The sequence below is a fragment of the Colius striatus genome, chromosome 15, assembly GCF_028858725.1.
Source record: "Colius striatus isolate bColStr4 chromosome 15, bColStr4.1.hap1, whole genome shotgun sequence".
Lineage (NCBI taxonomy): Eukaryota > Metazoa > Chordata > Aves > Coliiformes > Coliidae > Colius > Colius striatus.
In genome coordinates, this window is record NC_084773.1 from 21,916,751 (window position 1) to 22,028,234 (window position 111,484).

Here is a 111,484-nt window from a genome sequence, read left to right on the forward strand (position 1 = left end):
TGCAGTGCAACTCTCAGCCAGTGTGGTAAGTTGTTCACCCAGGTGACAGATGCATCATGGAGCGAGCCCAGAAGCTCAGTGTGAGAGTCCTCACACGTATCTTCTAGGACACAGGCATTTAAAAACCATCAAAGACATTGTGTCGATGAGATTTGGAAATCAGTCCCCTTCCCAGCTTCCCTTCTGCGACCAACCTACTCCACCAGCTCACAACAGTCCCGTTTTCAGTTTACACCTCTCCGTGCAGGTGTACGGCAGCCCTTTGCCATGGGAACAGCTTTCTGCGCAGCCACTCGCAGGGCTCTGCCGGGTTGCCGTGGAAATGGACATCATCACCGTCACCTCTGTCCTGGGCACGGCCAGACCTGCCCCTCTGAATTCCACAGAGGGGACATGGACAAACCCAGGCTAAAAATACACAGCCTCGTGGTGAAAAACACCCAAAACAATGGCCATGGGTGCGCGCTGCTGCTGTGCACACAGGGCCCATCGCTCACGTGTGTTAGTCTCATGTTTGAACCAGATGAGATAAACCCAAGCTCCATGAACTGGCACTCAGTAACTCTTTTACATGTGTATGTATGTGTAGGGTATTCCATGACCCACATGATGGAGAAGGTCAGTAGAAATGATCCTAACGGTCTCTGCTGGCCTTGGGCATCACAGATCTCTGAATGTATTGAATTGGACTGATTACGGTCTGACACTTGCCTTAAGGTGAAGACAAAGGGCATTTAAATGGCAAAGAAATGATTCCTTAAGGAACCCATTTTTTTCAGCTTTCCCAGCAAGCTGTGAAAAATTAATGTATCAATCTCTATTTGTTCTTTTTCAGTGTTCTGTTCTCCTCCCTCATGCACCCTGCAGATCTTGCTCCAGGTTCACACACTTTCTGACATGCCCTTATTGGCTGGCAATCAACTCATCCTCCCTGGGAATGGACACAAGCTACCGCAATGTGTTCATTTTTTGGTTTGGTAGATTGATAGGAGAGCAAAACACGAGTTTACAGCTGAGCACCATCTACAACTTAAACTATTTCCAAGGTAAAAGCCCTATATTAAAAAAGAGAAAAAAGGAAACCCTATGCTTTCACCAAAAAAGTGTATGACTCAGAAATTAGAGAGCATCCACCTTAGGCAGCATGGCCAAATTAACCCCCAAATCACCCCAGGGGTGAGCTCAGGGCTGTGTGTTGCTCCACGTCACGGGCAGCGTTCTGCAGAGCTGCCCCACAGTGCAACGGCTCAGTGCTGAGGGACAGGCTGGGGCAGCAGGGAGGGAGCTGGGGGCTGTCTCACCCAGGAGTCATTCAGAAGCAGCCGAGAACATTTCAGCTGGAGCTGTGTCCGGGGGAGCCCTGGCTGCCCCCTGCCCTTGGCACTGACAGTGTTCCCCGCGGGCGCAGGGCTGCGGCTGTCCCGCTGCAGCTCTCCCACCGAAAGAGAGGCAGCGGGAAGCCCCTCGCCCTGCTCCGGCTGTACAGTGAGAATTTGGTCAGGCAAAAGGCTGCTGCCTGCTCAGCTGGAGCTGCTTGAGAGTGAATGGTCCCAGGGAGTTTAAAGCCCAGGACTCCTGCGGAGCGAGGACAGTCCTGCTCTGTGGGAACGCTTCCCTCTGGTTTATTGGCACTCCAGACTTTGGTGCAGCAGTACTGAACCAGTTTATTTCGCTGAACTACCAAGTTACAACTTGTTATTATACACACACCACCAAAGCAGAGGATATGTACCCTTCTCCTGACCCCCGAGATATTGGTTTACATTAAACTAGCAGTAGATACCAAGCTACACTTCTGTCAGCTCATTGCCCCATTAACAGAGAGAGAAGTTTGGAGAAGCTCAGTAGGGGGGGGAGTGGCCTGACACAAAATCTCCACAACTACTTATTTTCATATGTACTGTTGAGACAAAGAAAATACTTAAGTGGAGTTTTATATAGTTCCCAGCTGGCTACACACAACCATGTAAACGTACTCATTCCTAAACAGACTCATTCCTAAATGGTACTCCAGCTGCTGCACTGCTTACAGTTTTTCTCCCTGCTCTGACAGACAAATGGCTCATCTTCAGCTGCCCTTAGATTGCTTTTAAAACGAAACACTCCACCAAGATCAGCCTCTCACATGTATGTGTCAGTGGACACGCTCTGTTGGGATACAAACACACCACGGAAAGAAGCCTCTGGGACACGAGCATGTAGACTGGATGAAAGTCTGCACAAGGACATACTGTACTTCAAAAAAAATCAAACCCCAAACCATAGAACATTTTGAGTTGATCGTTTCTAAATATTTTCAGAGATTCCTTAACATTTAAAGCAGTGGAAAGTTTCTCGTCATGTCACTCCCAAGTAAAGCGGGGAACAGCCTGAATACCACGAGTAACGTTGTTCAAAAGCATTTAACATTGACCTAACTCTGCCCTTATGTTAAAGTCAGCTGTAATTTATTGATTTCTACACCACTAAATTTAGTCTGATGTTGAGAATTTTAGAACAAAAAAATCCCACCACAAAGCACTAACTCTTGAGATGGGACTACACAGGGTCCCTGTCAAAGCAATCCCTGCAACAGCAATCTGAGTTAAATACCCACCCAGCCAAAACAACAGCATTTCAGATCTAGTATCTGCCAGTGCAGATAGCCTCAACAGCCCATCAGAACAAGACAAGTTAACCAAGACAACGTTTGGCCCAGACGTGTAGCTAAGACCCAACACTCGCTCAAGGAGCTTCAGTCATTTTTTCCAGGACTGAACTGAGTGCACAGCGTCAGTCAAAAGCCTGTGGCAAGACGGCAAAGATGTCATGTGTGATGTGTCATGTAGTAGCTCACGGGTGTGAGAAGGCTGAGCACCAGAGCGGGAGCTCACTGTTCATCGCCAAAGGTTGCTCACAGGAGAGCTAGCACATCAACTGGCATCAGCTTTAATTAGTTTTAGCTAAAAACAATACCACCTGAAAATAACAGTAGTTTATATTTCATCTTGCTTCTGCTTTCAGAGTTTCATAAGCAGTTGAGATCACAGACTACAAATACACAGATGTATATTTCCATCAGTACATACAGCCTTTGTCATTTAGCAAAGTCACAAGGGTTCAAACCCAGCGGGTTTAAATAGAACCATTGCTGGAAGGAAAGAGGAAATGGGCTCAAGTCGCGCCAGAGGAGACTTAGGATTAATAAGCATTGGAACACGCTGCCCAGGGAGGTGGGGGAGTCCCCATCCCTGGAGATACTGAAAGGACACAGAGATGAAGCACTGAGGGATATGGGTTAGTCCAGTGGTGGGTTTGGCAGCGTGAGGGGAGGGGTTGGACTTGATTCCCAGGATCTGGTGCAGACCTCAGCCCATTAACACCTTGCAAGACCAGGACATAAATACTTGAAGTACTGCCATAACATCAGTATATTTATGCTCTTAACATCCGTGCAACAGAGACAGTATTTTCTGTTTTCACAGGCGGGAAAACTGGGACATTCCGATGCTCGCTGTCAGCATCTAATTCCTAGCAAATGTCTACTGCTTGTGCCAAAGTTCTCTGAGACAGAAAGCTATCAGAAGCAGGAAATTTTATCCTTTCCCCCCATCTTACTTAAGGCACAATCTGAACTGGGTCATTAAAAACAGTGGCATTAGTCTAACAAGATGATGCAGAATTGTTCTCTGTCCCGTTCTGTTCAGATTCAGGAGGCACTGAGGAAATTTAATGTTTCTGCTTCAAGGACTTTTTAAGGCAGTGAGATGATGCAGTTATAGTACTTGGAGTAGAGGCTGTTGGTCAAGCAGCAACGTTCAATGCTGCTCAGCTGTCAGCAGCTCAGGGGATGGAAGGGCAGAACAGGGGGGGTGGGTCAGCGTGGGCCGTATGGCAGCACCGGGCTCAGCAGCACAAACTGACCCGCTGCACAGGGCCTCTGCCTTCTCATTGCTGAGTATCTCAGCTGAGAATAGCATGTAGTGAACAGCATGCAATAAAATGTGCCTATATTGGCATTAAAGACCCTGCTTCCTTTTCAGTGTAAAGATTGATAAAAGGCAAGGAAAAAAGTTAGAAATCGCTAAATAGCAAGTCTGGAGTTACCGTGACTTTGAGGTGCTTTGTCCTTAGCTCACAGAGAATGAGCTCACGTGGCGCTTTTCACCCGTGAAAGAACTCGTTGTACCACAATGGCACAAGCAGCCCAATGCAGGACTGATGGAGCAGCGTGGGGAGTCAGAGCTGTGGGGGTTGATGTTCACCCCAAAGAAGTCAGTGGAGCTGGAGACCAGAGAGCCAGGGAACATTTTATATGACCAGCTTTTCTGGCAGCCCAGCAAAAGGCAAGGGAAGGAACTGCACAAAACACAGACAGGCCTCCTTGTCAAGCTTGGATCTCCTAGTTTTTAAACAAGCAGTAGATGAAATCCCTCCTGAATTTAATGGAAGGCTTGTGATGAGATATTAGACAAAAAATGGCAAGCCCTTTCACTAAAGGTTTACAGCTTCTAACTGCTGATAAAGAGTTCAGTTCTCCTACACCACCCACTCGGCAAAGGAGATGCTGACAAACAAGCTACTCATGTGGCAGCGACAGAGAAGTGGCTGTGTCACCCTGCCGTCCGTCTGGAGAACTGCCCAGGCTGGGCACCCCTGGTGTGAGGCTTTTTATTCGTGTTCCCATCATTTCCTCCAGGTGTGAACTGGGCAAGTTAGAGCCTTGCAAACAGAGTCACCAGAGAGCAGCGATCCACACTGCTTTGTCTGAAGCACACAGCATCGAGGTGTTTTGCACAATAAGGCACTTTATAAAGGAGATGCCATTGCATGGCAAGATGTTTTATGGCTGCCTTTACAAAATCCAACTCAAACTGCAGTTCCTCTGCAGTGGCAGTTTACAGGTCAATGATCAGCATTCCCAGCTGACACGGGGGCTCACGCACTTTACAGCCTCCTTCCCCTCCTCAGGGTTTCTGTGCAGCTTTGGCAGCAAGGACCCTGCTCTGCTAGAGCTGATGACAGTGCAGTGAGGACACATGGGTGGGCCAGCACCCCCAGCTCACGCCGGGCCCCTCTGCCAACGTTGGACCCTTCTGCTTCCCACCGCGATTTGAATGCACTCGGTGCCCGAGGCAGAGCCTGAGCAGCTGCCGAGGCATCGCTGCTTTTGGCTGGTGCCCAGCTCCTGGATCTGGGCAGATAACAGTGCTGGCTCTGTTCAGTGGTGGCTCTCTGGACTTTGGGTCTCCTCGCAGCTTTAAAACCCATCCATTCAGCTTCAGACAGGGACTATCCCACCAGAGCTGTCCCGACACAAAGACCCTCAGGCTTGGTCCTTCTCCTCCCAAAACTGAGACATCCTGCTCACCTCAGCACAGCATCAAACCTCCATGAACTTCATCAGGCCAAGCATCTGTTGCCAAATGGGATTTCAATGCACTATACACGAGGCTCTGGTGTTTGCAGCCTACTCTTACTTGCTGTGAAGAAGCAGGGCAGCCTGTGTCTGCTGAACATGGAAACCAGGAACTCTTCTAAGTATCATTACAAAAACAGACCTTGGCCACCATGAAATAAGCTTTCATGAGACAAAGAGCACCTTCCACTCAAAGCCTGGGCTTAGCTTCCAAGTCTTAATCCATTTCTGCAATTAGATCAATTGTGCCACCAGGGAAGGTGTGCTCAGCAGCCAGTGGTGAGGACACAGAGCAGCACCCTCTCTGGAGGGCGACAATGAGACGTGGGCTCTGCCCCAGCCCTGAGGGGGCAAGAGCCATCCCCAGAGGCCTGAGCTCCCTTCCTGGCTGCTGTTGGCACTGCTCTGCAGAGAAAGGCAGGCACAGGATCAAGGCAGCCCCAGCAGGATTCCCTAGGGACAGAGTATCAGAGCATCTGTAAGAGGTGCTGGGGCAGCCCTGCAGTGCCTGCTTCTTTTCTGAACATAAATCACTGTGAGGTTCAGAGACAACAGACAGCACAGGCTGATTCTGAGGTGCTATTTTTTAATTCATGTCATTAGTTTTTGGCTAAACACCTCCAATTTAATGATAGTCCCCCCACCCCACTACTGTTTTCTTGGCAAACAAAGTGCAGCAGGCTGGTGCAGCCAGCAATACTGAGAGCTGTGGTCACTACCTTCCAAGCCTCAAAGACAACAGGGAGATGCTAATGGCCTTTCATTAGTCAAAGTGTTACAGCCTGTGTGCTGAAACATATTTATCACCCCTGGCAGAGGTTATCCTGGCAGGTAACACCTCACCGAGCTGCAGCCAGCTCCCTTCTGCTATTTATCTGTGCCACAGGTCCCTGAGTGTCTGGTCGTTCCACACAGAAATGCCTTGAAAGCACAAACTAACTCTTTTTGTCTTTTTTTTTTTGTGTCTACTTCAATGTTCTCAAAACAAATCTGCCATTTCTAGAGGGCAGCATGGAAACTCGCAGAAAAAGCTGTGAGGGTGAGCAGCTGAAGGAGCCAGAGATAACATTTACACTTTCTTGAGCTGTTTTGAGACTGACACGATGAGTAAAATCACTCTGGGCATTTCATAATAAACCAAAGCTGATCAAGTTGAACCTGACCCAAGGGCAGCATGAAATGCCAGTGACTGCTTGACAGGCAGCTCAGGGAGAGGAGGCAGCCCACGAACACGGCTCGAGACAGGGACACAAGTTCTAATAACAAGCCATCGATGAACAAGCCTTGGCTGACTTTGGTCTGCTGCCACAGCAGATGCTTGTTGACGTTACAGAGCTGTTGTTTGGCACATGCAGATACCTCCCATTTGGACACTGATGCCCATCCAATAAACGTTGTGAAAATCATGAGTAATCTCACTAGCTCCGAGTTGTTCCAGTGTAACAACCATCAGACTGATAAGCTGTGCACAGTGACACACACTGCTGGGTCTGTAATATTTTCCATTCTATTTGATCATTGCCAACAGCTTATTCTTTGGCCAGCTGCTTAGTCTATTTGACTGCTTGGTTCTCAGCCTGGGTGCAATTCCTTTCTTTCCCACCTCCCCCCAAAAAAAGCTGAACAAAACTATTTCAGCTATGTTTCAAAAAGCAAGGGTGCTACATGCTTTTGAGCAACACTAGCAGCAAAAAGACCCTGTAATTAGCATCTGGGTACCAGGAAAAGCAGTCCTAAGACCCTCTGTTTCTCAGCATGAGATTACTTTACAGTGGTACACTTGTTTTTGTGGTTTCCTGTGTGGTTATTCCGTGTGTCTGGGTGTGCACAACATTGAGTGCTCTGTGTTCACCCCCAGCAAGAGCTGCAGCTAAGGTAATAGACTGTAGCTATTGAATAGAAAACATTTTTCATTCCCATGCAGAGAGAAAATGGGTAAAATAATCAAAATATGAAGGCAAAAATGTCAATGCATTAATGGAAGTGTTTCTCAGGGGCTATTTCAGCTCTCCCACACACATTTAGCCTTTTTCAGCTGAAGGACCTGGGAGCAGAGTTTAGACACAAACTGTCCCTAGCTGCTTGTGCCACACATCTGCTGATTTGCCACCAACATGCTCCCCACTGGGACTTTTTCCTTGAGCCAGAGGTTATGTGTGGCACAGTTCCCTGCACTTCATCACCAGTGCTGAGGCTCTGGTGTCCCAGCCCAGGCTGGTGCCCCACGGTGACATGAAGAACAGCAGCAGACAAGTGCCAGCAGAAAATGGGGCAGTGCCTTATGCTGTGGCTGGGAGGGGAGAGCTGTGCCCAGGGGTCAGATTTACCGAAGTTCCTGTAAGCCCCTAAGGTAAGATCCGTGGAAATCAATCTCTACTGTGCAGCTATGTCTGAAATACTTACGGCAACTGCAGGAACATCTCCTCTGCCTTGGAAACACGGTGAGTGCTGTAGCAGAGCAGCATCTCATCTAGGCTGGTTTTAAAGGAGCCAAAACAAGGTGCTCTGAAGGAAGACAAGACAACATCTAAATACACTGTATTAGATAAACATAGCAGAGGAAGAGAGAATCTTATTTCCTGCACTTGACCTCAACAAGAGGTGGGATTTCTGCCCTACAGAAGATGCCAGCTGCAGCCAGGACAGGCTTTATCTAATTCTGTGTGGCCCTGAAGGGAGAAGCCAAAGTGCTGCAGAGCTCACAGCTGGGGATGCAGGTGCAGCAGCATTGCCAGCACCTCCTTCAAAAGAACTGATCAAGAAAGAACAATTTGGATAATTGAAAATGCACTCAATCAGCACACAGAGAGGGGTCAGGTGGGTCCCTGCACTGGGACTGAAAAGCCTCAGGTGGGCTCTTGCCTTCCCATCGTCTCCTTTTTCACGAGCCAATATTACCAAAGGGCCACAGTGACCCACACTTCAGCAGCACAGGAGCCACCCTTAAGCCACTGTTCTGGGAACAAGGCTGCAAGGGAACACATTTTTTGCAACCAAGCCCTATGGGTGGTGGTGGAGCTTGTGACTGGAGCTCCCCCAGGACGTGCAGCCTGCGATGTGCCTGCGCAGCGGGAGCCAGCGCCAGCTCCCAGCGCTGCCAGCCACCTCTCGCTGACATGCTGCTAAGTCTCCAGCAGCCACTGAAGATACGTTCCCCTGAATCATGGCTTTGCTTCCTGTGCTTCAGCAAAGACTCTCGCTGCTCCCCACACCACTGTCTATGTCACATATCTCTTCATTTTTTGGGGTCAACTGCTGCTCATCAAATAAATGGGTCATAAAATAGCTAGAGTAAGAGAACTTTGAACAGGCAATTTTGGCTCGTGGTCAGCCTAGCCTTTTTATGCCTGGATTTATTTATTAGCAGTGAAACTAAACTGGGAAAGAAAGAGCAATTTATAACCAAAACACCTGCAGAAAAATGAGCTCGAGCCACTTTGTGGTACTCGCAGTGCAGAAGTGAGACTGCTTTCTGGATGGTGACAAATAGATACCAAGAACTCAGCTTGCAAAGAAAACTCTTTTCCTGCCCAGGGTAAAGCTGAGATTCCAAGACCATTTCCAGACCCAAATTCAAGAGGACTGAAATGTACATCTAGGGAAAAAATCTCCGGTTCCTAAATAGCCTTGGTTTGGATTAGCCAGACATTGCCACAATAATTTAAAGCACCTCGACTGCTGCAGCTTCTGGTTTGTCCTTTTCCCTTCCTACAATGCAGTCTTCCAAATAATTACTTGCAACAAAAGTGAGGACATTTCATTTTGATAAATTCAAAATATAGTGTTTCACTGACTCAGTGTCCAAGAGTGAGTCCCCTTCCTGTGAGACATGAGAGAAGTTTAATACCTCCCCACCGAAAGTGTCGCTGAACATGCTCAGCTTTATCTGCAAAATCAGGATACATGCACTTGTGTGATATTTGCCCTTCTTTAATCTGCAATTTAATCAGACATCTCTGCTAATTAATTGTCTATGGATGAGCAGGCAGCAGCAAATCCATTCATACACTAACATATGACCTAATTGTGATGCTACAACTGACGTCAGCGTCCTCTGCCTTTTACATGCTGTTATCTAATGGTAGGAAAAAGCTCTTCTGCACATTCTGAAGCTTATTAACCATAGGCCCTGGTGGCCCTGGTATTTCTGCTCTGCTCTTGCAAGGGCACCCACGCCCAGCCGGACATGGGGCACCCCTCGGCTCGGGACCTTCCTGGGACAAAGGCAGTGAAAAAGGTAAAAGAGACATTGTAGGAAGTTTTTATTTCTGAGCCTCAGGAAGTTTTAGAAACAGAAAAGATGGAAGAAACCAAAATGTTTTTTCAGCAGTCTTTAAAGCAGGTGGTGCACACAGAGCTGCAGCAGGTGGTGCAGCACCGGTTGCGCTGCGTGTGGCCCCGTGGCACATCCCACTGCAGAGCCTGCGGGGCGCTTCCCAGGGCACAGACACACACTGGCCAGGTGGGATGCAGCAGCTGCCCCCAGGGACCAGGTTCCCACCCAGTTTCTCATCAACTGGATGAGCAAGAGCCTTTGTTGCCCTTTTTCTCGTCAGCCCCCCAGGCAGATCATTTCAAATGTACAAATTCCCATGGAGTCTCAGAATCATGCTTCCTCCTCCCGCCTTGTGTTGTCTGGGACTCCCAGGAGTCATTACTGAAGCCAGTTCTGTCCATATTGCTGGGAGCTTCCCCCTAAAAGGCAAAGCCTTTCCTGTGGTTGTTCCACAACAGACAACAGCTCCAGCCTCCAAGAAACCATCTGGTTCCTTCCATAGAGCAGACCTGAAGGCACATAACTCCTGTGAATCTGCTGGGGATCATTTACATCAATCAGCTTCCTTGCTGAATGTAAATGAATATGGGAACTTAATGCTTCTCCCAGCTCTGAAATTCAGCTGGCTCTGGGGAGAAATAGAGTAATGCTTAAAAATGGCAGAGAAGTATTTAATAGCTTGGGATGAGCAGGAAGGGTGGTGATGACTGATGAGGACTGGGATTGGCAAAGCTCGTCTCTGGTTGAAAGCCAACCAACCACACACAAAAAGGAGTGAGAGGCATCAATCTGGCTCAGACCAGGGATGGAGAAAGGTTGGGGGGTTTGCTTCGCTGTGCACAAACCAACTGGACTCTCGGTGGGTGAGTGAAGGCTCTGCTGCCCGATGAGCAGCCGGGAGCAGACAGTGACCCACAGCACGAGAGGACCAGAGGGCCCATCAGCCCCCGGGCAGGGCAGGGAGCTGAGCACTGTGCCCAGCACCCCGCGTGAAGCTCTGAAACACTGAATCAGCAAAGACTGTCCCCACAAGCTGTTGCATGATGGTTTTTTCCTAGCCAATGCTGTCTGGGTCATTTGAAATTAATTTGTAACTAGTTTGAGGCAGTTAAATGCTGTTAATAGGTGAAATTATTACTTGCTAAGAGACCCAGAAAACCCACGTGTGTTTTTTTCCCAGTGCTTCTTCAGTACATACTTGAACCTGGCTGTAAATTGTACCAGGGTCACTGCAGATGCTGGAGTCCTCAGAAATGAGGACAAAAGTGGTTTCCACCAGCCTACTAGCCCCATCTCTAGAGAGTTGCCATCATATATGGAACCTTTCTGCATCACCTCTTTCAGCAGAACCATTCCTGTCACCATTTCTGCCGCACGGCTCGGACCCTGCTCCACTCCCCGGGGCCACCGTAGGACTGTCTTCAAGTCCAAGCTCCAGCCTGTGACACCTCCTGTGACAACATGGGCTCTGCTCCCACATTTGCCACGAGATGTAAACAGCTCGTGTTTCCGACGGCTCAGCCTTCACCGTGGCTAATTGGCACGTTTTGTTGTGAAGGGAGCGGCGCCCGGCCGCTCTGCCCAGCTCAGTCGTGGCACTTGCTGTCCCTCACACGTCCTGCACACTCAGTGGCTGACGTGTTTTCTGGCCTGTATAATTCATTGCAGCTAATCAGCCTGGCTGCTGGCGCTGCTTTTTCCATACATAGCTCACGGGCAGTAGTCAGGAAATGTTCTTTGCCGTAAAGCACTTCATTATCACACTCAAAGTCTCCTCTGCAGCTACTAAGACCAAACAAAAGGGAAATGGGCTCCTCCTCCTTAGCAATGCATACTGATGCTTGCTTTTTCCTAATGACTGGGGGAGAAATGGCGCATTTAACCAATTTTGTGGAAAACTCGTCTCTTTAAGCTGTTCCAGAAGAGGCTGAAACCCTCTTTCCCATCCCCACTGCTGACATGGGGGATGTCTGCCTGCACTGCACTGCTGTGAGTGAGGCCCCGTGGCTCTGCAGAGCCCCGGCACAGTGCAGCACGAGCTGGGGGGTGTGGAAGGGGGCTGAGGGGTTGGCTGAACCAGGGAAGGCAGCAGTGGCCAATGCCACTGATCCACAGCGTTCTTCCTTGCCTTCATCATCTGCAGCAAGGTCTACGATTGCTCCCACCACTCGTACCTACAGGACACAGGGCAGAGCAGCTCGGACAAACTGTTGCTGATGGGCGCGGGGCAAGAGAGACACACGAGGGTCTGGTGCCAACAGCAAAAACCAAAAAGCCTCGTCTGTTGGTAACTGAAACACCAGGTAATTGCTTAATTGACTCCATGATTTCTGCCTTGGAACAGCAGCCTGCAGCACTCAGGCTAAAAGCAGAAGCCCATTAGTGGTGCTAGCAGCGGTTTACCTCTCAGGCCACAGAGGAGCAGAGAGGGGAGAGTGTCCTGGCAGGGCAATATTTGGAACACCAAGAGACACACTGTGTCCATGCAGCTGCTTCAGCCATGGCTCCAAGGAAAGGCATCAGCTGCAAGGAACAAACCAGCCCTGCTTCCCAGCCCTGCCTGCGCCTGGCCACAGCGGCAGCAGCAGCCAGGTCCCTGCTACAGCCTGCTCGGGGGGCAATGCAGGGGTCAGTGTGTTCCCATCCTCCTCCCTCAGCTCCTTGTGCAAAGAAACCAGTTTTCAAAACTGATTGTGAAATCCTCAGGCTGAGGGTCCCTGCTGGCACCCAGAGCCTTTCTGCTGCGGACTCAAGTCAAAACAGAGACACACACCCAAGATGCCCAGAACTGAGATATCTACACAGGAAAACAGGAACAAGAATCAAGCAAAACTTATCCTTAAAAATTCAGCATAAAAGTGATTCAGCCCAGCTCCTGCAGGGCAGGGAGATTCTTGTCCCCTCCCAGCTGCTGCTCTGCCACCCTGGCACAGGACACATCAAAGGTTTAAACCAGCAACAGGCAAACAAGGGAGCAAAGACATGAGAAAGATATTGCAGAGAAGCCCAGAGAGAATGGGAAAGTACAGCTTGAAGGGAACAAGGTTCCTTGCACTTCCCATGAGCCACACCAACCACAAGATCATTTCCCAGGAGCTTGCCAAAAGGCATCCTCAAGCCAGAGCTGCAAGCCCTCTGTTCTGTCACGGCGCTCGCTGCCAGCCAGCACTTCCCTGGGGGAGGCTCTGACCCCGCCGTGGGGCAGGAGGCCATGGAGGGCACGGCCAGTGCCGCCCTGCGCCGGGCAGCGGCGCCCAGCCGAGGCAGCTGTCAGTGCTGCACACCAGCCAGCTCCGCTCCCGGCGCGCCGCGGCCGTGGCAGCGCAGCCTCCCCACCGCAGGGACGGCGGGCCTGGCCTCGGCTGCCGCAGGGCTGCAGCTCCAGCGCCGCAAGGTAGCGGCCGGCTGAGCGCCAGGTCTGTCCCCAGCAGACCCACGAGCGATGTATAACTTCGTACAGGAAGCGACCATTCTATAGTTCCCATGAACTTCTGTTACCAGGCCAGGGAGGAGCGAGGGCATTAGTCATGAACCAGCAGATGTTTTGACTTATGTAAGACTTGTTCTTTCCTTCTTTTAAAGAAAAAAAGGCTGCATTTCTCCCTGGAGGCTTCTAGAGACCCCCTCACCCCCAGTCCTTCCAGCAGTGGGGCACTTGGGACTGTGGACAAAGCTGCTAAGCTGAGACTCTGCTCCTGCAAGGAATAAGCCCATTTCTTTTGCTGAGCAGCACAGTGAGCTGCTAAGGATGGAAGATGCAGAGCTTTCTAAACCCCAGGGACCGGGCACCCTTGGCTCCAGGGATGCACATAAGCCTCTCCCCGTGGAGGCATGCTTTGCAGGTAGCCAACAACTGCTGGGGCTCAGAAGGGGATGGCCGTGCTCAGAGGGACAGGGCATCACATTGGGGCTCCTCAGAGCCCTGTGCTCCCCCAGCTCCATGCCAGGGCTCCGGCAGGACTCCCCCAGCTCCATGCCAGGGCTCTGGCAGGACTCTGCACTGGCCTAGTCACCATCAAAAACAGGATTTTCTGAAAAGACTTTTCTGAAAGGAATTAACACATGGACACGATGACTGGTTGAAGACAGAAATCCATCATGAGTTTCATCAGCCTCCACTGGCAGCACACAAGGAAATGGTTAAAGCTGCTCTGTCAGAACATTGATTGCTTGCTGGCTGGCAAGGATGGGAGACAAGCACCTTTGCTTTAGGCCAGCGAGCAAAGGCTCGGGCTGGTGGCCAGCATCAGGGCAGCCTTGGCCTCAAGGAGCCCCCAGGTAGCACAGGGCCCTGCAAGAGCCGCAGAACTGTGTCCCCTCCGGTTGCCAGAGTCTGCACGAGTTCTCTGGAGGAGCGGCCAAAGCATCTGCAGCACCATCACTCTGTGGAGCTCAGGCTCATCTAATTTTCAGAATCCTCCAGGCACTTTGTTATTGTAATTAAGATATTTATCTTTGTTAAATAGAACCGATCGCATTTGCATGCCCACAGAGAGGTGTCTTACTCATACTGATGGCCACTCAGGTGGAATTAGAGCTGTCAGGAGGCTGTCTGGCCTTTGGATGCTGACAGCAGGCATTATTAGCTTTGAAGGGCTGGGATAAGTTTTGCTCCAGTGCCAGAGCTTTGTTTCCAAGGCACAAACCTCTGCTGGTTTCGCAGCATCAAGTGCTCCAAGCCTAAGTCTCTGAAAGGTTTCTGGGAAGGGAAGAAGCCTCAAAGCAAAAGTGCAACACTGGCCTACCTGCAATGCTCACTCTGATCTCGGTGTCTGAAATTCAGTAAACTCCCTTTCTTGCACTTTGTTCTCGTCAAACACTTAAACAAAAAGGCTTCAACAGCCGTTGCCTTCAGCCCAGCTGAGGAGTGAAGTGATCCTGAAGCGCACCAGGAACGCAGCGCTGTTTTTCAGCCAAGCTGCAATCATAAAAAGGTTTCCAATTCCACACAGCGCTGCAGTGTTTACAGAAGATGGATAATGCTGCAATCCCTAAGGCCTGCTAAAATCTGGTTTCCGATGTTTCTTTAGAGAGTAAGCCTGTAGGTGCATATTAACTGGGAAAAAAAGTTAACAAAAGTTGGGAAACAGTCTGATTTCTCTCTCTGCTACAGCAGCCAGCTCAGGCACAGACACAGCACCGCTGCCCCGATGGAGCAGGCAAGCTCCAACCTGGCTGCAAGGGCTTCGGCAGATGCACTCCAGTGTTGAAACCTGTCCAGTAGGCAGCTCAGGCATGGGGGCACTGTGCTGGGGGTTGGCTCTGGAGAAAGCCCTCCTGCCTTGCAGACGTCCCCACCAAGGAGGATCTCACCACCAGACATGCACTGCTCTGTCTGGGAGGACAGACAGCTAACCTGAGAGAGCAGGCAGCGCAGAGCTGGTCCTGTGCCACCACCACATCCTGCTGGAGCCCAGGCGGTGGGCAGGGAGGGTGCAGGCACTGGCAGCACCCCACTACAGACACCCCCTGCCACGCAGACACCGTCACACAGACACTCCTGCCACGCAGACACCGTCACACAGACACTCCTGCCACGCAGACACCGTCACACAGATACCCCCTGCCACGCAGACACCGTCACACAGACACTCCTGCCACGCAGACACCGTCACACAGATACCCCCTGCCACGCAGACACCGTCACACAGACACCCCTGCCACACAGACACTCCTGCCACGCAGACACCGTCACACAGACACCCCTGCCACACAGACACCGTCACACAGACACCCCTGCCACACAGACACCGTCACACAGACACTCCTGCCACGCAGACACCGTCACACAGACACCCCTGCCACGCAGACACCGTCACACAGACACTCCTGCCACGCAGACACCGTCACACAGACACCCCTGCCACACAGACACTCCTGCCACGCAGACACCGTCACACAGACACTCCCTGCCACGCAGACACCGTCACACAGACACCCCTGCCACACAGACACCGTCACACAGACACCCCCTGCCACGCAGACACCGTCACACAGACACTCCTGCCACGCAGACACCGTCACACAGACACTCCCTGCCACGCAGACACCGTCACACAGACACTCCCTGCCACACAGACACCGTCACACAGACACCCCTGCCACGCAGACACCGTCACACAGACACTCCTGCCACGCAGACACCGTCACACAGACACCCCTGCCACGCAGACGGGCTCTCCAGCACACCCGCAAGATGCAGCCGCCCCACGTCAGCAGCGGAGAGCCGAGGGAAGGGCTGCAGCTCCAGGCAGGGGGGACACTGCTCTGGCTGAGCGCTGGAGCAGCAACGGAGACTGTTAGGAAAAATCAATCAAAGCCAAGCCCAAATGACCCAAGGCAGGTGCAGTCCAGCCACACGTGGAGGTCATAATTAGTACATACCCTTAGCAATTAACATATACCCTTATCAACAAGGACTGTGTTACCAACAAGTTGCGGGGCTGCGGGACGGGCTGCGAGGCTGCAGGATGGGCTGCGGGATGGGCTGCGGGGCTGCAGGACAGTGGGGTTGCAAGGCTGCAGGATGGGCTGCGGGACGGGCTGCGGGGCTGCAGGATGGGCTGCGGGACGGGCTGTGGGGCTGCGAGGCTGCGGGACGGGCTGCGGGGCTGCAGGATTGGCTGCGGGACGGGCTGCGGGACTGCAGGATTGGCTGCGGGACGGGCTGCGGGACGCGGGATCGCGCTGAGGGCGCCCCGGAGCGAGGCGGCCGCTGCCCCGGCCTCGGCGCGGCCCGTCGTGCGGGCGGCTGGCGCCACCTGCTGGCGGCCGCGGGGCACAGGCGCGGGACGGGCCGAGGCCGCTGGGTGCTGGGGCGGGACGGGCGGGACGGGGCTCGGACGGGGCCGAGGCCGCTGGGTGCGGGGGCGCGACGGGCGGGACGCTGGCAGCGGGTATTTGCGGGCAGGGAGCCGGTGTCAGCAGCGGGAGCGGGCAGAGCCTGGCAGCTCCGGGGGGGTGGCACAGGGAGCCAGGCCCGCAGGTAGCAGGCAGAGCCCCCGGGGCAGGAACGAGCCCCGCAGAAAAGCGCTGTGCAGTGTGAGAACAGCGAGCCAGGGCCCTGGAAGCCCACGGGCTCACACAGCAGCTGCAGGGATGCCAGGGCCATGGTCCCCTCTCTGCCCCCCGTGGTAACTAACAGCCGTGGGATCAGCTTCTGAAAGAGCAAGCTGATTCTTTCCGTGCTTCACTGCCACAGCATCTCTCGAGCATTACTAACCCGTGCCGGTGAGCACTCGTGCGCTGAGCTGCTCAGAGGGCTCGTGGCGGGCATGTCTGGGGAACGCAGGGCAGCACAGCAACAGGAGCGTGGGTGTTGGTCCCCGCCGAACACACGAAGGGCCCTGGGCAGTCATCCCTCACTGCTGCAGCGCCCACCCTCAGCGGTGGGGTCCCGCTGCCTCTGTTCATTACTGGGCTTTCAGTGCAACCAGCTTCAAAGCAGAAATGTGTTCAGAATAGAATGGAAGAAGGTTCCCATTGGCTTTACCTAAGTGCATTTTCAGTAACAAAAGAAACGTGGGGCACGTCTTGCCTTGTGTAGGTTAGTACAGACATTTCCACACCGTGGAAATGGGCAAATCTACACCCTCCTGGAGGCAGTGGTTTGGGGTTTTTATTGCCTTCATCCCTCTTCCTTCGTGTCTTCACCATATGCCCAGGGCTGGGGGGAAAGAGCCCATCTGTGCTCGCAGCAGTTCCTCTAAACACACACAGAACACTCAGCCGTGGGGAGCAACCACGGGGCTGCCTCCTGGCTCTGTGGGAGCAGCAGCTGGGAGAGGCCGTGGGGCTGCTGCAGGCGGCTCCAGAGGAGCCCAGCACGGGGAGGGCAGGGGGCTGGTAGGGGGCTGGCGGGGTGCTGACCCACACGCTCCCAGAGGCAGGAACAGACTGAAACTACAGCGGGTGGTTTTGAGAAAAGTTAAGCGTTTTTATTCAACGGGATGAGTCCACCCCCATCCAGTGGCTTCATCTACATGGCATCACCAGCATACATGACAGAGGACCCACTCCGACACTCTAGCTGAACGGCATCTCACCACACGTTACAGAGACAACACCAGAGGAGGGGCCGGGGTCCCCGGGCAGGCAGCCGGCGTCGCTCGGCTCCCCGCTGTCCCCCGCCCGTCCCCACCGCCCGACGCAGCCACTTGAAGCACACCAGACTCGGGGCGCCACTGCCGCACCGTGAGCGCAACACTGCCAGTGAAATAACACAGCCCAGGCCCTACACAAACAACCTGCCGGGGTACTTCAGCCCACGGAGGAAAGCGCAGTCATCACCCCCCGGGACCCAGCGCCTGGGTGTCTGTACCCACCGAGGCCGCCACGGTGCCCTGGCTTTCCAGCCCAGCCCTGGGGAGGGTGGGAGAGTGCCAAGGTGCCCTCAGAGAGGCGGCTGTGGCACCGTGGGACGGGCTGGGCGAGAGCCAGTGGGGTCTGCAGGAGCCGGGCCAGGGACCGACACTCGCTCTGCACAGCAGAGAAACAACCGCTGCATGCCCAGGCCCCCGGCTTGGCTGTCGCAGCCCAGGCAGGGCCGTGCTCATCCCACACCCTGGGCAGGGCCGTGCTCATCCCACACCTTGGCCAGGAGCCATGCTGATCCCACACCTTGGCCAGGAGCCATGCTGATCCCACACCCTGGGCAGGGCTGTGCCACTCCACTCTCGCCACGCTGGGGCCCCGAGTTTCACAGTGAACGCTCTGTGAACGCTCTGAAGCCGACAGTCTTTACGCCTTTACAGAGGTATTGAGGCTCAGGGTAAAGTCACTCGTGGAACAGGAGCAGGTTCCAGTTATCACACTCCCACGACGTACGTGTTTCATTTTAGTGCCAAGTTAGCTTACAGAAAAATACATTTCTTCCCTTACATGTACAGTAGTTAATCCTACGGCCTGAACTCCGTGAGAGAAAGGGGGGAGTCTGTTCTCCAGTAAAACTCTTGGCTTTCCTTTCTTTAAAAACAAATGACAAAGGACTTCAAAAGCAATCACCCCCAGCACAACACAACCGTACAAAGGAAATCATGATGTGTACAGCTCCTAGGACATTAACTCCAAGGGTTTGTTCTGGTGCTCAAAAAGGCACTTAAAGATAAGAAAGCAATTGTACTGAAAAACCCACAACAGAACAAAACAAAACCAAATGAAGGGAAACAAAAGGCAATAACTTAATAGAAAGACACTCACTGGAACTTGCACGTACCTTTGAAAGTAAGAAGGGAGGAAAAAAAAGCCCTGGTAAACATGGGTTTGCTGTCAAGTCATCCTTGAAAGTACATTAAAAATCCAGCGGAGTGGCAAAGGGAATGTTCTCCAGGAACTAGATGGAAAAAGACTCAAACATGGCTGGCAAGGAACAGGCAGCTCCGGTGCCAAACGGCCTCTCTGCTCCCCAGAACGCACCCGGCGGGGCAGGACCGGACTGAGGGGCTGCTGCACGCCCGCTGCCCGCGCCCAGAGCCGCCCTGGCCTCACAGGGAGCCTGCTCAGGGAAGGGGTGAAAGCTGAGAAAACCAACACCAGCGTGAAGCACTGTGGTAATTACAAACGTCAGCAACGTAACAGACAGCACACGGAGCCCGCTTCCCCTCGCAGTGCCACACGGAACGAGGACAGAGCCCCCCGGACAGGGCTGCTGCCCCCAGCACAGGATCCACAATGAGGACAGAGCCCCCGGACAGGGCTGCTGCCCCTGCACGGGACCCACACTCCGGCGGCTTTGCCGTTGTATTTCTGCTTTAATTATTATCAGCATTACTGGGTTTTATTTTTACACTGAGCTACCTACTAAGTGCAGAGATTTGGTGAGTGGCATCGGCTTTCACCTAACTTAGCCTATGTTCTGTACAGTTTACATGTTCACAGCTACTTTGCAGCGTTGAAGCGAGTACAGCGCTATATACATGGGCTGCAGGGGCAGGAGCAGTGTGGGACGGACACCGGCACAGCACCGGCAACGGGCTCAGCACCGGCAACGGGCGCAGCCACCCCGGCTGGGGTCTCCAGCAGTGCTGTGGAGAGAACGAAGGAGGGAACAAAGCCAAGCCTCAGGCAGGGGCAGGTGAGCACGGGATGAGGAAGCAGGGCACAGAACGTCTTGGCCCAGGGATGGACGGGAGAGCAGAGCAGCAGTCAGAGGTGGCGAGGAAGGAGGATGAGCAGCGAGGAGCCGCCGGCACGGCCCTGCCACGCAGCTGAGCCCCACGAGGCAGCTGCCCCGTGCTGGGGCGGTATGTGACCGTGCGGGAGGAACCAAACTAAACCACAGGTCACTGCGGGGAAATCTGCACACAAAACAAACTGCAGGAGAAGCACAGAGTGTCTTGAGTTCAGCACTTTCAGAGGGACTCGGTTATCGGATAAAGGACCATGCAAACCCCAGCTCTTTCTGCATATGTCTTCTTCTGTGTTAAATGTTCAGGAGGAAAAACGAAATGTAGGTTATTTGCATAAACTCAAACTCGTATTCTATAGTACAGTACAGAAAGTGCAAAGTATCACCCCATCAGATGGGTTCTGCATCTGATACGGTCAAATATGGCTCATGCTTTTCATGCAAGACAATGCAATCTGAGTCAAGACCCTCATGTGCTGCTGTGCAACTTCAGCTAAAGGAAGGTGGTTGTACCAAAGCCTCCTCGTCCATTCCACCCCATCTGCTGAGACACCACTGGGGCTTTTTACTGAAAAAAGGAGAAGAAAAAGTAGTGTGTGGGGAAAGGGGAATGAAGCGATTAAAACTGAGAGGTGCTCTGTTTATGCTTTACCACAGGTTAGTCCTTGTTCCTTCTGCAACCTTACAGGAGACCAGAGTTCCGTGGGCCCCGTGGCGTGGCAGGGCAGCCCGCGTCCCGTCCCTGCAGCGTGCCTCCGTCCCCTCCTGCCGCACGCCAAGGCCTCTGGCGTTCAGCCTGGGCAGCCCCCTGCCGCCCCCCAGCAGGCGATTCCCAGCTCTTCTCCGTGGGCCAGCACCGAGAAAACCCCACCGTACCTTCCCCCCACCTCCTTTGGATGCCAAGAGATACAGGAAATCAGTCCCAGGGTTGGCCTCGTATTCTCGACGCACAGCTGCTACGTACCTCCACACACACACACACACAGATAGCCTGGAAAGAAAACCCAAAGCAGCCCAGCGTCTCTCGACAGGACATTTCCGAGCCAGTTGCTGAGGTAAATCTACTTCTTAAAAACAGTCCCCGAATTCTGTACACTGCTCTGAGCACAGGGACAGAGCGTGTGTGTCCCCAGCGCCCGCACAGCCCCCGGCCCTCCCGCCGACGCTGGGAAGCGCCTCGGCGCGGGGCCGTGCGCGGACACACACCCCCACGTGCAGTCCGCGCCGGGGCTCGGCCGCCGCTCCCCGCGCCCGCCGCGCCTACATGGTGCCCGACTTATCGGCCGAGCTGCTGGGGAAGAGCTTCTCGGTGGGGGTGACGGCGGGGCTGCCCAGCCCCGAGCTGCTGCTGCTGCTGGAGCGGTGCTGCACCACGGGCCGCGCCGGCCGCACGGGCGGGGGCCGCAGCTGCGCGCCGGCCAGCCGCGCCGACAGCGCCGGCTTGAAGGTGGTCAGCATCTCGGTGGTGGAGCTGCTGCTGCGGCGCATGGCGGCGTCGGGGTCCCGGATCAGGATGGTGTGCAGCGGGCTGGCGGGCTCCGAGTTGGCGGCGCCCATCACGGGGTTCTTCATGGGTTCCAGCGTGTCCAGGACCACGTCGGGGGCCTGCTTGGCCGTGTTCTGCCGCTCCAGCTCCCGCAGCTCGTTCAGCGCCGTGCTCATGGTCTTCTCGATGTCCTGCGAACGCCACGACACAGGGATGTCAGCACCGTGCCACAGCGTTGCCCTCGCACCCTCCCCACCCTGGCATGGGGGCTGTGAGGGGGTCTCTGAGCTCAGCCACCCCACGCCCCCACGGCACGGCCTCCGTGGGCCCAGCCACACACATTCTCCAGAAGGTGAACCCAGCTCAACTACGAGCGTCCCTTTAAAGTAAATCAGCTAAACTGCCTGCAACTGCAGTGCTGATGGTCTCATCCAGAAGTGAGGCCACAGTTTGGCTTCACTTAAATCCATCTTAACTGAATTAAAGCCACTAACTCATAAAGAGACCACCTGAAAAGTGATTTAAGGCGACTGAATCAGTCCTTTAGGGAGTAGCTCCAGTAACTGTCCTTGCTGCTCTCTTGTAGAGGAGTTCTTAATTCTACGAGGCGTACACATGCTCAGTGAGCCTCAGATAACATTCAGAGGATCAGCAGAAGGGAAATAATTATCAGGTTAGCTCCAATTAACTCTGTTAAGCTGTTCAGATAATGAGTGAAAAGTTCTCCCAGAGCTAAGCTTCAGGACCTCCACGTCCAGCAGCCCCACAGACTTCACTGTAGGTCTGTATTTACATCAGCTGCGTGAGACCCTTTATTCAAGGTTTGAAAAAACAACCCAACGAAAATTGTGCACACTGTGCTCTGTGCCCAGCACCCACCCATCCCTCGCAGGCTCCTGCAGCCCCAGCCCTGCACCAGGCTGGGGAGCACAGCCCTGGGCGCTGCCATGTGCAGCTGCTGCCACAGACCAGCCCACACATGGGGCACACACCACCCCGTCCTGGGGCACGGGGCAAGCTTATCCTCTCCCAAGGCACAGGGCAAACATTACCCTCTCCCAGGGCACAGGGCAAGCTTACCCTCTCCCAGGGCACAGGGCACACATTACCCTGTCCTGGGGCAGATGCACTGCCCCAGCTCAAGCTGTGGCTTGAGCATGTGCTGTGCTGCCACCCTAACTCTGCACATCCATCACCCCAAACACAAGCTCTTGCTGGACAGAGAAGCCAGGCAGCGTGCTGCAGAGCAAGAGAACAGGAGCGTGGCTGGTGGGAAAGCAAACAGGACAGTAAGAGTTCTTCCTTTCTGTGGTCATCATCCCTTACCCCACTGAGAGCAGCTGATTGTCCATGGCACAGTCCCGTGGCAGTGCAGCTGCTGCCAGGAGGTTGGCAGCATCCCTCCAGAGCTGCACCCCCAGCCCAGGCACCACCGACTGGCCACAGCCGCTGCTCCCACTGGACCCGGCCAAGTGCCTTAATGGCTGAAAGCAAGGTGGACAGGCTGCTAGGTTTGGGATGTCCTGAGGGTACCTGGCTAGGGGCCTCCTGCCCATGCAGGGAGAGGAGCCCTGCAGGCTGCACTGGAGGGAACATGAAGTTAAGGAGCACCCTGGCACCCACAGCCCAGGGTGATGCCGGTGATGTCACGTGGCTGCAGGCATCAGATTGGGATTAGACCAACATTTTTGAGGTCTCAGCTACAAACAGCCAGTAATGAGCCTGAAACGCTTTTCTCAAAGCACTGAGCACCAAACTCTGATCTGGCATTTCCAGTCTTCTCCATCCAAGCTCCCGTGGAGCACCAGCTGAAGACAACGCGCGTCCCTCCCTGAGGGAGGCAGGAGCTGAGGCGTGTTTCGGCAGCGGAACAACGCTTCTGGCTATTGGTTCCAAGACACAAGGTCTGTGGAAGGAGGCAGCACCTTCTACCCAAGCAGCCACCGCAGCTGGAAGAGCAGGCAGGCTGGTGGCTGCTCGTTGCTGTCCTTAAACCCTCACAGCTACACCGGCACTGTCATTCTGAGGGGCACTGAGACGAAGGGGCTCTGCGGCACCGCCCAAGTGCCTCTCGGTCCCTGGGCACCCAGAGCCACTTCACAACCCTCTTACCTCAGCAAGTGCTTCTGTTTCTAGAGATTTCTGATCTCCGAGACTACTGTGCCTGGTGGATCCACAGGTGGGTCTCAGCGGATGCCCATCAGACAAGGCCTTCCTGTCTGGGAAATTGATGCTGCCCGCGCTGCCGAATGTCGCCATTCTGCGCTTTTCAGGACTCTCGATCCTGCCCCTGTTAAGGGGGATTTTGTGGGGGCTGCTAGGGCAGGCCGCTGCTCGAGGAGGAGTGTCTATGGCAGGCCCCATGCCTCGGGGCGGGCTGTGGGTGTCCCCCCCGCTGCGACGGCGAGGGATAGCTGCGCCGTCAGACCTCAGTCTCACTCTGCAAAGAATCCAGCACAAGAGCACGTCACCGTCTGGCACGTCCAGAGCGGCTGCCGCAAGCTGCAAGGCAACCGCTCAGCTCAGAGATCACAGCAAGCCACGCTTGAGCCCTCCAGCTCCAGACACTAAGGCAAGAGGGAAGACAGGCGGTGCCAAGAAAGGGACAGCATTGTATCGTCTTTACCCGCTCAGATCTACATCAGCAACGCACGAGAGAAGCCCCTCCACGCTCACACCCCTCGCAGTGCCCACGGCAGCCTTCCCGCCGCCCTGCCCTACCCACACGTCACCAGCACCCCGCGTGCGTTCCCAGGGGAGCCGGGGCTCCCTCCTTACCGGCCCATCACGCCCCCGAAGCCGTAGTCCATGATGTGGTCGGTGGGAGACTGGATGTCGTTCTTGGAGGAGGCCTTGTCGTCCAGCAGCGGCCCGCTGCTCGCCTCGCTGTCCGCCTTCTGGCTCAGGCTGTCGGAGAAGGCGTCGTCCCTGCGGAAAGGAGCCCATGAGCACCGGGGCTCTGCCCCAGCCGGAGCCCCACGCACACTGGGGCCGGACACCGCGGCTCCAGACTCGGCCAACAGCGGGCTGGGCCGAGCCCACCGCTCCCAGTACCCCTGCCTGGAAAGGCCAACAGCCTGTCTCCACACCCCTGTGCCGGCGTGGCCGTTCCGACCAGCCCAGGCACAGCACTTGGCACTGTGCGGCAGCTGCCAAGGACCCCGGGACCTGCACGACGCCAGGGCAACACGCGAGGGGCAGGGCCAGGATTAAGCCTGGCCTGTGCCGCTTTGGGGAGCCGGTGGGAGATGGGGTCCAGGCACAGTGAAGCACAGCATTCAGTGCTTGGCTTCATCAGCGTGCATGAATCGGTCTGAGGCGATACCTGGAGAGGCAGATCTGAACAGGTCCAGACTCCTCACCGGGGGGAATCTGACCGGCTATTTCAGGTGGCTCAAGCGGACCCTGTGTAGGTAACTGATCTTAACATCCTGCACCCACACTTGCCCCTTCACTCACATGTCTTGCACCACGATGTACTGGTGGGGTATGAGGCCATCCACACCGTTGTGCCTCCCTTCCCACCAGTCCTCTGACGCCCGATGGTACAGGAGCAGCGAAGCCCCTTTCTTGAAGGACAGCTCTCGTGGAGACCGGCCAATGTAGTCAAACTTTGCTATGGCTTCAATCTGCTCCACTTCTGCAATGGACAGAAGCACAGACAGACAAAAGCTTAGTGCAATGAACACAAGGGCACAGTAACTCCTAGGAAGAGGCACATCAGCAGTGGTGCTGCCCTGGCTTCCCAACAGCATCTTACAGACTACACACCAGGGTATTCTCAGACTGATCTTCTTCCAGACTTCCTGGGATTTCTCACAGACTCACACACTGCCAGCAAATACAAAAAGCTACCAAACAGAAGGGGAGTAGATGAAATTTCCTTGTGTGCATATGGCACAGCCACCCACACTCCTATTTTCTACCTATTAAGTGATTTCTTTGGTTACAGAACCCCATTATCCCCCAGACTGGGATCCTGCCAAGCCGTGTCAGATGCTGTGACCAAAGCTCTGCTTACCTTCTCTTCCTTTCCTTAGTCTGGAGACAGCTGGCCTGAATTATTGATGAGTAACAAACCCCCCTTTGAGGATTCCCATGGAAACTGGCTCTGGCTGGGCAGCTGCTCCACACCACCCCCACATCTGCAGACCTGTCAGCTCCCTGCTCCTCCACTCCTTCCAATTTAACCTCTACCAAACACCAGGGATTCATAAACTGGGGGCTCAAGCCCTGACATTCAAGTGGGCTGAGGCAGGACTTTACTACAGGAGGTCACAGGCCCACCAGGAGCCTTTGAGCTCCTGCTCAAGGGCATCACAGTGGGAGCTGCAGGTGCACTCCAGATGGAGCCTGCTGGCGTGGAGCAGCCTGGCTCTCCTGCAAATCTCTTTCCAGCAGGGAGCACTGAATCCCAGAGGAACTGCTGCAGAGACAGCAGGATCAGAGGGGAATGCTCTGGAAGAAAGGAAGTGGAGAGGCAGGGAGGGCTGGAAGAGGGGGTGTGGGGCAAGGGAGAGGGGAAGAAGGAATACGTAAATCCACACAGTAAAGCTGCTCCTCTCCTCTGCACTTGCACCACAGTTAAATCACCTGGAAACTCCAATCAGAGCAGTGAATGTGACCACCCAAGCACAAAATTGGCTAAATGGCAGCTTGCTCTCCTTCATCCCCGCCAGGACCATCCTGGTGGCTCCTGTTTGCAGCTGAAAGCAGCCCCTGAGCTGCGCAGCCCGGCTGAGCCCACAGAAACAGCGTCCCCGCTGAGGTGGCACCCCTGCCAGCCCCACGCCCCGTGAGGAGGGCAGTGCAGAGGCAGCTCCAGCAGAGCCCGTCCCGCTGCCCCAGCTCACCGTCATCGCTGGTGTGCGGCTCCGTGCCGTTGTCATGATCCACCTCGTCGATGGTGCCCGGCTCGCTGTGCGGGCTGTCGCTGGAAGGAAGCACACCTCGCTCTCAACAGAGGAACAACACTCTCTTCCCAAGCTACTCAGCAAAAGCAAGTTGGCAAGGGAGACTGTGGCCCCAGTAACACTTGAAAGAGTTCTGGCTTTAGTCTTTGTGGGGCTGAAATGGCCATTTTACATCAGAGCAGACCCCTGACTTCACTGAGATTCCAGCCTAGCAGGACCTACAACTGCGGTTTGCTCTGAACACACCTCTGTGAATCTGCTGCCAAAGGGTATTTTATAAACAACATTCCTACTGGAAACCTCTTTCTCCTGAAGTTTTTACTGAGGTTTATAACGCTGAGTCAGCGTGAGAAAAACACAGATTAAACCTCAGCTAAGAGGCCTCTGTTTTCACCAGCACAGCTACAAGGAAAAGCAAAGCTGACATCCAGAAGCACAGACTAATTGGTTGGATGTGCAAAATCCTCTTAGTTTCAGGAAGGTATTTATAACTAAGAACAACGCAGGCAGCCTGATACAGAGTAAGATTCTTAGCCAGTGTTGAACCCCTCAAGCATATCACACACACATCACTTGCACACCTAATGACTATAACATTTAAAGGGATAAATGCAAGAAGGCACGGCCCTTCACCCCAGCACCGTGCTCAGCCTTAGCCTCACCCTTAGGCTCAGCTGCCCTTAATTTCTGACCCTCCCCAAAGCTCTCCCCGCATCCTGTTCTGTCAAGGATCAACTCCCAAGAACCCTGTTCCCACGCTTGTGTGAGCTGCCTATCAGGAATCAAGCCAAGGCCCTGCATTGTGTCTCAGGTTCACTCTTTACATCCAGTGCCAGAAGATAACCTTCACAAGGGCCTCTGGCTCGAAATTCTGCAAGCCCTGAAGTCCTGCCCTCTCCTTACCAGTACTCCTCCCCTCCAGTCATGCACTTCTCGTAGACAGGTCCTTCCAGCTCCCTGTGGCTGGGGAAGATGCCCTCATGGTTTGTGATGATGGTTTTGATGACCTCATTGACATGGGCCTGGCAGGACACCGGATCCTGCCCGTCTGGAATGTGCATCAGAGTGGGCCCAAAGCAGATGGCCAGGTTGTAGGGATCCATCATGTTCTCATCGCTGTACTGTGACAAGCTGCAAGCACAAGCATTAGGGAGTGCACTGCTGACTTTCCCTGCTCACTCAGCAAAGTCCCTCACCAACCCACTGCCCAGACAAGCAGCCACCATCGAGCTGCACGTCTTCCCCAAGCACGCACCCACAGACAGGCAAGGCTGAGGGGGGCAAAGTACAACACTCCATGGCAATGCCAAAAAGGATTCACACAACAAAGACAGGGGAGCCCTGAAAAAAGAGGAAGGCAAGGAGAAACCCAGTGAAAGAGGGGAAAAGAGAAAGACTCACTGATTGAGGAAAGCAAAAAGGTATCTCATGACAACGATGACGGCCCGGGGCAGAGTGACGATGATTTGCTGGATCTGGTGCACTCTCTCGGTGGAGTTCTCAATCTCTGGAACACACGGGTAGAAAGCACATCTTTAAACCTTCTCAGGACAGCACAGCACCAGAGAGGCTTGCTCCACATCCAGTGGCCCACTGCACAAGGGAGACAACAGCCTGTGTGCAGAGCTGATGCCCTGGCTGGGCACTAAGGCCCAAGCAGAGAACCTGGGTGCAGTGCTCTTCCAGGGGTCAATTTGTGTCTATGTTCTCATCTGGTATAAACAGCAAAATGAACACTTCTGTGCCTTTACTTGTAGAACAACTCTTCCTGCATTATAAAGTTCACTCCTCACCAGTGGTTTCTCAAAAGCTTTAATCAGTGTGGCACTGGAAAATGGGAACCTCTGGGTTTTCTAGTGCAGACTGTAAACTGAGGTTTGTACTTGTGTGACCCTGGCAGTTTAACCCTGGGGTCCCTCAGAGCCCCTCTGCTCCAGCTTCCCACAGAACTCAGTGGGAATTTAACCTGAACCCATCCTGAGCCAGCACTTTAAGAGGCTCTTCTCTCCACAGCAGTGCACGAAGCCCACAGCTGCTATCAGAGACCTGCTCTGGGCAGGAGGGGCAGACTCAGCGGCCTCAACCCAGCCCCGGGCCACTGGGCTTTCCCCAGGACCTGCTGGAGGTACTATACAGAGTGAATCCCACGGCTTTCATTGCACAGAAAGCAGACAGAGCACTGTCAGCCTCACGTGTGTGGAGGAGACACTTCACTGCTCTGGCTCAAGCGCTGATGTGCTAATCACGTGAAATTCACTGACAGCACATCGCCGGGCTGCCATTTGTCCAACATGCTGAGCACAACCTGGCTTCAGTACAGAGATGGAAATCTGTGTAATATTTCATTTTGGAAATTGTTCCTGATGAGGAATGTGTTTCTCCCCTGAGTGCTCACTGGGTTCTCTGCTGCTTCACTTTGTTTTTACTGAAAGGGGCATTTGTGAAGAAACAACCTCAATCAAACCAATAAAACCTGGGCAACACCCTACAGCCACAGACACAGTTTGACCCAGAGGCACAAACTGTCCTGCAGCACTTGCCTCTCTTCACCCTGCAAAGCGTTTCAACTGGCTGTAACTCAAGAGGAATGAATGGAGTAATCATCAATCACTCCAGAGCACACCCCTGAAGGAACCTCTGCAAAGTGCCTTTTCTATCCATCTATTTCCATGTGCAACTGAGAAACGCTCCCACGTCACCCCTCAGTGTCCCCCAGGCAGAGGCAGCAGCCCGGGGCTGTGGGAGCAAGGAGCAGAGCCCAAAGCTGCCTATGACCTGCCACCAAATCACAAAGCCACACAGCAAGGGCAGCACGGCCCTGAGCAGCAGCTCTCAGAGGGGAGCATTTCCTCAGTCTGTTTGGTCAGGACACGTATCACAGAGCCCACACTCATTCATCTGGCAGAAAATCAGATGCACTGAAGGGTAGTTTTCTAGTGGGAATGAGGCACTTTAATTCACTTAAAATCTCTCCTTAATTGAAAGGTAGCAACAGCAGCAGGAAAAGAAAGATGAGGGGAAGGAAGATTCTGGCAAAAATGAGAGAAAATAGAGGATATTATCCAGAAAACTAACAGATGATGTTTGCAACAAAAAGCTCCCACAAGCTTAATAAATTGTGCAAATTGGCATTAATTAGGGAGGGTTCCAAAGCACGAGCCTATCTGCAAGCACAGTCACATCACCAAGCACTGGGCACGCTTCCTGGCAGAGAAGGGACCCATGGCCTGCCCTGCAGGCTGTGCCTCTCAGCTCCCCTCGTGGGGCAGCTGGGGCCAGGGCTGCAAGCCACGCTAAAACCCCCTGCCCAGGGCACCTAGCCAGTGCTGAAATAGCTTGCTGTGCTACACTTGTGCTGTGTGTTTTACACCTTCAACTGAGAGGCAACAGTGCATTTCCTAAAGCTGTTACAGGAAAGAAAAAACAGGAGCATGTTCTCCTCCTGGAACACGCCCGTCCCTGTGTCAGTCCCCTCTAGACATCATCTGTCTTTCTTGACATCCCTGAGTCTCATTAGGGAGGGGGGAAGGAGTCAAACAAAGGGCTTCAGCACATCTTCACCCGTCAGTCCCCCTGCAGCTACCCACATACCACGACACTGCAACCCCAAACAGCCCGCCGCCTCTGCGGTGACGCACTCATCCCGGAGCCAACGTGTCCAACGCGCTCCTCCAGCACTTCTGGAACATCAGATTCATTCTGCCTTCTTCCTTTCCCCCAGGGGAGCAATTTCCCTGACTTGCCAATAAATAAATGTCATCACTACAAGGTACTGAGAGCAATAAAGCCCAGCTGGGATATCTGTTTCCTCAGTTGTAGGGGAAAAAGTGGAGCTGGGAGGCGAACTCGGGGCAGAACAACCAGGCTCTCCGTGACATCAGTCCCAGACCTTCATGATTAAACCCCTCAGCTTCTACCTCTGCTCATGTCCCAAAGCACTTTCTGGTTTTCTTTGGGATGAGAAATGCACACAGCAAACACTTGGGAGAGCAGCTGATGGGAGTGAGGTTGAAACCAAGCCTGCAGACTGCAGGGGCAGAGCAGCTCCGTGAGCAGCCAAGTTACTGCCCTTCACTGTGTTCAGAAGACACTGGGGCAGAGAAGTGAAGGACTCTGTGAGCCCAGAGCCATGCTGGGCAGGGACAGGGCCCAGAGCTGTGCTGCTGGGACAGGACAGCAGCCCCACAGCCCGCCCTGCCCAAACAATCACCATCCCCTCGATGCAGCCACCCACACACAGCGGCTCGCTGCAGCCCCTGGGCTAGGGGATGACTTTGGTGATCCTCACAAGGCTAGAAAGGATTTAGAAGAGTCATAGCAAGATGTGGCACCTCTCCCTCACCTCCAGTGCTGCCAGTGCACACTCTTAACACCTTTTCCTTTCCTTCTGCAAGCCTACAGCCCTTCCTCCCACACAAGCTGCTATTTGCAGAACTCTGCTGTGTTTGTCCCCATTTACTGCTCCTCTTGTCCCACCCCCTGCCCTGAGAAGAGCTGTCACACGTACTTACTTATAGTAGATATCAAATCTTGAAACCTTTCCTTAGGAAAGAGGGGGTTTTCCAGTCCTCGGAAGTACAGCTTCAAGACTCCAGCCACTGAATTGATGTCACGCTCGTTCTGATCATCCGCGAGGGGATCTTCACCTGCCCACAGAAGAGGGTTTATTCCCAGCACTGTGACCAAGCTGGACTAACACAGCACGTGTTTTACCCTGAGTGGAAACCCAAAGACCCCCCAGTTCAGCCCCTCCCTCCCTGTGCAGTGGTAACGCTTGTTCAGCCCTCCAGCATGAGGAGGGCTGAACAAGGCAGTCTGCTGCACAGCACGGCGCTCAGACACAAACAGCCCTGCCCTCTCAGCACCAGCTCACTGGGGAGATTTTAAACCTGTTCAGAAGACGAGGATGCTATCAGTCAGTTCTCCTTCACGGTTTCCAGCCCAGTGCATTTCTGCATTTAAGGCAAGGGCTCAGGGAGCTGAGCAGATCTACAGGAGGGTGGGTGAAAGCCTGAGATGTGATTCTGCCTCTGGCAGAGACTGGGCAGCTTTGGATAGCACTGTACTGACTTACATCTGTGAAAGGCTTTCAGTGCCTAAGGCACTGGGATACTGATGCCTCTTAAATTGGATGTGTAAATCCTCCAGCCTTTGACAATCCCACCACTGCCTTATTCACTGGCCTAGCCTTGACCCTGATCCTTCTGATGCTGCTCAAATATTAATGCCTTGGAGGCCGTGAGTCCCACCCAGAGCCTCCCTTGGAAGCGTCACCTTGGCTCGGTGGCACTGGGATTGCTCTGCCCTCTCTTGCCAGGCTGGGATTTTCTCAACGGAATCACTGGCAGCTCCACAACCAGCACTGCCACAGTACACCTGGCAATGCTGCTCCTCCACTGACAAACTGCTGCAGGAAGGAAGGAAAGGGACCCTCGACAAACTGCTTCATGACTCTCATCTGAGGCTTCCAGGCTTTTACTGATGGCTGCAGAAAAGATCTCTGCACCCACTCCTCATCCTCCCTCCCTTAAGACTCTGTGATATTGCTGGAGATACAACACTGAGATACCTAGAAGGGGAGAAAATTTCCTTGTGTCTCACAGCAGAAAGGCCTTTGGCACAGGATTTACACCATGTCCACTGCACACACTGCAACCCCCAGCAAGGACCTCTGCCCGGACACGGCGCCCCAGCTGAGCACACCCTGGCAACACACCTCTCTCAAACGAATTCTTGATGTCGTTGACTTCCACCTGGGAGCCAGGGACTCTGAAAATGCCCTGCTGCTGCAGGCCTGCAAAGGAACAGCGCTTCATAAGAGGTTTGTGCAACTCTCTCTGGTAAAGAACAGCAGGATCTAGGAGCTGATGCTCTCAGAAACGCTCAGAGCAAGAAGGGGACAGTCCGACACGACTCCCTCTGCGACCAGGGCGCCCCAGATCCACACACTGAAAGGGCTCACGTGGGCCTGAGCCAACAACTTCACCTGAGGAAGCGCTCGGGAGACCCCAATATCTGTCAGTCACCCAGTGCTACAGTTACAGGACAATGGCACTGTAACTATCAGCTCAGCCCAGGCAGCGAGGGCTGTGGGCATCCCTGCTGTATCCCACTGCTGACTACAGGCACCTCGTGTCCTTTGCAGACGGCTGCTGTCATACCACCGAACCAACTCACCATACAAATTGATGTAACGGATGCAGCTTTCCACTACAAGCGGAATAGCCTGTCCTGAATCCTTCAGGAGAGAAAAGGAAAGCAAAAATCACTGGTTTATTGATAACAAAGCGTGGGAAATGCATTAAAGACTGCAAAACAGAGGTTAGAGGATCAGTGCTATTGAGTTTAGTGAGAGGACAGGCAAGAAGAGAAGGCACTACACACATGAGGCCATCAGAAAGTGCTGGATATACCACGAGCAGTCCATTGTGCACACAAACCCCTGCGCTGAAGTGTGTGAAAGGCTGCTGCTCACTATCTGCCTGAGACAGGGAACTGATGCAACTGGGCCACAGCTATTCCACTTCAAAGGTGTGGTGCTGAGCCAAAATAAGAGTTGTGCTGTACCTGTCTAATGAAATAAGCTTCCAGGAACAGAGCTTACAACAATGCTTTCACCTACAGAAAGAGTCGCTGGCAGCAGATGCCAAAAAAGAGAGAAAAGGCCCAACCAGCACAGAGTGTGAGAGGAACTGCCTGGGTCTGAGCCTGCCGTGAGTGCTGGCTGGTGCTCCAAAGCTGCCTCCCTCGGGGCCCCTTGTGGAAGGAGCTCAAGAGGAACATGAGCTGTGTCTGACTAAGTGGACGTTTATTTCCTTAAGGGCTTTGTTTGGCCATTTCTTCCAGAACAGTTGCATCTCTGGTTAATTTCCTCCGTCTCACAGACGGGCCTCCAGTAAATACCTGATTTCTTGTTCGCGCATTCCTCCTTCCTCTGAGAACACAAAAAAGCAGCAGAGTGGGAAAAAAGAACAGATTAAGCAAGGGTAAGTTCAGTTAGAGGTAAGCATCTCTTTGGGAGGCCATGAACGCTCAAATGCAATGGCAGCTTAGCACGGTCCATCTCAGGCCCTCGGGGCCATCCCCCCTCCTCCCCAACCCTCCTTGGCACACTGCACCTCGGCCAGGAGCAGCCTCTGCCATTCCTGCCCTCCTGGAGCCCGTGGCCACAGCCTGCACGGGCAGGAGCTGCCTGTGGTGCACAGCCCTGGGCTCACACACGTCTGCCCCTGAGCCAGCTGCCCTCCGCTGCTGCACAGCCTGTGCTCTGGTGAGCACTACTGCTCGAAAGATCGGTTTAAGGAAGGAATAATTACTAGCATTACAGAGATTACCAGCTCTGGCAGCCAGGCCTGTATATCACTTGTGACAGTGCTGTGTTTATGAACACTGCCCTTAGGCTTACGACTGCACTAAAAGAGCCTAAGAGAATAAACTGGAGCCAGACAATGCCTATTAGTTTACCTAATCCAACAGTTTGTCATTGCTGCTTCCTACGGTATTTTCACTAAAGCTTTCTTCAACACAGGATTAGAGGCTGAGCAATGGCAACAGCATCGCTTCCTTTGGAAACCCTTCCAGCAGCCAGGCAACAGCACGGGGCTGGATTTCAGAGCATCAGCAGCCAGAGAGCTGGAGACACCCTTTGGGGCAAATCCCACGTCCACGTCTCTTCCTTTTCCTCCTCAAACCTCTCCTTCAGGGTGATTTCCTGGGATGAGCAGGGCCAAACGCCTCCTTCCCTTGGGATTGCAGGGGTATTAACTGAGTTCATCTGAGCTCACCCCAGCCTAAACGAAGAAAATACTCAGGCCCACACTGAAGGTGCATGTGGCACGTTGTCAGTAGCTGGAGGAAGCGCTGAGTGCCGTCTGGGAATGACTCTGCCCGTGGGGCACGAGCTGCAGGCTGCGCTGCCCATCCCAGGGGCTCCTGCCTGTGCTGCAGGGGAACGCTCCCCTCCCGGTTCCCAGCAGCACCGGGCTGGGCGAGAGGGCCTGAGCTGAGCCAGCTGGCCTGGCTGCTATTAATATGCTTTGAGGACGAGGACAGCACATGCACCCTCCCACGCAGCCACCCCTACGCACAGCACTTCAGTCAAGGCTGACAGCCCTTACAACTGGAGATGCCTTCTGGGCCCTTATCAGTCATTTCACCTTCCTCCTCAGCCACGGGGGAAGCTGACCACCAGAAACGTGTGGGAAAAGGGAAGGGGAGGGGATCTGCTGATGCTTTGAGGACACTGGGCTGGGTTGTCCTTGCTGTCTGTTCTTCCTTCCCAGGATGGGCAGAAGCAAAGGGACAGGGAACGTGTGGGATGGGCAGCAAAGGGTCGAGTAACGTGTGTGATGGGCGGCAAAGGGACAGGGAACGTGTGGGATGGGCAGCAAAGGGACAGGGAATGTGTGGGATGGGCAGCAAAGGGACAGGGAATGTGTGGGATGGGCAGCAAAGGGTTGGTAACGTGTGGGATGAGCAGCAAAGGGACAGGGAACATGTGGGATGAGCAGCAAAGGGTCGGTAACGTGTGGGATGAGCAGCAAAGGGTCGGTAACGTGTGGGATGGGCAGCAAAGGGTCGGTAACGTGTGGGATGGGCAGCAAAGGGACAGGGAACGTGTGGGATGAGCAGCAAAGGGTCAGTAACGTGTGGGATGGGCAGCAAAGGGTCGGTAACATGTGGGATGAGCAGCAAAGGGACAGGGAACGTGTGGGATGGACAGCAAAGGGTCAGTAACGTGTGAGATGAGCAGGAAAGGGTCGGTAACGTGTGGGATGGGCAGCAAAGGGTCAGTAACGTGTGGGATGGGCAGCAAAGGGTCGGTAACATGTGGGATGGGCAGCAAAGGGACAGGGAACATGTGGGATGAGCAGCAAAGGGTCGGTAACGTGTGGGATGAGCAGGAAAGGGTCGGTAACGTGTGGGATGGGCAGCAAAGGGTCGGTAACGTGTGGGATGGGCAGCAAAGGGACAGGGAACGTGTGGGATGAGCAGCAAAGGGTCAGTAACGTGTGGGATGGGCAGCAAAGGGTCGGTAACGTGTGGGATGGGCAGCAAAGGGACAGGGAACGTGTGGGATGGACAGCAAAGGGTCAGTAACGTGTGAGATGAGCAGGAAAGGGTCGGTAACGTGTGGGATGAGCAGCAAAGGGTCAGTAACGTGTGGGATGGGCAGCAAAGGGTCGGTAACATGTGGGATGGGCAGCAAAGGGACAGGGAACGTGTGGGATGGACAGCAAAGGGTCAGTAACGTGTGAGATGAGCAGGAAAGGGTCGGTAACGTGTGGGATGGGCAGCAAAGGGTCGGTAACGTGTGGGGTGCACACGGGAAGCCCCGCCGAGGCCAGGCCGCGCCAGCCGGGTGCAGGGCCGAGGAGGAGGCCCCGCCAAGACAAGGCAGCAGTGAGCAGTCAGGACAGGAAAGCCACCATTACATTCGCAGCGTTCATAAACTCTTACTGTCAGCCAGCGAGTACCTTAATGAACGTTTCCATATTGCCGTTAAAGAGTTTATGATTATAGACTGAGAGAGGCCTAGGTCTCCTCATTTTCTGTGGCTTAGGGGGAAGACATGGGGGCCTGGGAGAAAATGGAACAAAATAAATCAACAAAACACCAACACAAATGCAACGACAGGGTGAGATCTCAAAGGTTACAACTGAGAATAAGGAATGAAACAGAAGCACCCCTCAGTGAGGATTGGGTGCGTGGCTCCCGCTCCGCGCAGCCCTCGGGACCGGGGCCGAAGCCCTGCCCAGCAGCCTGGGACTCGCTACCCCAGCGCTCCCTCGGCCAGCTCGTTTTGGAGCCGGTGCTGTGATGGCAAAGGCCGGCGTCTGAGCGGGCAGCAGAGCTGACCTGGCGGCAGCCTAAAGCAAAACCGGACACGTTCTCCATACGCTGTGTGTGTCATTTCAACATCACGACTGTGGCCTCTATTTAAGCAGTAAATTCTATCAGTTCTGATAACAGAAACATTCAACAGCAACAAGCCAACTTGCCCACTACTCTCCATCCCCGTAAGCTTCCCGTATTTCCCTGTCAGACAGGCTCTAACTCAGCTGTGACACACAGCAATCTGACCCTCTGTTGTGTGGGTCTCTTCAAGAGTCCTAGTTCCTACTGTAAACGACAGTCACCTCCAGAACTCAGTGCAGAGCGGTGACTACACTAACAACCACAGTGACACCCACAATGGGTGATCGGCCATGCCCTTGAAGCAGAATTTGCCTCGTTCTAAGCCAGACAGCAATAAAGCTGCCAGACACAGCTGGTCACCACTGGCTTTGGTACCCAAAATCTGCAGACACAACTCTCTGAGATGCCAAACCCCAGAGCTGCTGCTCAGTGTTTGTGCTAGTACCAGGGATGACATTTCACAAGTAAAACAAAGGCGTTTGCGCTCAGCAGGATCTTTAACACCTGCCTCCTACCTGCAGCAGTTCAGCACTCCAGCACTCTGAAAAAGCACCATGAGCAGCTGAAGAGCTCAACTGGTTCCTTGACACATACATAATAAACCACAGCTATCCCTGGAGAGCACTGGGGTATTCCTCTTTATTCATAAAGGGACCTCATTCTGCCCACAGATGGCCAGGCAGAGCAAACACCTCCACCTCCCTTCTGTTTGGGAGGCACTCACAGGGACGTGAGAGGCCTTTCTGGCAGCTATTCCCAAGAGGCAAACCACCACACAAAGAGGTGAGCCCCATCAGCACACCCCAGCAGAGCCACCAGCAGCTCTGTACGAGCAGAAAGGCAGACACAGGCTCGAGGACGTGGCTCTGACCCAACAGAGAGTGGCCAAAGGTCCTCATCAGTCACCCAGAGTAGACCCTGAGGACCCTGCTGCCTCAAGCAAGGGGAACAGACACCTAAGGCTGCTGGAAGTGAAGCCATGGAAACGTGTGACTTCAGTGCCGTGACCATGGCTTTGGAGTCTGCTTTCTTTAATGCCAGTCACATTTTGCTTTCTTACTCTGATGGTGAAGGACATTAGCAGCAGGGAGCTGTGCCACCGTGCCTCACGCAGGAGGCTTATTCACTCCTCTGGCTGCTTCGGCCTCAGACACCAGCACCCCACAGGCACCCACTCCTGATAAGCAAAGCACTCGAGCCAATTCTCCCTGTGACATTCCCTGTGCGTCCCGTGTGCCCCTCAGCCCCGTGTGCCCCCTCAGCCCTGCCTGGCACAGCCGAGGGGCCGTGACGGCTGCCCCGAAAGGGACCTGGAGCAGGACCCAGAGCAGCTGTGGGGAGCAGGGCAGGACAGCAGCAGGAGCAGGGCAGGGAGCAGACACGCTCTGGCCTGGGCCAGGCAGGAAGGCCCTTTGCCCGGAGGGCACCTCGCTGCCCGGCCCTGCCGCCAGCACAAGGCACCCGCTGCCCTCTGCTCAGCAGCCTGTCTCCTGCCTGGAAAGGCAGCCTGAGCTTCACCATCTGCCTCAGCATTTCTGACATGGGATGGTGGGGTTTTTGCTGGTATCGCAGATTTTATCAAACGCTGAAAGAGTTGGAAAGAGACAACATGGAGAGAGGTTGTACGTGCTCTGGGAGACGTCTGGAGGCTTTGCTGGCCCGTGTCTTACTGACAGCAAACCAGCACACTCATGGCAAGCCACCAGAGCTCTGTGCAGATGCTTTATGGACTGGACGCAGATCAAAGCCCCCTCCCTGTTACATTCAGCCTGGCACTATCTCCTGCTGTAGCAGGATGAAGCTCTGTGAATACAGGCACGCTCTGCACTTCCAGGCAAAAAAGACAGAGCTGGGAGAGACTTTTGGGGACATATCAAAGTCCTCAAATGAACAGGGATGGTAGGGAGCGGGTGGACACCCTTGTGTTGCCTTGTCTGAACACAACCCAATCTCTGCTATGCTACAAGACACTGCACCACATCACGCTGAGACAGCACTTCCAGGCACTTCAGAGCCAGTCAGCTAGAAATTACATTGCAGTAAAATCAAGGGCCTGTTTGTCATCACCCTGATTAACTTCACTTCAGGCAATGCAGCTGAGAAGCAGGGCAGTGATGTGGGCAGCCTGGGATCGCCTGCCAGCCAGCACACGGTGGCTCCAAGATGGGTTAAATCTGCACCCCCCAAGCTGTATCAGCAGCAAAGCAAACCACCCTTCCCACAGCCACCCACCAGAGCCAGCCCTTCCCAGAAGCAGATGAAGTGGAAGAAACTGCTCACCTGGTTGTTCCACATTCAGCTCTTTCACCTGTAAGAAACACAAGTCTCTGTCACCTCTCCACATTTGTCACCACGTGTGTGCCCGGGCACTCACACCCTCTCTCCTGCTTCCCTAGGCCCCCAGTTAATGGCTTCTAGCAAAAAGAAGCTGAATGTGCTACAAGACACATTAGAAATCCAAGACTCAGGCATAAGAGAGGGAAAGCACCTTCAGTTCCCACTGAAATTAAAGGTTTCTTTGCAATACAAACCCCGTCTTGTGAGCAAGCAGATGCACTGCAGGCCCTCTGCAATAAGTGCTCATTTACACGAGCTGGGGATTGGGCAAACCCACGCAGCAGAGAGGCAGCTGATAAGGGCTGAAGCCCCAGGGAGGCCGCTGAGATTATCCAACTGCCTCACGGAGGACCATTAATAGCACCTGGACGCAGCAGAGTGTTCAGCTCCCTGGCTTTTCCTGGGAGATAGCAGCCCATCTAATCACCACCAGGCAGCCTCTCCTCTGGCTGTCAATATCCTCATTCCCTCCGTGTATTTTTAGCGCTTGGGTTTCGCATCAGCGGCAGCGAATCACCGCTGATAAGATCTGTTCATTTCTAACAGTATTTGTCAATCCACAGAACAAACCCTAAGCGAATTTCACATGCCGTTTGTGTCTTTCTCCCAAGGCCAGGAAAGCTGATTTATTCTTCCCTTTTTAAAGACACATAAAAAGAAGCATTTGGCTGCAGATGCTCCTTCCTGCTCTCCCTTGGCACCTGCAAAAAGCAAGCTTGCAGCCAAATCCTCACTGAAAAAGCAGAGAACTCCACACAAGCAGTTTGCAGATCCAGGCTTCCTCCTAATGAGAATCAGCTCACACTCAAGTGGAGCATTTGGCATTTCTGGGCTAAATATTTGCTGAACGCCTACAGAGCAGGCTGATCCCATGGCCTGGGAGAAGTCACAGAGTCTCCATGTGAAAATCTTCCATGGCACAACTCTAGAGAATTAAATGCCTGACCCTGCTCTCTTCCCCTTCAATATGGCATTAGCATGGCTCTTGCATGAGAGAGCTGGATGGCAACACTGTGAGTCTTCAACAGACCCATCCCTGGGATCCATCCGTGCAGCCCCTGCCCTGGCACGGCACAGAGGGGCTGAGGCAGCTACGGGGACTACCCAAACTCCCGGGCAAGGAAGTGCCTTCAGGCAGCCCTACAGAGCTGCCCCTGCAGCCTCCTTGTGCTTACAGCCTGTGCCTGTCTCGGCTCACTGCTCACCGAGTGGATCATACCACGGGATCTAACGAGAAGGTGCCTTTTAAGGCCACATAAACTTGGCAGAGAAAATATGTTTGGCAAGATAGCCAAAAAAAGCTCTGATGCCTTCTTCATTCTTAGACGAGAAGCCCAGCTTTTGTACTGTTAACACATGACCATGGACCGTTTCTGTAGTTTAACTTAAACACAATCTCTCCTGTTAGAAGTTGAGGACAAGAACTCATCTCCATCTTCCTCACACCAGAAACAACGCACTTGTTAAAAACTCTTCCAAAGAGCTAAAATCTTCTCCCAGGCCCATGGGTGGGGATCTCTCTGCTGCTCAAGTCAAACAGCACTTTTGGCACATGGTATAAGATTCAAACCAATTTCCCTACGTGCACGCCCAAACAAAGGTGGGAAGAGAGTAATATCCCAGGGAAACGATTCTACACATCACTGGTTAAACTCAGCGGTAGCAGCCAAGCACAGAAGGCATCAGTCACTCAGGGGAACACAAGACAGCAGGCAGGGCTGAAGCTGACGCCTGCTTTGACTTGGTCCCACGTGCCAGGGGGCTCCTCCCGGGACAGAACCCCATCACTCACCTTCTCCAAGAGTCTGCTTCAGCAAGTCGTGTTTGGCCTGGAGCTTCGTGATAAGGTTACTGCCATTCAAATACTCTTTAAATTTCTGGAATTACAAACAAACCAAAGGAGGAGGATTGAGCCTGTTGGCAGAACCAGCCTGTCGCTGCTGCAGCGCGGCGCCCGGGGGCTGCCGGGGGCTCGGCGCGGCTGACAGCTCCCACGAACACACCGCGGCTGTGCCACAGGGCTCAGCGCAGCCTCACCCCTTCTCCCAGCTCCAGACACAGCCCCCATCCTCTCATTAGCCCCGATCCTCTCATTAGCCTCGTCTCCTTGGTGCTGCACCTCCTGCCTGGGAACGCAAGGAGGTCCAAAGAAAAGAGTTCAAAGCAAGCTTTCTTTTCTCAGGCTTCTGGGAATGGCCTGGAAAATCAAAGAGGCTTTCCCTCCACTGACAATGGCTTTGCCTTCCTGCAAACAAGAGATGCAGAGCGAGAACTCGCAGTGCGGGAGGCCGCCCCAGGCCAGGGCCCAGCAGGCACCCCGTGCGCCCTGAGACCCTCTGACGCCGGAGACGCTCCGCAGCAAGTCACTTACAGATGACGGGAGCGAGGGAGACAGAGGCAGAAAGTGAAAGATGGGAGGGAAAGGTCAAATTTGTGCAAAAAGCATCAAAAAAATTCCCAAGCGTAACCCCAAAGGAAAGTTGTGAGGTTTCACCCTGAACTGCAGTAACAGCACTGCTAACTGCAGCAGCTGTCTGTGTGTACACATCTTGCTTGCATCACAAGCTGCTGTTACCTTCAGCCTACTGACTGTGTTTAAATGGGCAATACTTCTGCCAAACCGGTGGCTTCTCTCTTACAGGTACTGTAACAGAGAACCTCAGGTCTGCCTGGAAGAGAATCAACAGAGCAAGGCTGCAGGGGCTGCCCAGCCCCGCTGCCTGCACCCAGCAGGCTCCAGCAGCAGATGCCAACCACAGCAGCCAAGCCACAGCCCCAGGGCAGACTGGAGCTCTGCAGGCCAGCAAAAGGAGGCATGGCTGCTGGCTCAGAACTGCAAAGGCCCCAGGAACTGCCCCTGCATGTGACAGGCTGTGAGGCTGGCCGGAGCCTGCTGCCCTGCTCTCAGCCACTCCTCCTGCACTCAAGCTTTGCTCACAACTGGTTGCTCCAGTTGTTCCTTCAAAAAGAAGAGCAAGGTGGAGAGTGGATTGTCAGCCCCTGTGCACTGCCCTGTCATGGAGAAATCTGTGCCAACCCCAAATCAGGCAGAAGATAAATACTTGAAGAGACTGAACTCGTTCTTGCTTTTCACTAATGAGCACTTAAAATGGGACTCAGCCCTAGCAATTAATGGTTTGTGTCCTGTACCACATGAGATGAGACTCACTGTAAAATAGAACATTTCTGTTTCCTGCTGGTTGGCTCTCCTCTTGGCAATGTTTATTTTACTCATGTAGGTCTCTGATGCAGCCGATTTGACCGACTCAGTGGAGCGACTGTGCTGGAAGGCGTCTGACACATCAAAATCTTCCACTGTCAGCATGTCCTGCAGCGTCTGCATTGTGGCATCCAGAGTTTTTCGTACCTTTCAGAAACAGGAGACAGCTTGGTTTTGAAGGGGACGGGCAAAGTGACACACCTTGACCCAAAACACCTGGCCAACAGGCAGCTCCTGGGCTTGCCCTAGGGGCAGTCAGTGCAATGGGCACAGGGCTGAGCAGTGTTGCCTACGAGCACAAACACGAGTCACAGAGCAACTTCTTACCTCTTCATTCTCTATCTTGAGGGTGGCCAGTCGTGACTGCAGCTGGTGGTATCGCATCAGCAACTCGGTCTGCACAGGCTGCTGGGCACTGACCTGACACACCTGAGACAGGCACAGAGCCAGACAGACGGGAGAGCCATCAGTGGGCTGAATGCACGGACCAGGTATTCACATTTCAACACCTCAATGGTCCTTTCCAGCACCCACAAGCTCCCTGAAGCCTCCAGGGAGCCCAGAGTCTCCCAGTTTCTAACCGGTGTAAAGCACTTTCTATGCAGCGTTTGCAAGCTGCACTCTGAAATCTCCCAATTACAGCAGGTAAATCAAAGCCCCACTTTACAAATCTGTTGGGCAGCTCAGCTGAGAATCAAACCACAGGCTTCCTAATTGGAAGAGATATGGAGCAAGAGACAGACTGAAAGGAGAAGCCCTAATGAGCCAAGTGTCTCATTAAGAAAGGAAACATGAACAGCAGTGTGTGAAGACAGCACAAGGAGAAAAGCAGTCAGAAATAATTTACCAGTGGTAGGTAGGAGGAAGCCAGCTCAGGCCAGTGGGCACATTACCTCGTCCCCCATGTGAGGCTGGAACTCGAACTTCAGCGGCGGGCAGAAGACCTGGTTGCACATGTCCATGATGGTGTGCTTGTCGCTCCGTGCATCCAGGTTGTCCACAGCATTCTCAATGATGTCCAGGCCCTCGTGGCGGGACGTCTCCAGGTTGTACTCAGCAGACAGGTATGTCCTGAAGGTCCGGGCCAGGCTGGCGTGGAACCCCAGATCGCAGCACTGAGAGACACGAGGCAGGGCCTGGTCACACACACACTCCTGCCCGTCTCATGGAGGGTCATGTGTACATTAAACACCCAAAAAAGTGCTTTACGTCCCACACAAACATCACATTGACAGCACACTGCCATACCATATGAAAAGGCAAGAAGGAGCAGACTGAAGGAGCGAGAAGACAGCACAGTGTCCCTGCATTGGACCCTCACCACAGCACCAGAGCTTAACACCCTTCATCTTACTGGGAAGCGAGCGGGATCTTCTCAGCCAGGACAGAGGACTCCAAAAGCATGGTTCTCCCTGGCTGCCCACAGAATGTGCCCTGGGGATGAAGAGGCCAGAGGACTTGTGCCACTGCTTGTTCTCTGCACTTTCCTTCTCACCTCGTGAACTGCCCCTACAAGTGCTTTTTACACAAAGAAACCCCTTCCCAGAGTTACCAAATTGAGGTGGATGCTCAGGCAGGGTGGCACTGAGAGACGTGCCCTGCAGTGTGTGCAAACTCTGCTCCCCTCGCCAGGAAGCTGCCTTCCTCTGTCACGACAGAGCAGCTTCTCAGCATAACCAATTGTTCTCATGTTCACCTCGGGGAAAAGGATAAAATTCGGAGCTAATTGCTGCCAAAACACTGCACATTAGACAAAAGCCTGTTTTAACACTCTCAGTGTAATTGAGTTTGGCATGTTAAGTACAGCAACTGCACAGGGATTTGCTGCTGTGTGCTTCTCCACAGCTGAGCAAAGAGCAGCTCTCAGAGACTCGCCTGCCAGTGCCCCAAGTGAGCCCTGACACCACAGAACCCCACAGCCCCTCTGAGCCGCTGGCTCTGCGGCAGGGGGCAGGCACAGCCACCACACAAGCACCCAAAACCTGGAGGTCAACAGATGTTGTTCTGTGGGGAAAGGCAAAATAGAGACGAGGCTGGAAGCAGGAGGACCACAGCCTGAGCTGCACATGCAGGGCTGTAAGGAGAGCAGAAGAGCTGTCCATAACGAGTACATCTATTTCTGGGATGTAAGAGAGGGTTGGAGTTCCTGATAGAGGCCATGAAGTGAGGTAATTATGGCTTTGTCCTCCATGAGGAGTGCCACAATCTGTGTCCCCAGTGTGCCCATTCCCAGCTCCTGGCCCGGTGTGGGTGAGTGGCAGAGCAGATGCTCTGAACGGTGCAGGTACCTCTGCACAGCAGCACTGGGCCCTGCAGGGATGTGCCCAGGCACAGGGGGCTAAGGGAGAAACAGTGACCCATGGGAAATACCTCCTGTGGCATGGAGCACCAACCTAACCCTTGAGAGCAAATTACCCTTATTGCAGGAAAGCCATCACAGGCACAATTTGTATCAGTCATGTTGGTGCTACACAGGCTAAAGAAGGAGTGCATGTCCTCAGTGTCTGACCTGCAGAGGCACAGGCAGGCAGTGAGCTGCCTTTGGGCCCCACCACAAGCACTGCCAGGAGCACCAGCGTGGCACAAAATGCTACAGGAAAGAGAAGAAAGACTGCCAGGGCAATCTCAATGACCCAAAATGAGAGCAGCTTCTCCACTGTGAGTCTCTCCATCAGACAACAGGAGCATGAACACGCCCATGAGTGCTCAGGGCTGCAGGCAGAGAGCTGAGGAGCACCCAGGGCCCGAGCTCCCGGTGCTGACACCAGCAGAGGAGCTGCTCTGCTGCCACGAGCGGCCAACCCCAGCTCTGCGTCCTGAAATCAGGGCTGCACCCCACGTCCCCCTGCTGTCATCCTCCCCCCCTTCCTTGGACATCATTGCTACCTGCCTACAAAAAATAACACCAGGAGAAAATATCTGCCCGTGTTGAGGCGTGGGAATTCCCCAAAGCACACAAAGCACAGCTATTACAAAGTGAGTGCCACACAACGCGAGGGGACGGGGCTCAGGACACTGCCAGCTGCTTTTCACAAAAAATTCCTTGTGAAATCTTCCCTTTCCTTTTATGCTGAACTCATATTGAAGCCAGCAGTGACTTGCAATACCCAGAAAAGGGTTGCTGCTGAAAACCAGGGCAAGGACTCTCCTAACACGCTGCAGACCTTGAAGTCTGTGGTGATTAGCGACGTGCCGGCTGCTTCACACACTGGTGCCCAGAGAAGAAAAGACAGAGTAGGGGCTTCCATGAAATTCCCAGAGAAACACACAAAGGAGGGGAGGAAAGAAAAAGAAAGACAAAAAAAGACTTCAAACTCCTGCTCCCAGCTCCAGAACAAATAGCATTTTCTCACCCCTCTCATCCCTTTGATGGGAAATAAATTAGAACCACAAATAATAATCCTTAGCCCTGCTGCAATGCCTTTCATCTGGAGAGCTCAAAGCTCTCTGTGTATTAATTCATTAAGCCTGGTAACACCCCTGCAAGGGGTGGAAATATTACAGTGCTCAACTTGAGACATAAACCGACAGCCTGGAGCTCAAGCAAGCTGGTTTTGGACAAAACACCCTGAAAACAGCCCAGTGTGTGTGTGTGTCACCACCCACCACAGAGCTGCACCACGTGGGCCAGGGGATGCAGACCACTGCTGTCCAGTGACCTCACTGCCAGTAACCCCCTTAGAGACACAGGCATAGAAACAGAGAGAGCACCCAAAGCCACGGAGTCTCCAACTCTGCACAAGCACCTCAACCCTTCCCTGGGGCAGCTGCAGGCAAGCAGTCAAAGGAGAGCTGGCTCTTCCCCAGGACCTGGGTTGATCCCTGGTGAAAATCCAGCCTGGGATGGCCTGAAGCGAGACAGCAGTGAGCAAACCCTGCCACCCACCACAGCCCAGCAGCCAGCTGAACCAGCACATGGAAACGGGCAGCGCTTTAGGAACAAAGCAACATCCAGGGGGTGGGAAATACAGGAACTCCTGCAGCAGCGAGCTTCCACCGCTCCTCAGCAGTGGGCAGGGAGATGCCCTGTCCCTGCAGGACACACAGATGTCCCAGCAGACAGGCAGGCAGACGTCCTGGCACCTCCTCCAGTCCCAGGCAGGCTGGCAGCACTGTCCTCAGTGCTCAAGGCCACCTACTCCCAGCCCCACGAGTCAGAGACGTCTTCACAGGAGAGGTGTCGGCAGCGAGGACGGGGACAAGAGCGTCCAGGGGAACTCGATGGGCTTTCATGTGACTAACAGGGCTCTGCAGAAACACTGAGCCTTCTTAGAAGCTGAGGCTGCAACAGCACTGGGCTCCAGAGAGAAGGAAAAGCCTTCCAACCTACAGCTGCATGTGTCTCATTTCCTCACTGGTTAAACAGTTGAAAGGTATTTGATGTGTCTGTCACAAAGCGTGAAATAATGTTTTACCAAGAGGCTTGTGCTTGGCTGTGACTATGTGAGAGCCTAACTCATACCTGAAAGTATCTTCAGATCTTAGGAGGAATGTTCAAAGGAAATACAAACTGCTTCTGTTCTCATTTGCTTTTGTGGAGAACATTTATTCACTGAGTGTGAAATGCGCAGAAAGCAGAGCGGTCACAGCTCTGCAGCCTGCAGTCACTGTACTTCCCTCAAAGCAAAAGCCAAACCCTGATACAAGAGATATCCCAGCCAAGGCATGATATGCTTGCAAAAAAAGCAACACTCCGCCACAACAAACGGGCTCTGCATGCTGCAAGATGGATCCAGGCAGCAAGGGAAACCAAACCACACCAGGAGAAGGCAGAAAGGGCTGAGATGCATCAGCAGCCACAGAAAAGTGCTCAGCAAAAATGGGAGTAAGCAAATAAACATGAGGGCTGTCTCCCTTTGGTGAAATGACTCCAATATTCCCCAGCAAGCTGACTGCTGGGTGGGGGCAGCTCCCAGGGCGAGGAGGAGCGGGGCAGCGCCGAGAGCAGGAGGCACAGCGAGGGTGGTGCTCGCCACACGCACCGGGATGAGGCTGCCCAGCTGCCAGCAGAGCTAGAGGCAGCACCTGCTAAGAAGAGGCAGCTTCTAGTCCTCAGAGCAAGCTCCCTGGCAGCAGGCAGAGCTGAGCACTCGTGCTGCTGGGGGTATCCCACACCCTGCACCCCAGCAAAACCAGGTGACAGGCCCCGAGCAGCCGTGCAGTGAGGAGCACAGAGCCTCCTGAGACAGCCTCACTCCTCCTGATGGAAGCTGTTTATTGCTTCTATTGCTGCGCTGTTGCCTTCATTTGGAACAGCCCAAAGGCAGGCGTGCCAGCTGCTGCCCTGAGCTGCCTGCAGGCACTGCTCCCAGGGAGGGCTGAGCTTCAGAGGCTGCTCTGCATCATGCTGCAACGGCTGCATGCAGTTTCCACCATACAAACGTCCCTGGCCTTCAGGGGTAGCAGGAGTCTGGCATCTGGCACAAAGCCCACTCAAAGGACAGCGTAGGAGGAACCTCTGTGGAACTGCAAGGCTCTTTATGCTGGAAATGCTGCTTCAAACAAGAGAGTAATCCCCCAAAAGAGAGGGTATAACTCAGTCCCTCCTCATTACAGGCAGCAGCATCCCACAGAGCTTCTCGGGCCAGAGGGACGTCCCCGAGCAATCACCCAGGAACCAGTACACAAAGCAAAGCTGCTGCTGGCCCTGCAGGCACAGCCTGCCCAGGCAATTAGCCACTGATGGGAACCACGACAACACAGCTGCAGGAGATGCCTGAAACATCCCAGTGAAGGGATCTGTGGCTTCAGCATCTTCGAGTTTCCCTCTCACTCAGGGGGCTGAACTCCACACGTGAAATACAGCCCGGGGGCCAGCCTGGGTGGGCATGGCTGGGACCCTGTGCCTCGCTCCAGAGAGTGGCAAACCCCAGAGCAAACCCTGAGCATCCCAGCCAGGCTGCCACCAACAACCTCCCTTACCAGCGAACAGCAGCCTGATGTCTAATCCTCCACAGGAGCCAGCACTAGCTGGAAACAAAGAGTTCTCCTTGTTCACTCTGCTCTGTTCCCTTTTCCCCTCATTTTTTCTTTACAGATGTATTATGCATTTATCCATATACTGTATTCTCTGGCCCCTACTCTCTTGCCATTGCTGCAAAACCTAGAGCTTTCCTGAGAGAGAAATAAAGCCAATGGAAGACTTTTGGAGTAACAATTTTGATGGCTTTGTCTGTTTCCTAACGACTAAGCAACACTTGACCATGTGTAAGAACTACACTGCCACCAGCCTTCTGAGGGCTGAACAATTTGGCAGTATCATGTAATATTAAATTCCTCAGAATCACCTGCCTTTACCTGCCTGTTTGCCTCGGATACAGCACACACAGTAACCCAGAGAGATGCAAGCTGCTGTTGGAGAGGATTTGCAGGAGGCTGAATAAGTTTAGGTGGATCAGGATATATTGACACCAACTGGTCTGTTTTACTCTGCTAAATCCAGTGCTTTCATGTGACCACTTCAAAATATTTTGCAGCCATTCCATACTCAGAACTCCAGAGGGATGGATAAGTAGCTTTATCTCCACTTCACATACGTGGCCAAAGAGATTAACTTGGTCACACAGCTAATGACAGAAATGAGAGAGGAATGACACATTTTAATACAAATGTGCTGCTTTGATAGAAGAGGCACAGCAGAGCTGTTAAAGTCCAAGTCTAATTTGATGTGTCTCTATATTCTCCTCTTCCTTTCTAAAGGACAAAACAAAAGGCCACTGGAGACAGAGCCGTGCTCTGTGTCACTTCACGGCTCCTCTGAAGGAGTTTGGCATTTCTCATCACAGCCACAGCCCTGGGAGGACTCTCGTCCTCTCCCAGAGCAGCTGGGGCCGTCCTTCTGCCAGAGCTGAGCTTAGCACCACAGCTTTGGGACAAAAGTCACTGCTGTGCCGTGATGCCAAGGGCACAAGAGATGTCAAAGCTGTGCCTGATAGACACCACTGAGCCATCAGGGATGTGGAGGAAACGCTGCCGAAGGAGCTGCTCCAGCATCCTGACGGCAAATCAAACCACAGAGGGCAATCTCTGCTTCACAGGGTGGGTGTGCAGAGCCCCCCTCGGTACATCCTTCATCATCCCCCAGGCTGGGGCAGTGGAGGGCAATTTGCATAACTGCAGCACACAGCCCGGGTTGGGATCCTACTCAAGCACTGCCAGACAGGTTTTGAGCTAAACCACAACTCTGCTCCTACCTACCATGAAGCCCCTGTGCAGCCACTCTGTCCTGCAGCCGCTCTGTCCTGGCACTACCCCAGCCAGGGGCTCTGCAGCTGCTCCCCGGAGCACAAACTGCCCTCCTCTGCTCCACACACACCCGTTGCTTGCAGACAGCACCAGCCTGCCTCAGAGGGAAAGGCAGGGGCTGCTTCTCCTTGTTAAACACACTGAGATTGCAACACTAACTTTAAAACCCAGATCCAAACAGATCTGTTTTCTTCCTTTTCCTTTCCACGGGTCCCACACCTTCAGAAAGCACCGACCCCACTGCTGCCCTTTCTTTCACTACTAGTGGGGTACACAGAACGGGGTCCCCTTCTCTGGGAGCTGCTGAAACCCCTCCTGCTGTGCTCGTGCCAAATACACTGAATGCCTTACAAAGTCTGATCAAACGAGCTGCTCTTCCTCCGGGGTTTTGAAATGAGGACAGCGGTGTGCAGCTCACATCGCTGACATTTTGGGGGTCTGGGTGAATAGAGTATATCATGGGGGGAATTTAGCTGCACAGAGTTGAAGACACTTCAGTTCAAGTCCCCTGAAGGGATTCCTGGAGTGCAGAAGAAAACCCATCTGCTGACTCCAGTGGAAGTGCCAGCGAGGAAATGAAGTTGGGAGGAATAATATAAACAGCCAGAGCTAAAAGGGAACTCAGCAGCTCTCCAGGAAATCAAAGTCCCCAAACCCCATGGAAGTCATTCTTTCTTAAAAAGTAATTGTGAAAGAGAGAGAATCTGCACAACAAAAGCAGAAACCTCGCAGGTAAATCAAGGTGTTAGACCTTGCCATTCAAACGGGCCCATGACCAAGCTACCAGCTTTTCAATATGGATAAATAAATCAGCAACAATAAAGTGAGCCAAAGAAAGGATGTGCTAAGAATATTTTCTCTCTGAACCTTGAAACCATCAGGGGTTTTGCATCAGACTTGCTTTAGTTAATGCTTAGAAGGATAAATACATGTCAGTGGGTTAGTAAAGGAGATGAACACTCCAGGACGTTTTGAAGTACACATGCAGGTAATAATGAAGTCAGAAGACTAACTCAGTACTTTTAGATCAGTTATTTATGTGCTCATTGAAGCAACTCTAGCATGAAAAAACTCTGCATCATGCAATTTATCCTGCTATGAGGATGCCTACTGAAGGAAGAAATGGAAATCCCTTCCCTTGAATCATTTAAGAGCACTTTGTAGGAGTCACTGACACACACACACACACATTCAGTTCCTACCACTGCTAAGAAACCTGCTTCCAGCAGTTCCTGCCCTGAGGATATTTGTGCAACAAGTACTTGGGTACAACTCAGCAAGCACAGACCCTGGCTAGGAAGGCACATCCCATGTCAGAACTGCTGCGTGTGCTTAGCTGCCGCAAGCTGAGCGCCAGGTGCCTGCTCCTCCGGACAGAAGCTGCAGATGCATTTAGCACGAAGGAAAAACCTTCTGTTTCAATAAATACGAGGGTGTATCTGATCTTCATAAGAGTTTATCTGGTTCAAATGCAGACTGAACCACAGGCCAGAAGGAAACCCCAGGCTCCCCTGCCATGCCCCAAGGCAAGCTCTCCTCCAAGGGCTCTTTGAGCAGCTGCAGGACCTCCTGCTGCATGGATGCCAGGGCAGGGGAAGTCCTCAGGGGAAATGCCAGGGGTCTGTGCAGCTCTGATGGCAGAGCCATCACCCCACAGCCAGAGCTCGGTGTCCCCGAGGCAGTGTTCAAGCAGTTCCCAGTTTGTAGCTGTGTATCAGACGTGCCTGAAGGGAGCAGCTCAGCCGCGGCGCCGCTGCTGACGCGCCCAGGGAAGAGGCTGCTTCATACCCTGCCCCAACCCAACACTCCGGCGTTTATTACAGACACAGATGAAAGAGGTTTGCACGTAGCACCAATGTGAATCGATTGCTTTGTTGCATGACCATGTGGCCGCCAGAAATTTCAGGAGGCTGACTCTTGAGCGTTGCCCAGAAAGGCTGTGGCTGCCCCATCCCTGGCAGGGTTCAAGGGCCGGTTGGACGGGGCTGCAGGTGCCCTGGTGTGGTGGAAGGTGTCCCAGTCCATGGCACAGGGGTTGGACTGGATGATGTCTAATGGTCCCTTCCAACCAGAGCCATTCTGTGGATCTCAGACCCCACATAAGGGCTGCTCTAGTTCTGCTCATGTTTGCTACATCACCTGAGGGGAAAGTCATCACTGTGTGCAGCTGGGATGTAAAAAAACCAAACCAAACAGTTAACAAACAGTAATAACAGTCCCATTTTCAGCACACTTTCAGTCCCCAGTTAAGCTCATTCTGAGGACCCAACAGGTACTTCATCACCACCACAGAAGAGAGCACCTGAGGCCTGACACACACGTGAAACTTGGCTGTGAGCTTCTCAGCAGAACAGGGGTGGGATGCAGGCAGGGGGGAGGCACTTACATCAATGAGGTCAGACACATCGTGGATGTAGTATTTACTGACAGCTGCGTTGGTGGCTGCCAGGTTCAGCAGGTAGTCGTTCCTGGCTTTAGTACACTTCAGCTTGTTTTCAGAATATTTGGCTTGTCTCTGGAAAAGCAAAATGGAGTGTCAGAGCACAAACAGGATGCTACTTCCACAGTTTCTACGTCTGCAGGGCCCCACAGCTCCCCGCAGCCCGGGTGTGACCGTTCATGACTGAAGTTTGGTGCTGGTATGCAAACAGGCAGCCTCGCCAGGATGGAGGGGATCCCATCTGAACGCCCCAGCGCCGTCAGCCAAGGCTCAGACGTACCCAGTGCCTCCTGAGCACAGCTGCTTCTCCTTTATCTGTGCATTCGTGGAGGTTTTGGCATCAATCACAATTAGAGGGCCAACTTTTCCTCCCAGAAGTGCTGACATACATTTGGACTTGCTCCAGATTTATGCAGCTGTATCAAAGCAGAATCTGGCCCAGAGGCCCGAGCTACAAAATTTAGAACAGGACCCAGAACTGAAAACTCTGTATGAAAGCAGATGTGCTCAGATCTGGGGCATTTGCTCAGGGAGATCACTACTCTAGAGGTTTAGCACAAAGATTAACCCTCCAAAGCAGCACGCTGCTACACAACATGCCAGAGCTGGGTCAACGTGGGAGCAAGTGTGTCCCAGCTTGAGACTATTCCTTTTTTCACATAATTAAGCTTGAGACTACTCCTTTTTTCACAAAATTAACAGAAAAATTAGTTTTAGAGAAACTGAGATCTGGGGGGATTTGCTGAAACCAGAACAGAGTGAAGCGTTTTGGCCAGCAAAGCCAACTAATACCTGCTAGGCAGTCTGCAGAGGAACAAACACTGTGATTTTATGCATCTGACCCATTTTTTGCCTGCCACTGGTCTGACTGAAGGAACCCCAAGCCTGGCTTCCCCATCCTTCCCTCTCACCCACCTTCTCCTTCATCTTCTCAATCTTCTTGACAGAGCTCCGCCGCTGAGGCCTGTCCTCGTGCCGCAGCAGGTTCACACTGATGTCTCCTGACTTGTTGAACTGCTTCTCCTCCTGCTTCTCTGCCTCCTTCAGCTTGCTCTCAGCACTGATGCTTTCTGCATGATACATGTGGTAGGTCTTCATCACCTGAGGAAACAGAAGCTTGTGAGTCACCTGCCCACGGCCACACAAAGCATCAGCACACGAGAAGACGACAGCCCTGAGCAGCGTCAGCAGCCTCAGCTCTGCCAGGGCTCTCTGAGGCCACTGTGGCACTAAGGAACAACAAGGTGGGAAGGAAAAGTCCGTAAAACTGACTCCATCACTTGCCCAATTTTGAAATGACAGAGGTGGTGTAAGAACCATTATCCCCACTCAGTGCCCACGGCTGGGACAGGCTGGGATGTGCCCCCAGCACGCACCTGCACTGTGCGCTGAGCATCTTCTGACAGGGGAAAGAACACTTCCAGTGCTTTGCAGAGGGAATAAAGGTCTCCATGACAAGAGACTGTGAGGAAGCCAAAGGCAACCTGATGTCACTTTTGACCCAATCCCTCTGTTCCCACACTTGAGCTTGCTATGCCAGCCCATCAGCACAACCCCCGTTCTACCATCCTCACAGATCACACCTTGAAGGTGGAGGGGACACAATATCCAAGCAGAAATGGAGTTAGCCTCCTGTCCAGAAACATCTAGTCCTTTAAATTCAAGATCACCATCAGTGACTCTGGATAGATGATGCTGATCTACTGCCAGGAAAACTCCTGCAGGCAAAACTTCTACCACAGCCTTTCCTTTCAGATACAAAAGCCCAAAGGGTGCATCATGATCATTTTAATGGAGCTGGCAAGAGGAACACATCTGCTCTTCTCTCTTTATGCCTTTAGTCACACTGTCCCCTTTCATCATCTCCCTTCAGGATCTGGATGTTTTCTTTCACATTGCCTTGACAAGGCTTGAGATGCCTGACTCCTCGCTGAACATCAGCCCCGCGCAGAGTGCCCTGGCACAACTGGCAGCGGCACTGGGCAGCTCGCCCACGAGTTAAAAACGTGCAGGAACCCACCAAAGCAGAGTAACTTTGCCTTAATGAGGAAAATACCAAGTTTTCCTCAGCTGTGGTTGTCAGCAGGAACCGGGAGTGTTTAACTTGGATGAGGTTAGGCTGAAACATATGATGCCTCCTCTTGCCAAGCAGGAACATCAGCTGCAAACAAGCTCCAAATGCTGCACGAAGCCTGCACAAATGTGCCATTGCTGGGAGCTACAGTTTTAGGCAACTGCAAGGAACAGTAAGCAAAGGCTTGTGCCTTGTTTCCAAGTGCTTTATTTCAAAATCCTGAAAATTCTAATGCAGATTTGAGCCACGTATTTCAAATTGCAGGTTCTGAGGTGAACATCACAGGGCAGACACAAACCAGACAGTTTCTGGGGAGGTTTCCGTGAGGAGAAAGACTTCAGGGCTTCACTGAGCCCTCATCATCATCATTGGCTCCATCTTGTGACAAACTCAGAAGGCAGTGGAAAAGCCCTGGGCTTCAGCAGTCAGGCAGTAATGAGAGAGGTTTCCCCAGCACACAGAGAGGCCCTAACACAATGCAGCAAGAAAGCCCAACAATCAAACAGTGGCCCAAATTGCACAATTTTAATGAAATCAAAAGGTTAGGAGAGAGTTCCTTAAGCAGAAACCCTTCAGCACAACTCATCAGTTGTCTCTGTCCAGCCACGGCCTGAGGACTGCCACGGCCCTCTCCTGACATGGCTGCTTGCACAGGCCCCTGCTGGCGTCTGCCAACGGCTGGGGAAGCCTTCCTCAGCAGAGGCTCTTTTCCCTCCTCTGTATTTTCCCCCTGCTTAAATCTAAAAAGGTAACACAGGAACTCGGTTTGGAAGTCCTCTGAAAGCCTCTTGAATAATGTGTAAGGGACCTAACACCCAGCACGCAGCTACAACAGCTCTGCAGCAGACACCCCAAACAGCTCGCTGTGCCGCCTGTGCTCCTCATCTGCTGCCATGCCACACAGCTCATGCTTGGAAATTCAGGGCATGTTGCTGTTTGGTTTTGTATCTGCCTCGATTTGCACTGGGGGCTCCTGCACTGCAGCCGTCAGCCCTCTGATCCGCGGGTCCCCCGTGCCTTCTCGGCACTTGCACTTCAGTCACGCCGTGCCTGTCTGATGCTATTGTCATAAAGAAAAACTGCCACAGCTGCAGCCCTGGGATCTTTTCTGCAAAGAAGTTAATTAGCTGCAGTGGAGGGAGAAAAAAATACACTCCAATGTTCATTAGTTATTTAACAACACGAGTTGTGTTTTCCAATAATAACAACACGTTCTGGATAAAGGCCACTGCCAAAATACCAGCCAGAAGTGGCACTGTTTGCTGTCTTCAGCCAGAAGTGCTTTGTATTTCTAAACAGCTCGTCATGAAGGTTCTGACCCAGCAGAGCAGCCAGATCAGACAGTGGGTGACCTGTGTTAAGCACAGGCTCAGGCCCTCCTGAAGTAAAGGAGACCAAAACACAGCCCTAGCACAGAGTGAAGCAGAGATGAGCACGGCCACTGGTGAAAGCCTCCTGAAGACCCCATAGCATAAGGTCTATGAAAGGGATGAATCCATCATGCTGACAAGACACTGATGATCACCTCCCCAGTCTTTCAAGAAAGCACGAAAGCAAACACGTTTGCCTTCAAGTTGCATCAGGAGAAGTTTAGACTGGCCATCAGGAAAAATTTTTCTTCCCTGAAAGAGCTGTCCAGGCCGAGCTAACCTGTTCCTCAGGTGATGCTCCTGTCCTGGGTTTGGGTTCTGAGCACACTGGTCCACAGGTATTAAGGTCAGCCCAGCCCTTGTTAGTTTCCCCTTGTTTTGTGTCTGTCATACTGCTATTGTAATTAATCTTAATTAGTCACCATTGCTAACACAGCTTGTGACATTCAACCGTCAACAACACACTCCCAAATCTCACACAGGCGTTTTAATCCAACCTGGCTGTCCACCCACGCTGCAAGTCTCACACAACCTGAATCCTTCAATAACCAATGCAGAAACAAACCTGTTAACAGAAGATTTACGGCACAATTTCCAAATAGTATCATTCATGCCCTGTTGTGGAGGCCCATTTTTCAGATGAGTGTTTAAGAATCAACCTGCTGCGGTGTTATTTATGTCCCAGTAACAGCCACAGCCAAAGAAGGCAAACACATTTTCCAACACAAGTCAGACTTTATATTTCTTTGTGGATCCTAAACCACAAATAAAACAAAACACGCAATTGCTTCAGGGCAAGAGACAGAAGCAAGACAAAGACCTTTACCACCCTAGTACAAAAACCTGCTGGCAGAGCAGCGTTCTGAAGAGCAGCGTGTAATTTCGCCCGCAGGCACAGAGACAGCTCTGCAACCAAAGTGCTCCTTGGAGCAGGGAGACGAAGCTGAGCACACACAACGTAAAAGTTTTATGAGCTCCCCAGCAGAAGGTTGTGTCCAGCCATCGTCCCCAGGCCAGCAGACTCGCATCAGCAGGTCAGGCTTTACTACAAACTGGCGCTGCCAGCTCAGAGCACGACTGCGGAGCCATTAGCGCTGGGTAGAAATCACCAACTCACTGAAAACTCAGGCCTCAAGGCAACATGGTGTAGAAGGGAGAGCATTAAGGGCACCAGGGATCACACCGGATCAGGCCCAGAACTCCTCCACTCACACATCACTGAAGGAGCTGGGACACCTCCTGCGGCTGGCCAAGCAGTGAGGAGGGCGCGGGCTGTGCTGCAGGATGGCAGCAGGGAGAGCAACCCTCCAGTCGCTGAAACGTGGAACACATTCTGTTCCAAGGCATGACACTGCCTGCGTTCCCCTGGCTGCACGGGCAGACACGGGTAGGAGCGGCTCAGTACTCACCGTGTAAAGCTCGTTGGTGACCTTCAGGAGCTCTTCATGCATCTGTAGGCCAATCTCCTTACTCTGGAAGGCAAAAAGAAGAGCAGGGACTCTGTTACACTCATGACCTGCATTTCAGAAAGGGAAGTAATTAAAGACATTTTGGAGGGAAAATAAAACTGTATGACTTCCAAATGCCACAGGAAGGAAAAACGGGGTGAGGGCTTTCTCCCCAGCTACCTGACCAAAGGCACGGGGAAGGTCTCCAGCGCTGCCAGAGTACTGGTGCAGGACACCGTGCCGCCAGCAGAAGGCACACAATCTGGGGACACTGGCGAGCTGGTAGGACAGTGCAGCAGTGGGTAGTAGCTCTCTTCTAAAACCAAGCAACCAACATGATCCTGACAGAGCCACAAGTACTTGTTCCCAGTCCTTTCACCTCTGTGCCCAGGCAGATCCTGATAATCCTCAGCCAAGCCTTTCACATCCATGTCACAGCCAGAGGTGTTTTGTTGCTTGACTTCACCTATTTTTCAACAAACCCTGCATTACTGGCTGTGGGTAAGTGGCTGCTGCACTCTCCGCCCTGAGCTGGCTGTGTGCTAGTGCTACACTGACTCCCCATAGAGCACAAATTGGACAATCACATGGCTCAGATCTGCAGTCTCCAGTCATATGGTATCACCTGCCAATCAATCCTGGTTTGACAGGTTCACTGAAGATACCTGCTGCTGACTCGCAGTCTCCAAACAGCTGTTATTTCAGAACAAAGACTGTCAGGGCTGCCTAGCTCAAGCATTTCAGGTTGTAGGTCTATCTTGACCCTCTCCAATTTGTCTTCAGAAGCTCATTTTCACTATTCTGACCTGAGTGAACCAAAGTCTCTCTCAAAAAGGACATCTTATTATGAAATAGCTACACCACAGTTATACAATAAGGTTTCCAGTTTCACAACCACAACGGCCAAAGTTCAGTAAGCTTAAGAGGAAGCTCACTGCAAGTGTAGGAGCTCGTGGCATCCTCTTCCCTCCACCCCCAGGTCTGCTGAAACCCCATTATCAGTTTGTGTTTGCGCTTTTGTGGTGGGGCAGGATGAAGCAGACCCAGCTGCCGAGCTCCTACGGCAGGAACGCGGCGTTTCACGGGAGAGGCCACTGCTCAGGGAGCTGCTGAACGCTTCAGCTTGGCTGCAGATCAAGTCAGCTCCCACTCGGAAATGCAGCGGTCGGATGCCACTGTGGATGTGTGTGCTGCTGTGCTGCCACCCTTGTAATTACACCCCAAATCTCTCCTGGGTATCTTCTTTGCTAGGAAACACTTATTACAGCTTGAAGATGTGTTTAAGCTAAGTATAGACAATCTCCTCACGTCCCACCCCCTCACTCCCCCAGAAAACCCAAACAAAAGCTCCAAACAAACAACTGAGCAGTTTCTTTCAGATTTCCTCAAATAACCACAGGTGTTTTGTGTGCACACAGTCAGGAAGAACAACATCCCATCATCTTCCTGGCTGAATGGCTAAGGCAGCCCTGGACACAGAGAGGTGTTCTAATTAAACTAACTGGATAACCTACATATCTGAAAGCTTTCACCTCAGACTCCTGGAAGTCCGAATTGAATGCAAATGTGAAGCGAGCAATCTGAAGAGTGAAAGGCCTCTCCATGAAGTGGCTGTCACTGACCTGACCCCAGGGTATGGGGCCGCTCCATCTCCAGAGGCACAGCCCACAGCACCAAGAAGATGCCAGGCACCAGAAGGTGCCAAGTACACCCAGCCACCTGGAGACCTCAGCTACAGGAAACTCCTTCCCCGCTCCCTGCCAAGGCCACCAGACTACCTGGTCTCCAAATTCATTGTGGCTTGCTGATAAGCAACAGAGCCATTACAAGCGTGCATCCCTCCCAGATGCACCCAGCAGATGTGTTATACCAAGGTCTACAGAGGTCTCATACCCCAGAGGCCCCAAGGCTGCAGGAGCTCAGTCACACATAACCCAAACCCACCCCCAACCCAAGAGTCCCCAGAGGAGCAGTGGAGGACAGGCTGATGGAAGGAGCAATGGCCCAGGTCAGCTGCAGCTCCTGCCTCTGCCCCACATTTCCTGTGTGCCAGGAGAGCTCCACCAAGCCACAACTTTCAAACATAATTCTATACTCCTAAATAAAGCACCAGAAAATGTCTCAGTTGTCAGCAGTGTGTTGTTCCCATGAGCCACACTGATGTGGGGGCCACGTGTGAAGACCCCTTTGCTTACAGGTACCACACACCCAATGCCCTACACCCTATGGCATCATCCAAAGTCTCCCAGTACCCAAGAGGACAGCACCCAACCTGTGATGCTGCCTCTTCCAAATGCAAGCAGGCAAGAAACTGAAGGACCCACCTCTCTGAGTTTCCCGCCTCTCCTTTCTGTAACACAGAAACCACATTTGTGTGTTTGTGGGAGACAATGCCAAAGCGTTATTCCAATTCCCTGGTGCCATCAGTAAAGCCAGATTATAATTTACCCCCTTGCTTTATACCTTCCCTTCCTACTAGAGGCCACAGCTGCTTGCTGGGTTAGCAACCCCTTCAGTTTAGCAGGTTTGTTACAATTCCTGCTGCTGCACACAAAGCCAGGGGAAGAAGGAACACAGACTACTGGCAACACAGAATACTTATTTTAAGGACAAAGAAAAGAACTCCCTTCCAGACAGACACCACTTCTTCATTAAATCTGCAGCCAGGACTCTGCAGTATGGGGCATAATCACACCCACAGTCACGGAGTGTCCCACACTGGGCGATCACACAGCACGGTTGTGTCGGACACGGCAATGCTCTGTCTCAAACATACCACTTCCTGTATTCCATACCTGGAAGAAGCAGTAAACTACTTTCCCACTGCCACAGCAGGAAGCAAAAGGGGAGAAAATACCTGCCTGGGCAAGGGGGCTGGCAGTGCATCCCCCAGGCAGGGTTGGCCTCTGCCAGGAGCCCGTGCTGTGAGACTCCATGGTGACGGAGGCTCACTCCGAGCAGAACAAGTCAGACCTCTGCAGTGACATATCTCAGCATCTTCATCTATTGCCTATTAACAACCTTAACACATTTGCCTCGACAGTCCTCCTGCGCCAGGAACGTGACTCACCCTGGGAGCTCAGGGAAACGTGCCCATTGGAGCTTTCTTCCTCTCCTCTCCTGGGTAGCAGGGCGTGCTGTGCACCAGGGCTGGCAGGGAGGCTGCTCACTCCCATGGCACAGGCCCAGCTGCAGGCAGGGAGGCTGGGACAGGACACAGTGGTGCCCCACACTACCTGCAGAGCCCCCTGACCTGCCACAGGGCCCCGCTATAGCACTGCTTTGCAGGAGCTCCCTGATACCCTTAAGTATCTGTGCAGCTCTGCAGTGCTCACTGACAGGATGCCATTCCTCACCCAAGTGAGCAGAACTCTGTCTCCAGGTCCTGCATTTTAACATGAGAGCTGCTGCTGGGAAAGCAGAGCCAATACCACAGAGGCCACACGCTCCCTGCGCTTTGCACTGGCGACCTGAGCTCACCTTCCCATGTCTACTTCAGTGCCGGTGCCAAGGGCTGGCAGTGAGTGGGGGAATTCCCTCACAGCCCAGCCTGCCTCCAGAGCCAGTCCTGGAGGCAGCCTTGCTGAAGAACCACAAAGAGCCATAGAGCCAAACCCCATTCCCACTCTTGAGTAGCTGCAGCTCTGTACCCCCACCCAAGCCATGTGTGACAGCAGGGGAGGCTGCCCAGAGGAGCTGCAGGCTGAGCCACCACCCAGACAAAGCCACCCACAGCTGCTCTGAACTGCATCCAGCCCCAGGGATCTTCAAAGCAGTCTCAGCTCAGGCAGCCTCCTCTGGCTTCCTCTGCTATTCCCAGCACTGTGGATGCTTTTCCGATGGAAAACATCTTGGGCAGCAACTGCAAGGCCCAGCCTGCCGAGGTGCAGGAGGAGAGGTCTGCGGGCCCTTCGCCAGCCCCAGCCACAGTGCCTGCAGTGTCACACCTGCAGCTGGGCTGCCTGTGCGTGCTGTGAGGAGCCAGGGCAGTCAAACCCACTCCCTCCACGGCAGGCACCAGCACAGACCAGGGGGCATTTCACACGCTCCCCACACGAGTTCAAGGAACAACTCAAATGCACAGCAGAAGCCTGAAGATGAAGAAGATGCACCCCACTGTTCATATCTTGTACCAAGAGAGTCAAAGACATGAGGATTTCCTGGCCCCACTTCAACTGCGCTGGCCACGCAGCCCAAAGGCACTGCAACTACTTAACAGCACCATCACAGCTCTTCTGTGGCAAAGATCTGTGTTTCTCTTTGAAACAGATGACATTGCACAACTTGAAAAGCTCTCTGCAGAAGCTATTACCTTGCTGTGGGGAAGGGCAGTGTCTGAGCAGCAGGAAGCCGTACCCAGGGAAGGGCAACTGCTCTCTGTCATTGCAACTATAACCAGTCGGAGCAACAAGCAAATGGTATAAAAAGACCCTCGCTGAGTCCTTTTATAAAAACACTGGGACACATTTCATATGCTCATAGGCTCCTTCTTCACTGTAAGAGCCAGCAGCAGGCAAAGCTGTCCTGTCACCAAACACAGCCACAGCAGGGACTCCAGCTTGGGCCACAGGCTGCAAAAACAGGTTTGCCACTGATTCATGAAATGCAGTCTAGCTTCTCGTCCATCTTTGATCACCAACTCATTCCTCCCACACACCCTGCTGCCGAGACCAGCACAAGCTGCTGCTGACCTCAGCCGAGGCAAAGCCAGACCTGGAGCTGGCTCAGTTGAATGTCTCCAACTGAAACACTAAAAGCTCAGTCCTCACTGCTCCTGAGGCTGAGGGGAGAAGCAGCTCAGCACCCAGCATCTTTCTTGGCAGATTACCCCTGCACTGATCAGTTGCTCCTCAGTCCTGCACATCCCCATACCCCCGATATCACATCCCTGCTTCTCTGCTGAGACTGCTCCCATTTACATAATGAAAGCACACAACAAAACCTTCCAGTTCCTCCCTGTACCCACAGCATGTCACATCCCATTCATAAATTCTAGATGGGAGGAATTAAAAGTGACATCTCTGGAAAAAAATGTTACCCTAATTTACCATCAAAAAGCAATCTACAACAGAACCCAGCAGCTGAACCACAACTGCAGGCACCTTTAACCCTTCCAGAGACAGTTCCTCTGCCCAATGGTCCTGCACAGTCTCCCCATGAGGAGTGCTTCAAGCACTTTACTCATCCTACTCAAAACCAGACTGGATAAAATAGTGGAAGGCTGGACTGGATGTCTTAAAAAGCCTTTTGCCATGATGCTCATTCCCACACATGTGCCTAAGGCTGCTCAGCAATCGCTGCTGCAGAGGGGGCAGCATAGCCCCAGGTCCCTTTTGGGCACAGTGTGCAAGAGGTTAATAAAAATAAGCAATCTGAATATCCCCCAAAGTGGCAGCCTCCACATTAAGGGCAAATGAGGACACAAAACAAGCCTTTTCCGTGATTCAGCTGAGTATTATTTCCAGCGACAGGCGACCCCAGATCCCCATAACTCTACTGAAAGCCTCCCTGTGATTAGCAGCAGGTACAGGCTCTGGCAGGCTGCATGTGCAGCCCCTGCTACCTCACCTCTCCTGGTACAACATGAGGGGGGAAGAAGTAAGGAGTAACAACTTCTATAGAAGGTAAGTGTTGTGCTTTAAAACTTCAAACTAAAAAAAGAGGAGGGAGGGAGAGATGGAAGAGAAGCAAATACAAATAATTCTGCTGAATGGATGAAATCCTTCAACCTTTCTCCCTGGCCGAGGATTGACCTACTACAAGAAAACACTCCAAACACTCTATTTACATCTTTGTTTCAATGTTGACTGGATTTGTTCTCTGGTTCAAGGTGAGATACACCATCCACAGACCCAGGGAGGGTAAGCAGAAGGATACCCATCTCAAAACCAGGTTCAGAATAAAATGCAAATGAGAGATTTTGAGACAGACAGAACTGAGCTAACAGATCTCTGGAGGCCAGAAGGACAGGGAAGGGGATCATGTCCCATATCAGAACAGCAAATCCAAACCTGACCTTGTGGTTTAATTTCTAGGTCAGATCTACAGAGGAAACTGGTCATAAAAATACCGCATTAAATTTAGTCTGCAGATGAGCTAAAATGTCAAGATAATCACTGATCTGAGAGCTCTTCTCCTGTGTGGAGAGGCAGGCACCCCAGCAGGCTCACCCTGCTCGCTACTGGCAGTTCTACAGCCACTCCTGCTGAAAATTCATTAAAAAGTCAGAGGTGAAAGGTCCATCCAGCCCAACACAGCACCCCTGAGGGGCCCCGAACAGACGCCCAGAACGGGAGGAACAGGGTTGGTGGTGCCAGGGAGCACATTCACAGTGTGAGAAGCTGCAGGGCCCAAGCCCATGGGCTCAGCTTACGCCTGTGTCTTGCAAAAACACAGTATGAGGCAACAAACATGTGCATTGCCCATAATACTGCTAATGTACTATAATATATACAGTATTAATGATGATTAAAAGTCTTTCCTTTTCCCCTTCTCCCCTGCTGAGCACCCAGGGTACCTCAAGGGCCTGAGTCCTACTTGCTCCCTGCAAACTGCTGAGGCTCGTCTCGCTCCTACCACACTACCCACTTCCCCCTCACTTTCAGCTGAGCAGTCCTGGTCCACCAGACTGCCAGATTCCTGCGAGTCTTTGATGCTCATGTTTAATTTGGCTATCATTAATAATTCTGTATCATCAGCAGACTTTGTCATCTCACTATTCATCCTTTTTCCAAATGAATTATTAGGAACCTCACTGAAATTCTCCTTCCTTTTGTTCTCTGGCTTTAACGAGTCGTTAATCCAGAACACCACCATTCCTTGCTCTTTAAACAGCTGCTTTTTTTCAAGAACTTCAGGAAAGCACCTTTTCCAAAGCCTGTAAAGGCACTGAAGGTACTGTGCCAACTTACTCACACAATCACAGGCTCCTGGGAATATCCCCACTAGATTTCTGAGGCGTGACACGTCTCTCCAGAAAGACACACTGACTCCTCTCTTATATCTGCTTATATGCCTGTCATTCTGCTCTTTACTAAAAGTTCCACCCAACGAGTCTGGTTTGAAAGTCAGATTGCTGCTCTGTTCTCTGTGGCTCTCCATGAGCCTTTAAAAGAAGTCACCCAGTTTTGCCCCTTTCGTTTCCCTGGCACAGACGCCAGTTGAAGCATCAGGTCACACCCCACTGCTGGGCACCCGGCAGTTTTATATCAGTTTATCTAAAATTCTTGGCTAAACATTATCTGGAAAGACTTGTAAGTGGCAGTCCCTTGTACAGATTGGCTCTGCAACGTCTAACACAATTCAGTTGGATGAGGCTCCTCGGTAACTTCATCACCCTGCCAGGACAATCTCTGGTCTAAGCCTTTCCACAAGGAGCACACCGAGCTAAGAATCCAGCTGGCTGTCACCTCGTAGCATTTTTGCACCTCACCCATCTATTCCCCTCCACATCCTACAGCAGGTTTGTTCCTTGTCTTTTTGGTGAAGTTTTTGCTAGCTTTATGCCTTTAGCAAGTTGTCTCTGAGCGTTTTACTCGGCCTGCCTTACTATGGTTTTACATTTTCACTGTCCAGAGCTCACACTCCTCTCTAGTTTTCTCACCTTAATGAGAAATTAATGTGACATGTACTTTGTGGCCATTCCTGTTACCTTTCTCTGCTTTTTAACAACGTTGGCTTTCCTTTTACCTCTTTAAACTTCTTGGGGGAGGAGGAGAGGGCACAGTTGTGTAGAAGCCCACAATACGCCTCCATTTTAGACTAAAATGCACAGATGGACCCTGCCTGAGCAGAACTCTCCACTGCTGCTTTGATTACCTTTTTAAAGAGCCTGATGACATCCTCACTGATCTGTGAGAGCCGGACGATGACATTGTTCATGAAGATGTCGTTCAGGGTGGCGTGATCCCTGCTCTCCCGCCGGGTCTGGGTCAGAACCAGGTACCAGCAGTTCACAGGGGAAAGCAGGTGCTGATCTTTCCTAGGGAGTTAGGAAAAAACATCAAAAAGGTCAAGTGAACAAGTCAGGAAGGCAGGCAATTTTCAGATGAATGCTGTCAGTAGTTAACACCGCCTTCTTCCACCACATACACCCGCCAGAATCTGCCAACGGAGGAGGCTGAAGGACCTGACACAGACAGAACGTGAGAGCTGGGCACCTGCCCCAGCCGGGCTGGGACTGAGCCTGAGGCCCAGCTCCTATCTCCAGGAACTGCTTTCAGACTTTCTTTCAGCCACTCAAATGCGTCTCTGCAGGGATGCCCAGCAGATACAAGCAGATGTACCAAATCAGAGCCCCAAACAGACCCTTCCCAAACGGGGTGCTCTGGAAGGTGATGCAGCAGTCCCTGGCAACCCCTTCAATGCATTCCCAGGGAGGCAGTTCTGCTGCTTTTTTCCACCGTGCACTATTAACACAGCTGTCACTTCCCTTTCAGAAAGAGCCCATGTGGCACACAATCTGTTGTACTGCATTTAGTCCACTAAACAGTGCTGGAGAAAATGCTTTTGCAGCCAATGCTAACAGGAAGTGTCTGTGCACAACGTGAATATGTTCGTGTATGCTGCACAGTCATGACGGTCTCAATTCAACTCACGTTGCAGACAACAAAAGTTGTCATGAGCAGCAGCAGGCATTGGGGAGTGGCCTGAGCGTCCCTGCAGTCACACAGCATCCTCAGAGCCAGCTCATCCCCTCAGCTCTGCTGGCCAAGACCCTGCTGAGAGGCAGCCCAAGACCCCAACCCTGAGCCAGGGCTGCTCAGATAGAAAACAACTCTCATGAGGGAAATTTCAGCAAACATTTCACACTTGATTAGAGATTAACTAACTTCAACATGCTCCATCTCAACCTCAGAGAAACCTGTGCTGCTTTCTAGGTACCACTTTTGGTGCTGAAGGTGAACTCAAAAGTGAAACACAATTTCCAGAAATTTCCCCTGCAGAAGCAGTGTCACCTAGATCAGGTCACACAGGAACGTGTCCAGGTGGGTCTTGAAGCTCTCCAAGGAAGGAGCCTCCACACCCTCCCTGGGCAGCCTGTGCCAGGGCTCCCTCACTCAAACACTGAAATAGTTTTTTCTTATATTTAAGTAGAACTGTTTGTGTTCCAGCTTCATCCCATCACCCCTTGTCCTGTTGCTAGCTACAACAGAAAAAAAGGGATGTCCCAACCTCCTGACACCCACCATTTAGATACTTGTAAATGTTAATACATGTCCTCCCATGGAGAGAGGCCTCAGGCCCCTCTGCTCAAACAAGGCTGCCCTTCCCAAAAAGTCCTGCAACCAGAAAGGTGGCCCACACTGGCCACACACGCTGTGCAGCCAAAGCCTTCACACACGTACTCCTCCTCATCCAAGATGTTCTTGCCCATGGTGCTGGGGATGGTGCAGCCCACACCTGACCACTGAGCCCGTGGAAAGGAAGGAACAGTGACTCCAGAAAGGCTCTGCATGCATGCACAGACAAAACAATCTCATCTCAAGTGTGAATCAGGTTGTTAGCCCAGAATGGCCGTGAGCAGCCCAGCAGCAGCACCATGGCAATCCCCACTGCCGGGGGCTGGGCCACAGCCTGCTGCACACGGCTACACAGGGACAAAGGAGGAGCTGAAGACACCCTATTTCTTAATGGTGTCAAAAGCCTCATCAGAATAATGGCATTCCTGAGCAAGCTGGGGAAGCAGTGCAGATGAATCTAGCAAAGAGCAGCTACAAAGCAGTCTGGAAGAAATGTATATTAAGGAAGCCTCTCAGCATGGGACAAGACAGCGAGGACTCAGACGCGTGCACTGAAATCAAGTTGACCCTATTAGCACTACCAATGCCATCACAAACCACCTGGCATTTGTGCCAAGGTGTTCTACGAAGGTGAAGAATCATTGTCACCTGTGTAAAATGAAAAACAGCACCATTCCAATATTTTAAGCACAATAAGCAATGGCAGTGTCACATCACTGCTCTCAGCTGAAGTGAGAGGCAACACACACACAGATACATCCCGAGCCTCCGAGGGCTCCATCTCTGAGCAAGAACACCTTCACAAACCCATGCTGGCCAATTCCTTCCCTGGGAAGGACAGTCACCCTGACACACAATACAGCAGCACCCGTTGACCAGCAACAGAGGCAAAAAGAACAGATAGTATTTGAACAGCCATTCATTTTCAGCAGACTTTTGCATAAGACATCAGTAAAGCCCTCCTCAGTGGAGAGAACAAGTAAACAGATTAAACGGGATTTAGTAATATGGAATAAATAGGATTTAGTATTGTAACAGCAGAAATCACTGCTCTGGTGGCTGAAACAGGGAAAAAAGTAAATCACAAGGGGTTAGAGAAAGAGACGCCTGTAAAGAGCCAGGGGCTAGCAAGGCTATGTGCATCAGACAGGCAAACCCTCCACGTCTGGGAAAGGAGCTTAACAGTGGCTGCAGTCTTTGGCTACTGAATTGTATGACACTAGTCTCATCTTGAGTAAAGGGCATAATCCCAGTTAAGAGACTATTGCATAGTCACTGCTGCCTGAAGAGCCAGAGACAAATGCTACAGGCAGGGGAGGGAAAGGTGGGGAACTTCAGCCGGCATGCTGCAGGGGAAGCAGCCAGGACACACATCTGCTCCGTACTCTGCAAGGCCCCGGGATACAGACCCTACCAGCCAGCAGCAAGGGACACAGTAAGCACCACAGAAGAAACGCTGACAGCTCCCAGCACACTGCCAACGCTGAGCCCCACACCTCAGCCAGGCGCAGCCCAGAGCCCGGGGCAGCAGGGCCAGCTCCTCCCACAGCACAAGCTATGATCCTCACCACAAGCACAGTCTCCTCCAGGCTTCAATCCTGCCTCAAGTTCATTTCCTTTTTTCTTTGATCCTCTCCTGTTTCAGCCAAGCCTGGGAGTGTGGTTAAACTGAAAAGAGGCTGCTTTTGAAAACTTGCACATGTTCACACATTGACGGAGTTTACAATTTCCATCCAGTGTGAGTTTCACACAATTCCAGCACCCAGCTCATACTTCCCATTTCAAAGCTTTGTTTCAAAACATTCCCACTCTGCATTAGCCTGGCTTCAACACTGTATGGGTGTGTGCACAGACAGCAGACAGACTTCAGTTCAGAACACTGCAATAAACTGGGTTTCCAGAAACTGCTTCAGTCTGCGCCTGCAAGATCTGTGTGGAACGCGAAGCACTCGGCACCTAGGGCTGACTACACAGAGAGACCAGGGTCTACCATTATTTGCATAATCAAATCTGTGTCTGAATTCAAACTTCTTAAAAAAAACAAACAACAAACAAGGGGTTTGACTCCTTCCTAGGCCCTGACTCCTGCTCTTTTTGTACCACTCAAAGAAGTGCACCATAAGTGTAACGCTGGCAGCACAGGTCAGTCCTGCTGTGGTGAAAGGCTTGGAAAAAGACACTTGCAATTCTTTTTGTGACCCCTGCATGAGGCGACAAGGTCACCACTGATGCTACTTGGTTTACTCCATTATTGGGCTGTGCAGATACAAACAAGCATCTACTGTTGGAGGCAGTCTCTGGCCCAGCACTTGGCACCACTCTGCCCCTGGAAACGCCTGCTTACTTGAACTGGTGCTCCCTGGAGCTGCGTATCTTGGAGGAGAAGCGTTCAGCCAGTTTCTCCAAGCTCCTGGAGTACTCCAGCTCGATCTCAGCCTTCCTGCGGAAGAACTCCTGCAGGTCCTGCAGCAGCTGCAGGCGCGACTCCGACTGCTGCTCCAGACATTTGAACTGCTCCACCAGCTGAGTGCGGATCTCTGCATGCACACAAGGGAGGAGAGGAAGAAAACACAGCGTCAGCAGCAGACACCAGCCAGCAGGGTGGATGTTCCCTGTCTCACAGCAAACCGCACACGCACTCAGGTTTAATTCAACACTTGCTAAAGCCAACACATCTTTTTTTTTTTTCCAAGCTGAAGAATTTCATTCACCAGTCTCACACTGAAACCTTGTTCTTTGTCAGGATAAGCAGCTGTGTAAGTGCACAAAGACCAACCCTCTGAGTTTTCCAATTGCCTTTCTGAAAGGAGAGAGTGACACTTCAGTTTATCTAGCACTACCTGGAATCCTGTGTTCTTTGCGTATGAGCATCCTATTTGGGCTGCTTGTTTAGGTCAAACGTTTCTTCATGCATCTCAGGGATTTCACCATGCTGCAGCACGTTGAACTGTTGCCACCTACATGATAAGAAGGCTCAGCCTGTACTAAGAAGGACATCCTAAAATTGATAAACGTCTTTGGCAAGAGGGCCAGACCTCATCTTTGGTTCCTTCTGCAAATTCAGCACAGTTGGATGACAAACAGTAACCTACCCGCAAGAACCACAGCAAACTTAAGATACCTGTGCCACCTGCACACATGCACTTGAAACTGCTGCATCACAACTGGGAAGCTCAAGACCTGAACCAAGACAACACGGTGGTTTCACTCCAATGTGTGAAATTATCTTCAGTATGCACATATAGAGATATACACACCCCTACCAGCTCCCTGCCAGCATCAGGCTGTCCCACCACTTCACAGCTACAGCAACGTCCTATCCAGACAATCATTGCTCCATACTCAAAGCTGAACTAATAAATTAAGTACTGATGATGCAGAGCACTGACTGAAATCACAAAAGATTTATGGACAATTTCAAGCTCATCGAATTTGCGAGGTTCCTGCACAGAGAAGGTTCACATTGCCGTCATAAGAACCTGGCAATCTGGTATTTGTCAACATTTCCTCATGTAACAATTATCATGCGAGACAGAGGCACTCAGAGCCTGACAGGTGAACTTGGGAGAACAGCAGCAGCAAGGACACCTGCAGCAATCTCGTTACTGGGTAATTTACCCGCAGCAGTAATGGGACTGGAGGCTGCAGGCTGCGTGACGGTCACCTGAAAAACAAAAGCTCCTTAGAAATAACAAATGCTGAAAGCTCTGAAGTTAATCCATTACCTTCTGTGAGGTCCTCTGTGGGCTCTGCTTTCAAAGCACTTCCTTCACATTTTTGCTACTTCATGAGGACAGCAGTTGCTCACAGAAACACATCTGAGGCTCATACACAGGCTCAGCGAGGGGCTCAAAAACTGCACTTGGTCACCAGCAAAGCCAACTCCCATTCCTGAAGTCTGCCTGGATAACCTGGTGTAACCATCCCTGGTTACTTACATCCTAACTCTTTATTTTAAAAGAATATGGCTGCTAAAGGAATGGAGGGAGATTAAATTCTCAGTGCAAACGGGGTCTCACAATGACTGCTGTCAGTGCATCCTGCTCTTTACTCTTGCATCAAAATGAGCAGTAACTCCCCATCCCCTTGCAATGAGACTTTCTCTGGGGAAGAGAGGATGGATGCTTTAATGCCACACAGCGATTTTCAGCCTGTTTTTGCTGCAGAGATGCATAGGAATGCCTGGAGAAGCTGAGTGAACTTCCAGCAAGCAGCACCCAGTCATCACACCTGAAAGCTAGTCCAGTCCTTGGTAGCCAAGACTCCAGCAGCTGCTGAAAAACAGCCCAGGTTTTACGGAAAGATCACATGTAGGCAGCACTGCAGCTTTGATTTCATCAGGAAGAATGCTCTTCAGGGGCTCTGTGTTGTGCAAGAGCTGTGATGCCTTATGGGATCAACAGGAGACAGCCACCTACACAGTCCCAGCTTCTGGCAGCTCCCCTCCCTTGCCTTCCCCCAGCAGAGCTGGTCTGGGGATGGCTGGTGCTGCCCCACCGGGCTCCTGGGAGGGCTGCACAGGCCCTGCACGATGCTGCTGCTTCCCACACAGCTTCTCACGGAGCTGGGCTGAGGGCAAGCACCTTCCTCAGCACAGCTTCTGTCCTAACAATGGCAATGGCTAGAGACGGAGGGGGCAAAGAGCCTTTGAATTGAGCCTCTAGAAAAGCCACTGCTACACTCCAACAGGATACAGAGGTACCCATTTCATAACAAAACATTTTTAAAGCCTTCACATTCCCCTGCCAACAAGTTTCCTTCCCACACAAGGTCATTTCATTCCATCCCATATGGATTGTACATTCCCACTCCTGCTGGTGCCAACTCAGGACGTGCGTTACAGAGCTCTGCCTTCCCGAGCAACTGTGATGCAGATTTTTATTTAAAAACCACACAGATTGCATCCCCAGTTCTCTTTTCATAGTGGATTACAACCTGAGGTGGTCTCCAGAACACACCTTAATAACCCTGACACTGCACAGAAATACAAGGAGTACCAATAATGCTTCTCCAATCCTTGTCATTTCCTACCTCTTCCTATTTTTTTCCTAGATCTGAGCAACTGCCGCTCATCTGATCTTAGGCTCAAAGACTTCTGCTTGATGCTCACAGGGGTTATTCAAGGCAGTTCAGAGCAGCAGCAGACACAGAGACTTGCCAAGGCTCCCGTAGCTTTCCCCAGCCCTGCTCCAAGGTACCAGGAGTCGTGGTTTGTACACACCAGCCCCGCTGCAGCAGCCTCCACCACCTCCTGCCCACTCACCACCAGCCCCAGCCAGCCAGGCAGAGCCCAGCTCCCTCTGCTCCACTGCCCCACGTCCACTGGCTCACCCCAGAGTCCTGGCACCAAGGGGCAACTCAACAGTACCACATCAGTCCCGCGGGTGAGTGAGAGCATCCACACACCAGCAAGGCACATTCTGACCTTCACAAACAGAACTGCTGTTTTCCCCAGCCCCATAACGCTTTGCTTTGACACTCTCAGCTGGGCCAGCACCATCCAAGGGTGCAGAGGCAAAGGGCAGCCTCTCCAGACACAGAGAGCCTGCTAGCCACGACCCTAAAGCCACCCAGCTATGAGCAGTCACACAAACAAATGGATGCCCACTGACCCCAGGAGCTGTTGCTGCATGCTAAATGGAAAAGGTCTGCAGTAGAAAACAAAACTAAGGGCTTCTGGCATCATTAATGCAAAGACAGAAGCAATAAGAGAGCAAATGACACTCTTCAGTGCTCTGGAGGTCTCTGAGTCAGCGCTCACAAACACAGCCCCCGGCAGCGCCTGCGTTGTCACTCCCTGCTTCCATCGTTACTTTGCGGCTGCATCGAAGAGGCACCCTCCTTTCAATTAAATGAACTTGCTCTGAAGTAGCCTTTTCAGATAATCAGGAAAAAATACGGGCAGGCAGAAAAGCCTTTTTTCTGCCCTTCATGCCTGCTGCCTAGGAACGGGCAGGAGCACTCAGAGGACATCCATTTTCTCCTGCCTGCGCAATGGAGCTGGAGACCAGCCCCAGTGACGGAGCAGCCACTGTCTCCTGCTTCATCCTGACACCCTCCAACCTCCCCCTCTCCCTCTGACCTGGCCTGCTCACGTGCCAGAGGTGGAGAGAGCCGATCTCCAGCGAACCCACACCTAACCAGCTTCTACTAATAAATATCCAGTGTGACATCCTGATGGGCTCCAGCTGACAGTGCAGAGTGAAACCCACACTGCCTTCAGCAGCACTGCTGGCGAGCACTGTCCTGGCCGTCAGCATAAGCTGCATCAGTCTTGTCCTCCACAGGTGGATTAACAGGTCTTTAATTATAACCTTCAACCCAGTGCCAATTATGTTTTTCATGTTAGACAAATATCTCTTCAGCACCTGACCCCAAAGCCTTCAACTCTGGAAGGCAGAGCTACAAAGCAGAGGGCACTCATGGGAAGAGATCACTAATTGTGCCTCTGTGATCGGAGGGAGCAGAGGCATCTCCAGGCACTCAACTGAGGTGCTGTGTTCGAAACAGGAGTGAAACAAGCCCAAAGCACAACTGGGAACAGAGAAGTTTACATTTTCTTTCTGCAGTAAAGTCTGTAAAGAAAGAACTAAACTGCTAAAAGCCCGATGGGCAGCCACCATGAGCCCAGGATGAACCCCTGCTCTCAGCCAGAGGCTCGGGCAGTGCTGCCCTTACCCCGGAGCACACGAGAAGGACACAGACGGCCTTGCAGGGGCCACAGCTGCAAGTCCTCAGAAGAAAGACAGCCACCTTGCCATTTGTGGTTCTGAACTGGGAATCTACAGGAACTTTCAATATAAGCCAATAAACAAAACCCTACCAAACTGCTTGAGGAATACCTGAAAGCGTTTGCCAAAAGGCAAAACGTTAAATACAATTGTGTAGCTAGTCACATTTCCAACAGTAGTTTGTCTGAGATGCTCCCATGACTTAATTCACAATGTGTGAAATCACAAACTGTGCCAGACGAGAACAAGAGTGAGCAATTCTGCAAACAAGGGTGCTAAAAACCTGCTCAAGTCCCCTTGAGCTCTGCTGGACAGCTGGCTTTCAAGATGCTTTTTTCCTCCCAGTTTGTTTGGTTCTGCTCATAAGAAAGGAGTTTCCACCACTGTGGGCAGTCCTGTTACTTAAAATGCAGAATCAGAGGTAGAAAATGCAAGAAATGTTATTTCCTCAGCTCTTCTGAAACACAGCATTAGAGAAAACAAAATTCCTTGGCAAGCCAAGGAGAGCATCACCGCTCAAGACAGACTGCAGCACGGCTCATCCAGCCAAGAGAGGGAACATCTGTAATCAGAAGATCTGGGGATCTGGCTTTTGTAAATATTTTCAAATCAATTACCCATATCACAGCCTCTGACTGCTCGTTATTCCCAGGCCACACACACAACCACGTGAGATGCCAGCAGCAACCCAGCCCCGGGACCCCCAGCCTCTCCAGGTGGGACCACAGCCCCGCACAGCCCCTCGCCAGCCACCTCACACATCCCACCGGTCCTCGTCGGCCAGAGACCCCCAAGAACGCCCACACTTCTCCAAAAGCTGAAGAAAGGCTTCTGAGCACAACAGAGGGGATGGAGAAGGAAAGCGAGTGTGACTGCCACAGCCAGCCCCGCAGAGCGGTGCAGCGGCTGGTGCAGGGCCCCATGCGCCTGAGTGGGGGTAAACCCACCGCTAACAGCCTCCCAGCATCAGAGCCAAGTGCTATGCACGCCTTGGAAACAGCACAGAAATGAGACAAACATTTTACACTCAGCCTGTGGCAGGTTTGTAAATGAATAGCAACGTGAAAAAAAAGAAAAACCCCACCCAACAGCTCGACGGCTGCTCCAAAGCCAGCTCGGGAAAGAAGCTGCTGAGATCATACAGACAATGGCTGGCTGTGGGGGAGCTGATCCAGGAGAGAACTAAAACTGAGGAAAATTAGCAGAACAGAAATAAACCACAAAGAGAATCGGGTGAAAAACTGGAGGAAATCAGTGAGATTCTGGGTCAGGCAGCTGGAGGTGTGGGAGATGCAGCCACCCTGGCAGCGGCGTGGGTAACACCATGAACCTGGCTGCAGGGTGTGCTCACGGCCCAGGCTGGAGGATGAGTGGGCAGCCAGCCCTGGACGGCCTGACCAGCCCCAGACGCAGCAGGTTGTGGCATTATGGGCACTACAACCCAACGCTGAGCAGAGGCCGTGTGCGTGGCATTTGCCCCAAAACAGCGTGCCCAGGCTGCACAGGGGGAAGCAATCACTTCCCCAGAGAGACTCATCTCCTGAGCAGCTGAGCGCCTGTGGCTGAGCCCAGCTCCCCCCCGCGCCAGGGGCTGCCCCACAAGGACCTGACAGCACGTGGTGCTCCAAGACGGGCTCACACCAAGCCCCAGGACCGGCTCAGTGTCAGGGCACATCCACTGAACTGCTGGAAACACAGACCTTCAGAAATGCTGGAGTTCAGATGATCACCACCCCAGCAACACCTACCCTTGCACCTTGAGGGACCTCTGCAGCTGGCTCAGAAATCGACACCCGCTGGTGTGCCCACCAAAGAGTAAAGCGAAGGCAATGCCTTCACGAAAGCATTGTTTGGGTTGATGTTGACATCTTGGCCAGTAGATTGGGGTAAGTCTCATTTTTCCTCTCCCAAGCAATTCACCTCATCCCTGCTCCCATGAGGACAACACTGGCAGCCACGCACAGAGCCCCAGGATGATGACATGCATCCAAATAGCATACCTCTGACAACATGGGTGATGCAGTGTTTTACAAATAACAAAGCTATTTGGGACTAACCGTGGCCAATTTGAGTGCTCACAAGTAACAGGCTTATGTGGAGAGGTCAAGATGAAGACAGCACGCTCAGTTCATTATTAACATGCAACTACTTCAACCAGACCCACCCTCAGCTTGCTGAAGGATATTTTCCATATGGACCTATCTTTTAAATAGAACAATTAAACTCTAGATAAATGCCACTAGATCCATTCAACTTGTACCAGCAGAATCTCTTATTATTTGTGACTTACTCCTTGGGTCTTCATACAGTCCACACGTCCTCCTGGGTGGCAGAATCTCTGCATTTCAGGCATTTACCAACACCATGTTGAAATCTCAGCCCCAGCTGAGACCGTGGCAAAGCTCCCACCAGTTTCAGTGGAGGAGATAGGATTTCATCCCTTGGCAGCAAATGGAGCAAGTGAGACAATCTTGTTCTCTGGCAATTATTTTGCAATTCTCCCTCTCTTCCAGTAACCCCTGGCTCCAGTACTTCTTACTTCAAATACTGATAAGGGCCAAGCTCCTTAACTGGCATCAACCACAGTGGAAACCAACAGCAGCCAAGCACAGTGCTGCTTCGTGTGTACTGCTGCCCTGGGAATTACTTGCTCCATAAACAGTGAGACATTTTAAACAGAAAGCAAAGCAAGTTTCAGAAAAGCAAGGACAAGTTAAGCTCCAGAAGGTGTGATGGTTCACAGCTCTGTTTGCTTTTGTCCCACCTTGGGTCAAAGAGTCACGAAAGATGAACAGTGGCACTTTTTGCAGCTGTGCCTTCAGCGTGACGCTCACAGCCCAACACTGCGGCTTCACAACCACCCACACGGCTACTCCAGCGCAGAAACTCAGCTGGGTCCCGGCACAGCTACAGCCAGAACGGGTGAGACCACGGGCAGGAGGCAGGGCCAGACCCTGGACTCCCTGCACAGTTCAGGCATGGGCAATGTCTGACAAGTTTAGGATGGGCTTATTAAATAAACCCAATTCTACATGGGCAACGTGAAAAACGGGGTGAAAAACAGGCAGTGAAAGGAAACAGATCTCAGACTCAAGAGGGTGCGTAGCCTGAGTTAAAGGCCAGAGCCCACGGGGGCCAGGCGTGCTCCAGCACACAGGGAAGCCTGCAGCCAAGGCGGTGGGGATGCGGCCACGGCCAGCCCCCTGCCAGCCAGCACCCTCCCCCTCGGGGAGACACGGGCTTTGGCATGCTCCCCAGCCCCCCGCCGCAGGGTCCCACCAGGACAGGGCCAGGCTCCAGCTGCTCAGACAGGGACAGACAAAAGCAGAGGTTTCTCTAGCAACCGTCTGAGAGGAAAGCTTTCAGAGACCTCCTCCTCGTCCGGGGGTACAAGGCGCTCCCACAGCCCAGGCACAGCCAGACAGCAGGACCAAGCCCCGCTGCCGCCAGCCCTGAGTCCGGGGCTTCAGGTGCAGCCCACCCACCACCTCTGGCTGCTCCGGGGATGCTGAATTATCTGTCCAGAGCCGTGCTGTCAGCTCATCTTCCAAACGGGCAGCCTAGGACAGCCATTCCTCTAACATATGTTTCACCCCACTGATTTCTGACAAGTGAGAAAATATGCTTGGCAACAAAAGCCATTATTTTCCTCACAACTGGGATTAGACCCAATAGTTTATTGCAAATATAGCATGGCAAGCTGGACTCGGAGGAGAATCCAAGTCTTCTACAAATATGGAACACACCAAGAAGGCTCTTTGGCTCCCACTTTCTTTCCTTTCCCCCTTTGGGCTATTTACAGAGTCTTCAGTAAAAGCCCACCCCTCCTCACCACAGAGTTACTCTTACGTATTACCTAGTGCCTTGTCAGCCTGTTGTTCAGCAGTACACACCGCTCCCCTCAGGAGAGCCCTCTCACACATCTAACGCCCCACTAGCCTGGATTTACCACCCAAACACCGGGCGGGAGCAGCCCACCCGCGTGCCCCAGGCCCAGCCGTGCTGGCACGGCACCCAGAGGCACCTCCACCCAGCAGCCCCACTTCTGCTTTTGTACCGCACGGAGCGCTCGCATCGGTACTCGCTGCGCTCTGGGGTAACCTCTGCATTTGTAACTACTAAACAAAAGGAAGTGAAAACGCAAGACAGCAGATCTTGAACCGAGTCACTTCTTCCCTCCCGGGAAAGCCCCGGTGCTGGAGGGAGCCTGGCGCAGGGCATTTGGGGCACCTGGGGACAGTGGCTGCAGGAAGAGATGTGACGCCACAAGTCTGGAAGCCCCCACTAGCAGCTCAGGGCAGATGGGGTGCCAGAGCTGAAGAGCTGTCCCACCTCCTCTCCTCCAGCAGCACAATGGACACCTCCCCAGCAGGGAGGACTCAAGCCATACACAGCATACAGCTACTCAAGGCCTTACCACAGCACACAAACAGGACCTAACAGAGAAGAAACCTTCCATGGCAGTGTGTTCCAATCCCAATGCCTGATAACCTGACCCCAAGCTATATGGCAATGCTTCATGTCAATGGGGACTCTCCCAGCTCACAGCACTGGTGTGGCTGCTCTGCTCTGAAGGCAATGCTGCAGCTTTTCCCAGGTCCACATGAAGTAAGAGATAATTCTTCCACCTCAGCCTTTTTTTCTCTCTAAATGAAGCACAGTTACCCTACAGCATTCATCTGTTCTCCAGAAACCACTGTGGCAGGGCAGCAGGTTAGGCCACATGTAAGAAAACACTGGTAATTTTTTTATGTTGACATTCGAAACACAAATGAAAGAGTCACAACATTTTGTAAACAAAATAGAAGCTTTTTTTCTTTTGCTTACATATTTTAAGAACATAAGTTAGTACATCATTCTTCACGAGAAAGGCAGATGTGGGCACAAAACAAACCTGGCCAGAAATAGGTTATGGTCTTCCAATGCTCTCTGGTTAGAGCTAACAGCTATTTCCGTTTCACTGCTCACCAGCACTTCAGAGAGGGGAATTCCATCCCACTAGAAATGATACTAACAGAATTAATTTCATCTTTCTAGGTCATAAGATATCTTCTTAGAAGACAAACAAGCCTACTGCCACACAACAGTTAGAGACAAAATGCAACTGCTAAGAGGAGGACTGCACATCTCACCCAGGCATTTGCTGCAGTACAGCACCTACAGTCCACATCATCAGGGGCTCTTAAATCAGTCAGCAGTGCCATGAACAAAGGGAAAAACACTGATATGACAAATTTTGTCTGACATTGAAAATTTCATGGCATCAACCTTTTCCCCAGGAAACTTCTCAAATCAAGGTAGCCCTGGTTTACGCAGACACCATGCTTAAGAGCACTGAATTGGGCTTAAGACTTACGTAATATCCCCTTCCTATGGCCAAAAGGGGTTCAAAACCAAAAGTCAAACAAACAAAAAACCCAAACAGCGTTCATCCTTAACTGTAGCTGAGCCTCAAAACCTTCCATGGATAAAGACTGACAACAAAGATACAATGGTGTGTTGCAATCCTGTCACATCTCAAAACAGAAACAGAACCTCAAACCAGATGGAGAGCACCAGGCTGCTGCCCCAGAGGGCTGTCTGGCAGGAGCACCCGGGGCGGGCACCCACGGGCGGCTCTGCCGGGCCAAGCTTCCCTGTGCCGCGGGAACGCCGCCGCAGCTGCAGCCGCCCCGGGGGCTCTCAGCGTGGAGCACGGGGTCAGCGGCGAATGCCCTGGTCCTTCCTGTCCAAGATCTAGGAAAACAGCTTCCAGGAGAAAGCCTCGCTCAGGAGGAATGGCTGCCGTGGCACTGAGCAAGCTGGGAAGCAGGAGGTGCCCGGAGCAGTACAGCTCGCACTACCTGGCTGCTCTGCTCTCATCACAGACAAATATCTTTTGCTTTTGCCTACTCTCCACAAAAACTGGCAAATGGGAATGATTTCTTAACAAAAAAGAAATGAAGAAGCTCAATTCCAGAGTCAAAATACCTCTTCCTGGTAAGAAAACCAAATTCAAGTGTGCACAAACCACCCAGACTAATTCAAGAGCAAAACTGGTTCTCAAGCAAATGTATTGCAAATTTTTCCATGGGGCGTCAGCTGCTCTCACCCTGTCTAAATGCCAACCCCTAATGAATTCAACAAGCTGATGACTACACTGTTTTCTAAAGAATTTGGCAAGTTGTTCCGCATTATTAGAGATGAGAGGAAAAACAGGGCAGAATTCTGTCATTTCGCATCCTATCAAGGAACATCTTGAGATAACTATGGACACTCCTGTCAGACAGCCACATGAAACACAGGTGTACTCTGGTCCATTCTGGTCTGCACGTTGCTGCAGATCTCTCACTGCAAACACCATTGCTTCCCATCCTCAGCCCCGCTGCCCCTTCTCCAGCATGAGACTGATGAGAAGTCCACTGCAGCCAGGTCTGCTGTGATCAGATCTAACACTGCCAGAGAAGTGAAAGCAGGGACACACATTGACTTCAGCACAAAGGCTGTGGACTGAGCAGCATGGAACATACAGTAGCAGAGATGAGACCAGTTAAATGGAAAGGGCAAAGGAAAGGAGGAACCAAATGAGAAGTAAAATCGGCCCTGGCATGCAAAAGCTGAAGCAAACCCACAGGCTCTGTGCGGATGTCAGCTCTGCTGGAAACGATGGGCTGGCCAGCTCAGGTGGCTGCGTGGCCAGCAGGCACCCAGCCAGCCCTGGTTTGCAGTCAGAGGGGACCAGGCCCAGGGAGCCTGCTCTGGCCAAAAGAAAATATCTGCAGCAACAGAGGAGAAGCTGTTTCCTCAGGGCAGTTTTTCAGGAGAGCTTTGCAATTTTCAGGCTGCTTTGCTGCAGTATCTGAGCTAAGCTTTTGTCAGACCCAGCCTGGGGTAAGTCCCAGTGCTGCCTGGCACTCGGCACAGCATCTGTGTTATTTCACCCTAATCCAGCAAATTAACCCAAACTGCTTCTTTTCCCTGCACCTCTCCAGAAGATAAGTATGTGTGCAGCCAGAGTCCAGGCAGCAGGTATTTACCCATGTTCCTGTCAGAGAGATGATGAAGATGTGGCCAACTCTCACTTTCAAGCCGCGGTTTACTACTTGAATTACTGCTGGGTCCAAACAGGCTTTGGAGGCTAAATTTAGGTAGCAAAAATGCATACTGTCACGTTTTCTCCTGCTTTGTATGGAAACCAGCCAGAATCAGAATGGTTTGGGTTGGAAGGGAACCTTAAAGTTCCACTCTGCTGCCATGAAGCCCCGCACAGGGACGCCCACACCGACGCGGAAAGCCGCAGCCAGGCCTTGGCACGGTGCTCGGCCCGTCCCCACGAGGCCCGTGCCTTGCCTGCAGGAGGGAAGACAACGAACTCTCCCATGCAGGGCCCCGAGCTGCATCCTGAACCGAGGATGCTCACCAGGAAACCAGCACACTCGAGGAAGGGGAAAAGAAACAAAAAAAATCCCCCAACACACACTGATGTATCTGGTGTCCTTGGAAAGGCACATGAACAACACAGCCTGTGCTGAGAGACTTCCAGTCCTTTTCTGCCCTTCTCCACGGAGGAGGCAAGCACACAAGACTCCAGGAGAAAACTGCGAAAGCTGCCTGGTCACAGGTGGGTTTTGCCCCGTCAGCAGATACATTTAGCCAGATACCACGCACAAGACAAAGACAAAAGTCAGCCTTTATCAGCACCACCCTACAGTGCATGGAGAAGCATCAAGCCAGAGCCACACAACACGAACCTCCAGGCCTGCCAAACACATAAGTGTCTTTCATTTCTGAGCTCAGTAGAGAAAAAGAGACAGAGATTGACCACCTGAGACACGGTCACGCTTGAGGTGCCTCACAGGGGCAGCCTCCATGTCCTCCCCCTGCCCCAGAGCACTGAGAAGCAATTCCAGAGTCAGGGCTCTCAACAATGGATCAAAGGAAAAAAAACACTGTCATTGCCAGAAACATTGTAATGGGGGAACAGGCAGAGAAAATGCAACCATTTTGCTGATGAGTACCACTGCAGCCACTCCTGTCAGTACGAAATGCTATCAAACATGAAAACCCTCACTGCTGTGTCCTCTATGAGAGCAGCATGTGCACATCTCTGATTAAAACTGAAACAGAAGTTGGCAGCAATTCTAGCATTGTTTTTTTCCTTGATGTTATTTATGATTGCAGTTAACTTGTTGGACTTTTTCTGTTGCAATTAAAAGAACACATTTTCTCTCTATTGTCTTTCCTGGGATCTTTTAAGAAAGGACAAAGTGAAGAAACAGTAGGTAAATGAGAAACCCAGCAGGCCCAGGCATGCCAGCAGAGGAGAAACCTCAAAGCTCTCCCTGTGTCCTGCTCTGTCTCACCCTCATCTTCAGGTTTAAACCGTGAAATCATGAAACACCCTGGTTCCCAGACTGTCTCTGACTTCTTCCCAGCACTGGCTTCCACAGCTCTGCTACCACACCCTGCCATGCGGCCACCACGGGGACTGTGCTTCAGCAGCACCACTGGCCACAACACCCTGAGACACACCTGCAACGGAGAGTGTGGAAATAAACAAACCCCCCTTGCGCTACTCTTTCCATTTTCAACCCCAAATTCATAGCTGAACACAGCATAAGGAAACTCTTTGGAGAAGCAGCCCAAGAAAGGTCACACTCTTCACAAAACTCTGATAACATGGGGTTTTGCAACTGACAGTTACTGCAAAAAGGAAGGTTAAAATGGTGCAACTGCACACAAGGAATTATTCAGTGAGAGTTGCTAAGAGGAAACAGAATCAGCTGCTCTCAAAAGCTTCAAGACAAAGCCTACACACCTCAGGACTTCCTTCATGGCAAGGAGCAGCCACTCACCCCAGCACAGAAGCACACTCTGATCCCAGATCGCTCTTAAGTCTTTGCCAACCTACTTGTGTGGAAGGGTGTCTGTGCCTAGATAGGGCTGACTGTTCTGTGTGGCCACCTTGGCAGATCGTGACGTGAAAAGAAGCCCCCATAGATGTGACTGTGAGCCACATAGCTTTACACAGGTACAAGGAAGCACAGGCCATCCCTCCTTGCTTACCCTTCCAGGTCAGCAGAGCTGCACCACAGGTAATTTGTAAGCACAGATAAAAAAGACAAGAATATGGCCTCCCACAACAAATCAGTTAAATTTTAAACACAGCCAGAACATTAAGCAATCCTTCTACTGCTGCCATCTGTAATGACCTGTTCCAATCACACCCTTTCTCATCATTCTTGCTTGACTTTTACACATCTTTCCTGTATTTAATTAACCGATCCCTGTGATCACTCCATTTCTCCATGTTTCTTTCCTTTAGTCCTCCTCTTCCTAGGTTTTGCGAGGGTTGGGGACTCAGCTCTAAGGAGAAATCCACGCAGACCACGTTCCCTGACACCGAGGGGTGTTCTGCATCAAAACCTGCAGATGCACAGCATGCATTCATCTGTCAGCAGCCCAAGCACCCTCCATGAATTACAGCCAAGTTCCACACAGGCTGAATGGGCCACATCTGTCTCCACTTTTGTCTGACCATGAGCAACACCGAGGAAGTAAATCTCATTTACTGCCTGATACAGCTCGTTGTCTGGGCTACGTGGCCCTGTATTGATTGCACCGATACACTGGGAGGGATTATAGGACTGGAGCAAGCCCAAGGAAACACTTAGCAACACAACTGGGTGGTTTGGGGTTGGTTGGGGGGTTATTTTTGGTTTGTGTGGTTTTTTTTTAAAAAGCCAAACTTCAAAGAGGTTTGTCCCAAGCCTCCAACATCCAGAGACACTCCTGGCAACCCCCTGCTACCCGTGTCTTTTGGGCAATCCCTGCCTTCACCAGCACCTTGTGCACCACGGGCACGTCCTGCCCAAGGGGTCCATCTCCAACGGCTGCCTCAGCAGCAACAGGAGAAGAGGGAGAGCAAAATTACTGGCTTCACTGTGTTTGCCTCTCTGTTTTGCCTTGTTAGGAATACGGGGAAGATGGCAGAACCGGTTAAGGCAGTAAAAAGAAAGAGCCAAACAGGCTTTTTGTTGTGTTTGTTCAAGATTTAAGAAGAACAAAAGGAAGCCTCACAAAAACAGATGGTGTTCTTTTTCCCTGCAGAGAAAACAGATACTCTGGCTGCCCTCCTGGCCAGGCTACATCAGCTCCAGAGGCCTCATCTGTCCCTCTCTCTTCAGCATAAAAACCACAGCGTTCAGGGCTGGGCATTGTCTCTGTGGGGTGGGAAGGAGGAAGTCCTTCATATACTGCATGCCCCTAACTGATGTAAGCAAGCTCTGTGTTTGGGGCTATTAAGATGCAAAGGAGAATGTATTCAAACCAAAGAAAGAAAGTGAGCTGCACAAGAATGTGAATCGGCCCTGACTCACTGAAATGGAATAAAAGAGAAGATCATTAAATGGTTCACTCCACTGCCTTGAATTCCTTAATCCAGACAGGGAAAGATTTCACAGATCATTAAGGGAGTAGAGCTTTGCAGTTAGTTACTGGAGTTAGCCTTGAATATCTGCACCAGATACCAAACTTGCTACAGCAGTAACAGGATAAAATATTACACACAGAAATCAGGTCAGATTATCCAGCAGCACCTTCTGGCCTGAAGAACTTGTGCCTTCATGGATCCACTGAACCAATTCTCTTCCAGGCTAATGCTTTACACCTCTATATGCATTAGAAAGGTAGAACTCCTTAAAGGACTTTTCATCTAACACCTCACAGCATCCTATAAATTGTCATCATTAAAGTCTGCAAAAAAAAGGGAAGGATTACCACACTGATTTTACAGACAGGTGAAAGAAAGTCTTTCCTCGACTTCTCTGCCACTGCTCTGTGCCTCTCTCTGCCACGCTGTAGGGGACAGTGAGCTCCAACTGCACTCAAACTGCTTACAACCAGAAAAGGACACAAAAAACAAACCCCAAAGCACTACCCTCAAACTTAGGACCAGACAGAAATGAGCATGTCTGACAAAAGTAGCTGCCCAATTTCTTGTATTTGTGTGATTTAATGTTCCTGAAAACATCGTGGTCAGCAGGGTCTCTAAAGGCTGCACCCAGCAGGAACGTGCCCAGCAGCACCCACGGGCAGCAGCACTGGCACTGCCGGCTCGATGCCCGCGAGCCACACGTCACAGCCCTTCCTACGGCTGTGGAGGGAGACCTCCATCCCAACTAGCCTCTGCTGACTGCCCCATGCCTCTTCTGCTCCCCCACCAAAGCAAGATCAGCCAGTCCCAGACCGAGTCGGTGAAGAAGAGGACAGTCCTAGCTAAGAAAGGCTTGTGAGGTTTCATGAGTCCAGGCCTAAGGTGAAGATGCTCAAGGTGAGTGTGTCACAGCCAACACAAGCTGTAACCAATGACCTGGTCTCTGCTGGTCCACTGCTCACAGCACAGCTCCTTCAACTGCGGGGTAAATTTACACCCTGGGAGGGTCGGTGGGGTCGGCCAGTGCAGGCACAGGGGGAGCAGGCAGGGCTGCCCAGAGCACACGCCAGCTCCTCTGTGGGTAGCCCAGCCACCAAGCAGCCCACACACCATTTGTTCAGGGTATAGTCAGTTTGGCAGGGCATCAGCTGCTTTTACTCTCTAGGGCAGAGGATCATTAATTTCAAAGAAAAACAATCACAGACAATAGCCTGAAAGCTGTGCAGGAGGGACAGAGTGCAGCAGAAAGCCATGCTCTGGTCCTCCTGATCTGCAGGGATGCAAGGAGCCCTTGGCAGAGGCCGAGACAAGTACAGCACACAATAAAAGCTGGAGATAAAACACAGGGACAGTCAACATGCAAAGCATGTCAGAGGGAAGGTTCAAGTAACCCTGAGGTGTAGAGAAGCCTGAGAAAGGCTGCCCAGGAGAAGGTTAACTGACAGACTGTGTAAGTGGTCACCACAGCACTCCAGATTGCTGGTGAGAAGTCCTTTGGAAGGTAACATATATCCTACATGCTTGGCTCTCCACACAGTCCCTTGCTCGCAGTACCACACACACATAGGCTGCCCAACACTTCCCATTGTAAGTGAAAAAATGAATGACAGTACATACAAACACCCTGCATACACTGTCTATAAATACTAACCAAATTACTCAAGAGACCAATTGTTCTCAAGTCTGTTGCAAGCATGGATGCCTTGTGCATGAGCTCACAGCTCATCCCAACCCCAAGGACTGTTACTTTTCCTTAGGGCACCGAAGTGCTTCCCCATTTAACGATTCAACACTCCAGGGCTGAATGCCATGCATGGGATCAGCTGAGTTCATGTCCTGAGCCCACTGAGGCACAGAGACCCCAGATGCATATACCAAGGAGGAGAGATCAGCAGGAACAATGCCAAGGATGGGACCTCAGCAGCTCCCTGGATCACACCTGGGCTCTCCAGCTACAACCTGTGTTGGAAAGGCTGGAGGACAAGTAGTAGCAAGTTCCAATGACTTGGAACACAAAGCAATGCTCTCCTCTTTCAGCCAAAGGAGGTGGCTGTGGTTGCCTCACTCAGCTTCTGCTACATAGCAATTGCAATTAAAATGTGAAACCTCCCACTGAAACACTTGAATCAAGAGGCTTTGTAACATAGACTTATTAGAAATGAAAGTGACGGGTGTACCTTCCAAGAACAGGGTTAAATCAAGTCACCTGGAAGTCTAACCGCTAAGCAGAGCCATGCAGGGAGAAAGCCAGAGATGGGATAGTACCAAGGGGCACGTTTAAGAAAATTATGCCTCCAGACAAAAACATGCTGTGCATTTCCAGGGGCTGATTGTGCTTCCCTTGAAGCACGTCCTCATCACCTAAAAAACACTGCTTTTCCATGTCTTCTTGGTTAACTGTTGGGATGGGATGAGGGTAAGCACAGCACACTCTGCCTGCTGTACTCAGATCCAGACAGCTTGGAAACTGTAGAGAGGAAGTATAAAGATAAGGAGGAATTTTGCCTTTCAGTGCCTCTTGGGAGGTGAGAACCTGCACAACCCTCCCCAGCATCTGCAAACCCATCCCCAGGCTGCAACAGCACAGGCAGCACTGGCACAGGAGGCAGAGGGAGGGAGAGACTTGCTCTGGGCTTTGTAAAACCAAATGAAACATGGTTTTGATTAGGGCCCTAGTTTCCTCCAGTCTTCCTCCCAGGGGATGGGCATCAGATGCCCATGTGCAGACAGGACCCGCAGCGCCTGCTCCTGCCGGGACGAGCCTCTGGGCTGCCACGGGACAGCAGAGACCCCCCCGCGGCCCCCTCTGCAGCTCTGGGCAGCCCCTCACGGCAGGGGCAGCCAAAGGACATCTCGCATGCCAAATCCAGCCCACAGGCTCCACCGATCACAATCTCTATCACAGAGAGGCAATTCATAGCAGACTGATGGGTTTTCTTGATCCAAGTCAGCAGACCCTTTAAAGGAAGGGAAAGCTTTCCTCCAGAATGGGCTGTCAGCACAGACTGCAGCACTGTACTCTGGATCAGTTTTTGTACTTGATGAGATGGTCTGACCTCAAACTTGGGCCAGATTTGGGTGCCCATGCTCACACACTGGTCTATTTTTAATTGAATTCCATTTTAGTGTGAAGACCTGCTGCATCTTACCATTGCACTACAGAAGGATCATGTGGACATTCAGAAGGTAAAGACGACGTGACAGAGAAACCAACAGCTGTGAGGAGACTGTCTCCAAAGGGCTTTCCATACCAGTCAGGATCCAGCCAAATCCTTCACAACCTCATCGTGAATTCATCATCTACTACAGACCTGGAGCATGTTTCAGGCTGCAGACAGCTCAACTTGAGGCTAATAATACACATCGTGTTGGGATCACTGGATTGTGCAGCTGCCACCCACAAAGTAGAGATAATCACCCCCGCTTGCTTCATTTCTGTGAGAGTCATCATATCCTCTGGTAGGTATGAAGTGATCACATTATTCCCTTCTAAAGAAGGGAAAATCAGCATAAAGCACACTTTCTCCTCTCACCATCTTCCCCAGCATCCCAGGCTGCATTTATCAGTGGCACAGAACCAGATGGTTATAGATAAAGGATACAAATGGGAACACAGAAATAGACTGTTGTAGTACAACAGCATTAAATTCCCACACAGAAGTATGAAAGAGCATTAGTGCCACAAAGGTACTAGGGCAGCTCACCAGAGGAAGTGAGTCAGCAGGCAAATGCAATTGATGTGCACCAATGCACGTGGCTTTTTCCTGAAGCACCATCTGAACAGAAAGCGCTCCCCACAGCTACAGCTCTGGCTAAAATCAGCTGTCTCTGCAGGTGTCTGTCACTTCGAGAAAATAATCCCTCAATACTTTATTTTATTGCCTTGGTATGCACATAGCCAGCATTTCTGTAGCATTCTCCTGCCATGCTTGCCTTTTATCACACACGCAAGGAAGACATGATCTGCATGCAAGCATTCCTTCTATTCAGACACTGTTTAAAAAAAGAAAACACCTTCCTTCCATCTGCTCACATTCAGATGTGCAAAGTCCTCCAGTTCTTTGAATTCATATCCCTTCATACAAGGCAAAAATATGGGGCTTTCAGCTGGACCGAGGTACCAACCAGATAACATTTGCTTCAAAAAAAGTAACATGGCATCCTAGCAAAGTGAAGCAAATAAAGATTTTCATCTGCTTAGTTATTTGAATAACTACCTACCTAGAAGGAGAGCTAACCTTCGTTCCCAGCTCCTTTGGAGTGCCAAGCAGAACGTGCCCCTGCCTGACCCACTGGGGCCTGCGCCCTCAAGAGCCCTGTTCGAACCTGAAGGCTATGACAACTGCCTCTCCTGCATAGCTTTGCGTTCACATTTCCCTTCTTTTAGCTGAGACTGTGAGATTGCACCTGGCATCTAAAATACATCAGGAAAAAAAGAAGGGAGCACAGGAACTCCCATACTACTTAATTGCTTTATTTCAGCTGCTGGCTGTCAGCAGAGATGCTTGCACGTAAATGTCACACTGATGGATGTCCACACAGCTCCCCAAGCTGCCATATGCTGGCTGGAAGCTAGAGAAGAGCCCAGTCCTTTGCAAGCCACAGAGCTGCTATCTGCTTTTTTAAATAGATTCCTCCTGAAGCACATGGCTAATTGCTCCCAATTCTTGCTCTTCTAAAATAAGCTTCGCCTGCAATCTGCATAGATATTGCAGAAAGACTAATGAGGTGCCCGCCCACCTGAAATGCAAACTTCATCCAAACACACGGGAGAAGGCAGGCACGAAATCAGACACAGGCACGAAATCAGACACAGTGCCACCGCCACCTCATGCAGACACCCCTCAGCCTTCAGGGGCCATCCCAGTTCTGAGGTTCAGAGTAGCGCCAGGGACCCAGTGACACATGAAGCAAAGGGAGGTACAAGGCCAATTCACAGCTTTCCCCTGTCAGCAGAACACCCTGTGTGTGGCTGGAGGCTCTCAGAGCACCAGGCAGAAGCCGCGATGCCATGACCATACGGCCAGGGCTCGGTGCCCAGGCAGGAGCAGGCCCTGAGCCCAGTCCACAGCAGCCATGCTCCGGGGGGCACTCAGGGGGACAGGCTGAGGAGGCAGCAGGGGACACTGGGGCTGCTGCACATAAAGCAATGGGTTTTACCTAAACTAAGCACTGAAAATGGAGGCTCAAAGAAAGCGTGAGAAACCACATCACAGCACCACTCAGGCTGGACTGGGAAAAGCATGGGGATGCATGTTGGTGGGCACAACCCCAAAGTAGAGGAGGAAGTGAGGGTGAATTAAACCTCTCAGTCCTTGGCTTCTACTGTTAAAACAAAATACAACTGCAGATGTCCACTCCAAGGAGCAGAAGGAAGCCATTATGTAAATTTGCAAATAAGCATCTCATACAACAGATTTCATGACTTTATCAACAGATAATCTTCAACAGCAAAAGCACATCAAAACATTTTTTGCCCTTTAATCTCTCTGATCTGTCAGGTGTGACTGACTGCTTCAGTGCAGCCCCACCATTTAGCACTCAGACACTGCTCCAAAACCTCTGCCAACCATCACTGCTTTGACTTTGCTTTCAAACACACCAACTCCTCCATTTACCACTGGGCTGGAGGATCAAAGTCTTTCACACTCATCAAACTCTGTGATGCTCCCATGCACCAGAGACTTGCTGTCACATCAAGGCAGAGGAAACTCACACACAAAGCCTGTAAGCCCTGTGTTTCCAAATAGCTGCCACAGAAAACACACGCACAGCAGTATCTGTACAGAAAGTATCGGTAAGCCCAGGGTGACTACACATGTAAATCAAGTCCCACACTTAAATCTTCTCATTACTGCACAGTCATTGCAAATACATGTGACACGTGTAAGCTGGCACACAGCAAGACACACACCATCCCACATGCATGGAAAAGCTGGCAAACACTCCTGTGAACTTTGGCCATCTGTACAGCAAAGGGGCAATGCCAGGGCAGCACTGCCATGCCATGCCTTACCTCCCAGGCCAGCCAGGCTCATCCTGCCCTTTGTCACCCTGGGGGGGAATTTCCTCTTTGCTTGTCCATAGACAAGGACAAAGCATCTTCACTTTCAACTCTTAACTATTTAAGCTGTTGAAAAAATAGCAACAAAAGAAGGAACAATGCAGATGCTTTCACCACAAAGAAAAGCCCTACAGCAAAGCAGAGAACAGAAAAGAAAGTGTCTCCTCCAGACTAGTTCTTAGAAATTAAACCATTCAGTACACAAGGGAGAAAAATGCATCAGCCATTAGCTGCACTCTTCACACCACTCATTTCCCACAGCAGAGATTTCCCTGGAACAATCAACATTTAAACCACTACAGTCCCTAATCCTGACAAGCATTAGGAAGCCTACTGCTGTTTGGACCCTATGCATGACTGTCTGAGACCATGCGACAGTACTGAAAAACAAACACACACAAAAACCTCAACACATTTCAGCATTCCTAATCCTCCCCAGCCTGCTCCATCTGAAGCCAGAGCTGTCCCGAGGGCAGGGCTGCAGCCTGGAGACAGCCGCAGCGCACCCCCCAGCAGTGCCATGCCTCGCCCCCAGCCTACAGCTTCACACAGTTTGTTCTTCCAGGAGACCAAGCAGCTCCCTCCCTTTCTCCCCCACTCCTTCCTGCTGCAAATGAAAATTCCAAGCCCTAAGGATTAGCCAAAAATACTCTCGTTTATCTCATGGTGTGTATCTCCCAGTCCTGTCCCCCACCCCAGCATTCCTACGTAGGGCCTCAGCCCGCTCTCCTGGCCTGCGTCTCCCATCACTGCTGCCCCAGCTCCAGCATGGGCACAGGTGCCGTGCTGGGCCCTGGAGCAGGCTCCGAAATGCAGCTCTCACAGGAACCCTGAGGCAACGACACAGATAACTGTGATTCTCCATCCTGCCACAGTTATTCACATGGGCTGGGCAGCCCTCTAGGTGCTTTCTGTGCACAGCAGCATTGAGGAATCAAGCCTTGAATCTCTCCATTCCTCCCCTTTCAGTTGAGGATGGAGTTCAGCCTTCCCAACTCTCCTCTCTGTCCCTGTTCAGCGTTCTCTCCTGCATTTCCCTCCATATCCCAATGTTCAGCTCTTCTGCTGCAAGCACTGCTGCCCTGGCATGAGTTCTGCTGAGCAAACGATATGTACTGGAACCCAGCAGAGTCTTCTCTGACATCTCTCCCACTTACACTCATTTGTTTGTCAGGAGTAATTGATTCCACATCCCATGTTACTTCCTCGGGTTAGACTTGCAGTAGGGAACAGCCCTGTATCACCTCTCTAACCCCATAGTTACCTGGCCCTCTGCTGCCTTGCTGGCTCAGTGTTAGCTCTGGAGGTCCGGGTGAGCTTGGGTCCAGCTGAGTGCATCTGAAGGTGGTCAGACCAAAGCCTCTGCATCTCTCAAAAACAGCACATGTAGCTTGCTACCACAGATCTTCTGGTTTAAACCTCTTTTAAAAGTAGTGCGTGTGAAGTCCAGGTGAACCTGCACAAGCTCTCTTCCACCCCATACAGAACTGAAGTTCAAGCCTGAGTCACCATTTCAGCTTTTGCATTAATCCAACAAAGGACCTAAAGGAAATGAACCATTTAACTCTGTACTATGCATTTTGAGAGCACCCTATAATTACCAGTTCTGGTTCTTTTCTACCTGACAGCTTCTCAAAATATCCTGTGGATCTCTCAGCACGTCCCAGAACCTCCCAGCTCACTTTTCCCCCAACTGCCATCCCAGCTGCAGCTGCTGCATCAGCTACAGTATTTATAACCCCTCTCTCTGCTGATTCACTGTTGTTCCTTGCTTACTTGGAAGCTGCTTTCACTAAATTTGCTTTTGGCAATATCACCCTTATCCCTCAAACATGTAATTGCGACACTTTGCCCTTCCAAAACTGCTACAGAAGAGACACCCTTTGCCTCTTTCATGCAGATGAGTGAAAGGTATCAGGCAATTTCTTCTGGTGCACTTTCTTCCTATCCACCTCAGAAGTTCAAAGGAACAGAAGCTGACTACATCTGTTAGAAACAGCACCAGTTTGGCAACAGACATGAGATCACACAGGGCAGCCAAAGCTCAACAAACCTGATTTGATGCAGGGAGCATTTATGAGCAGAGATGCAAAAAACCACCAAGCTGCTGTTGCCTATCGTGAGCTATTGGGCAGCTTCTGTTCAAGCCTCTCCTCTCTTACCTTTTCACTGGGACTTAGGATGTTTATTCACACTATGCTGATATTGCCAACGCTAACATAAGCTAATTGGAAAGAGAAAGAAAGCAATGAGAACTGAAAATGTGTCACAGCGAGAGATGGGGGATTTTCCACAGTTGGCCAATTAGCACTGACACTTTTTAAAAAAACCTATATTTATCTTTTTATTTCCCACATATTCATGGTAACAGGAAAGGGTCTGTTCAGCAATCATCTCATTTGGACTGAAACACCCACCCTTCTTTTCTGGAGCACAATCCCCAAAACTTGGAGCAGATCTTTGCTTAACAGAGTAGCACCTATTAAGAAACTGCTAGGAATCCAGGGTTTAGAATGTATGAGTATTAATACTTTGAACACTGAGGTTTTAGGTAGCAGCACTGCCTTACATGAATCATCATCTTTTAATGCATTATTGTATGAGTCTGTACTCCATGTGGAAATCTTTTTCCAAGCTCTCCAAGGACCCCCTTTTGAAATGCTGGGCTTCTTTGGGCAAGTATCTTGAACTTCCCTTGGCCCCACGATCACCTCTAGCAGTCAATATCCTTCAGACTATTTCAAGTCTATCTTTAGGACAGGATCTGACTGGAATAGCCTTCTGAAAACACAAGGAACTGACTCTCCCCTGTCCACTCCCTGATCAGAGGCTTTAAGAGCGGCACATTTGTGGCCCCTCTGCTAATTATTCTCTTCCTCTACCTGACCTGTGTGATCGGCAAAAGCTTCTTTTCCCGATTTGTTGGCCTAGGAATGAGGAAGAAGTTACTTTGAAAGTGATCACTCATCATCCCTGCATCTATGACACTCTCACTGCCACCTGACAGACACCTGGCAAAGCATTTTCCTTCTACAGTAAAACAAATTTTTGAAGTACAAAGCTGTTAGACAAATACCTTGTGGTTATCAAAGCCCACAATGAAATTACCTTAATAACAGCAGCAACTCAAGTTTAGCAAGGTGACAGCTTAACATTGTTAATATTTGCCTTGTCCAAGTAGCCCATAGGCTCAGCTATTTTAAACATAATTCCCTGAGCTGATATAACACGTGTGCAATGTGGTTCTATGTTGGTAGCATTCCAAACAAGTGTTATCTTTTCTGCTCTAACCAGTCTTTTCCTTTGGAAGGCATCAGCCACAGTTACACTCATGGTAGCAGCAGAACCCATCACCAGAGCTCCTCGCTGGACGCAGGCAGCTGCCCGCCCCAGGCTCCCCCACACAGCTCTCCCCTTCCCACAGCCCCGCTCCCTTTGTGCATCTCGGTCATCAGTTATTCTGCTCAACAGCTTGACAAAGGATGTGGACTTGATTCTATGTCTTAGTTCTTACAGCAAAGCCATCAGCTCATTCGGTAGCACCTTTAACCTCTGCCCTTCAGACACCAATCACCATTCACTTGGATTAACTCTTTTAAGAAACAAGTGTCTTGCAGGCTCCCCATAAGGCCATCCTTTCCTTGCTTTGCACCATATGTTCTTCTCTGCCATACATCACCTTGCCTGTATTTGCATAATTCTTAGATTTGTTTGGCACCATCTCTTCACTCAACAGCTAGACCTAAACTGAAACCTAAATCTCATCATCTCCCCACCCAACATGCAGTTACTGTGTAAAACTCCTCCTCTGATTGTCTCAAGACAAGCAAACCCAGTGTCTGGGATGCCCAAAGCAGGATGTGGGTCTCTCCTCCTGTTGTGCACTGGAGCAGAGCTGCCCCCAGAGCAGCCTCTCACACTGCACCAGTGAGTTGGGGATGCAGACCAGACTCCCCATCTGCAGCAGCAGACTTGAGCACATGCTGGGGCACATACTCCCTCCCTGTTCCTCAACTGTCTCTTCTCCATCTTGGCACAAACCTGGAGCTCCCTTCGCAGGAAGCACATTCTCCCTTCTCCACCACACTGTTCTTGTGGTTCGCATCATCTTTCAGTAAACATTTCCCAAAGCCCCAGTGATCCCAGCCCTCCGCTTTCAGTGCTCTGTGCAGTTCAGGAGTCCCCTTGCTGCTTCCCCATCTACTCAGGCAAAGCATTTCCCACTCAAGTCACCACTCACAGAAAAAACTCACCCCAAAACACTCCCCAATCTGCAGTGGTTTTAGAATTCAGTTCAGTGTATTCTTATCCCTCAATCACATGGGATCTCACTGATACCAAAGAGCAAACTCTTTATTTCAGCCTCCCCCACGGCTGTAAGATGTCCCAGGATTATTATAGAGGCAGGCACCACAGACTTCAGAACTGACCCCTCCCTGGTATCTGAGCTTCGTGCACGAATCATTCCTTCCCTCAGACGCTCCCAATAAAAGAGGATTTGTGCTAGCTACAAGCAGTGAATACTGACCAGTGCCACAGGAAGCTGTCAGGCTGTGCCTGCAGAGCAGCACTGGCTGATCAAACACTGGCAGCACACATGCACAGCAGTAGTTTCAAGCTCAGTGGAAAAACAAAAGAGATTTATCTCACCGAATTGAGAAAACAGGGTTTTAAACACTGAAGCATAGCGAGCACTAAACCAATATAAGGTCATTGTTCTTCTCTTCCAATATGCACATGACCATTGAAGCCTCCGTCTACGCTCCACTGCTCATTCTGTCCTCTGACCTAAACTTAATCCTGCCTTTTCTTGCCCTTCTCTAAGGATTACTCACTCAGTATCTTTGTCTAGCAAGGCACTCATTTCATCACATCACGTTTGGCCTTCAGAGCAGCAACTATCCATTGTAACCCACGGCAAAACAAACTTGGTAAGTATTTTTAGGCCACTTGTTTCATGTGACACTATTTTTTTGCTCTACCCATTGCCTAGTTCAAGGTCAGGAACGACCAACAGTGACCTCGGAACAATAATATTTAACAGCTCTGCAGAGACAGGTGACCCTCTAAACAAACACCCAGATCTGCACTGTCAAAATCCTCACCCCTACAGAAGACCATTCACAGCCATGGCAATGAAGGAGACATCAGTGCCCATCCCTGTAGCCAAAGGCAGGCAGGAATTTGTTGTATTGCTAAGCTTCATGTGTTCTCTGATAATAAATGGACTGAGGTGGGGAGCAAATTTAACAGATGGCCTTTAGCACCAACCGTCAAACCGAGTTCAAGTAATTGCAAATTGAAGGGAAAAGCTGACAGGGACTTGACATGGTCTCTTACATAAAACAGCACCATATTTCTTTTGTGCCATATCCTTATTCACTTTGATGTATTATCAGCTCCCTGCTCCTCTTGATTGCTTTTCAAAAGCAACCTAAATTGATATGAATTGGTAAAAGGCAATTATTCCTATGAATAATTAGTGCATGCTAATAAATGCAAAACAGGACAAAATGCTAAGTTATACCAGCACTGACAGTTCTTGTTCACGACACCCACTCTGGTAAAAGGGCACCTACTGAACACTGACAAAGGAACAGGGAGGATAACTGCATCTTTACTGCAACAGTAAGGAGTTGGTCCCTGCTGCACAGAACGACAGAAGCATAGTTTCTGGTTTTTGTCTAAAGCATGACCTTACCAATAAATGGTTGGTTATCTCAGCAAAATCCTATAGGCATCTGTATTATTAAAGGTACATGACATCAAAAACAGAGGAAGAAGATATTAGAAGATATTAGACTAGAAGGAAGACAAAGATATTACCATGAAAAAGAAAATAGTGCTAACAAGAGGAGGAAAACCGAAGGTTCTAGTCATATAGATATTTGTTATTAACTCTTCACTGTCCCGCTTCACAATTTCCAGTTGTCGAGGCCATGCCACACATCACTTATTACCAAGTCACCAGAGCACACAGTGTCCAACAGCCGATGCAGCTAATGAGGCTGCCTCAAACAGTATGATAAATGCATATGCTGATGAGCCACGGCACCACAGCTTTTCCATTTGCGCCCCTCCATGAATGATGGGTTGTGAAAGCATCACCCATCATCCACCACACCGAAACCTACCCATCAGGTCCAGAAAAAGCAATTCACATTTCCTTCTCTCACTCACAGGGCAGTAATGAGAAGAATTATGTCATCTCCTAAATTCTTTGCTAAGCAAAGTAATAACAGCTTAGCCCATGTAAGGATTCAGTTTTACAAAGGATGTCTACTTGGTTTGGCACACTGCAGTACAGATGAAATTCCCTTACAGGAGAGTTTAAACAGGTTTAGCTCAGATCCATCGTGTCCCTAACCCGTAGAGGTGAAGTACGTCAGAAACGCAGCTCTGGTGCTGTGGCTTCCTTTCAAGAGGGGAGTTTTGCTCAGCCTAGGAAAGATGGAACTGGAGGAAGATATGGTAAGTCTTCCCCTGCATGAGGGGCTGCTGTGCGAGGGTGGCTAATGAGCTGGCCTTTAAGCACCACAGGAAGCACACGAACAGGTCAGCTTCTCTTCATGAAGTAAAATTTAGTTTAAATACTTGGGGGGGGGAAGCAGTCTAATCAGAAACAGTTAACAGACTAACCAGGGACAGTGTCAGATCTCCCATCACTGCAGGTTCTTATCAACACGTTAGATAAGCATCTGTCAAAAACTGTCTACCCTGCCAGGAAGAGCTAAAGATACAGGAGACCTTGTGGGGAGGAAACAATATACAGTTTAGATAAGACAATGGACAAAATGTTAGTTTGAAGGGAGGAGAGTTGAAAAGCCTTTCTAGCTAAGCAGCTTCTTCCACAAGGCCAGGGGACTGCCAAAGCCCTCTCCATCCTCCCCAGCACAGGGGTGGCCAGATCTGCCTAGGGCACGAGGGCTGCCAGGCAGGGCTGTGCCGCTGAGGGCACGCACTGGCCGCCATGTTGGCAGTGGTGAACCCCAGCCAACCCAGGCATGGCCAGTCCCAAAGCTCCCCTTAAACACACCAAAATAGCAGTTATTAGTGCCAAAGGGGGACCATCAGTAATACTGTAGTGAAATAAACGTGAAACTTCTCCCAGGATTTGCATGCTGCCTCACCCAGGGAGAGCCGGGAGGCTGATTCATTCATCAGGGCATACAAAGCAGCAGTCAGAGCTCTCAAGACCTTTATCATTTCGATGGCCTTGTGCTCTTTCCCTTTTTGGGGAAAACAAAAAAAAAAAAAGAAAAAAAATTACACATAATGGCCTTCAGGGAACTAATTAAGTAAAACATGCTGAAGCTGAGGAAGGCAGCAGGCTAGGGACAGATCACCCAGGGCAGGCAACGCATGAACAAAAACATCTGAGACCTCTACAAATAATGTTCTTTTTTCTAATAACACTGGTAAAGTAATTTTGAGATCAAAACTGAGATTTATACTTTTATTGTAGGTTTTTAAAATGCAAATTATGAATAAAACTACTTCAGTGAAAAGGTGGAAGGTTACATATTTATATTTCCCTGAAATACTGTCAGCCTACATGTTCTGTGCTGCATGGTATTAGGGATTAATTCAAAATTCTTGAATTCAGTGAAAGATCTTCCCTTAACCTGGCAGCCTTTGACTCAAACCAACACTGAAACCAGCATTGGCTAAAACAAGGTCGGGAAGTTGTCCAGTCCTGCTTTATTGTCTGAACTCAGCGATGTGCAAATACTGAAGTAAATTTAGCCACAGATTTCATTAATAATTATAAGAAAATTATTTTTAAAAAACTACAGTAAAGTTGTAAGGATAAAAACAACATCAGCCTTAATGGGCTGTTTTCTCTTCCCCCTCTCCCACAAAAAAAAGTCACAAGATCTCTACACATAAATTATGTTAAATAAGTCGCCTCCAGCTAGTGTATTTTATTAACTGATGGAGAAGAACAGTTGTATTACATAAAGTAATAATCATGTTTTAAGGAAAAGATCATCATCACGGAAGTATGATTTTCTACTTGGACTGAAGTGAAGAAAATCAATTCCCCATGCTAGCAACAACATACAATCTCCTTATCCTTTTGAGCATCTCCACATTTCTGACCCATGTTAAGGGGAGACACACAAGCAGAAACACTCGTTGGCAGGGCTGCAGCTGAAGCCAACACACGCTTACCAGCTACCAAGAAACAGGATGTTAGCCAAAATCTTGTTATCTGCCTTAGAGTGCTACTCACCCAGCCTGCAGGACACAGCCACTGTCGGCACACTGATTCTCGTAAGAGAAAAGGAACATGCAGCACGATTTGACAACTGCGATGTCCAGAAGAGCTCAGCCCTGATGCATACTGAAAGCTCTTGCTACAAGAGATGATGGGAGTTCTCTTTTTGTAGTGCTATTCTGCTTTGTCTCTGCATTTTGTCCTCCTGCTTTTAGCTGTCCACTGTACTCAGTGGCATGTCCTTATTGGATTGATTTTTATGAAGGATCAAAAGAGAGGCTGAGGGACTGCAGGACATATCCACATTGATATGATACTGAAGATGTGAAATAGAACAGAGAGTTCAAAGTTAACCATCATTATTGCTAGCACAGGGCACCAGCACAAGAGCAGGCACAGCAGCCATTCCCGTCCTGCTCCAGCAGCTGCTGTGGGCACGTGCAGCTTCGACCCATTTGGGGAACATCTGTGACCAAAACTGATGACCTGGTCACCTGGAGCCACAGCCTGCTGCTTCCCAGCACCATGATGCTCACATCTGGGAGCAGCTCCCCAGCACTCTGGATGTACACTCAGGACCCACAGAGTGACTGCAAGCAGGGGAGTGCAGAGTGGGCCAGGACCACAATGGCAGGAGTGGAGTCAGTGGCACCACGGGGCTGCAACTGCCAAGCCATCCACCCCACATGTTCCACTCCCCAGCCTGGACCACATCACAGTGCACTTCTGCCACAAAAGGATGGCAAAAACATATTCTCTCAGACCTTTAATTAGCCAAAGAGCTGGAGATTATGTTCATGTGCTGACAGACACAGACATTGCCTTCTGATGAGAAGGATTCGGGTTCAACTCACCACAGTGCTATCAAACACTCTCTTTGAGTCCACACTGTACATTTTCACAGCTTTTGTCAAGCAACTTGCAGGTACCAGGCACCTCAATGATCTGGTACACCACCTCAGTCCCTGGAGTTAAAATGAGTGTCCTATCTCACACTCACATTGCAAGACTAGCTCATCATTACAGAAAATGTTCCGTTACTATGGCGACAGGGAGTTGGGAAAAAAAACCCTAGATTCCTGTAAACACAGGTTTTGACATGCAGGCTGCAGGATTCTGTACCTCCAGTTCATACTGACTTATGAATTTTCAATTATTCAACGAGCCAGCAAAAAATGAGTGATTATTTATAAATATGAAAGTTAAAGTTCATTCCTAGATAAATCACAAACACAAATGAATGTATCACATACGCTATTCACGGTGACTCATTCACTCACCTCCAGTTATCTCTTGAAACCTAGTCATGCTAATTTTAATTACTTAATTTAGGGAGCAACTCTTCCTTGTTTCCCTCGCACTAAATTTGGCTACAAGCGTATGTCCTTATTCTCTACCCTTTGTGGGTAACACACATAGTAAACAAGGAATAGAGGCTTTTAGCAAATGCTTCTAAAGCTCACTACATTCAGCTTTGAACTGCCAGCCTGAGGGTGAAATCAGTACTGATTCATAAGGTCTTACATCTCTTTTAACTGCAACTGCACATTCATAGAAAACCAGAAATAGCCTGAAATAGTTTTGGCTACCAGTTGTGGTGGGCTTCAAGTTCCAATGTCCTGACACCAGACACCCACTTCTCTTCTTTTTTGAGCCTTTTCAGAACTGAGTTCCAAGAACACACACAGAAATGGGTATCTCCCACCCAAGGCGCCTGCCTGCTTCTCTCATCTATTTCCTACATGAAACCTACCTGGGAGCTGCAGCTTCCAAGGAGGAATCTGCTCCTACCTCAATCACTGAACAAGTTTCTGAGAGATAAGGAACCAGTCAGCCTCTTCCACAGGCAGCCAGCAATCCCACTTCCCACAGCTGCTGGGGCGGCCAAAAGCCACAGGACTCAAGCCAGAGGCATCTCCCACCAGCCCCTTCCGAACAGGACAGGTTTCTCAGCATCCCAGGTCTGGCGCACACATGTGCATGCTGCTCCTAACACCAACAGCTACAACGAACTTCATCCCCACGGAGCACAGCAGAGGTGACCCACTGCTGGCGTGGTGCTGGGCTCAGCAGCACCCACGCCCAGCAGCGCCCTCCACCAAACACACTGCCAGGCTCTGTGGCGGCTCATGCCGAGACACAGCACATTCAGGCTTTAGCTTCTGCAGGATTTCTGATGCCGTACAAGCATCATGCCTGCAGTGAGCCATCACACGGCTCCAGCTGACGCCGGCGCGGGAGCCCTTCAGCAACGCAGCAGCAGCAATAAGGCCTCATGTCATGCTGGCAGTGATACCAGGCAGTCCACAACCAGATGGATGTATTTGTAAATAAGGCAGACCGGTTTTGTCAGGTTGTAATTGGTTTTAGAACAAGCAATTCCTGCAATGACAAACAACAATTAAAGAGCACAGAGCTCTACAGTGTGCAACACTGAATGGGTTTTATCACAGGGACAAAAGCAGAGCCCACAATACACAAACAGTTTCATCCTGAGACAGGACTAATGATACCACCTGGGACAACGGGAAAACCCAGAGCACTGTCAGGGTGATTCCAGAAGAAAGCAGAGCATCTTCCACCTCCTAGAACTCTGGTCCCTGTTCAAGCTGCAACTGGAATCACAGCAAGCACCTTGGCAATTCAGAATCTGCACAGACCGACTGTCCTTCCATCTCAGCAAACTGCCTGGATGTCAGGCTCACAAGGAGCAGATAAACTACTGGGAAACTTGAGAGTTTCCACACAAAGATGCTGATGGAGGAGCACTTTCCAGCGAGCTCTGGAGACTGGTAAAGACCTTCCCAAAAGCGAAGGAAGAGGCCATTGAATATTCTTGTCCTTTCTCCCAAAGATATACTGTCACCTGGGATTTCTGGAAGCTCGGTAGTTATTTTGGTGGCACTGACTTCTTGTCAGTCAGGTACACCATGGACAAGGATAGTGCAGCAAACACTCACTAGTGACGTGACCAGCCTCCACATAAGTTGTGGGCATGCTGATGAGCCCACATGCACTCGGGCCCGACGGGGCAGCGGGGCTCACGCCTGGCTCTCGGGCACAGCTGTGGAACTCCTCAGGCCTGTGCCTACTCCCTTGGCCAGCCACTGCTCTCTCATGGAGCTTATCACCACTTTGTGCAAACTACCTGCCAGAGCAGCTGGATTACCTCCACAAGAGCATGCTACAGCTGACAAACAAAGGTCCCATTTCACCACATTCAAACCAAAGAACCAGTTCTGCTGCTATGTCTCATCTTTAATACACTGCCTTAAACCCCAAAACCACTACCACCCCTTATGAAATCTCTAAGGTGTCAGCTACCCTAAGAGAGACAACATCATTAACCCCATTCTCCAGGTGAAGAAGCCTCACACTCAAACTCAGAGCAGCAGTCTGCTTTCAAGCCTGGCACAGGAGTCAGGATTGCAGACCTGGGTCCCAGTCGCACCCTCCAACATCACAAAGATACCTCAGGCAGATCCACTGCTCCCCACGTTTCCTCAGTGCCACAGCACTCAGAGGTACGAGTCTGGATGCAGTAAGATGCACAGTTGAACACATTACATTAGTTCTAGTGCAAAAAGGACATTTGCCACACGCTGTTAGAGCCTCAACATTCTGTCTTCTGAGGTGACTGGGAGCACATTTGGGCCTGGAAATGCAACAGAGCAAGCCATGTCCACATCTGTGTGTGTTTGAAGCAGCTTCCAAGACAGGTTCTGCAATTTTTGTTTAAGTCTCTAATGGAAGTTTAATTCTGAGCCGGTTATTCTCTGCTTTTGTGACCTGCCAAACGATCTCCCTCCACCCAGTGCCTCGGGAGCGGTACACCATCTGCTCTGTGCTCCTCTCCCATCTGACAGGGATGTCTCCCACCGCCTTGGAACGGCGTTTGTGAAGCACCTCAGCAGCACGGCGCCCGGGAACGTGCTGGGTGATGAGGAAGAGCAGCAAACAACGTGCAGGGTTTTGTCCTTGTCTTCCCACTCACCCTTAGTTTTGAGCCGACCTCTTACATGGAACGGATTATTGTTTTTGCAGCAGCGTATCTCAAACCGCCATCCCACAAGAACAACACTACACAAGGACTGTTTTGTGTTACGGTTTCACTTTCAGGGGTTTGTAACACGGTATTTTCATTTACAGTATGTTTGCTTGCTGTTTCTTTAGGGATTTTAGCAAGAGTAGGTCAAGAACATAGAAGCACTGTGCAGGAAAAACTCCTTTTAAAAATATGAGTCACTCAGAACACCATCAAGCGAGGATGTTAAAAGAAACAAAAGATGCCCTGGAAGAACCTGCTGCTGAGAGCCTGCTTCCCAGTTCACTCGATATACTCCAAATTAAAGGCTGGTTCAACGCTGCTGTTGATTTTTGTTTGCTTTTGCCACACCTCCTCATGAGCTATCCAAAAAAGACAATTACCGTGGAGACTCTGATTTCCAGTTTCATTCACTACAACAGTAGCAGTCTCATTCACTTTAGTGGCAAAAAAGAACAGAGCAGTATGAAAGTCCCTACAAAACATTTAGTGTATTTAGCAGAAAGAAAAGGAAGAATGTTAATCCTGCAGTTTCTGTATCTGACTGTTACTGTCACTTCACAGAGCTCTGGCCAGGATGTCGATCTTACAGCTTCCTCTGGGTGCAACACCGCTATACACAGATCCAACAGTGCACTCACAAGCCGTTTGCTGCAGAAGGACCAGAACTCCCATTTTCCTACCCACAATGGATGCAATCTCAGATGGCAGCTTGCTCTTTCCTGGAGCTGCAGTGCACTCCAAAACATGAAGTTATGCATCACTTGCACTGTGGCAGTGAAAATCTATCTGCCTTTGTACCAGAGGAGCACTCTGTCCTGCCCAGAGGAGCAGACAACCTCACTTGAGAACAGGAAACAGCAGCCGAGTGGAGCAAACAGGCAAGAGGCAGCCAGAGACTTCAGCACACATGGGTCTTCAGACCTCACAGAACCACCAAGCTTCACGCTGGTGGTTTGGAGAGTTGGTACAGCATATACACTATCCAATTGCTATGGCAGCACAGAAGACGGGTCCAACAGAAGCAAACGGCTGGTGCACAGGGAGTTTCTGGCCCTTGAGCAAGATGCAGGGTTCAAGGACCCAACTTCTGCTCCTACTGCTATCCACCACCCTGTTGCCTGAATCTCCGTGCCTCTGCATCACCTCTTCAGCCAGGCACAGTGCTCCTGCCTGTCTCTTGAAAGTGCTGGGAAAATAAAATAATTCATCCTCTTAAGCATTTTGAAACTATTACATGGGTATTTACAGAGACTCCAGCGTTACTCAATCCAGTGGCCTCTCTGAGCACTGCTTTGATGCTGCAGGGGAAACTATCATGTATCCAGCCAATTGTGTAATGCTCTGCACGGGGACAGAAATTGTTTTCTGATCTCCCCAGCAATCACATTCCACCCTGAAGCACAATATTCAATTGTGTTGACCTCAGCATGCTTAACTGTACATAATATTGACTGCAAAGTACTCAGCCCTCTTGAAAATATGCCCATCTCCAAAAAGCAACAATCGTGAGGCAACACTGCCAAGAAAGAACACATCCTGATACTGCAGACTACACTTGGTAGAGTGTAACCCTGATGAGCAGCAACGTGCAAATAACTTCCCAGCAAGCAGTTAGCACTTGCACACTACTCAGGGCTGAAGTACTGAACCAGCAAGGTCTTCTACCTACAGGAAGAGACACACCAGAGGAGGAGTGGTTGGCAGACTCCTCACCACCACCTGTCTTGGAGGGGTGGATGCAGACAGGCTTCAGTCACTGCAGTATGAGACGAGGTGAAAGATCCATCATGACTCTTTCCTAACCTCACAGTGTACACTGTGTGACCCCTCATGCAGCCAGGGATTTTGGCATGAGAACAAGGGCATGAAGCACCACATGACAAAGTCAATGTAAGATATCCCACCCACTACAGAAGACAAGAGACAAGTCATATTTACAAATGAAACTCTCCATTTTTTGGCCAGAGCAGGATTTTCCCATCACTTGTCATTTTGTCCGTGCCATCCCTCTGGAGGAGTCAGCACATCCTCATTTCTCCTGCACTTCAAAGCTATTCTTCAGCTCCAAAGCAAAGAGTGATAGCCACTAGTGCAAATTCTTTTCTGAAGTATCCCCAAAGCCTCCAGCACCCAGGCCAGCAGCCTGCAACACCAGGTGTCTATTCCATAGAGAACCTGCCCTCAATGTCTGCTCAGCTTTAGCAGTCAGGAGAGGACATGGGTAAAGCTAACAGAGCAGTTCTGTCCTTCAGGGAGGCACACTGTTTTAAGGTAGCTCAACAGCACAACACATGCAAGCAAGAGAATCTCATAGAGTCAAGGCATTCTTCCAGTTTCCAGCTCCCTGATCCCTCCAGTCCCTCCCTGGCCAGGGTTCCCAAACTGGGGAACACACCAGTACAGACACACACACCACTGCACAGCCTTAAGCACGAGAGCAGTAGCCAAGGGGCACTGCTGTCGCTCCCCTCTGAGCAGGCTGAGCCCACACAGCTACAGCTGGGGACCCACCATCAATTTCCACACTGGAATTATAACACCCCAGCTTTTTACATCTTTGTTTTTAAAACAAAGGGGAAGATTTAAAATAAAGAGGAAGATTTAACACAAAGGGGATGATTTAAAACAAAGAGGATGATTTAAACCTCTCCCTCCCCACCACGGATGGGATCCTTACAGCTGTCTCCTCATTGATGAGTAATGACAACACTGGGATAAAGAACAAGGCTGTATATTCCCAGCCTGGCCTGGCAGGGCTTGCTGTGCTGCTGATGGTGCCATTTTTCACAGAAACTCTCAAACCAAGCTGCTGGCCACTCACAGCCATTCAACAACGCCACAGCACTCAGGCAGTACGAAACACACCAGCCCCATCGCACAGCCCCGGCCCGGGAGTCACACTGCAGCCACACAAACTCCCTCACTGCTGTTATTTCAATACTCCACTTCCTCTCCTAAAATTGTGCGCTGCAATACACTGTTCAGCACCTTCCTTTCCCCAAGCCACTGCAGCTGTCTTCTAGAGGTGAGCAAAGGGACACTAAAATGAGTCATCTCGGGACAGTTTTTTAGGTAGAAATTTACCAGTCAGTCTCTTGGAGATGTGAACTGGTTGCAGTGCATCCAACAACCACAGGCACAAAGCAGGAGCCCAGGCTAAGGACTGGAAGCCCTACGGTAACCTGTGACAGGTACAAACTTTTTATTACCACTGTCACCAGCTGACAAACAGCTACTGCAAAAAAGCCACATTTGTTGTAAGGGGTTTTACTGTTATCAGGAAGAAGGGTAGACTGACAAAAGCTGACAGTTACCTGGATGCAATAGGCATCAATCAGGAAAGAAAACAGTCAGGCTTACAAGGATCAAAATACCTTTCTGACCACATGCAAGACGACCCACAGGCACAGGGGTAATGGAAGCTGGAAACAGCATCCTTCAGGCACACAGGCCAAGGAGCCTTGGCTGCACCACCCTCACTCCTGGTTCCCAGGCCAGGCTCCGAGGCCAGGGCAGGAGTTCAGGGACACAAAGTAGGCTCCAACGCTGAGCAAAGCCAAAGGAGGCCTCTTCCCTGCCACGCAGTTCCAAGCACAGCTGGATTTCACTTTAATGCATTGGAAGTCACCTTAATGAAAGAAATCTGAGCACAAGTGTGACTGCTGGGCTCCCAGCCACCCCATGGAGAGCTCGGGCTCTGCCCCAGGCTCACAGCTGCAGCAAGAGCCACTGCCTTCCACTTCATACAGGTGCTCCCACATGAGCACGAGGGTTTAAGAAGCACATCTGCTAAATGTGACTTCTGTCTTTTTATGGGACACCACGAGGGACCGGGAGACGGTGCCCAGCCTGGCAGCAGAAGCCAGGGACCTGGACTTGGCAGAAGTGAGCCCTGAAAAAGGTTCATGGTGTATCCCTTGGCCGCTCTCTTTGCCTGCTTCTTCATCTTTAGAAGGAATGCAATGCTTTCCTGCTTGTCCTGCCAGAGGCACCTCCACTCTGCTGTGTTTGCACAGTCTCAGCTGGGCCCAAAGAGCTGTGTCTTATGAGGAAAAAGCAGTTCAGTGATGTCACCTGTATTTTTTTTACATAGCACCCCACATTCTGCTAGAAGGCCAACACACACCATACACAGCTTTCCAGCTCCCCCTCTAAATGGGGACATGCACCTAGGCAGCATTGGGTTTAGCAATGTCCTGACACAGAATAGCAGCCAGGGTGCCTTGGCACACTCCACTCTACCCCTCCACTCTGGCACCACGGGGCCCAGCACGTGACTGACCCAGGGCACGGCACCCAGGCACATGTGTACACACACTTCTGAGCAGCTACCATGAGCTGGCAGCAGCTTCTTCCCTCTGACCACAGCAGACCTGAATCTAAGGCATTTTAGGAAGGTCCATTCCAGCAGCAAATATACAGGGGGTGATGTGCAGGAGGCTGCTGACTCAGTTGAACCATCCGTGCCTCTGCCAAAGCACTCAGGACTTCAGCCTTGCAGGAAACATCCCCGATAGATGCAATTTGTTTCCATTAGAGACTGACAATTAATCTTTATTATGAATCACATGCACACATCTCTGCTGTTCTCTGCTCATGGCCCTGCCAGTGCCTGCACACGGAGGTCTCATGTAAAACCCAGCTGCCAGGACCACACCATCAGACCCTGCTGAGGAAACACAGAGGGTAAGGGGGAAGATAACAACAAATGAATCTAGGTGAGAATCAACCAAACAAGGAGAAACACTGAGCAGTGATTCTGAAGTCTCACAGCAGAGACTACATTGGGTGAATCAAGATCTGTTGCAGATGACTCCACAGAAGCCAACAGAGCTATGCCAAGGTGTGCTAGATAACCCTTGGGCCACGCTCCCCTACATCTCATTAAGACAATTAAGACAACGGAAACTTTGTATCCGTTTTTGTGATTAATCTCCAGCAGTTCTCCACCAGCCCACCCAAAGGGGTAGGACTTTGGTGCACAGAACCGTTTTATTAAATGGGCTGTCAAGTTTCAAGCCTCAATGCTCCCCCCAGCTGGGAACCAAGCTCCTGAGCAAGCAGTGATCCCACAAAATAACTTGGTATGGGAATTTCCTACCTTGCTCAGAAAATTTTGGAAGAGAGAAATAGGTAGGAAATAAGAGATATAAAAGAAGGGAGGTGGCTGCTGTAACAGAACGTAAAATGAAGGTAGCAAGCAATGGCAAGTGAACCTAAGCTGCAGTTGTTCCACGAAAATGGGGGAATTACATTGGTTTTCTTTGGCCATGGGTTTGCAAGCCTTCATAATGTTTTTACATGTTAAATTAATCTAGAGTAGAGTTCTATTATCAATTTACACGGCAACTAAGAGTCCCAGAAGCACAAGAAATCATCCCGTTCGCAGCGTGCAGGCAGATGCAGATCTAAAGATGACCGTCTCCACATCACCAGGGATGCTCTTCACCCACCCGACCTGCGGCAGGGGAAGGTGCTACACAGTCACGGCAGTCTTCCTGCCAATAACCAAACAGATGACACAACCATCTGAATTTTGCCAGGGTTCAAGGGAAGCTTCAGGAAGCAGTATGAAATTAAACAGCAGATCAACACAATGCCCAAGTTCCTGCCAGATTTAAAGCGCTGTACCATAGACAGTTGCATCTACATAATTAAAAGTGGTTAGTTTTGCTGCATTAAAGCAACAAATCACCCATTTGACAGTAATGTGGAAAGGACATTTGCTTATCTGTCTGGTCAGGCAGGCCAGTTAAAGTGTATGTCTGAAAACATTCACTTTAAATTGTGCATCTAAGGATCTGCTGTATTCTGTATTCTGCAAGTAGCTTTCACGTGGCCTTTGTAAATAAGCAGACACGTCATTATTGGCACTTATTTCTAATGCAATCAGTCATTCCTGTGTGCAAATCTAAGACAGGTAAAGCACAAAACCTGCCTCCTAAAACGTACCCTTAGTATTTTCCTTCTGGTAGCATCAGGAGAGCATCCTCTGCCAGTCCTGGGGCCAGCACTCCCCTCTCCTGACAGCTGAAGGATGTAGAGCAGCAGCAGGAGGCAAGGACGGGCCCACGTAACTGACCGGAGAGACCCCGCCATGGCAAGGGGCCTGGCAGCACCACGTGTGCAGTCACAGAGGTCCCCACGCAGGGGCAGATGGCAAATGCTGCCCAGAGCTGCACGGGCAGCCAGCCTGCAGCAGCACACACCAACACAGTTCAGTACTTCCACACCTGAAAGCAGAGCGGCACCGACCCAAAGCCGCAGGCAGCCTGCGTCACTGCCACCAGCGTGTCGCCGTGCCCCAGCTCAGCCCCGAGCAGGCTCCTGCAGACCCTCTATCGCAGACACACACCCCCGCTATCTTTTCAAACCACTTTCACCATGACGCCCTCCCACCATGAGAAAAGCAGACACAATTCTCCAGGGAGGGAAAGAAGATAGAGTCATTATGGCTGATAAATGACCCCTGTGCGTGAAGATTATTCATCAGTTAAGCTCTCCTTACGCCGAGGGTGCTCCCCACAGGAGGCTCAAAACGAGCGCGGGTGGGCAGACAGCACTGGGCTCACTGACAGGCTGGCCCCGGCCCTTCAGGGGCTGGGCTCTGCTTCCCAACAGCCTGAGCGAGGCAGCTTCCAGACAAGCTTTCCCAAAAATCAGTCTAAGTAACATCATTTTTTCCCCATCATGTCACTCGCAGTCGCCTCTCTGGCTCCTCCAGTGGTCCTTGGGCAGCTGAGGGGGGTGCATGCACTCCAGGCACTGCTAGATGCACATGGCCTTGCCAGAGCCCCAGGCACTGGGTGACACACCTTCCAGGCTGCGTGGCAGCCCACATGGCCAGCACCCTGACCATTCCCAATCCTTTCCACATCCACTTTTTCAGTACATTTTAAACACACCTCTGCCGTGAATTACTCCCACTCATGCCAATGTAGTCCCTGGAGTTCACCTGCAGGGTTTTCCCCCTTGCTCCCTGCTATTGTCTCAGTCATGCCACGGGGACCACCTCCGCACTGCTCTCAAATTTCACCCTCATCCTCCCAATACATCACTTCTGCAAATTCTCATCTTTATCATCTCCATGTGTGAGCTCTTCTGTGACAACAGAAGCCCTTGCCACTGCTGCCCCTTTCCTTTCTCCCTCTTTCATGTTAAGTCTTTCTGTGGAGGTTTGGGTACCCATCTTCACCAGGGGAGCAGGGGTTTAGATACAAATAAAGTAACGACCAGATCCCTGAAGAAAACAGAGCAGGGTTTCTGGGACAATGAAGTGTCCTACATGAAATCCCTCGGTCGAGCCAAGAGAGATCAGGCCTTGCAGAAGGCAAGCAGAAGTGGAGATGGGTGTTTGTGGTCACTGCCACAGCCTGAGGAGAGGGTGAAGCTCCCCTCGCCCACGTTAGGCTTTGCTGACACCAGACAGCTGGGCTGGCACAGGCACAGGCTCACAGTACAAGCCCATTCCCTCTGCAGAGCTCCTCAGCCGTCGGTCCCCCTCAGGTGCCCCCTAATTTAACCACCAACCACTGACTTTTCACCTTCCTACCCAGTTACATTTTCTTCCTGTGAAGCATGGGCTACAACAGACCTCCATGCCAGCTTTTCTGGAGTCAGATTTTATCCTCCTCCAACAGTTTAGCAACACGGGAAGGTCAGAACTGTCCTTGACCCCACAGGGAGGTGACAGCAAGGGTAAGGGCTGTCAGGACACAGCCGCAAGCACTGGAGCCCTTTCACCTCACCGAGGTCACCCCAAGAACACCTCGGTCCTGCGAGGGACCTCACACATCTCAGAGATGGAGCTGCCACCACCCCGAAGGCAGAGGGCAGGCAGCACACACAGACCCCGGGGTCTGACTCTCCCCACCTCACCCCAGCCTCAGGCACAGTTAAACCCTGACCACATCCAAATTAACCTTTATTCAGATGAAAATACAGACTGAGCATCCTAAACTAGAAAATGGACATTTCTGGAGGTATAATTAGGCACAGAATAGAATCAAGGAAATTATTACCAGCCTGTCAGCAAACTGGCTGTATTACAGCTGCCCAAACCGTGAGGGCTGTGGCACAACAAAACACCCCTATACATAACCCCAGCATCAACTATCTAACACATGGAAACCATGAGGCTACAGAAGTTGGGCCAAGAACAATCACAGCAAATGAGTACTCTAGTTACAAACAGGAAAAAAACCACTAGAGATGTCTGCAGTGAGGCTTTTAGAGCAGGTCAGACCCCTCTGCAGCCCTGAGCCGCCGAGAAGCAGGAACCACTTGGCCCAGGACATCTTTGAGACAGACATGGAAACACGGGGCAGCGCCTATGAATAAATGCAAATCCCCTCCCATAAAACAGAACAATACCACAGGATAAAGGAATATTTCATCTGCTTAACTGCAGGGTGCAATAACATCAATTTGCCCAAATTACACACAGCAGAAAGGTAATTGGCACTGAGCAGAGCATGTTGTGACTGTTACATCACTCTTCAAAGCCAGCTACAAAAGACCGACTTGCAGGGAAGTAAACAATAGCACAAAATCAACAGACAGCCCCTTCCCCAAAATGCCTGTCTGGCTTTGCACTGCAGCATTGGAGCAGCTGGGCATTCAGAGCAGTGCATGTGCAGGCAGCACATCACTCAGCCCAAGAGCCAACACCCTAAGTGACCTCTAGAGAAAACAGGAAGGCTCTTCAGTTTGCACCATCACAGTTTAATTTGCAGAAAAGCTACTTTTGTGTTTTTTATTAACTCTCTGTTAACCAGCCTAACACGTAACAAAATGGTGGAGGACCTGTGTAACACAACCAAGCAAGGGGAGATGGGAGTCAATTTTACCTAACAGCAGGGGGACTCGAAGGGGCAACTTAATGAAAAGGCATCGAGATGGCAGTGGAGCATCCTCCCACCGAAAGTGCACACAGGAATCGTCATCAACTAAGAGAACTGGGAATTGTTGCCATCAGGAGTGGCTCTACAAACTGAAGTTATCCACAATCATCAGTTAACACAGCTTTCCCTGATAACGAACCCCCATCTTTGTGACAGAGGCGGCTGCACAGACTCATTTTTTGCGCCTGACCACACACCCAGCTCTCCACTGGACTGCAGGCTTGGCTGATGTTCCACAGGGTACCAACTTCTCTAGCACAAGTCCAACTGTAAAAAGCATCCATTTGGACCCTGCTATTTGATGTTCAGTGCCCTCAGCAGACACAACTCCTAATTATATTCTTCTCAAATACTAAGAAATAAAGCAGTCTGCTTCCAAGGTCTCCCTCCTGCAACACCGGGACTTGCATAATAACGATTATGTCCCCGGAAATCTTTGCAGGGGCTGATATCGACTAAGTTCCTTACATAAGACCTGCAAGATCCCTGTGCTTTCTGGCCAGGAGGCCTGCCAGCTCTCCGCCGCGACTCTGCGGCGGGGCAGGTTTTCCCTCCAGCGCGTCCGCTCGGGGCCAGGACGGTGCGGGGCAGACTCGAGGGGCTGCCCCGCACCGCCGTCCCGCAGGCGGCACAGAGCGTGCGGGGGCTGCCCCGTGGCCGCCGGGCTTTGGGCTTTAACGACCCGCAACCGCAGCCCGTCCGCGCACCACGTTCCCCGCGGCGCCTGTCCCGCACGGCAGCGGCACCAGCAGCGCCCAGAGGGAGGCGAGGGGCCGGTACCTCCGCAGAGCCGCCGCCGCAGCCCCGGCGCCGCTCCCCGCGCCGTGCCCGCGCCCGGCGGTGCCGCAGCCGCCGCGCAGGAGGCGCGGGCAGGGGAAGGCGCCGGGGACAGCGCCGCGGGCCCCCGCAGCCGGGGCCGGCCCGGTCCCGTCCCCGCCCCGCCCCGCCCCGCACACAAAGGCGGGCACCACCGCCCAGCCCCGCCGCCGCCCGCCCCGCAATGCAGCGGCCCCGCAACGCACCTTTGACTTGCGCCTCGTAGTCGGCGATGATCTCTTTGTCCTTCTTGAACTTGCCCTGCGATGACATCTTGCGGGAGGGCGCGCGCTCCGCCGCGGCAGCCGCCCCGCTCCGCTCCGCTCCGCACCGCCTCACCCGCCCGCGGCCCCGCCGCCGCCCGCGACCGCCGTCATTGGCGGCACCAGGGGCCCCGCGCCGCGCCCGGACCGCTGCGAGAGCCGCCGCAGCGCCGCGCTGAGCAGCCGCTGCCCGCCGCCCGCCGCCAGCCGAGGCGGGGCCCTGGCGCCGCTCCCGCGCTCAGGTTGCGCGCGGGGCGAGGCGGGGCCGGCGGGAGGGGCGGGACGGGCCCTCGCCCCCTTCCCCTCCCCCTGCGCCGCCCGCGGGAGGGGCCGGGCCGGGCCGGGCGCGGGGGAGAAGCGGCCGCGAGGGCTCCGCTGAGGGAGCTGCCGCTGCCCTGGCGCTGCCCGCGGCCCGCTCTGAGCCCCCGCGCCCGGCCCGGCCCGGCCCGGCCCGGCCCAGCCCAGCGCGCTGCACGGCGGAGCCGCCCCTCAGTGCGGTCACTACGCCCGCACGCCGCGGTGGTGCCGAGG

The 111,484-nt window shown here is 51.5% G+C and overlaps 1 protein-coding gene across 5 annotated transcripts; it reads right to left on the bottom strand.

The window, feature by feature from the left end:
- Nucleotides 1–17,589: 17,589 nt before the first annotated feature.
- On the bottom strand, nucleotides 17,590–111,026 carry SRGAP3 (SLIT-ROBO Rho GTPase activating protein 3). 5 transcript variants are annotated; one of them, XM_062008201.1, is made up of 22 exons: nucleotides 110,897–111,026; nucleotides 67,838–68,030; nucleotides 64,070–64,232; nucleotides 56,213–56,275; nucleotides 52,275–52,460; nucleotides 51,306–51,434; nucleotides 42,568–42,789; nucleotides 42,002–42,103; nucleotides 41,624–41,821; nucleotides 40,247–40,331; nucleotides 38,398–38,425; nucleotides 35,676–35,778; nucleotides 32,377–32,437; nucleotides 31,916–31,993; nucleotides 30,711–30,839; nucleotides 27,601–27,706; nucleotides 27,103–27,330; nucleotides 26,140–26,219; nucleotides 24,746–24,926; nucleotides 24,065–24,214; nucleotides 23,399–23,726; nucleotides 17,590–21,477 (listed from the first exon to the last, which is right to left on the bottom strand). In XM_062008201.1, exons 1-22 carry the CDS (start codon nucleotides 110,961–110,963, stop codon nucleotides 21,061–21,063), a joined length of 3,297 nt encoding a protein of 1,098 aa, XP_061864185.1. In that variant the 5' UTR covers nucleotides 110,964–111,026; the 3' UTR covers nucleotides 17,590–21,060. The 5 variants fall into 5 exon arrangements, with proteins under 5 accessions (XP_061864185.1, XP_061864184.1, XP_061864186.1 ...); XM_062008200.1 differs by having other exon boundaries at nucleotides 30,711–30,845; XM_062008202.1 differs by lacking the exon at nucleotides 23,399–23,726 and having other exon boundaries at nucleotides 21,368–21,477; nucleotides 30,711–30,845.
- Nucleotides 111,027–111,484: the final 458 nt, after the last annotated feature.

What these genes read in the sequence shown, in the direction of transcription:
- SRGAP3 (XM_062008200.1), bottom strand. Translation starts at nt 110,963, where the DNA reads ATGTCATCGCAGGGCAAGTTCAAGAAGGACAAAGAGATCATCGCCGAC. An exon ending in CTACGAGGCGCAAGTCAAAG is followed by an intron (nt 68,031 to 110,896) that starts GTGCGTTGCGGG and finishes GTGTGCATGCAG; the next exon opens with AGATCCGCACTCAGCTGGTG. An exon ending in GAAGCAGACTCTTGGAGAAG is followed by an intron (nt 38,426 to 40,246) that starts GTGAGTGATGGG and finishes TGTTTCTTACAG; the next exon opens with GTGAAAGAGCTGAATGTGGA.